This window comes from Protopterus annectens, chromosome 3.part1 (assembly GCF_019279795.1).
Source record: "Protopterus annectens isolate FY-2018-M chromosome 3.part1, PAN1.0, whole genome shotgun sequence".
Taxonomy (NCBI): domain Eukaryota; kingdom Metazoa; phylum Chordata; order Ceratodontiformes; family Protopteridae; genus Protopterus; species Protopterus annectens.
In genome coordinates, this window is record NC_056732.1 from 1,488,013,878 (window position 1) to 1,488,158,056 (window position 144,179).

The following is a 144,179-nucleotide window of genomic DNA, read 5'->3' on the forward strand; positions in this document are numbered from 1 at the left end:
CACAGGGTCCAGGGTTCAATGCTTGGCAGTGAAATGTATGGTGATAACACAGCATTTTATTCGAGCAACTTTCCAACATTATATAAGCAATGTTTAAAATGTGACCCTGTTTTTTGGTCTTTTGCCCCCCCCCCCTAAATTTTGGCTTTTTCCAGATTTCTTGTACTGCAAAGTTCAGAGATACAGCTGAGTGTCAAGCAGATTTTACAAAACCTGTGAGCTGCAGGGGAACAAAAGTTTAGTGATGCTTATGCTGAGTCTGCTTGCATTGTTAATAGCACAACCGGTAGTGTACTTGCTTTTGATGCAGAAGGCTGTGGGTTTTACTCCCGCAGTAGGTAGATGCATTGTTGATACTGTACTGTATTGTAAAGGGGGTGGATGCTGCAGTCCTTTTTGGTGAAGATACCTAGTAACTCTGAACCTGTTATCAGCTTGCCATCCATTCCCTATTGCAATTATTAGATGACTTTTTACTTCTTCAGAGATTGTGCATATTTGCTGATACTTTGATCATGTTTTCCCCATGAAACAAGTAGATAGTTGTTGTCAGGCTTATCATTTTTTAACGAAACATAGGCAATTTATTCCTCAAGGGTAACAGACACTTTATTTGTAGATGAAACAATGACATATAAAGTTGTTTGCTAGCAGCAACCTCTTCATTAGTTACAGATTTCTTTAATGTGGAATTATTTATATGACTTTTCCTTCTTCAGAGATTGTGCATATTTACTGATACTGGTGGACTGTAGAAGTTTGAGTAGACCTTTATGATAGAAATGTTCTGAATTGGGCAGTTTTGTCGTTATTGGAGCATGCATTTTTTTCATTCTTTACTGGAAAAATGTTTTGAATTGGGCAGTTTTGTCATTATTGGTGCATGCATTTTGTTTCATTGTTTACTGGAAAAATGTTCAAAACAAATTTAAAATGCCCTCTACAGCTGTACTATATTGTACAAGGAATATAACTTAATAAAATCAGAAAGATGTATCAAAGACCATGTGTATGCTTCATGTGCAAGGGGCCTATGATTTGAAAACAGCCCAAAGTTAATCTTTATCTGTCACTGGCAAAATTAATGTATTTTCTTTGAATGTGGGTTTCAATGCTGTTTCAATGAATGTGAGTTTCAAGGGCAGAGAAGTTTTAATGCTAAGTCTGTTTTCATTGTGAGATTGCATTGCTTTGTTCAGCAGATGTCTTAGTGTTTGTGCTTTAAAATGCAAAATAAAACTTTCAAATGAAGTCCAAATCATCGTAGAAGTAAAGCAGTATTCACATTAGTGTTTATGGTAAATGGGATGAAATAGCCAAGTAACGGTTCATTGGAATAGCTATAGGGGGGAGGCTCCATTCGACCATGATTTTGTGAGGGGGAAGGGCGGCAAACTCAAAGACAGCCCCGGCTGAACTATACCTCTCAACTGTCCAGATTTTCACAGAATGAATAGATTTTTGCTTCTTATTTTTGGGTTATTCCTCATTAAATGTGTGGTTTTCTGGCAAATAATTTAGGAATTAAGTCTCTAAATAATGACAGACACTGGGTTTCAGACTTCATAACCTTCATAAAAATGCATGCTAAAGCAAGAGCTGTTATTCTATCAACTGTCTCAGTTTATACAACAATTTTTTGTACTGTTTATAAGTATATTTGGCCTTGTCCATATTTCCTGCATTAACAGATTGAGAGGTATGTGCAAATAAATTGCTTTAAAGAATTAGGCATATCCAAACCTCTGAACTGTCCCCGATTTTGGCTCAAAATGTTGCTCTTCCCCTAATAATCCCGCCGCAAAATGGCAATTTTGGAAGAAAACGTGGAGGGTTTACAATTAAGAAATAACTGTAATAATCAGAGTTATAGATTACTTTTATTTCAGAAATGCATGCAGATTCTTTTATTTTGTTAGCTACTCATGTTAGCAGTACTAATATTAAAAAGGTGTCCCTTCTTTGATTGGTTCCCAGCTGTATTGTGTGGCTATTTTATATTTTTGCATCACATTTTGGTCCATTTTTCATAAAATTTTATTTTTTTGGCAAATTAGTAGCAAATCATTAAAGACTGAAGTTAGAAAATAATGACAGACATTTGTGTTTCAGATTTCATACCCTTCAGAAATTCATACTAATGCCAGACCTACTACTCTATTACCTTTCTAAGTTTATAAGAGCAATATTTAAAATTGTCCTTATTTTTGGGCCTTGTCCCACTTCTTTCTATGGCTTTCTCCAGATTTCTTGCTCTGAGGTTGAGAGGTATGACAAATGTGTCAGGCCCATCACAGTCAGCCAGAGACATTTCAAATTGTGACATACTTGTTGCACCCCACTGCCTCATGTAGTATGACTCTGGATGTGTCCAAGCAAGGCAAGGAGCATTTATGCAGTGTAAATGTGCAGAGTATCCCCCCCATCCGAGGTAGACACAAGTACTACTTTTATTCTGTCCTTGATTTTGCAGAATGTTCGGGTTTGTCATATTTTTATACTGTTGATTTATGTTTATTATTACTCAGAAAGTGCCTGTTGCTCTGTGTTTATGTAGCAATGCTTTAATGACCATTAGGTAAGCTTGTCTGAGATTGTAAGATGCAAGTAAGCTTTAATAAGCATACTGTTAAAGAATTGCCAACAGTGAAAGCCTTTCTGTTGCCATGCAGAAAATACTTGCATAACTAGATAATGTATAAGCCTTGGGTATTGAAATGCATATGACAGTATTTGTAATAAAGGACAGGATTACATTATTATTTTAAGAAGCTCATTACATTTGTTGGAGACTTGCAGTCATCTTTGCAGGCTTTACCTGTAAACCAAACAGAATGCCAGTCTATTGTGTGTGGTCCATTACCTGTACAGTAATCCTTTAAGCAATGTATCTTGAGCTTGTTTCTTGTTTGCTTTTCATTTTTTACTTTGATCATGTTTTTCCCATGAAACAAGTAGATAGTTGTTGTCAGGCAGCAGGTCTTTTTTGGATAAGAAACATTTTTACAAGTGGGGGTATCACAGAGATTGCTACTTTCAGCATGTTACCTGGTACTTTAATAAAGCTGAATATAAATTATAATTGGAACTGGAGTACAAGGAGAAGTGGTTTGAGTTGAGTGCTGCTTGTTTTTCTTGTACTTGATTTTGACTGGCATTTCAGTTGTGGTGTCTTTCGGCTTTTCCCGGTTAGGGGTCGCCACAGCGGAACTCCGGTCCGCTAATGATTGGCAGATAGATTTTTACATACCGAGTTGCCAACCCTGATGCACAACCTTCAACGAAGGTACACCCATTCATGCATGTCTCCACGCAGAAGACGCTCTAGCTGAAAATTGTACCGGACAGCATCTTACTGTGAGGCGACAACGCTACCGCAGCACCACCACTGCAGCACTTGACTAATGTATTTAAAAAGTAATTTATTTTTTCATGCCTCACAGTCTTTTTGTTTCCCTCTAGATATTAAGTAAGCTGTCATGCAGCTAATGCATTGAAATATTCTACACTTCACATTATCTTGATTGCACTCTCATAATGATGGTTTGGCACCCAGGGCAGCGTATTTAATTAAAGTTCCAGGTATTGTGGTTTTGAGCATAGCTCCTCCCCTTTCTAGTTGACCACACCCCTTCCAATTGGCCACACCCATTCAGCTGTCTCCTGCAGCCCCCCTTCGATTTGAACTCACCAGCCGCCACTGAAAAAAATACAGCCATTTCTAAAAGTTTCTTATGCTGGGTGTGCCTATTCGCAAAGTGCCTACATTTTCTCACACTATGCTGATGTTTTCAATAACAAGTTGGGCAAACTTCTGGTTGTGTATTCTATGAAGTTAGACTCACAGGTCAGTCCAGTGGTTAGACCAGCAAGAAATGTTCCGATAGCTATGCAGTACAAAGTCAAAGTTCGGTTGGATAAAATGGTGCAGCAAGGTGTATTTTGTCCAGTTACAGAAACAACTGAATGGATGTCGTCCATGGTAGCAGCCCATAAGCAAGGCTCAGACAAAGTCTCAATAGGTATTGACCCAAGAGATTGAACAAAGCATTAAAGAGACCGCATCATCCAATATGTACAATTGAGGAAGTTGCAGCCCTAATACCAAATGCCACTTTTTTTTCTGTCTTGGATGCAAAAAGTTCAGTTTGACAAGTGATGCTTGGTTGCAAATCCTCATTACTGAATACTTTCAGTACCCTGTTTGACAGATACAGATTCCTCGGGATGCCATTTGGAATACATTCTGCAAGTAAAGTCTTTCAGCATGCAATGGAGCAAATTTTTTCAAGTTATCCTTGTGCCATAATAGTAGATGATTTATTGGTTATGGCAATGGTAAAGCAGAGCATGACAGAAACCTTAAGAAAGTTCTAGACAGAGCATGTGACATAAACTTAAAGCTCAATACTCTAAAGTGCAAATTCAGACTGCCAGAGTTTACATATGTAGGTCATTTATTTACAGGCACTGGCTTGAGACCAGACCCATCCAAGCAAGCAACCATTCTTGAGATATCAGCATCAGATAATGTTCAAGCTCTACAATGTTTTCTTGGCATAGTCAACTATTTACGCAAGTTTATACCAGACTTCAGTGAGTTGACAGCACCTTTGAGAGAGCTGACATGCAAAAATGTTACATGGTCTTGGTTAGAACAGCACCAGAAAGATTTAAAGACCTTAAGCAGAAAATTGCCAGCCTACCTACATTAACCCCGGGATTCATGAAGCTCGGTACAAGGACGGCGTTAGCCTTGCACTGACCATGTGGCATAGAGATGGTGCAGCAGCACCACATGCATATTAATGAAGACGTGCTGCCGTAACGGCTACGTGCATAGGAAATGTGTATGAGTGCAGGGGGTGTGTCCAAGCGCTGCACGGAGGCTTGATCATGTCGGCTGCATACGCGCAACCTAAAATGCTGACTAGTACAGCCTGCCTCCAATAGTAATCACTCCTGTCAGTGTCCGTGGATACTGAAATGTATGCAAAGCATACAAGACAACTAGCGAACACCACAATAAGAAATAAACACAAAGGCACGTAGCTGAATATTGAGTCCCCGTCCCTCAAATAAAGTTATTTAAAACCCCATGCCCGTATTCCATTGCAGTGTCGCTAGTTATACCAAGTGGAAGCGAAATGCATCATGTTAGCACGCTGCCAATTGCCAAGCCTAGCCCAATGGTATGGGTTACCACCTGTCCCACATTGTGAGGGACAGTCCCCCTCTAGACAGGTGTGTTCATACCAAATTCATAATAAATGTGAACTGTCCTGCGATAGTAGGACATAATTATGTCCCATATGTTATGAAATAGTCCCATACAGTACGTATGTCTGTATATAAAATACCTATATATTACAAGAAACAGAATAAGCAAGTAAATGAAACAGAATAAGCAACTACACCGCTACAGCAATAAAAGCTTATATGTAGGCATGAAACTAAAGTACTATCCTTTGTAATGATCGCGGGTAGATGTTGGCCTGTAAACTCAGATGTGTGCCACGAAAATGTCTCATCCAGGTCATATGAAAAGGTGGCAACCCTACCAATGGTCAGAGCATTCACCCAATATCTGCCCATTCACAGTCCAAGACGTCCTTGCCAGGGCGGCCCACAAATGAATGGGTATTACCTGGGTCTACCTACCATGTCATGAAAGATAAGTATTTGCGAGTACCTATGTGCGTGACGTACAGTATGTGGTTGATCTGAAATGTTTGTTTAGACCTCACAACCATATTGGTCCCAGAGATATGTAGTGTGCGCAATGTGTTCTGTTGACTGTGCCATGGGCCATCAACTAGAGAAGGGATGAATGTTGATTGTGGAATATGGGTGTGGGGGGTGACGGGTAATGTAATATATCGACAATGGGAGACTGGGTTGGATGCACAATAGGTGAACTGGAGGTCTACGAGGGAGCGGTGTGTGAATCAGGTAGATAACCAAAGAACAAATATACACATCCGCAATACATTCCCACAAACGTGAACATTAAAATGTGCAATACACATGTACAGAAACGTTACCAGCACATACCCACATAATGGTCTGGCCTGAACTAAGCCATCAAACCCCAACACCTGGATACATAATTGAATACCCATCATCCCCTTCAGAGCACACCACCCCCCCCTTCCTGAATGTCCACCAAAACTAGCCATACTCGGGCTGCTAGATAGGCGTGGCCATATCTGCACATAGTGACCCCTACCCATATCTACTAGGCAGTCTCACCCTAGGCATTCTCAGGATTGCAAACTATGTATCCCTTGAATGTATAACCCTACCTTACAGCCGTAAAACAAAGATGGTCAACATTCCCCACAATTTTTGGATATCCCTCATGGGATATGTATCTGTTCTAAACATTAGACTTGGTGTCACAACACGATGTCCAGTCCTGTATACATCTGGACACAAGTTGTATGAGCAGTAACTGTCCACAAGACTGTTCAGCCTCCAGCTGGTCCTGCAAAACCTACAACCCAGTTTTAAACACCTGACCATGATGCACGGGTCCCCACATGCATTATCGGGAATATATACCTTACACATTCGCATAGTGGCAGTCAGATATAGGGTGCTTAAGGCGCTGTAAAGCAGACATAAGTAGGGTTACAACCTGCCCCACCTTGTGCGGGACAGTCCTTTTTTTGTTAGTTGTGTCCAGACCAAATATAATGCAACGGCAAATGTCCTGTGATAGTAGGAAATATGTCCCATATATCATGTAACAATTGCATAAAACAGTTATTTATGTAAAATACTCAAAGTTACAAGAAACAGGTGAAGCAAACAAACTGCTACAAGAATAAGTGTTCATTTAGAGAAATAAGTAAAGTTCTAACCTTTGTACTGACCGTGGGTAGGTGTCGGCCTGTAAAGTCTGATGTATGTCCCGACAATGCTCCGCTTTGGCCATATGTAAAGGTGGTAACCCAAGACGTAAGTGTGTATGCGCGATGGCAGGTGGCGGTGATTCAACGGTATGGGAAATGTAAATGAGCATGTAGGTGTACATGCATGTGTATGTCCAGACCGATACACACACATACACACACACACACACACACACATACATATTATATATATATATATATATATATATATATATATATATATATATAAATATATGTAGATATGAAGAATGAACATGGTCACAATATAGGAAATCCCCGTAATAGTTAGTGCTGTTATATATCAGGATGGCCATCGGTGAGCACACCTCTGCATCCCCAACCACAGGTAGAATGCTAAAAGTGGAACGAACGATCTCCCCTTGTTAAGTCTGGCTTTCAGCTAGGTACAGGGCAGTCCTGGTCCCCAGTCGGACAAGCCTAAACCCGGAAGACCATATGAACACCCTGACAATCGAACACATGTATGTGCCAGAACTTTAGGCTGTAGAGGTCTGAATATCCTCGGAGTGAGTCAACATGCGGCACGAGTCCAGAGCAGTAGGGAATAGGGAATGACACATATGTAGTAGTGCATTTTTCAAAACAGGTAAATGGATGCCTGCTGTGTAAGTGAAGTAATGAGGCGTGTGTTCGGGTAACTATGCACCATGGGTATACATATAAATGAGGCAGAACACCAACAGTGTAGTGGTTAGAGCATCTCTCTAACGAAAAGGCATTCACGGTTCAAGGTTGGCAATAGCACATATCATTTTCCTTGTGAAATTAATGTTGCTCTACTGTAAAGCCGACATTTAAACATGTAAAGGTGAACGTGTGTATCGCATGGGACTATTAACCAGTTCCTTTTTATCAAAGTGGTATTGTCATAATGTATAAGGCACAAATAAGCATAAATAAGTGACAGTAAACATATGTAATGCACAGTAAGCATAGGCGAGTGTGCCTGCGCGGGTGTAAGCAGCTCCCAGCATAGGAAATGTATGTTTGTATGTACAGATGTAATATATATATTTTCCATGGTGGTGCAGCAGTAGCGTTGTTGCCTCACAGCAAGAGGTTCTCCCATTCGATTCTCGGCTGGAGTGCAGGGAGTGCCTTCTGTGTGGAGTCTGCATGTCCTGCCCGCGGTTGGGTGGGCATTCGAAAGACATGCGTAAATGGGCATGCCTTTGTTGAAGGTTGAACATCGAGCTGGCACCTTGGCGTTTGTGAAAATCTACTGCCAATCATTAGCGGACCGGAGTTCCGCTGTGGCGACCCCTAACCGGGAAAAGCCGAAAGATGACAACAACATATATATATATATATATATATATATATATATATATATATATATATATATATATATATATATATATATATATATATATATATATATATATATATATATATATATATATACACAGACACACACACACACACACACACACACACACACACACACACACACATGTGTGTGTATAGATATATATACACATACATGAGAAATATATATATATATATATATATATATATATATATATATATAAAAAGAATGGACGTTGCTACAGTAAAGCATACACAAGGGATGTGAAGGGAATCGAGAGCAATGTTGGTATTGTAAAGTGCTTTCAGCGTATGTCATAAAAAGCTGCCTAGGAGTGAGCACAGCACCGCTACTCACACCACAGGCAGGGTATTCCCACTGGGAATAACATCGTTGTAATGCTAGGTCTACTTTACATACAGGCGGAATGTAGTCCCATGCTGGGACCTCCAAAAATTGGAAAGTGCAAATGGCCGTATTCCATAACACCACGAAAGGCACGTATGTGCAAATATACATGGCAGGAGACCCTGTGAATACACGAGGCAGGACAGAATGTGTGTAGGGCCTCAAAAGCTCTGGAGAGGGAAATGTGTAAAGGTGTGTCATGGCTGCGATAACAAGTGGATAATGGATGTTATGCCTGGAAATTTAACATGGGTGGGGTGGAGAAACTATGGGTATGCAGTTATGGATCCAGGCATGCCAGGGCTGGATGGGCCGATTCTAATGGACTGCCCCATGGAGGTCAGCTAGGTCGTAAAAGGTATATATGCATACTCACATGCAGACAACAATGTATGTTGACATTCAAATTCTGTAACACATGCATTCCATTTGTTGACATAAATAATAGGAATGTGCCCATACAAACATCGACAGTACATGGAATAATAGGCTGTGCAGAAGAGGGATGGGTCGAATCACAATATCACATTCTAATTACCATCAGTAATCCCTACATGAACATATAGCGACATCTGTCAGCTGTATAACGTGCTACATACCGATTACAAGATGACTGGAATGTGTTGGTGTTATAATGAATAAGGCACTAGTATGCTGGTGAAGCTTATAAACATCAGTACGTATGTATATATATATATATATATATATATATATATATATATATATATATATATATATATACATAACAGCAAGATATGAATATACATGTATAAATACATATGCAGATATGTCTGTATATATTAATGTAAATATATATATATATATATATATATATATATATATATATATATGTTACAGTAAATATACACATGTATATACCTAGGTTATGTTACAGCAGTTACGGGTAACATGTTTAGACCGGGCATATGTTGGCGGGAGGTCCACTCAACAAACGTCTACTTATCACTCACCTCAGCTAGGCCAGTGAGACATACAGACACGCAATATAGGTAAATACAACACTGGTTCCCAGACCACCGGCAGGAAACTACCAGTGGGAGAGATCTACAAGGTCTACACTTTAAACATGGACAGCGACGTCCCTTGCGGGACACCAAAAATTTGGTGCCTTCAACCAATGGGGGAACAACAACAACCCTTGGTTACTAGCAATTAAGAGTATGGGTTCTAGCCACCCATAAAAGTTGATAGTTTAACATTAGAATATACAGTATGTAATTTAATGAATTTACTGGTGTTTCTTTCTTTAAATTCTTTAAATTTTGTAAGCCACTGGTATGAAATGAGTTAATTGGAACCTCTTCCTGATTTAACAGTAACGGAAAATGAGGCTATTTAAACTTAACCATTACTTGAGAAGGTTGTCTGAAGAAGTTCGGGCATAACCCGAACGAAAAGCGCTTTATAGTTTCATAGTTAGTTTCATAGTATAGTACTAGGCTATCTGCCCTGGGGCATTTGTAAGCCTAGCCATAGTGATGTGGCTTTAGCCACCCCCTGAAATGGTACAAAAATGTACAGAATAAATCTAGAATACTGTGCCTCTGTCTAGTAGTGACACAATGAAGGTCCCCTTATATAATAGAATTAGTTTACTGTGCCCCTGTCTAGCAGTGACCCAGATGTGACCCCTGGGGTAAATTTTCGATCTCCCATCCACTCATCAAGATTTCTCTTGAAGAGAGTCAGTGAGGGGCTCTGCCTAATACAAACTGGGATCCTGTTCCAAAGCATGGAAAGCCTTTGGGTTATGAATCTATCCCTCCAGCATGTCCTATTCATACTTGTGCCGAGGTTTAAGTCTTTAGCTCTTGTGGTCCTGATGGATTTGGATTTTTTGAGGTGGAGCATGTCCATCAAATCCTGATTGGACATGGCCTTGTACATCAGGCAGAGATCACCCCTGAGCAGACGGTATGCCACTGAATAGAGCTGAAGTTTCTTTACATATTGGTTTTTAGTTTTGTACGACTGCCTTGGAAATTGGAACTAGGACTGTGTGTTTTATTACTTTGTTTGCCTAACTCATACTTTGGATTAACTCCTTACAAACTGGATATTTGAGCGTCTGTTTTTAACTACATTGGAAAATAAAATTTGCGAGTGTTTTACATCCGTTCACTGGGGCTTTGGTGTTTGTAGCTTCAGTAGTTTGTGGACGTTTATTGGTGTTTGCTGGTTGGTTCGTGTTAACACCGAAGCACCGGAAGAATGGATGATTCTACACTCAGCGACTGCGCTGAGAAGGGTGACCTTACCCAGCTGCTGGAACTTATGAACCAAAGACTTGACAAGTTGACAGCAAAGGTGGATTCAGTGACTTGACAGCAAGAATTAGGTACAGACCATGGATGCATCCGTAGAGGAAACACCACTAACGGAGGAACGAGCCAGGGGGCATCGCAAGGTGTACAATTACAGGTCGACCAGAGGCGCCAGTCAGGAGAGGTAGAGGGAGAACTGCACTGTGCTCCGACTTCAGGAGGGAATAACCAGTTAACTACCACACGAGATGTACAGGTTTGCCCTAATTTTGACATTACCCTTTGGCTTAACAATGAGTTAAGTTTAGACGAGCACCAGTTTAAGGAGAATGTTGTGAGTTACGGTCAAAGCGAGGAGGCTTTGGTCGATAAACTCAGGCAGTTTGATTCTAAACTGTTTAAAATTAAAAAACTACAGTTGGAAGTTAATTACCTCAATAAATGTATCAACGAGAAAGTTGTCCCTAAGGGGTTGAGGCATTGTATCTACCCAACTGGGTTAATTGAGGGTTCCCAGTTTCATAAGGAACTTGTTGAACAGTTTAATAGACAAGGCTTGGAACTTTTAGCTGTGATGGCAAAACACTACCAAGTCACGATTAACGAGCTTGTACTGGAAGGGGTTATTAAATCAGATACTTTGTTTCCTCAATACCAATATGATTACAATAGGTCTTTTGTTACCATTGCTCACCAACTGGAGAAACTGAGAACCGTAAAGGTTAGTAAACTACAGAGAGACTTAAAAGCATACAAAGATGGATATGCCTATCGAAAACCACCTGTTTCTCAACACCCTTACAATGCGAGAAGGGTGACCCAAGGGCAGGACATTCAACCCTTTGGGGAAGGGGAAACTGTTGATAGGAGAACAAACGGGAGGAATAACCCAGTAATGAACTATGAGGGAACTAACAGTACCAACTTTGTTAACCAGGATATACCTTTGGGAGTAATGGAAGAGCCTAGAGTTAACACCTATTCGGGTGCACGTCCGAAGTATACAAGTAACTTTAATCAGAACAATCGGGAGGACCATAATGGCTACCATCAACAACAACAGTCAAAAAACTACAAGGGGAGGGGGGTGCCAGCGAGCAACTGGACCCTGAATCCCCAATACCAACCACAAAAGAGGTACAATACTCGCAGCAATGTGAACTAGAATTTACTCCGTACCAACTAGTGTTAAATAAAGAGGGTGATTTTACGATTTTTAACTACACTAACTTTGTCTTTGAGCCTGAGTTGGTAGAGCTACTGGCAAAAGGTTTCACTTTTATTCTGACTGACAGATGTAACCTAGCGGAACTTCTTATTGACTTTAAACTGTTTGTTCGCAAATTGAATTTGACTGTGCTACTAGGTAACTCATCTTACTGTAATAATGAATTAAGAGTGGCTAGTACCTACAACCCACCAGTACATCCCATTATAGGGTTATTTGAACACATATGTGAAATTGAGTTGAGGTCAGTGGTCCACAACTTTAATGACCACAAAAGGGTGAGTAATATCACTACACAGGAGAGACATCTTTTGACATCATTTTGTAAATTGCCCATTAGAGCTATGAAACCAGATAAAGGAGGGGGTTTGGTGGTCATGTATAGGGACCACTATATTAAGAAGATGTCACTACTATTGGAGAAGGACACTTACGAAGCTGTAAGTGTTAACCAAATGAACGGGGCATACAATAGAATCCGGATGTTCTTAAATGACCTTTTTATTGATGGACTTATTGATAGTCAAATGGCCCACTACCTGACCTTATTAGCTCCTAGAACACCTCAATTGTTCGGTATACCTAAGATCCACAAAAGTGTTGTGGACCCACCATTTAGAGCACTGGTTGATGGAAGACAATCTATTACCTACCCTTGTGTGAAACTAGCTGATACGATTTTGAAGAAATATACCGAGGGTGAGAGACAAATCTGTAGGGACTCATGATTCTTGGAAGAAATTAATGTAGTACAGTTCCAAGAGGGAAACAATTTCCTTACAGTCGACGTCTGTGACCTGTACTCTAGTATACCACATAATATTGGAGTAGAATGGGTAGTGGACCATATGAGAACAAAGGGGGCCCCACATGAAGAGACTTTACTAGTCGAACAACTACTAGATATTATTCTACAGAACAACTACCTCCAATTTAACAACAAACTTTACTTACAAAAGATTGGGGTAGCCATGGGAACACCAGTGGGGGCTAGTTTTGCTAACCTTGTCATGGCATCCTGGGAGACTGGGTTTATTTTCAACAACCCTTATTTTAAAGTGGTAAAAGTTTATAAGAGATTTTTAGACGACATCTTTATAATATTAGAAGGTGACCAACAGGTAGCTGACAAATTGGTGGAATTTTTCAACCAAACAACCTCTTTCCTTAGATTTACTAAAAACTACCCGGAAAATAGTATTAACTTTTTAGATATTGACTTGAGCAAAGACATGGCCAATAAGAGTTATACTGCTAGGATTTACAGAAAAAGCACTTTCTCAAACTCTTTCCTGCACTTCACTAGTGAACACCCAATGCACCAGAAAAAATCGGTGGTTAAGGGCCAACTGGTGAGAGCCACCAGGATGGTGACAACAGAGGATGAGTTTGAGAAAGAAAGCAAGTATCTGTTTAACATGTTCTTACATAGAGGTTACCCAAGTAAGTTTCTGAATTGTATTTTTGAGGAGGTAACCAGGAAAAGAGTAAAAGGAGTATATAAGCCTATCCTGAGTTGCCGTTCCCTGAATACTGAGGGTCGTGAACATACTGAACCAAATTGTAGTGAACATAGGGTGAGCAACTTGGAGAGTGCTGGTCCTAACATGGAGGAGTTGTCTGTGGGAGAAAGTAAAACCAAGAACAACTATAAATTAGCTTTCATTTTTACATACACTCCTGTGGCTATGGATATACAGAAGGTGGTTAGAAAAAGTTGGTTTTACTTATCTTTAAATAGTGAGATTTTCGATCAAATAGGTGAGTACCCTTGTATAAGTTTTAGGAGAGGACTAAATTTGAAACAACTTCTTGAAATGAATCAGGATGGAAAGAAAAGGGAAGGGGGTGGGGGTACTCACAAATGTGGCCACTGTAATCAATGTAGACACATTGAGTGTGATAACAAATTCAAAATTAGAAATGAGACTTTTTACATTAAGTGGACCTATAATTGCAACACAAGGAGTGTGGTTTACCTTGCGGAATGCCAGATCTGCCAGGCGTTCTATGTAGGTAAGACCGACCGTAGACTGAAAGATCGGATTTATGAACACACCTACGCTATTAACAAGAAGAACCCCAATAATGCACTGGCCCGCCACTGTGAGCTAAAAGAAGGTCACTGTTTTAAATTTAGGATTATTTCACAGGTTAAGCAGAATAGTGTAAGTGGATGTGGCATTAATGACAGCCTATTGAAGCTTTTATTGGAGAGAAACGAACTCAACTGGCAACTAAGACTAAATGCACATGTGGAACCTGGATTAAATGAATCTTGCAGTATAGCATGTATTTTAAAACTAAGAAGTTTATACAGGTAACACATGAAATTTGAGTTCATGAGTAATACCAGGAGAAATTAGGTATTTATGACATATACTACAACACTTCTTGTTAATTTTAACATTCTTCAATTTAATTTTGGTTTTATTTTATTTTATTTTATTTTACTATTCCTTGTTATTTATCTTTACTTTTACTTTTACTTTCATTCAACATATTTTGTATAATACCATAACTGCTACACATACACATACATATGTTGTGTATAAAGATAAGGGATTTGTTACAGAGTCATTTAGTGGCAGGGCTAGCTTTTTAGTTGCTAGTTTTACATTCTTAAACAAACCCTTATACTTAACTAGCAGGTGAACTTGTGCACGGTATAACTTCATGAAATATGGAGGATTGAAGTAGTGACACTTTATGTTTTATTGACTATCATATTTTCTCACAATATTCTTTTGTGTAACTTAAAACCCTTGGTTACTAGCAATTAAGAGTATGGGTTCTAGCCACCCATAAAAGTTGATAGTTTAACATTAGAATATACAGTATGTAATTTAATGAATTTACTGGTGTTTCTTTCTTTAAATTCTTTAAATTTTGTAAGCCACTGGTATGAAATGAGTTAATTGGAACCTCTTCCTGATTTAACAGTAACGGAAAATGGGGCTATTTAAACTTAACCATTACTTGAGAAGGTTGTCTGAAGAAGTTCGGGCATAACCCAAACGAAAAGCGCTTTACATATTGGTTTTTAGTTTTGTACGACTGCCTTGGAAATTGGAACTGGGACTGTGTGTTTTATTACTTTGTTTGCCTAACTCATACTTTGGATTAACTCCTTACAAACTGGATATTTGAGCGTCTGTTTTTAACTACATTGGAAAATAAAATTTGCGAGTGTTTTACATCCGTTCACTGGGGCTTTGGTGTTTGTAGCTTCAGTAGTTTGTGGACGTTTATTGGTGTTTGCTGGATGGATCCAGGCATGCCAGGGCTTGATGGGCCAATTCTAATGGACTGCCCCGTGGAGGTCAGCTAGGTCGTAAAAGGTATATATGCATACTCACATGCAGACAACAATGTATGTTGACGTACAAATTCTGTAACACATACATTCCATTTGTTGACATAAATAATAGGAATTTACCCATACAAACATTGACAGTGCATGGAATAATAGGCTGTGCAGAAGAGGGATGGGTCGAATCACACTATCACATTCCAATTACCATCAGTAATCCCTACATGAACATATAGTGACATCTGTCCCCTGTATAACGTGCTACATACCGATTACAAGATGACTGGAATGTGTTGGTGTTATAATGAATAAGGCACTAGTATGCTGGTGAAGCTTATAAACATCAGTACATATGTGTGCGTATGTATATATATATATATATATATATATATATATATATATATATATATATATACATAACAGCAAGATATGAATATACATGTATAAATACATATGCAGATATGTCTGTATATATTAATGTAAATATATATATATATGTATGTATATATATATATATATATATATATATATATATATATATATATATATATATATGTGTTACAGTAAATATACACATGTATATACCTAGGTTATGTTACAGCAGTTACGGGTAACATGTTTAGACCGGGCATATGTTGGCGGGAGGTCCACTCAACAAACGTCTACTTATCACTCACCCCAGCTAGGCCAGTGAGACATACAGACACGCAATATAGGTAAATACAACACTGGTTCCCAGACCACCGGCAGAAAACTACCAGTGGGAGAGATCTACAAGGTCTACACTTTAAACATGGACAGCGACGTCCCTTGAGGGACACCAAAAATTTGGTGCCTTCAACCAATGGGGGAACAACATTATGACCAGGATGTAGCTGTACACAGAACAGTAGGTTGTGCAAGCCTGATAACACATGGGTTGACACAATGTACGACATGTGTCCCGACATGGGGAGAATGGGCAGTGTGTAGGGGTGTGTTCATATCCCACCTGCATCCACCTGCACCCACAGTAAGGATGAGTGCTGTAGAGTAGTGGCAGGTGGGGGAACTATGGGTATGCGATTATGGGTCTAGGCGTGCATGTGTTGGCTGGCAGACATGTATTAGGACCGCCCCATGGGTGGAAGTAATATTCCAATGTGGGTATAGCAGACGCCCATACCTCCCAAATTATAAGAGCACATCTACTGGACAGTCCGTAAACCATTGGGGGAATACATAGGGACCATATCATTGAACTGTCCCCAATTACCAGGGACATCCGTGATTACGAATCAGAATCCTAACACAGTCTCAACTAAACCATCCTAGAACTAATGATATTAGGAGGAAAGGTGGAGGAATGCACGTAATGAATAATGACAACATGTAAGAGTCAAACTGCATGCACCTCAGAAAATGTGTATGAATACATATGTGCTCTGTGTCCGTCAATGTGTCAGGTTAATAGCACCAACCTTCTAAATGTGTCCCTGAGGTCATTATGCAGTGTCTCCCTCAGACAGACAATAGTTGTACATTGGCCGTATACATCACTCTGTGCATGTAATGTACATTAACACAACAGTACCTGTCCAATCATTATGTGTGAACAGTACTCCTGCAATGTGCGACATCATCATCATGATAAAGGTAAATGGGGTAACCATAGAGGGAACGGTAGTGTTTTGTGTACAATGGGGTCATCCTCCTCACATGTACCTGAACCATGTAGGAGTGATGTGCATACCAGGACCGTGTGCCTGAGGGACAATGGTGAGGATAACAGTAGTATGTTATGATGCATATTACAAGGGTTTCATGTGTCCAGTGGGCACGTGTGTGTAATGGACAGCTATGTATAGGGCAGATGGTGTCCTAGGAGCCGAATGGCCTTATGTGTCCATAGGTGAGGTTCAGATGTTGGGGAAGGAATGTAGGTATGGCCATGGAGGACAGGTAGGAGCACAGAAATGACAGCATACAGGGTTGGTATATGACTCATGTGGGGGGGGGGATACACCCTGGATGGGGATGGGTCTTCAGCATTCAAAAGCCCATGGGAACAGTGGGATGGAGGTCTCCAGTCATGGGCAACTGCCACTGCACCTACACAGCTGCAAAGGAGGCAGTGCTGGGGGCTGTCCAGGACAGGCAGTATCACCCTGTAAATGTGACACTCTGCCCTTGAACTGGCGTAACTGGCTTCATAAACCCTTAGGGAGCCACCTACGAAACATGTCCGGGCCTGCATGACAGCAGATATGTACCTGTCTGGTCCCACTCCCAAGGGGGACATGCTCCATCCTCAGTGGTGGAGCGTAACACAACCCTATCATCATGTACTGTCTGCAATCCCCATACCATGCTTCTACTGTACACAGAAGTGTGTTCAGTGTGTAACACAGGAAACAAATGGTTGTACACACTGACCTGTTCACAGATGGCCCTACAGATGGTCTTCCCTCATGAACAGAGTACTGCCATGTCTGTATTTTAACATGCAGAATAGCCATTACCACACACATGTTAAACAGGTAGTAGTCCCAATGCAGCATAGCTACACTTACATGCTGTAGTTGTGTGGCACATCACCCTCCTGTCATTAGGCTATTTCCCACTGTTGAAAATGATTGTGGTACATCCAGATATCATCTGTGATGCCATGTCAGAACACCACATCCAGGTACCACTCACAGCGACTGTCATGGCCAGATAATAACATCTTTCCCAAGATAGTGTACTGTGTTTATCATGCGGATGGCTAGGGGAATACCATCACAGCTGTACCATGCAATCAGCTACAGGAGGACTGCAACAGGTGCAGAGGCCATCACCTCACCATTTCCATCTGTTACAATACACATGCTGTTGCTGTGCAGGTGTATACCTTCACATCCACCAGAGTGTGTGTGTGTGTGTGTGTGTGTGTGTGTGTGTGTGTGTGTGTGTGTGTGTGTGTGTGTGCAGGACAGGCAATGTACACCGGGGAAGGGCTTGGAGACTTAACCATAATCTGCCACACGGTGAATAGTACAGGGTCAAACCCCTGTCCACTCATTACTATTACATGTGCATGACGTTACTACATGTGCCACAGAGGCGGCATGTTGCAGTGCTGTAAGAACATGTGTGTAGGTGAGTGAGTGCCATCTGCAACAGATATAGTAGACATACATTAGGTGTGGCACACATGTCAGTCCACGTGAACGGATGCCATTGACACCACAACCACACTCTAATGGACACGCATTGACACCTTTGCCAGGGTGACAAATACACAATATAACTACTTAGTTTGCCACACCGCAGTAATGCACAGGACCACATGCACCACAGGAGATATCTGTAGGTTCAATGGGCTAGGCCATGTGAAGGTGCTTGACAACTGTTGGTATGCCAACGAGGTTTATACTGGGAGTGACTGTGGTTGGGAGCATCACAACCCACATGCAGACACAGGGTGCCAGTACTGTCATGCACGTATGCATTGCTCCATGGGTGTGTAGTGTTTGGCTGTGCAAGATGGCTGTACAAGGCTGGGTGAGGGGTAATCCTTGACATTGTATCACCCGACAATGGTGTGCAGTGCAGGGGTGTAGTGTCTGCAATGTCCCACACAGATGGGTACTGCAATATCTGGCCTGACATCCTGGTTACCAATGTGTAGGGCCATAGCTTTGCAATGCATGCCATGTCTGTGTTTGATAGTCCTTCACATGAACATTGCCTGGGATGTGCATGTCCCACAGTACTGTACAGTGACATGTACAGGTGTACCTGGTTTGGCAGACACATGTAGTGTACACAGCCTGTTATACCCTGATATGCCAATACTGGCCTGGTGTGGCAAAACCTGCTTACAGTGAGCAGGTCAGCCCTCCACCTGCATGTATAGAATGGACAGGTATTCCATGGTGTCAGTGGCATGGGTCCATACAGGGCACATGTGTACAGCATTGTCTGGCCTTAGTGGATCACATATGATGGCACCACATATGTGGCAGCCATTCAGTGTGGAACATAGTGAAGGCACAATGTCCACATATATGTGCCAGTTGTACCGCTGTACAGGGTGCCATATCCTCTACAAGCCACTGTGGTCACACCATGCCTACTATCTGTCCTCAATGTGCATGTTACTTGCAACATAGTGGGATATTCTAGGCAAGGTTGTATGTGCATGGCACATGAGTGCGGGACATATACCAGGTACTAGTAGGGCTGCATACTTAGTTCACCAGCCCTTTTGCCAGATGTATGGGTATGGCTTGCCAACACAGTGCAGTGGCTGACTGACAGCTGTACTCCTCGTGAGGTGGCCAATGTGTCATAAGACTGATACTATATAGGAAAACTACAAAACCCACTCCCAAACATGTCCAATGGTAAAACAATCACAGCCACCTCTACACAGGTTCTGACAAACACACACTTGCTATGTCCTGTATACAAACCCCTACCATATCACACTGCAGCAACATGCATTTAGGGCATGCGCTACAGTGAATACTACAATGCACTGTACTTGTACTTGTCTCATGCAGGCAGACACACACACACACACACACACACACACACACACACACACACACACACACTTTGCATGTCTGGGATTAGAACACCGACCTAACTACTTCTTTAGCAGTATAAAGGTATTACTCAGTCCTCAGGCAAATGGGGAGACACATATGCACACACACACACACACACACACACACACACACACACACACACACACACACACACACACACACACACACACACACACACACACACACACACACACACACACACACACACACACACGGCAAGCGTGGGGCTAGAACACCGACCTAACTACTTTATTACACTACAGCATTACGCAGTTACAGAATGTGCTACCGAGATTACTGGGACACAGCACTCCCAGAGGTGTATTTGTAGATGGGTGACATCATCTGCCTTGCTAACGGTGGGTATAAGAAATGTATGGAGTGTGAGCAGTATAAAGGTAATACTCAGTCCACAGGCAAATGGGGAGACACACACACACGGAAACTGTGGGACTAGAACACCGACCTAACTACTTTATTACACCACAGCATTACGCAGTTACAGAACGCGCTACCGAGATTACTGGGACACAGCACTCCCAGAGGTGTATTTGTAGATGGGTGACATCATCAGCCTTGCTAACGGTGGGTATAAGAAATGTATGGAGTGTGAGCAGTATAAAGGTATTACTCAGTCCTTAGGCAAATGGACACACACACACACACACACACACACACACACACACACACACACACACACACACACACATGGCAAGTGTGGGACTAGAACACCGACCTAACAACTTTATTACACTACAGTGTTACACAGTTACAGAACACACTACCGAGATTCTGGGACACAGCACTCTCAGAGGTGTATTTGTAGATGGGTCACATCATCGGCCTTGCTAACAGTGGGTATAAGAAATGTATGGAGTGTGTCCAGTCTAAAAGCACTTTAGAGTCCACCGGCAAATGGGGACAGATATACACACACACGCCAGTGTCGGGTACGGACACCTGCCTATTTACAGATTACTATTACAATACTACATATATACAAATCACGCCACACAGACTACACATGTCAAGGCTGTCATTATGACCGTCTGGGAATGCGGACATCAACAGGGATGCTGGCAGTTAAGATGTATATACCTGTAAACCTGTGTGTTTAAAGCATGAATCCATCCTGACCTCGAGTATGCCCATCTGTGGAATTGTCAACTTCTACCACTATACAGGGTTACAATGGCCATGCCCATACACAGAGGCACATAACCAACACAAGGTGTCACTGGGCATGCTCACACACGTAGTAGCACAGGGCTGTTTGGAATGCACTACGTGTCCATCTACACAAGGATATACTGGGCATGCTCATACACTTAGTAGCACAGGGGGCATGCTCACACACTTAGTAGCATGGGGCTGGTCAGAATGCACTACTATGAGTCCATCTACACAAGAATATACTGGGCATGCTCATACTCCTAGTAGCACAGGGTTGACTGGGATGCACTCTGATGCTAAACACGGAGGGCCACAGTGGCCATGCTATTACAGGTAGACATAAAGAACACATTGTAATGGGCTCCGGTGTTGGTAGTTGTCATTGTTAGCGGGAATGCTGTTCTACATATATTTGACACTGGTCTTTTACAAAGCAGCTGTCATTCTGGGATGACATGGCTGACAGTAGGCAGGCCTTTGTCACATATCACATGCATCTATGATACAAGGGAGTGTGGATATTACCCAAGTCGCATCCGCCCACACAGTGCCATTCCAAGGTAAATGTCCTAAACACAGGTTAACTCCCATACACCTACAGGACAACTGCATTGTTTTCTTATGCTAAACAGTGCTAGATGTGTAGCGTCCATATTCACAGCTGGCCACTGTAGATCCAACAATGTGGAGTACTGACATCTGTGCAGTGAGGAACACCTGGATGATGTCTCTGTAGTACACAATAGCACTACCACCATATACCTCAGAACCGAGCACTACCACCATATACCTCAGAACCAGACATATGGGCCATAACACAGGTACGGACCACTCCAGGTGGTGTACCCACATACATAAAGGCCACTCACTTGTACTGACCGGTCCCCCCATGAAAGGCATCACAGATGAGCCATGTGCAGGACACAGTGTCACATGCTGCATTCTAGGATGTAAACTGTAGACACCACCATGCCCTCGGACCACCACCACGCAACCATACATGTTGTATGGCAGACGAGTATGCCACCATGTGACCCTTGACCTGTGTACTGTACTAAGCTCTACATCAACTGTAGACAGTATACATGTACTGCCACAATCGCATCATGTGTTATGCAATGCAATGATACCACTGTCTGTGACCAGGTCAGCTGTACATATACCAAGGGCCCTCAGTACTGTCCACCATTATCAGATGTCTGTTGCTGTACACCAGTACACACCTTCATGTATGGATATGACATACATGCACCTGCCCTGGGTATGTACATGCCACACACACAAAATACCTGTAAATAGCATAGTTGTTGTAGTCCTTTGTGCAAACAGGTGGCTACAGCCATTACAAACATGCACATGGAATGTAGGTCCATGGCTGCTGAATGCTAACAGTACATAAGGTGTGATATCAATGTTGACAGAGGTAACATCCCCTCTGTACTGGTCACCCATCATATCATACAACAGCCCATGTGCCATGTATGTTATTACACATATCCACCAATTGCAATGCCTACAAACATGACCAAATGTCAAGACTGTAGGACCTACACACCTGTACATGTAGTGTTGTGCGTTCAGATAACATGCGTGTGCAGTTGCTGATGTATGCAGGTGGCGTGTATCCTAGTACATCATGCAGCTGCAATGCAGCCTCAACATTGCCAACTGTATATGGTGATATGCTGAATGTACAGAAAGATGTACCACAGGTATGGACAGATGTGTTGAAATAACTAAGTGGTGAGGCATCTTTGCAGATGGATGTTTGCTGTGGACAGCTCACAGGTGTGTCACAAGCGGACCTGCAATACCCTGTGTAACTGGTAAGCAATGGTTTCATTAATTGAAGGACATAACATGCAACTTAGACAGTGGTCAGGGTGACAGCAAAGGTAAATCACTTGACACCTGTTAATAGATATGACGTCCCTAGTGCATATATCAGCAATGTTGGCACAGGAAGCATCAGTACAGTTTGTAACAAGTGCAATACTGCTGTACGTCTGACATACATAACATGAGCTAGGCAGGTCTGAGATTCACAGTACTGGCATGTGTGGTTGCATGTCTGTCCATATCTGTCACATATTGTGGGGAATATATCTCAATTGTTACTCACTCTCCTGTCCACCAGTGTACACATCTGTACAGACTGCAATGTATGAAGCAGGACATAGGCAGGGGCATGTATCTCACACATGTGAGGTATCTGTATGTGCATGGCATAGGTGTATTAATTACTGAATGCCACAGTGTGTGTATGTAGGGCTGACTGGTGCCTGGGGTGAGGATGTATGTTACCATACTGAACTGATAGGACCCATCCCACCATCCAGGCGATGCATTCAACTATCCATGTTGATGTCCCCGATCTTAGGCCATACTGACTACCTGTATATGTGTATTCTCTGTGGCGCGTCATGTAGGTGCACAGTACTGTAATGATGATTTGCACATAGGCAGGGGTCCTCATCCCACCAGTAGCAACTGTGTGCGAGTGTGTGTTACTGTGTCAGTGAAGCCATGAGTGTGTGTGTGTGTGTGTGTGTGTGTGTGTGTGTGTGTGTGTGTGTGTGTGTGTGTGTGTGTGTGTGTGTGTGTTACAGTGTCACTGAATACATGTGTGTCAATACCTGAGTGTGTGGGTGCAGTTGTGTGTTGGCATCTTGTCATGGGAACGTGTATTACTGATTCCCATTGAGGCATCACACTTCCCACTGGCCTCTACCCTTGTAATCAGCTAGACCACTCTCTTACCTCACCATTCCATGTAATTGTACCTGTGATGTCACCCTTTATGGATGTCACGTCTGTGGCCACAGTAGCTTAATACACAGCTATCATGCTCTTGGAACGGTATACATGTTTGTAACGTGGGACATTCTCACTGTTATGTGGCAACTACACGGTGCATGCTGGTATATTCATACATGCCTGTGAGTAGTCCACACTGACATATGGGACACTTAACTGCAAACACTGACATCCACTGGCACGTGCAATTAGACCTGAAGAAGGACAGCAGAACATCATGACCAACATGCATTTACTGTTGTTACACAAGACACATACTGTTAACAGTATTGTACACCTGTACTACATGGTATATCTGCTGCCTGCCAACAGTCCTCAACATTTGTAAACTACACATATCATCCTAGTCTGTTCACCCTGTCCATCAGACCATATGAGCATGTCCCTGCACTGATGGTGTGGATGTCAGGGATGCAGCACAGGCATCATCATATGCACAAGGTGTTAATGGTTGCCGGAGGCCTAGGCTGCACTGTTGTTACACAAAACACATACTGTTAACAGTATTGTACACCTGTGCTACATGGCATATCTGCTCACTGTCAACAGTCCTCAACATTTGTAAACTACACATATCATCCTAGTCTGTTCACCCTGTGCATCAGACCATATGAGCATGTCCCTGCACCGATGGTGTGGATGTCAGGGATGTGGCACAGGCATCATCATATGAACAGGGTGTTAATGTTTGCCAGAGGCCTAGGCTGCACCACTGGATGACATCATGTGTGTGGGTTTAAGCCTTTAATCTAATTGGGCGTGTGTGGATGTTATGCATGTGTGTGTTGCGGTGCCCTACATATGTGTCCAGTGTGTGCGTATATGTCTGCACACAGTTCTCCCATGTGTCTGGCCAACACAGGGATATTATTGACAGCTGCAGACTGTATAGGTGAGGTTTTACAGTTCACGGTGTCCGGCCACGGACATGTGACCTGTGCCTGCCAGGGGTTGCACGGGCACTACCAGACAGAGGTGCAGATTGGGTACTGTCTGATGTCACTAGTCCTTTGGAACTGTGTCCCTGTTGAGACCGTCCCAGGCCACATTCACGTGGCCTGTTGTGTCATGGTGTGGACAGCACAGCACCAGATGCACTGCTGCTGCTACCGCCACTATGGGAGTGGGCATGTGAGATAGCTCGTACACGTAGAGCTGACACAGGTGATGTAGCAGGCCTACGTCCACATGCCCAACACCTCACTCCTACCAGATATTCCAACACAGACAGCTCATGCTCGCAGATTGTCATCCCATGGTCGAGGACTCCAACCATGTCACCCAACCGTCTATCCAAAGCATCAGCAATCTGCTGTTGAGAATTTACCATTGCCTGGATGCTGTTGTTTAAAGAACAGACAGCAGCCCTCTGTAGCCTCTGATCTTCTCTGTTGCGCCATTCAGCATGTGCCTGTGCCTCCATTACAGCCTGAAACATGCATCAGGTGACACCAGCTGCTGTGCTCCGTCATGCAGGGGCATGTTGGCCAGAGGTCCTCCTATGAGCAGCACTGGCCACGTGCCTGTGTGGGGCACCACCAGTAGTTTGGCTGACACCATGGTGTGCAGGCACACCTTCCATAGCCCCCATACTTTCCTGTTCCAAGCTACCACGTGCCAATTGTCCTTCCTCTATGGCCACTGGTGATGGGGTATGTGCAGGTATGGGATCTGTGTGCGGGGATGAAGTGGATATAGATGGAATGGCAACCAATGGCACAGTTTCAGCCCCTGACAACTCTGCCTGTGACCCAATCAAATGTTCATCATCACTGCTAGAGTCTGTGGGGACACTAACATCTGATGTACCACAGGAGGGCAATGCACCTACATCACATGTGAGGGCAGACAAGAACTGTACATTGCAATCTATACAATAGACACACACACATGTGATATGACAGAAGGCATGCAACATGCATGTGATACGGCAGATGGCATGCAGCGCAAACAATAATAGTGGTAGTTATCATACATCCCTAGGTTGCACACAACAGCATGCATGTGTGATAGCAGATGGCATGCAAATTACACAATCATAGTAGTGGTTAGCATACATCCCTGTGTTACATCATGTGGACCAGCACAGGTTAACAGTACACCTGCCTGTTGTGTGGCATATGACCTTGATAATCACATGTAGTATGACATGTGATCTGTTAACGTGTGCAATGACATGCATACATGTTGAACACAATGGTGTCCTGTCGAATATACACTGGGGCAATGGTGTACCAATTCAGTGTTGTCTGTCCACTCTACACATATACTGTAAATTTAGCTGATGTGCATGGCCATTGCAGGGAATCATGAGGGGTCTCTAGTGCTATACAGTGTGAGTTACAGACAGGGTTCATAGCCATGACTGTGTTCAGATACAATACATATATACTGTGGAATGTGACCCACATCACTGAGGTGTATACACACTAAACCATGATGTGGAAGTTGTGACATAGGTCACTGATGGGTATACGGATGACACCCCTGCACATCTGCAACCATATTGCTGCAGCCTGGCAACTATGGGCAGACATGGCGAACACATTGGTACACCATGTCCCACATGACATCTGTGTACCACATACACACACGAGGAGCTAGTATGGCATTTATGTCCATCACCAGCAACTGGAATGTACTGTATCTGTGGCCTGATGTGCATACTGTACAGGTGACTGCTGTCATGTTGCAACACCCTCAAGATGTTCAACACATCCTATGTGGTGGATTGATGTTACGCCTACACAAGAAGCTGCACAGGCCTGTAGGATGTCTAGTGTTCCACATCTACATTATGACCATTATACAAAGGCCATGGCCGAACCATGTGTAGCCATTGTATGACAGGGTGTACACACAAGCACAACACTTCTACTGCGTGTGTTGCTCCATGTCTCTGGCCATCCTCCATGGCCATGTGTGTACATGTCTTGTCCAAATTATAGTGATGGGCATCTATTTCACATATCTGTGTTGTCCCATATGACATATATGCTCCACTGACAACAGGGTTATTCAGATAAAGGGTGATATGTGGGATATGTTTTCAGGTTAGGTAGGCAGTGTAGCAGCCAGGCCAATAGATGTCATGGACCTGTCAAGATAGCACATCACATTGTGTGACATTCATAGCAGGGCTATGATCCACACCAGTGAAACCTGTGTGCTGGCCATACTCCAGCCCACTGTGTAGTACTGTTTGTATTCACCACATGTGTAGCTCAGATCTGTTGTACGTTCCTAAAGTGAACAGCACCTCCACCATTGTTTGCACAGCTGTCAACACATCTGGCAATAAAGTTTGTGAGGATTCATGTCGGTGAGATGATTCACATAGTTTGCAAGTGTGGCACATGGATAGCCATTGTGATGCATTGCAGGTCCAACCTGTAAATTGTGACAGGACCATACATTATGTGTACATGTTGTGAATGGCCACATGGCAGATAGATTTGTGCATTACGGTTCCTGATAAATAATAATACTCTCACCTGCAACGGGCTGCTGTCGCAGCGGAATGCCAGAGGTACCTAAATAGGAGTAACACAGCAGTATGAGCATAATCCACCCCTGTATAAAGGATACAGGGATCAATGTGCATAACACATACACCAGTACATTAGACTATACTATGGTGTATGCACATGTGTGCATACACAAAGTAGCATACTATAGTATGCGGCATGTGTGTATACATGCCTTGCATATGATGTTACATTACATATTGTACAGTGACACATGCAGCTATATGGAATATAGTTGTTATAGGTGCAGTACTGACTTACCAGGCAACTCCAGGCTCAGTGGTTGAGAGACACCCACCTCCACAATATCAGCTAAGGCTTGTGGATGTGGTTCTGCAGGTGTCCCCAGGATGGCCAGTAGCTCCTCGGTACATGTGAGTGGGGGCTGGGTTGATGGTCCACCACCTGTTGCACCTTGTTCCCTGGCGATTGCATTCACATGCTGTTTCATCCATCTAATGAGGTCTGTACAGTGTCTGCGCACCTGCTGGTATGTGTGGTTGTAGCCACCCACATCATTAACCCTCCTGCAAAGTTCCATCTACAGGGCATCCTGCTGCTGTGCATCCTGTGGCACATGGCTGAACAGGATGTCGTGATTATCGAGTAGGTATGGGATGAGGTCCTCATCCTCCAAGCGTGTAAAAGGGGGAAGCCTTGCACGCGGCGTAGCTGGAAAACATAATGATGGAGACAGGTCATAGTACCTCAGTGACATACAGAGCTACAGCTGAACATACATGTGTATCACATTAATTCAGTTTAAATAGTTGTATTTGCAAACCTACATGACACTGACATGTTTGTGTCACACACGTGACACTCAATGTTAAGTGGATATTATCACCATATGTGTGTGTGTGTGTGTGTGTGTGTGTGTGTGTGTGTGTGTGTGTGTGTGTGTGTGTCACCTGATTACATTGCTCATACTCCATGTGGTTGCTGTCTTGATGTGGGCATGTCTGTTTATCTGCACTGGTGTTCCTACCTATCAGCACATGGCTGGATGTGTCTACATTAATGCAGTCGACCTTGATGCAGTGTATATGTCACATATAAGGACTTACACTGCCTTAACAGACATGACCTGTGACCCTGCAGACATGCTCACATAAGGTTTTACATGTATGTGTTCTGCCATATACATCTACATGACACTGTACAGCGATTTAACATCCTGCCATGTATCACCTGTGTTGCACATGTGCTACACATGGGACACTGGCCAGCCAGATGGTATTTGCAGGGATGGATATCAACTATGGCGTGTACAGTCAAAGTCAACTAGTGGGCTATATGCCATGGGCCATGTATGCATCTAGGATGAAAGGTTACATGGCAGTAGCCGACAGGTGGGTCAGTAGGGCCAGGTGGAGCAGTGCCACATTACTGATCCACAGGGTTAATGATACCTATACCATGTGTTACCATGCGGTCATCACACCATGTCTGAGAGGGGAGCGATGTGTATCTTTGACAGACAGGAATGCATAGTATGGCAGGACTATGTCAAGTGTATGGGACAGGGATCTGTCCAGCATGTGGTAGGTGGATGTCCATGAAGTATGCGTTTGAGATCAGGATGAGTATGTGTAGCATGTCCGACATCATTGGGTTGGACATGGATTTATTCAGGGTATGTATCATGCTACATAGTGGAGATGGGGAATGGGAAGGCTGGTGTAGGCCATCTGCACATGGCTAATACCCCTTAAAGGAAATATGTGATCTGATATGGGTCACTTGAGTGGTCTGTATGGCTGGACAATGATCTCTATATTCATGAATGGCCCCTATTATTATTAGGGTTGCCACATATGACTCCCTGACAGGTGTGGTGACGTAGCTATCACAGGAAAGACAACTGCCCAGCTGCATCCCTCACACACAAGTGTCCATTATGATGACTGCTGCCTAGGTGGTAGTTCATGGGCACAGGGTTATTAACATGGGGGTGACAATGCGAGTCAGCTATTGCTCCTAGGTCATAGTCATTCGCATACTTCAATAGGCAGATGTGTTCTGTTTGTCTGTGAGGTATGGACTACAATGAGGGGGAATAGAATTCATTAACCCTGACATACTGTAGCGGCCACTGGTGTGATGATCACGTATTATTCAGACACCTTCTGTAGTGTTGTTTCTGCCAGCAGTCCTGTTGCAAAACCCTTCTGTGACATAGAAATGTACATCTAGTATACCGAGTGTAGGTGGTACACAGTATGGTTGATGATGTCCTATGACCTGGCAAGGTTATGATATGCAGTGTGACATCAACCATACTGTCATCTACATCTGTACTGCTGACATCACTTAAGTGATCAAGGTTCATGGCCTTCCCAGACCAGACTCAGCAGGGTAGTAGTGCAGTACTTCCCATTATTAGTGGTGTCTCCCCCTTTGTGGGTTGTGATACATGTTGGTGTGCACCATTCAGTGTGTACACAACCTGACATGGAGCTATGTTTTATATGATGTGTACGTGGAGAGCATCTTGTTTTGCCATATGTATATGATACAACCTGTGATGTGGGCAGATCTCATGCAGACTGAGTGCAGCTTATAGCTGCATAGTTGTGGGTACAGGGGCCCTGTGGTGTACATGGATATATGATTGTGTACCTATTGGGGGGAGGGGGCCATGTTGTTATATTATCCAAGTCCCTGTCTGGATTGCTTATTCATGCTAAACACATGTTCATGACTTGTAAACAGTACGTAAGCTAATAATTACTATAACACTCAATCTTCCACATCACCTACAGGTAAGGGTGAACAGGTTTTGTACATACTTTTCTCACTTGCGTAGAGTAATGTAGCTCTTGTACTCGCTTTCCTCACTTATCTAGGTGAATGTAGTTCTATATTCAGGCATGTCCGAGAGTCAACTGCCAGTGTTCTCACCTGTCTATCTGATGAATCTGGACATCTTGAGACAATGTACACGTTACCTCATGTACACAGACAAGCCTCTGCACCTACCACCCAACACTACAACTTGTGAGAGATGCACTCATCGAGCCAAACTGGAGGTAAAGGTCTCTCCAACCAAGCCTGACCCTGACTGTCATGTGGAGAAGGTACACAGTCGCACAACACCACACTTATCACATAAGCCTCACTGTATCTACCCCACCATTAACTGGGAAAACTACTTGTGTACCAACACATTAGCTCAACGGTTTCTGGAATTCATAAACACCAATGCCCTGACTCAACATATCCACACACCCACTAGGGGCAACAATATCCTAGACCTAGTCATTACCACCATGAGTGACTGGTGCTCCACACGTGAAGCCAACTCCTCATTGGTCCAATCAGACCATGTGCTGAACACCGTTGATATCCACATCCCGTACCTACCCCCCATTAAGGGAACCACAGTATAATATGTCTACAAGGCCAACTACATGCTTCTTAAGGCAGACGTGGTGGACGTCATGACACCCATGCAGATGGACAGTACTGTTACAACTGCTGAATCCTACACAAATGCACTCTATAAGCACTTACAGGAGTGCATGGCTTGTGCTATCCCAAACAGAACCAGGATGCTATACTCATAATTAACTAAACCAATCTGGTGGTCCCCTGCCATAAACATATTATACTACAGGAGGAAGACACTGTTGCAAATGAGAGTACAATACCATGCATGGAGGAGATCCCTGGCCAGCCTCAGTAAGAAGGTGAGATCCCTTATAAGATCCTCCAAAGCTAGCTACAAAAACTATAACACAACTAATACCAACAACAACCACAAAGCCTCAATGTCAACAACCAGATCTGCTTTGAGTTACAGCACAAAGGCACAAACATTACAGAAACAATTGATATTGTCAACATCCTGGCAGATCCCTCTCACAGCTGCACACTCTAAAGGCACTATCACAGCATCCATGGGACCAGACAACATCCCAGGCTATGTTTTACACGAACTTCGGATCGTACTGTCTCCTCACCTATGCACCATGTTCAATAATAGCCTCACATTGGGCATAGTGCCCCCTGAATGGTGCACAGAAACAGTTATCCTACTCCACAAAGGTGGCGCCACAATGGACCATGGGACCTATTTCCCTATAGGCCTGACTAGCCTGATCTGCAAGGTTATGGTGCACATCATGGAACACTGTCACAGAGACATTGGGTACCTCCCAACCTTTGACCCCTCCCTGTTTGGCATTGTTAAGGCCGGACCATGCCTCTTAAACCTGGTGGACTTCTTAGAGACAGTTACCAAATCGGTAAGGAGGTCCACACAGCCTACCTAGATCTCCCATAGGCTTTCAACACCATTCCTCCTCCTTCTGGTATTATCAACATACCCATCCACCTGAACATTAATCCCTACATCATGTGATGGTTTGCAAAGTGGCTCATGGACAGAACACACACAGTGGGAGTTGCATACCCTAGGTCTGACTGTATACCAGTTACAACTGCCATCCCCCAGGACTCAGTCCTAGGACCCCTCATGTTCGGTATATACTTCTCTGATGTACAGACAAGCACAGGAGGGCTTTGGCTGAAAAGGTTTGCAGACGACTGCAAACTAGGGGGCATAATTGTTTCCCCAGCTGTTACAGACACCCTCTGGAAGGGTTGCACTGAGACGGATACCTGGTGTTAATATCATGGCATCAAGCTGAATGCCTAAAAGTGCATATTCATCCCCTTTGGCTATAACTAATTACCCGCGGACTACCACATAGATGCTAGTCCCCTACATACAAAAAAGGTAATACGGGATCCGGAAACACCAGTAGATAGCAATCTCTCCTTCAATACCCATAATGACAAGGTGGTTAGAATATCCTTCTACATGGCCCCCCTAATCTGTAATGGGTTCGCATCCAGATCAGAGTGGCCATTGTGACTCTACACATGTCATATCAGACCCATTAAAGGATACAACACCCCATTTGGGATATATCTTACCAGACAACTGCAACAGCTTGGAAGACTACACCAGTACCACACCAAGAGGATTACTGACCTCAAACAGATGACCTATGCAGCCCAACCTACGAAACTCCAGCTGTACTCAGTTGCATACCACATACTCACAGGTGATCTCTGCTTGACATACAAGGCCCATGTCCAACCCTGTATTGCTGGATATGCTCCACCTAAACAGAAGCCCCTGAGAGCCACATGTCCGAGGGATATACACCTAACCACAACGATGAGTAGGACATGCTGAATGGCTATATTCCTGACCCAGACACTCCCTATGCTTTGGAATGTGATTCCAATGTACATCAGGCAGGGCCCCTCACGAGCACTCTTCAAGGGAAACCTTGACGTGTGGATGGGAGACAGACATGTACCCAGGGATCACTGCAGTGGCTCTGCTGGACAGAGGCACAGGGAACTATTGGCTCTGCCATTCAAAGGCACAGGGAACCAACCTATGGGGGTGGCGAAAGACAACACACGCTAGCTAGGCTTACAGATACCCTTGGTAAGACAGCCTAGTACCTACCTTTGCACATATTACATGTCTTATGTGCATGGATAGCTAAATAGCTCTTCCATTTTACTTTGTTATTATGCTTATAAACTGTCGGCTCACTAAAAGACATATGTATCCTGTTATTGTGTGTCGTAAATGGCAATTGACATAATTAATATTTGCCTACCATTACAGTAATGCTATGCAGCCTGTAATACATATCTGCCTACAATACTGTACATTACACAGTTATTGGAACAATATTCCACAATGTAAAACATACTTGCACAGTGGCCCAACCTTCCACATGTTATTCTCTGTATTACACCCATACATATGGCTACAGTTACAATATATCAACATATACTATCCCCTGTTATAGCACATACTTGTTGGACCAACCCTGCCACTGACGTCAGCTGGTGAGGAGTATTTCTGTTCAAAGCCCTTATATAGCATCCCTTGTGTTGTATGCGGTGTTTGCCTTGTGACCTACAGCAGTACACACAAATACTACAAGCGTTACTATGCTCAACAATACATCACTACAAGATAACTGTTTCCACTATATGGATTGCGTGCACTTTAAATACTACCGAATAGTACTACATACACAGACATACTGACTGGTCTACATACCTTATCAGTAACCCGAGGTGTTGTTAACAGTTGATTCAATCCTTTTCAGTTTGTGTTTCAATGTTATTTGTAATGTTCCGGTGGTATATACAGATGGTTTGAATGTGTGATAACACATCCTTTTCTAGTTACATATTGGTAACATGTCAAAACTAAACTGAAAAAAGAGGTGCTCCAACGAAACCAGGTTCAATAAAAGTGAATGTAACGTACTTTATTTGAACAGAAATTAAACAACGTTTTCGCTTCTGTAACACAGAAGCTTCTTCAGCATGCCAACAATTGGAAGCTCACTTAATTTAAATCTCATTACAAGCATGTGACTGGTTCAACCCATTTCTAGTTTAAAGACAAATCCCATGGTTTAAATCAATGAGCTTCATTTTAAAAATAAATGCTTATCGAAATGCAAGCTAGTATACACTTGAAATTGTAAAAAGTAACAGTTAAAAATCTTTCTTGTGAACTTGAGAAACACTCTAGTGAGGTTACACTCCGTAAACAACAGAAGATATCTCGGGATGTAACTTCATTTAAAAACAAGACTGCTTTTGATCATTTTGCAAAAACGACAGTAAAAACAGGTTTAAAGGACAAATTTAGTTCTAACTTGCGTCCTAATAAGAATTATAAGAATTCTTATAAACATAACATCGACTATACTGTTGTTGAGAAGCAGAATAAGACTTTTAAAGACAAGGTATCAAACGGCTATAATGCGCGGACTCTTAATGGTAATAGTAACAGTGTGACTTGTAACTCTGACTGTTCTGCAGATTTTGCTGTTTGTGACAATGTCGAAACAGCAGTGACCAACAGTGACAATCTTGATCAACACCCTATGAGGTGTGACACAGTTAATGTTACCGGTGGCAACACTAAGAATAATTCTACATCTGATTCAGGACCTAGTGTTGTACCTAAAAGAAATCAAGGAAACTACAACAAAAAGACTGTTTTTACTCGCAGTCGGACTTTTTTGGGGTCAACGTCCTCAGGGGAGGAAATTTAAACAATGACTTGGATTTATTTAATGTTGTAAACTTAACAGATCACATTTTTTCAGATGTTCAATTAAAGGTGTTAAAACTAGGTTTGAATTTTGTTCCTTCACATCGAGGCAATTACTGTAAGACAGTGGTTGATATTATGAAATTCACTAGAAGGTTAAATTTAACCTATTTGTTTAATAACATTGACGGCACAAGTAAATGCCTCGTTAAACCTTCAATTTATAATCCCACGTTACATCAAACCTTAAAAATATTTCAAGAGCAATGTATTCAAGATGCTAATAAACATCTTATTAAGAAGAACACACATATTGATTACAATTTGACAACTATTGAGAGGTCAGCCTTATTAGATTTACAGAAATTAACTGACGAATTGAGATTTATGAAGAGTGACAAGGGGTCAAACATTGTCATTATGACACAAGATAGATATAGAAAGTGTATGATGGATTTATTAAATAATGAATCCGAATATGAATCTGTCCCCTTGTACTTCATACATACCCAATTTAAAAAGATACATTTCTTTTTATATGATTTTTTAATGTCTGGTCAAATAGCATTTGATTTATATGAATTTTGTGTGATTTCTGAGCCAAAAATTGGTGTCATTTTCGGAATTCCGAAAACTCATAAAAACATTTTGGAACCTCCGTTTAGACCCATTGTTGCTGCCCCTCATTCAGTTACGGAAGGTATTGCCTTAGTTATTGATTCAATGTTGGGACCATTGTTGGAATGCCAATCCTCTTATGTCAAAGATTCTTGGCATTTCCTTAGTAAATTAAAAGGTTTTTTGGACAACTATACCTTTGTTGTTGATACCCATACTATCATTACTATCGACGTAGTGTCGCTTTTTACATGTATTCCTCACGATCAAGGAATAGAGGCTGTACGTAGTTTTCTATGTCAGAAAAAAGCTTTTTCCACCTCCATTATTAACACCATTTGTTCATTACTTGAAATTATTTTGGATAACAACTTTTTTCTGTTTGGAGATCAATACTTTAAACAGATAAAGGGTGTAGCGATTGGGCTCACCGGCGGCCCCTGCTTACACCAACACAGTGATGGCTTGGTGGGAAAGTGAAATAATTCCTTTATTAGAAGAAAAATTTAATGTTAAATTCTACTGTCGGTTTGTTGATGATTTGGTTTTTGTTTTACATGGTGGACTTGAAATAGTTGATCCATTCATAGATTTCATTAATTCTTTTTCTGAATTTTTAAAATTTACAAAGGGAGATGTTGGAAGTGTTGTTAATTTTTTGGATGTTCATCTATGGTGGGACGACACGGAGAATAAATTTCAGAGTAATATACATCATAAAAATACTTTTACAAATGGGTACTTGCATTATTCCAGTGGACACCCAAAGCATATGATTAATAACATTCCTAAGGGACAATTTATAAGGGCAAGTCGTATGACGACTAGAGATGAGGATTTGATGGTTGAATTTGATTTCATTATTGATTTATTTTTAAAAAGAGGTTATGACATTTCTAGTTTGGTGGATACCGCCAATGGGATTTTTGAAAGACGTTATATAGATTTTCCCCCAATTTTATGTAGTTTATACAACAATACCAATGGGTTAACAGTCTTTAAATGTAAAGAGTCACTTAAATCCACCTTAACCTGTTCTTTTGAAATGAGCGCAGACAGTAAGGATTTATGTTCCATTTTGGAAAATAATTGGAAAATAATTAAAGGTAATCCTGATATTTCCTTGGTCTTAGGAGATAAACCAAAATGTGTTTTTCGTAATGAATATAATCTGAAAAATATTCTACAAAATGGTAAAAAAACAAGTAAAAACATAATATCAGTTAAACATGGGATGCATTGTTGTCATAGATGTACCACTTGTAGATTTATTTTGGTCAGTCCATATATATCAGTGAGTACTATTCCTTATACTATTGAAGTACCTGGTTTGGTTAATTGTGACACCACTAAAGTGGTATATATTTCATTTTGTTCAGGTTGTCCAGCATTTTATGTTGGAATGACCACCAGGAAATTGAGTACACGCATTAAGGAACATAATTATGCCATTAAACGTAGAGATATGACCAATGCTTTGTACAAACATTCTTGTGTTTGTGCTGTATATAAAAAGTTTTTATTTACTATTTTAGAGGTATGTTCTTTTGATCCTAGGGGAGATGACCTTAAAAATTATTTGGAACAAAGAGAAGCTATGTGGCAGATAAAATTAAAATCTGACGTGCCCCCTGGGTTAAATGAATTTATTAATGTAAAATGTTTTTTAAAAAATCGTAAACTACAAGTTAGTGATAAAAAGAAAGTAGTTTCTTTCTTTTTTTAAAATAACACTGTTTTTTTAAATGATGTTCACTACTTTTGTTCTTATTGGTTCATTTGTATTGATCAATTAAGTAATTAATGTATTTAAATGAGTTTTTGGTATTGGTTTAGTTATTCTGAGGAAGTTTTTTACGAAAGCGGTCAAATAAAAACAGTTTGTACGCTATTTTTGTCAAGCTAGTATACACTTGAAATTGTAAAAAGTAACAGTTAAAAATCAATAAAGATAAAATGTAATAAAATTGGTTTATGCAGTGTATAAAATACACCCCATCAAACTAAAACAGCCTACCCGAGCTTGAAGCTATATAAATTCACCAGTTTACCCTTTTGTGCTGGTGATTACACGTATTAGAACAAAAATTCTAAACTAGTAGCTAAAATTGTAGTGATGAACTTGGAAATAACAAGTAAGTGTAAAAGTAAGAAATTATTTATTTATTAATAATTAAGCCTCAAACAACTAACTAACACCTTTAAAATGCCCCAATAACAATCTATCAGAAAAAAATGTAAGCGATGTGAGCTATCACATACACAATAGAAATTACTGTGGGGCTGAAAACAGATCCCCTCACCTTAAGTAGCTCTTATACTTTAGAATAGAGGCTATATTACAGTTATCATTGAGACCCGGAAAAGAGAAAGCATCTAACTGTAGTTGCCACTCTAATTCACGGGTCTCTAATAATAGTGACTGGGGACCCCCTCTTTTATCACACAGTACTTGGTCAATGCCCATAAATTTGAAGCTGTGACCACAGTTGTTAAGTGTGTGTTTGGCAAGAGCATTATCACTCTTCTGATTCCTGATGGCATATAGGTGTTGGTAAATACGGTCCCTCAAACGACGGTCCGTCTTGCCAACATAGAATGCTTTACAGCATTCGCAGAAGGCTACATAAACAATTGATTTACTGTTGCAGTTGATCTTATGGTTGATGGTAAACTTCCTTTTGCCAATAGTAAAGGAATTGCCTACGCGTAGGTGTATGCACCATTTGCAACACCCACAGGTGGCAGTACCCTTATGTTTGATCATAAGGTCTGTCGAATTGTTTCTCTGCAACAAGTCCTTGAGGTTGTAGCCTCTTTTAAAAATGAATGACGGAGTGTTGCCCAACATATCATGCAGTCCTGTTTTGGTGATGAAATACCAATTCTTGCGTATGATAGAGCATAAAAACCCTGAATGTGTACTGAATGGGGAGATGAAAGCTGTTGAAAAATTGGGTCTACTACGAGGCTCGAACACCTCCGAATTATTAGCAGCATCTAAGGGTAGATTCCCTGGTGACTGTGCAAAATTATCAACCGGCCCTCCCTGTTCTCTAGGTAACAGCAGTGGTAAATAGTAACCACTTCTCCGTTTTGATGAAACTTCACCAATCAAGTCAAAAATAAGGTCCTCAGGGTAACCCCGGCCTCCAAACATGTCCGCAAGTAATGAACATTCGTGTTCAAAAGCATCAATAGTACTGCACATGCGGGCAGCCCTTACCAGTTGCCCTTTAACAATAGATCGCTTCTGCCTCCAAGGATGGCAACTGGTGAAATGTAAAAAAGAATTACAATAAGTTGCCTTCCTATGGATGGATGAGCAGAATCTATTGTTGTTGTTATCCTTAAGTAGTTGAACATTCAAATAATCAATGTTCAATGTTGAAAAATGGTAGGTGAATTTCAAGAGCTCGGTTGTAGAATTCATGTGTGTTAATAGGTTTGAGGCGTCAACCTCGTTACCTTGGAATAGCACGAACACATCGTCAAGAAACCGAGTGTAAGCCCTTGATCTCTGCACAAATGGTAAGTAGTTGAATAAAAAGTGTTTCTCCCAGTAGGCAACGAACATGTTAGCAACACTGCTGCCACATGGGGAACCCATAGCTATGCCTTTCTTTTGCAGATAATATTGCCCATCAAACATGAAAAAATTTGAAGACAAAACAATGTCCAGCAGTACTGTGACCAAATAGATGTCATTGTTGGATGCTCCACAGTCCCGCAGCATGAGTTCAATCCATTCGACAGCCTCATCGTGTGGTATTGATGTATACAAATCTACCACATCGATGGTTAGAAGGTTGTAACTGCTGTCGAAGGGAATCTCATTGATCAACTTAAGAAAGGACCAGGAATCCTTGCAGATTTGAGGAATATTCATCAAATATTTGCTGATGATGTTTTCGATAAGGCGGGCACAAGGGTGGGTGATAGAACTTCGGCCATCAATTAAAGCTCTCATTGGAGGATCAGTGAGGCTTTTATGCATTTTAGGGATCCCAAACATGACAGGCACCCTTGGGTATGAGATGTCAATGAAGTTGTACATGTCTATGGTAATTCTTCCTTCAAGGTAGAGATCCCTAAAGTATCCTTTGATCCTATTGTAACAGCCATTCAATTCATTTAATGACGAGCTAGCATAGGCAGGTGTATCTAGTACTAATAACATACGTCTAGTGTATTCAACTTTATCAAAAACCACTAGACCCCCACCCTTGTCTGGCTTAATCACCCTCACTGCTGAATTACAAATTTTGTTTAATGCCAACATTTGGTCTGGACAGATGTTCCTACAGGATCTATCAACTCCCCCTGAATTATGTAATTGCCTGAAGTCCAATTCACAAGCTTTTTCAAACGTGAATAGGCCAGCATGTAAGGGGGGGGGTTGAACGTACTAGGCAACTTCAACACAGGTACAGCACCAGACAACTCATTGTTGAAAAAAAAATGTTCAAGTTGAGTTTATGCACGAAGAGCTTTAAGTCCATGAGTGTTTTGGCTAGACTGAAGTGATGGTCAGGTACAAAGTTCAGACCTTTAGCCAATAGTTCAATTAATTCTTCGTCAATAATAACTTCTGAAAAATTGTAAATAAAAAAGTCACCCTTTTTATTTGAAGACACACTCGGACAACCCCCATCAGTAGTTGTTGAAGTCTGTTGGAGAGAAGCAACCTCAATCAGGGATGAATTTAATTCCTGTTCTTGTTCCTCTGAAAACGGTTGCCTTTCCCTAAAAAAGGCTTTTGATAACTGTTCTTAACTTTGTTGTTGTTAGAGGACTTAATCCTATTGCTCCTTCGGGGGCCCTGCGCACCCGAAAAGGCACCCTGATCATTTTCGGAGGTACCTTGAATAGAAGTTTGTGCCTCCTCTTCCTCATTGAGGTTGTTAAAAACAGTTGGTTCAGTTACCTCGTGAATACCCAATCAATTATGTATTTCTGTTCAAAGCCCTTATATAGCATCCCTTGTGTTGTATGCGGTGTTTGCCTTGTGACCTACAGCAGTACACACAAATACTACAAGCGTTACTATGCTCAACAATACATCACTACAAGATAACTGTTTCCACTATATGGATTGCATGCACTTTAAATACTACCGAATAGTACTACATACACAGACATACTGACTGGTCTACATACCTTATCAGTAACCCGAGGTGTTGTTAACAGTTGATTCAATCCTTTTCAGTTTGTGTTTCAATGTTATTTGTAATGTTCCGCTGGTATATACGGATGGTTTGAATGTGTGATAACACATCCTTTTCTAGTTGCATATTGGTAACATGTGGTATCCCGTCCACCAATTGCTGTTCCAAAGTAGTTAATTGGATGCACATCAGCTGTGCAGCTACTCCATTAGCCGATACCATGGCAACAGTGGTGTATAAGTGAGTACTCCTTTTGGGCATTGTCCGTTTGCCTTACTTTCAAGGGAGATGGCCTAGATGTGTTATTGCGATATATTTCAACAGCTATATGGAGACATACAGAGATATATTAGCTTCATGACTCCTATGGACTGTGTGTAATGGCGAGACAATTTAGTTCTACATGTGAGTACAGCTGTTATATTTCGGAACAGTGCTACTTATGCAGGGTTTGTTTGTACCTGATACTTCTGCAGATATTTAAGTCTGGCAAGGATGTTTGGCCAGCTCAAAGCCGTATGGCTATGCATGAACTACGTGGTGTACAGTGTGCTGACCAGACATCCTTGATTTGGTGTGCAAGTATAGCATACTGTGCTGTTACTCACTAATTGCGAACACATCCTGCTGTACACACAACCCTCTGAAACAGGATTAGTGCAAACAAACCCTATTACATCAGCAGCTGTTCCATTGTATAACAGCCGCTATTTCACATAGGGCCATGTTAGTGTGTCTCTGACAAGGTATGTTAAGGCTTCTGCAGATGTCGTACAGTGTGTGAATGATTTGTGATGTTATTACAGTTTGTATTATAATATATTTGGGTGTGGGGGTGATGGTGGGTGTGTTTAGCAAATGCAGATGTGTAGGAACTGCTTTTATACATAATTGCTATGTGCGTGAGGGTTCCTTCCCTATCTGAACACCTATCCTTTTGTGGACTAATGCAATGGTATTTGCAGGCTGATTCATTAAGGCACTGTTATGTGGATCCTGTATAGCATGCAGGTGATGTTAGTCCTTGAATCCCTTTGGTAATACATCTGAATGTAATAACGTGTTGCTACATGATAGCTGTGTATTTCTGTCATAGGTATTTGCAGTCATCGTAGTTGTATTGGTGACTGACCCTCTTTGGCTAGAGTTGCCACCTTTTCATATGTCCATAGTGGGTCCTTTTCGAGACACACATCTGATTTTACAGGACGACACAAACCCACAGTCAGTACAAGGGAAAGAACTTTCCTTTCTTGCCTAATTATAAGCTTATTCTTGTAGCAGTTTAATAGCTTATCCTGTTTCCTGTACCATGTAGGTACTTTAGATACAGAAATAACTATTGTATGCAAATATTACAGTACATATGGGACATAATTATGTCCTACAATCCCAGGACATTTGCCACGTTTAATATATTAGGTCAGGACACAACTGCCCAAAGTGGAACAGGTGGTAACAGTATCATTGGCTCATGTCCATAGCACATATTGGTAATGGTGTATAGGCATATACTCTCCATATCCTTTGTTCATAAAGGTTGGTAGTGGCGGAATGTGTGATTGCTATGGTCTATGTTATACACATATGTGAAAACTTCAACCACTGTATACGGGAGACCTACAGAATCCCGAAACCACAGTGTTCTGATGCACACAGTTCCAGGAACAGACTCCCATACCCCACATTACCAACATCAACAGTAACTCGCGAAGGTAACACGAACATGGAACATACACATGCACACACAGACACACTGCTACCCAGCACATCCAAACAAACCATCCTACACTACATATGAGCAGGTGGCCAAGCCCCGATACACACCCCATGTAGGTGTCTGCGCCCCACGCACCACCCCCTACTTTAATATTCTACATCCTAGGTCGCACAAACAGACACACAAAGCTAACCCACAACCACACATTACAGTCCCCCAAGAACATACACCACACACAGAACACACACTTACACACACTACAGCCCTAATAAACACACATACACACAGTAACCTACCCAAACCGCAACACCAGAAGCACTGACTAACTGTCCATTAACATCGTGAGATTACACCTCGTGCATCTGGTGTTTCGGTACTGTGTTCTTTCAGACCTTAAGCCTCGTGATTATGTGCGTCGTTATGTAAAGCAGTCGGTATGTGGTAGGTATCCCATTTATATGTACCTCCATGGTTATGTAGATGTTGTTAACCTATCTATATATCTACATATTTATGTATATCCCCATATATCAACATATGTCTCTCTCTCCCTCTCTCTCTCTCTCTCTCTATATATGATGATGTGTATATATATATATATATATATATATATATATATATATATATATATATATATATATAAATACACCTTTCATTGTGTACATGCCACTTTGTCCTATTTCAACACATTCCTACCTTTTGTGTTTTATCCTGTCAGTATACACGACTGCCATTGGTACATCTCAGGTAGCTTAGTGGTATGTTATTATGATGAATGTGTACATGGTTGCGTGTTCTAATCCTGACAGTGATATCTTACCTCTCAGAGCAGGCACTGGTAGTGCAAGGGTGATGAATGCACATTTCAGCGGTTGTGTGTTCCACATGTTTATTATTCTGTGAAGAACTACTTATATATGCAAGCTGTGTTTAAGGTATACTATGTAACATGTACACATCTGTGAAGATTCCTGTCAGGGATACTCCCCATTATTTGGAACTACATCCCTGATTACATTATACAAAACCCCTCACTAACACTCCGGGGAATCCTTGCAGAGTGGGTGGTGAACAGTAGCTACACCCCAGGGATCCCACAAGTGGCTCTGCTCCACAGAGTGACAGTTAGTTGATCGATGGGGTGGCAACAGCAGACACGTTTTGCCTATGCTTATGAGTGGCCTCTGCGGTTGGGCATGTACCTACCTATGCATCTATGAACCTGTACATACAGTATGGACACATGCTGATAGCTTAATATACTGTTCAGATATTGACTTACCTTGTGCCAATGGCGGTGGTGTGTACAATAGTTGAGGGCTACCTATGTAGGATGCACACACTAGACCACCTATACATGACAATTTACAGGTGGTCATGTGTGTGTGCCATTCATGTTTGCTGTGTGTGCAGGTGGAGAAGGGTGTCAGCCCATGAGTGCCTGCACTGACAATGTATGTGTGCTATACGTTCCCTCTTTGCCGAGGCATGGGCATACTGGGCACACCTCAGTCTGCCTACTGGGGCTAGCACAAGGTGTTTGTGGTCTGAGTCCCCCTGTGCCTGTGGGTCCCTTGGCAATGGTGGTGGGCTGCGAGGGCCTTTACCATTTTGTCCCTGCTGCAGCTGTTTCCGCAGGATCATGTTGTGTAGCATGGCACATACTATGAAGATGTGGACACACATTCCTGGAGAGTACTGCAAGGCTCCACCAGATATGTCCAAGCAATGGAACCATGATTTCAGCATCCCAAACAAGTGCTCTATGATGATTCTGGTTTCTGCGTGTGCCTCATTATGGCATTCTTGCATGGCTGTGAGTGCATTTCTGATGGGTGTCATCATCCACGGTTCCAGTGCATAGCCAGCATCCCCCACCAGGTGGCCATATGGGATGTCCCCCCTGGCAAATACCTGATACAGCTGTGAGGCATGCCAGATGTGGGAGTCATGATAGCTTCCAGGACTGCCAGCACACACATCCATGATAATGCCCTGGGCATTGCACACGACCTGGCAGTTGATGGAGGGGACTTGATGTGTATGTGCGTGCAGTCTATTGCACCCAGTACCTCCGGGTAGTCCGCCACACGGTGGAAGAGACACATATTGCTGGCCAACTCCTCCTGCATTCGGGTGAAGTGTATGTGCTCATTGGCATGTGGTAACATGGCATCCAGGAACTGGTGGAGTACCCTGGATGCTGATGCCTGTGAGATCCCCATGATATCCCCAGTTGGCCTTTGGAAGGTACCTGTGGCTAGTATTCTTAAGCTTACACATTACCTTCGTGTCCACTGGGATGAGTTCCCCTCTGTTGCTTCTGGCTCTGAGGCGTGGCTGGCACAGCTCAACAAGTTGCTGTATGATGTCCCTGTCCACCCTGTAACACTCTACTATCTCCAGATCATGTAGCCCCTGGTAGGTTACCCTGGGTCTGAACACTCGTCCCCTCCTCCGGTGCCTGAGATGGTTGTCAGCATCATCCTCCACACCATCGTCAGTCTCCAACACATGCTGGTGAATCTAAGCTATGGCAGCCCCTAATATATACATATTAAAAGTTCCCTGTCTGTATACACCAATGGTGCAGAGTGTCTGGGAATACACAAGTGTGTGTGTGTGGGGCTTTCACACCTTATACTATTGTGCAATGGATGATGCTGGTGTAATTGGATGTGTTTGTGCTATTCCAGCTGCAAGGTATCTTAATTATTGGTTTTACAGCAGGTATTGCTATTGTGGGGCCTTTGGTGTTGACTTACACTTGTCTGCCGTGATTCATCTATTGCCCTTTACTTCTATTTTCAACCCGATTCACCTCCCATTGTCAAGCATGCATCCAGCTGCCGCCTTTCTTGTTTTGTGCTTCCACAACCCAGGATTATGTTGGAAAATGTGTTATGTAGCTGATCTACAGCAAGTTTGCTTTGTTCTGCTGTGACAATTCTCTTTTCTTTGCTGTACAGCACCTCCCTTTTCCTTTTCTGCAGGTATCTGCTAGCAGCCTTGTTAGCTGTTGTCTATGGCCCACTGTAAGTTTCTAGGTGTTAATTACTCAGTTGTACTCCAATTGCCATGTTGCAGCATTTCCTTATTGTCTTCCCGTATCCTTCCTGTTTCAGCTGTGGTGCGCACCATGCACATCCGTCTACCGGGTTTCGTGCGCATTTTCATTCACGTTCACATGAACTTTTGGTTACCTTGTGTGCTCTCAGCTAAGCAAAGCTATGGCTACTTCCACACCCCTATCCTGCGGCTTTGCTTAGCAACACCCAACACAGATTAGCAATGATCCAATGTGCTTACAGATACGGTGGCGCGCCCCTCTCTTGATGTCATGTTTACCTCCAGGCCACTCCTCGGTGTTGTAATGCTACGCTGTGTGGTACATCCTTACGCCAGCGGGATGTTTGCGATTCAGTATTACTTGATTCATTTGCATGGCATTGACTGCTAATTCCTAGTTACCGCACAGAACACTGTCACAGACCCTTAGAAAGCCTTGCGCCATGGTTGTGGTGTAGCATGCGTGCCATTGACTATTATGGGGATATCATGAATTGCGTTACATTACAGTTTTATGACATCTAAATATATTTTCATTATGATCCCGTTTGAGCACCAATGCACTGCGGATTTACTTTGTATTGGTGTGGCCATGAAATTAAATGTTTTTTTTTTTTTTTATATGTTGTGCATGTTGTTTTATGCCATTGGCTATATATTTAGTCATTGGCATATATTAACATTATAATACGTAGGTGTGGTCCACTTTCATGGCTCTGATTTTATGTTTGACAACATGTAAACCGTTTTTTTTTGGTTTACATTTCTACATGCTTACACTATGCCTGCACAACTTCATTAATCGCTATATACCTTCATTTGCATGCTACACTGCTGCGCATGGGGTGATTAGCATACATGTGCCAGGAGCTGCGCAGCTCTGGCATACGCTAGTAGTGCACATGGAAACAGCTCTTACCTGAATCGCTCGACGGCCATATTTGGCACTAGATCGCCGACGCTACTCCGGCGCATGGCGTAAGCTTCATGAATCCCGGAGTACGATACTATGATGTCAATAAACCAGTAACTCTTTCCTGTGATCCTTCAAAATTTGGTCTTGGTGCAGTTATTCTTCAAGAGAGCAGACCAGTAGTCTATGCATCTAGAACTCTTACCCAAACTGAAATGCAATATGCTCAAATTGAGAAAGAACTTTTGGAAATAGTAGTTGCTTGTTCAAAATTTCATGATTATATATATCAAAGAGCTATTCAGACTGAAACTGATCACCCACCTCTAGTTACTATTTTAAAGAAGCCTATGCATTCAGCTCCAGCGAGATTATGAAGAATGATTCTCAAATCGCAAAAGTACAATTTCAAAATGGTCTGTACAAAAGGCACACTTCTTTATCTGGCTGATACCTTATCCAGATTGCCCAGAAATACAGCAGAACAGTGTCATGCAGACAATTTTAACTTTGACGTCATTGAAGTGCATAATTTTTCTACCATGAGACTTGATAACCTGACAGATCATACAAAGCCTGATCCAATTTTGCAAAAGCTCAACCACTACATTAATGTTGGGTGGCCGTCAAAGCAATCTAGTATACCACCTAAAGTGCAAACTTATTTTCCTTACAGAGATGAGATGTTGATTGAAGATGGTATTATTTTCAAAGGTCCTAAAATTGTTGTTCCTGCTTCCTTACAACATAAATATATCCAGATTTTGCATCATGGTCACCCAGGTTCCGAATCTACCAAAAGAAGGATGAGAGAACTAGTATTTTGGCCTTCTCTAGTAAAAGACATTGATAAAGTACTTTCTTCTTGTTCAGTATGCAATAGTACTAAACTGCATTTACAAAAAGAACCACTTCAGCTAAGTCAAGTTCCTGAACTACCTTGGTCAACAGTAGCCACTTATACATTCCAGAGGAACAATCAGCATTACTCAGTGTTGGTAGATTCTTATTCGAACTGATTAGAGATTGATTTACTACCTAATCTAACATTCACTGCTGTTGTCACCAAGTTGAAATGTCATTTCTCAGTCCATGGTAGTTCACACAAAGTTATTTCAGACAATGGTACTCAATTTACTAGTCAGTTGTTTCAGAAATTTGTAAGGGAATGGGACTTTGTACATGTTACTAGTAGTCCAGAATATCCACAGTCAAATGGACTAGCTGAACGTGCAGTACAAAGTGCAAAGCAATTACTTGAGAGGTCATAGTGTGATAATACTGATGTCTTTTTGAATTGACTTAATCTTAGAAACATATCCCATGACGATATACTTGGCTCGCCTCCTCAGAGACTTCTATCTAGGCAAACCAGAACAACATTGCCTATTAGTTCCAGTTTGTTGAGGCCTAAAGCAAAGAACAACAGAACAATTAGAACCCAATTATTCAGAAAGCGTTCTTTCCAGAAGTCCAGCTATGATAAATCGAGCAGATTTCTCTGTTCATTGAAAGAAGTAAAAACAGTGAGGATACAAAAAGGTTTCGACTGGATTGGTCAAGTAACAGGTATATGTATCGAGCCAAGATCCTACTTTGTAGAAACTAAGGGTGTGGACTACAGGAGAAATTGTAGACATCTTCCTGTATCTATATCGCAGCACTGTTTCTGTGATACAGACTCCTGATCTCAGAGCAATCTAGACAATGTTCCTGTTGCAGAACGTGTCTTAACTTCTACTTCCATTCCTGATGATGTTCCTGATGTCTCTAAGGTTGAACATTCAGCAGAGACAGTCCCAGTTGCTAGACCTAATTCTAATTTTTATGTCACACGATTTGGTTGTATTTCCAGACCTACTGTGAAATACACAGCAACCTGGACATGATTGTATATGTGTATCTAGTTCTGTATAATTGCATGACAAAAAATTATTTGTATTGATTGAATGTCAACTGATGTCATCAATACTGAATGACTTACTTCTCAGAGAGGGAGGATGTAGAATAGAGTATGTGTGCTGTATCTTTAAGAAGCATTTCAAGGACGATATGTGCATATAAATAGCAAGCATGCTCTAGCTTCATTTTGAGAGTACAGCCTGAGAGTGAGCATGTATGAGTGTAATAGCTAGTTTGTTTATAAGTTTATCTAAGTTAAAGTTATTAAGCCTCAATCATGATGTGTTTGTACATAATAAAGCTGCTTGAACAGAGCCCACAAGGGCTCATCTATTTGATCCTGACTGGATGAGCGACAACGTCTTCCTTGGTCAAATCAGACCACAAATTAGTCACATTTACCATTCACATCAGTCACTCAGTTTCACTACTCCAGCTAACAATTACAGCTTAATCCCACTACTGAAGTACAGGTTGTTATTCCAACACTCAAAGGTTTATCTTTCTGTGCTGTTAGACCAGAAATTCAGAATGAGTTTTACCCAGTTGTTTCTGCTTCTTCTCTTGTCATTTACAGTCCACTGGACTTGAAAAACTCTTCTATGTCAATTTATTATACCTGAAACTGCTTTGCAAAACATCTTCATTAACTAAATAATAGCCTCTTTCATAATACTAGCTGTATAAATGCTTATTACACTATGATCACTTCACTAAATATCATCTTTGTCGTACAGCTCTTATATCACAGTTCTTTTCAGGAAGGCTGGGGGGTATGCGCATCCTAATTGACTAATTTTGTTTGTCTTTCTGTACCAATTTCATTGAGACACCATCATCCCAAAATAGGGAAAAACTTTTCAGGTTCTCCCTCTTTTCACACATTGTAGTAATATCATTGCTATCCTGTTAAACCAATGTTTTTGATAGAGAGAACGAGAGACAGAAAGAGAGAGAGAGAGAGAGAGAGACAGTGAAAGACATATAGAGCCATCTAACTAACCCATTCATACAGCTGTGATATATGAATTACAGTTTACTTGATAAAATTCATCCTTTTGATTGTCACATATATGCTAATATGTGAACCTCTCAACTATCCCTATTTTGGAGAAATATTCCTGTTTCAGACTCAAGTTTACCCCTGCACAGGATGACCCTCTTTGTGGAGGTATGTCCCTATTTTTAGGCTTGATTTACCTTTTCACACAATTTTCTGAATCTCCCTTCATCACATGTGATTTCTGAAGTTATACAGTACACAGAAAAAAACAAATTACATGAGTAACATTCTAGTGGCAATGATAGTGTAAAGAAAGAGGACACACATTTTACATATCCCTTTTTCTGAAGCAAAAGTAAAATGGCCTTTTGTGGTAAAAGTTTGCAATACAGTTCATTAAAGTCTACAGATTTTGTACTGTTTCATTAATAATGTATGTATATTTTCTGTCATTTTGTTACACGCTGTTTTTAAATTTGTTACTGACTAGAGTCTCACATTCCTACTGAAAACGGGAAAGTTATATGCTATTTGGTATTAAAATTTTATGCTAATTAGATATCCAGATTTTTAACCGGATGTCCCTACTTCTCAAGGCTTTTGATCCTAGCTGCAATTAAATTTTTGCTGGTCAAGCAGATTTCTGCCTTTGCCAAAACATACATGGTCTCTCCAATTGCATCAAAGTCTCATCTTTCATATTTCTGAATTTTTTCTAAAGTAAATTTATTTTTTGCGTTTGTAGGACGTGAATCTCAGTCTTGAAAATATGTCATTTTCATGTTCCCCCATACTACCAATTTATCAGCTGTACTTATTTTTTGGCTTGAGATTATTAGGTTTATAAGTAGTTAGTAGGCATGCAGTACAGGAGACAATTAAGGAGTGTAGCCCAAATTCCCAATTGCCCCAAAACACTGCCTGGTTACACAAGGTCACACAGCAGGCAAATTTACTTGGAAAGATTCAAACCCTCACCCTTGGCACAGGAAGCATCTCATTAAGTTAGAGCTTTAATCTCCTGAGCAAAACTGATTGTACTACAATCAATACTTTCACAAAACTTAAAGTAGGGAATTCAATATGCTGAATTATATTTTCTGAAGTAGATAAGCAAAAAAAATAGTGTGTACAATATTCATTCTTGTCATAACACAGGAAGCCATCAAAGTATTTAATACCTTTATTATTAGAGAGGAGGAAAAGAGAGACTGAACAGGTTTCTGTCTTAAACAACACATTTCAGGCATGCTGTGAGCCAAGGAGGAACCTAACACATTTAAAGAGTTTATTTTTCACTAGAAATCAAGGGTTGCAAGAGTCAGTGGATGCAAATGTGACCGATCTTAAACATAGAGCACAAGAATGTGAGTTTTGCACGCTGATTATGTATGGAATCAGAAATGATCAGTTAATAAGCAAATTATTAAGGGAATCAGATCTGGCTGAGCAAATTCATTGGTGTGTGCTCAGTGAACAAACATTCAAATAGTTAGCATAATAACATGAGTGAATAATTGAAAGTGTTCACAGCATGTCTGCATGTGAGAATGGTAGCTAAACAAAGCATATGACTTTTAAGATATTTAAAAATGAATGCATAAAATGTTGACAAACACATCACAACCAAGATAGTGGCTGGCAATAAATGATAACACAGAAACCATATCCAGCATATGTATTGTGGGTAAAGGCACAAAGAAGCACATTGTAAACAATTTATGAGAGTGTATGGAGATGGTAAAAATTACACAAAAGTCTGTAAAATTGAATTAAACTGTTGCAGTAAGATGATGACATTTTAGAGGCAAAAAACTTCTGTAAATCTGAACTGTCTGTTGGCACTACTGAATTGCATATAAATTGTTACAGCAACTAATAAACAGTAATGAGGGTACCCATTCAATTCAAACTGATGTTGTTAGCAAGGAGAATTGCTGACAGGTAAAGCTGTTGATTATATGTATGCCAGTGGTACTCAAGCCACACACTGGAGTTGAGTTGAGCCTATTGCTGAAATTTACTTTTACAAATTTTGCATTTAAGTAATAATGTGTTCAAGTCAGAGTGTGTCCTTCTGCTCTAATCAGGTCATTAACTAAAACGTTTGAATTAAGCTAACAACCAAACTTCTGAGTAGAAATAGTTGTGAAACATTTGGCCTGATGAAAAGGTTTTATGCAGTATAATTGAGTAGTGACTTTCTAGCTGCTATGGGACATAACAGAGGCATGGTAAAACTCAGAGTAGTCAGTTGGATAGTGCTGGGGTTTCAAAGAGTCGGAACATTTACATATTTGCAGAGAACAGTTGCCAATGTGTTCCGCACAAATCTTTGAATACTTTTGGAGCTAGTGCAGAAGATAAATAGTTAACTGTTAAACTGAATGCTCTGATTCATGGTCACTATGCACAGAGGCTTAATATTAATAATAAAAAAGATGCTGTATAAAATAGATATAATAAACATTGTGTGTGTGTGTGTGTGTCTGTGTGTGTGTGTGTGTGTGTGTGTGTGTGTGTGTGTGTGTGTGTGTGTGTGTGTGTGTGTGTGTGTGTGTGTGTGTGTGTGTGTGCATTTACTACTTTACTGCAAGTTCAAAACAAATCACCAGAGCTATAGGTGGCTCAGCTAGCACCCAGAACCATTCTTGAAAAAAATGGTCCAGTCCAATCCAACTGGTTCTAATAAAGCTCAGGAACCATCCAGGTCCTGTTTCTGTGCATACAAGTCAAGGAGCAAAAAAAAAAAAACAACGAGGTGAGGTCTGATATGACTGGCACTCCAAAAATTCAGAAACCATCATCAAGGTCCTCTATCTGTACCCCTCCAAGATGAGGAGCAAAAAATGGCTTCTTTGGCATTTAAAACTTTAGCAAGCCACTTACAACAACTTCTTCTATACATGAAGCATTGAATCACTGCAGTCCTGACCAGAGAAGCAGCATCAAAATTCATTTCTGTAGTGGCATTTAGAAATGCCACTACAGAAATGAAAATCAGTATGGCACTAGCAATGGACTGGCATTTCCTAATCTCACTCCCTAAAACCTTGCATGTGGGGCAGCTGCCTCCTTAACCTCATCTTAGCTATGCTACTGCAAGTCACAGATTGTTAAATGCGTGTTTCAAAGTACAGATGATATTTTTTAAAGGTATTCTAATCTTCAGTTGTTGCAAGGTGAATATCATATAAAAATTTCCTCTGAGGCAATACTGATGATCCATGCTTCAAAACAGTATCAGTTCTATGCAGAACTACAACTGAGAAAAAGTGAAGTGCATGAGAGTTATAGTCAAGTATACTAAACTGAATTAATGAGAAAAAACACAATGAGACTTGCAAAGTAGGAAGAATTAGGGATATGCATAGCTCCTCAAGATCTAAACATGTCCAAAAGGAAACATTATTCACTTCAGGGAATTAAATAGATAGCAGCAACTATGCCAAGTGTTGTTATTTTCCATCATTGATTCTAACCAGAAGTTCTGGGAATTTAATTTGGATGAAGTTAATTCCATGCTATGTATCTATATATATATATTACAAAAATTCAGATTCTTGAGATTACCATTTGGGATATCATTAGCTTCAGAAGTATTCCAAGCATCTATAATAAGTACAGTTTGGGGTTTAGATAGAGTAATCAGTATAACTGAATGCATTCTCATCTGTGCTTTACAAAATAGGAACCTGATGTGCATTTGGTAAGGCTGCAGGGTAGATTGAGGTTAAAAGGGTTGAAATTTAATATAAATAAATGCCAATTCTGTGTGCCTCCTCTGAAATGTATGGCTCACATTTTGTTGTGTTCATAAGGGTTTAAATCTGATGCTTAGTACGTAAATGCAATTGTAAGCATGTAAATGTCTTATGATAAATCATTCTTATGCCTTCTCTAGGCTTGGTGAAATACCTGTTCAACTTGTCTGATATAACAAAATCACTCAGGAACAGGTTTGGTCAATGCAGTAAGAGAAAGGTTTTGAAATGTTGAAATATATGCTACAACAACTATTCTCAAATCAAATTCTGTGATGTGTATTCATCTTTTTAAATTGAGAAGAATATCACATAAATAATAATATTTATTTATTTATTTAATATTTGTTTACTGGGAAAGTCCAACTTGGAATGAAGCCAATTTTCAGTAGAGGCCCGGGGAGAAATGCTCCAGTTGTGCAAATATAATTTTTAATTCTTTAAGGGAGAAAATGTTACCAGGACAGTGAGTCATGTGACCCTGTAATTATTTATTTTTATTTATTTTATTTTATTTTATTTTACACTTGTTGACCGGGCTAGTCTAGCTAGATACATGTCCATTTTCAGTAGAGGCCCTGGGAGAAAAGCTCCAAGAAAAACATACAAAAAGAAAAAGAAATATAAATGTCACAACAGATCAGACTAAAAAATACAATTGTAACAAGAAAATATTATTTTTTTTGTACAAATACAATAGCCAGTGAGGATAACATTAGCAGTAAGCATCAATGGGTAATGTACAAGAGATGGCGCAATATCCAATATATACATACATTTTATTTGCAACAATATGGTATTTTGCTTCTTTAGGGTAAAATTATAAAGTTTCAGAGTAATTATTACTTTAAAAGGAAAAAAGTTAGTCAGGGTTAGTACAGGAGCATAGCCAGTGTGCCTTAAGAAATAGCTTTAGATTCTTTTTAAAGAGTGAAAGAGAAATTTGAGTTGTGAGTTCAGTGGGTAGTAAATTCCATAGCTTTCCTACAGAGTTAGAGTACAGGGAGTCACCTGCTGAGTTAATGGATCTTGAAGTGCTGATCAGCAGTTTGTTTGAGTAGCATAAGTTCTTGAGATTATTGTAAGGTGTAATGATGGTAGAGAGTATTGGAGTGTTTGGTGGGTTGATGCAGGGTCTTGTGGACAATGACAAGCTGGTGAAATTGAAGATGGTTAAGAAATTCTAGCCAGCCTAGTTGCTTTATGTTCAGACAGTAATGAGTTCTGAAAGGAGAGCCTGTAGCAAATCTAGCAATATTATTATAGGATGTTGCCAGTTTGTTGAGTTTGTTTTTAGAAAGGTTAGTGTATATAGGGGAAGTATAGAGTAGAGTTGAGATTAAGTGGGTTCTGGCTATAGTGTCCTAGCCACTGGTGTAAGAAAGGGCTTGATTCTGTAAATGGATCCCAGTTTTTTTGTTCACTGATTTTATTGTGCTGTTTATATGACTATCAAAGTTGAGGTTGTTGTCTATTGTTATTCCTAAGAGTTTAGTGTTTGTGTCGGGAGAAATTATAGTACCAAAATTAGATGTGAGTGTGAGATGAATAGGGGTGGAGTTTTGGGTTGGTGTGAAGAGTAACAGTTTAGTTTTTTTGGGGTTGAGGAGGAGGCAGCGGTTTGAAAACCATTGTTCTACAGTATTGAAAGCTTTTTGGGTAAGAGATTTAAGTTCAGTTTGAGAGGTAGCTGTACAGATAATAGCAGAGTCATCTGCATATTGAATGCAGGTGGTGTGTGGGATTGCTGATTGAAGATCATTAATATAAATGGAAAATAAGAGTGGGCCTAAAATGGAGCCCTGTGGAACACCAAGGGAAATAGGAAGGTTATTAAAAAGTTTATTTTGCCAGAGTATAGCCTGTTGCCAGTTTTCAAGGTAAGATTTGAACCAATTCATGGCTAGGGGATTGAGTAAAAGGGATTTCAGTATGTGTAGGAGGAATTGGTGATTAATAATATCAAAGGCTTTAGATAAATCAATGAAGACTGCAGAGGAAAGAATATTATTGTTACGGTTTTTATTGATGCTGTCTGTGAAGGATAGAAGGGCAGTGGTGGTACTGTGGAAAGGTCTGAATCCATGCTGACCATTGGCAAGTAAGTTGTTATTGGGAAGCTGGTTGAGTAGTTGCTTATGGATGCATTTTTCCATTATTTTTGCAAGAGGAGATAGAAGAGCTATAGGACGAAAGTTAGAATAGTCATTGGAGTGCCCCCCTTTATGTAGTGGGATGATATGGGAAATTTTTCAGATGGATGGGATAGTTCCCTTACTTATGGTTCTGTTGATCAGTATGGAAATGGGGTAAGCAATGGCTTTAGCTTCTTTTTATAGGAATTCTGCTGGGAGTTGGTCTGCTGAGGGGGTGGTAGGTTTTAATCTTTGGAGAAGGGAGCAAATGAAGGAAGTAGACACTGGTTGTAAATGAAATAGTGGGGGTGGGATAGTGGTAGAAGTAGGCAGATTTGAGGTATCAGGAGATAGATGGCTAGCAAGATTTTGGATAGCATCAGTGAAGAAAGAATTGAAGGCATTAGCAATTTGAGAGGGATTGTCAGGGCTGGAGCCAAGTGGTTGGGAGTGATTGATAGACCTGGGTATAGAAGTTTGTTAATGCTAGCCCAAAACTTTTGTGGTTCCTTGTGGTAGGTTTACTGTATTTGAAGGTAAAAGTTCTTTTTGTCTAACAGGATGGCTTTTTTTGTATTATTTCTATGTTGTCTAAAGATTTGGTGATCTGAAGGATTTTTAGTAGAATGCCATTTTGCCCAGGATTTGTTTCTAAGAAGGATTTTTTGCCTAGTATTATTAGTGAGCCAAGGGGCTGGTTTAGTTTTATTTCTAACAGAGCGTGATGGGGCGTGATGGTCCAGGATGGTTAGGAATGTAGAATTGAAGTAATCTACTGCTTCACTGAGTGGGAGAGATTTTTATGGTGACCAATTACATTGTTTGAGTTCAGTCTGGAAAAGTTCCAGGTTAAATTGCTTTTTGGTGCGTAGTGTTCTGTATGAGAAAGGGAAAGTTAGGTTGGTTTTATGTCTGATAATATAGGTTAGTGAATGGTCACTTAGGTCATCTGGGAGGGTTCCTGCTTTATATGCTTGATGGGGACTGTTAGCAAGTATCCAGTCCAAGGTACTTTCTTTGTTGTTGGGTCTATTAGTTCTGGTAGGGGAGTTAATAGTTTGTGAGAAGCCATAAAGGTTGATATGGGTGGTTGGGTGTGTATTACTACAGGTCTTCCGGTCTATATTAAAGTCTCCTAGGACTATGGTTTCTTGTGGGAGATTTATGGAATGCCAGTTAAGGATATTCTCGAGTGTACTGATGTTATTTCTTGGAGGAAGGTATATACAGATAATATTTATGGCCTTATGTGTGTTAATTTGAAATTTAGAGATAAGTACTTCAGCACTATTGTCTGAAGGTGGGCTAAGATTTACAGTGCTAACTTGTAGCTCTGCTTTATAGAGGATTGCTACCCCTCCTCCCTTTTTGGCTGTGCGGTCTAGTCTAATGATATTGTAGCCTGGTGGGGTGACTTCATTGTCCTTAACAGTAGGTTTTAGCCAAGTTTCAGATAGGCATAAGATGTCAAATAGGTGAACATCTAAAAGGGCATGAAGTTGAGCAATTTTATTGCAAATGCTGCTTATATTGAGGTGAGCTATAGAGAGTGAGTTAGAAGGTTTGATAGGTGTTAGGGTACTAGTTTTATTTGGGTTGGAGTTTGGATTGTTAAATTTATAGTTTAGGCCAGGGTTAGGGTGAATGTCCCCATCTAGCAGGGAGTGGAGGAGTGTTGTGTGTTTAGGGCTGAGAAGCTTACAATAATAGTCTATTAATTTTCTAGCATTTCGGTTAGTATACTTAATGTGAGCTAGTCTATGATATCTGGCTAGTAGGTAGCTGGGTTTGGATATGAAGTTAAGAAGGTTAGGATAGATAGTTAATGGTGGTGTGGAAGTGTGTTTGGAGGGGAAGAGAAGAGTAGAGAATAGTGGTTGTTTATAGGAGGTTAAGAGATAGGCAGTGGTTAGAAGAGGTAAGAGAGAGAGTAAGAATAATACTTGTAGTTGGTGTGGGATAGTTGAAGTAGACATTATATTTGTTTGAGAGGTGGGAGAAAAATGGGTGGTAGAGTTTTGTGAGCAGGTTAGGAGAGTTGTCAATAGGTAGGATGCTGTAACAAGGAGGGATGAGAGGAGAGGTAACAGAGGGTGTGTTGAGATAATGGGGGTTGGAGGTGTTAATGATATGAGTAGCTTGATTGGAGTGAATGTGATGTGGGTATGGCTATAGAGGATTAAATGTGAGAGCACTGGTGGTGGGTAGAAATTGGGGGCAGGGTAGGGGAGCGGAGTGCACCCACAGGGCGAACGGAGCGGGTAGAGACAAGAGAGTGTATTGTCAAGGATGACAATCAGTGAAGTATGAAATTTTGTGGGTAAATCTGAAAGTAAGAGAATATAGAGGAATGTTGAGAGGCTGGCAGGAATAGAGTTAGATTGTATGAGGAGTAGAGTGTGATTAGAAAGGGGTTAGAAAGAGAGAAAAAAGGTAGTGGGGCAAACAATATGTGAGCTAGAGAGCAAACAAAAGTTATCAAAGACACAGTAGCATGTTTTACCTCAGCAGGAATTCACAATACTCTATTTGTTTATCAAAACATATGATTACAGTATATATCAGGTACTACTAGGAGTTCTAAAACCCCTTCATGACCCAGTCAAATGGCTAGGATAAGAAAATCTGCATTTTCTTTTATAAAAAAAAATAAATACACTAAAATATAGCTTTTACAGGGTCAGTGGACAACACTTTAAAATAAGCTAGTCCAAGCATAGGTAAAATAGACAGGCAGAGGTATTCAGGTAGTACTGCAAAAGTCTACAAGTGTGATGATATTAAGGTTTAAGCCTATGCAAAACAACTGGCCCAGTTACCATTGAGCAGTTTCATAAATAAACCTTGTACTGGCTTTAGTGTTAATTAAGCATAGAAGTTGGAGACATACTGTCGCTATAGTAAAGATGTGATGTAGTTTCTAAGCTTTGTTTTAGTGGATACATTAACACTTGCTCATGGAGTAGGGCAGTACCAAAGAAATATTCAGATCAACGGCAGACGAATCACCTCTTAATGATCCTCATGCTCACCGCTATGTTTGCTTAAGCAAATGCGATAAATTGAGCTATGGTACAGTGGTTGAATTAACTCTGCATGTTGCTTAGGGTTGTAACAATGTATTATCTGTCCTGCGGCAGAAGAGCCGCTAGTTACATTCTCTCGTGCACGATGCTTTGTAGGCTTAAGCGCTTACGGTGTAGAAAGCTTTACTAGAGTGGTAAAATGAATTTTGGACATAGAAATGCATCGAGTTATCAACACAATGCTATATAGTCATAATTAAAGGTATAACAATGCTTGAATTTACTCTGTATGTAGAATAGGTGTAGATGTAATGGATAAAATGAGTCTATACAGTACAGTTTGTTATCACTTCCACGGCAATAGAGCTGGTTGCAACAGTTTCGTATGCACAACGCTTACTTAATGTGAGCGTATACTGTGCAGCTGGGCTAGGTTTCAGGGGTTAAAGCAGCTCAGTACTTAAAAGTCATTATGATTATCAGCACAATGCTTGATAAGTTTGATCGAGCATTGTTTCAATGGTTATATAAGCTTACACCTAGTATGAGCATTAATACATTGAATACGCTGCTGTAAGTTTCACAAGCACAACACTAACTAAATATGAGCATATACAGTGCAGCAAAGTGATATTTCAGAGGTAAAAGCAGCTCAGTATTTAAGAATTCATTATGATTATCAGCTCGACCCTTGATAAGCTTGATTAAGCATTGCTTCAATGGTTAAATAAGCTTTGCACTTAGTTACAGTATTAATGCATTCAGTTCACTGATTTAAGCATTACTTCATTGGATATATAAGTTCTGTACTTAGTATAAGCATTAATACATAGGTTAAAAGAAACTCTACACATTACATAGGACAGTGAACGATTTCAGGTCACTTCCAAGGCGGTAAAACCATTTGTTAGTGTCCCACATGCACAACGCTATGTAGGCTACTCGTATGCAGTGAAATTACAGACCGCAAGCATGTTTTTACACAGTTAACAAATAAAAAGGATAAAGCAAGTAGTCAGTTCTTAATAAACAGTCTTCACAAATGCATAAAAAGCATGAAATGACTTACTGTAGGACAAGCACCAGAGCAGGGCGCACAGCAGCCAGGTACGGGTGGGAGAAGAAAGATGGCGATGCCTAGTATGGGGTATATTTATAAGGTGAGGTTGGGGCTGTGGGGGAAGGGAGTAAACCATAAAGCAGGTGTGGGGCAGAAGCCACGAGATAAGCAGCTATAGGTCTGATAGAAGGTGGGAAGGGTTAGGTTAGGGGGAGGAGAGCAGAGTTGTAGGTAGTAGAATAGGTAGGGAACAGTAAGAACAGTTAAAAAAGAAAAAAGAAGCAAGGATTAGGGGAAGGTAGAGTGCCGTATTAATAAAGAGGTTAGAAGGAAATATGGAGAGTTAAAGAGAGGAAAGGTAGCAGGATACCAGCGACACAAGAGTGGATTGTCAAGGATGACAATCAGTGAAGTATGACATTTTGCGGGTAAATCTGAACATAAGAGAATATAGAGGAATGCTGAGAGGCTGGCAGGAATGGAGTTAGATTGTATGAGGAGTAGAGTGTGATTAAAGCTAGTTTAGGTCGAGGGAGAGATGGTAAAACAGTGAGTCATAAGAAAACTGGGAAGAGAATTAGGGAGATATGGATAAGCAAGTGTGAAGAAACTAATATTCAGAAGCTAATATAGAGGCGCCACCTAGTGGTCAGTTACTTTAATGCAGTAAAATATGTCTGCTAAAGGGGTGTTAGGCCAGGGAGGAGGGGGAGATAAAGCTAGTTAGAGATAAAGAGGGTATGAGCTAGAGGTACGGTTTATTTAAAATGTTAAATGGGGGGGGGTTGGCTGCTGGCTAACCTGACTGTGAGGCTTGCCTTGCCTAATTATAATCAATCTACATAAAAGCTTCTTGCTGAAGGTGATTACGTCTTACAGTCATCCTTAGCAATGTATATTCTTAACCAATATGCATATATGATGATTTCTTTTCTAAGGCTTGCCTTGTCTTTTATGCTCCTTCCAACAGTCTTTGTATTTAGCCACATCATTAGTCATTTAATACTTTTTTGTCTCTCTACATTAAGTCAGGATTATTATTTTATACTATTATCAGTGAATGAATTGCATGAAGAGTACTCATGGAAAGGACAAGGACTAGCAGAATTGTTAGGCTGTGATTGTTTATTCCTGTCTGGACAAACTTCTATACTCATGCCTGAATCTTCTCAATGATGGTTTGAATTTTGAAGGGACACTAATACCACAGAATAAGAGGGGGTAGCCATAGTGTCAAACGTCTGATCTAAGACAGGATTTCTTATAGATGAAATATTTTTTTATAAAGCACTAAACAATAGTTTAGACATGAAGAGAATCTGACAAATATTACAAAAGCTGCATCCTCCAGAGGAGTCCACTGGGTATCATAGGTAATTCTGTACTTATCAGAGTCCCACTTTATACCACAGCAGACATAAACATTCTACCACATTACTAATTTAGTCATTATTGCTTAGTTAATCAACTTGCCTGTAGTATGAAGTAGTTTTTTCCCTTTGTTCATATCTTCCTCCCTTCATACTACATTTTATACAATATTCTTCCCCGTGCCTTTATAACTCAATCTTTTCCTGCTCTGTAACAATTATATCTCATATTCTGTATTAAACAAGGTAGCTTGCTGCAATTAGGTTCATAGGTTCATAGGTAGATACTAAGCTATCTTCCCAAGGGCATTTATAAGCCTAGCCAGAGTGTGTCGGCTTTCGCCACCCCATTAATTAATTAACTGATCCTCTGTCAAGCAGAGTCAATGAAGTGATCCCAGGGGTTCATAGGTTCATAGGTTCATACTAGGCTGTCTGATGTAGGGCATTTATAAGCCTAGCCAGAGTGTGTTTGGCTTTCGCCACCCATTTTAAATTAATTTTGCTATGCCCTTTTTCGAGGTTAGTATACTGTGCCTCTGTCTAACAGTAACACAAAAGTGATACGCGGGGTAAACCTATGATCTCCCATCCACTCATCAAGATTCCTCTTGAAGAGAGTCAGTGAGGGACTCTGCCTAACCTGGACTGGGATTTTATTCCAGAGTGAAGGGAGCCTCTGGGTTATGAATCTGTCCCTCCAGCATGTCCTATTTATTTAAGTGCTGAGGTTCAAGTCTCTCGAGCATGTAGCTCGATGGGATTTGGATTTTCTGAGGTGCAGCATGTCCATTAATTCTGGGTTGGACATGGCTTTATACGTCAGGCACAGATCGCCTCTGAGCAGGCGGTATGCCACTGAGTCGAGCTGGAGTTTCCTTAACCGGGCAGCATATGGCATCTGTTTGAGCCCTTTGATCCTCTTGGTGAGGTACTTTTGGGGTCTTTCCAGTTGCTGCAGGTGTCTGGTAAGGTACATCCCAAAAGGGGCATTGTACTCAATTATGGGCCTGATGAGCGATGAGTAAAGAGGCACGATGACCTCCCCTGATCTAAATGTGAATCCCTTCATGATTAGGTGGGCTATAAAAAATGTTCTTCTAACCACTTTGGCCACGTGGTTGTCAAATGAGAGATTGCTATCAACTTGGGTCCCCAGGTCCCTAATTACTTCTTCTGTACTTAATGGATTACCACCTATGTGGTAATTTGTGGGCACTTTGTTTTTGCCAAAGGGGATGACTATACACTTTTTGGCGTTTAGCTTGAGGCCATGGCTCTGGCACCAGTTGTCTGTTTCTATGAGGCCCTTTTGGAGGATGCTTGTGTTGGCTGGAGAGTCGATTATGGTGCCCAGTTTGCAGTCATCTGCGAACTTGGTCAGCCACAGTCCTTCCGTGTTGGCCTGTACCTCCGAGAACAAGAGAGGTCCCAGGACTGAGCCTTGTGGGACGCCACTTGTAACTGGTTTGGAGTCTGACATGGCTCCAGCAATTCTAACCATGTGGGTTCTGTCCTTGAGCCAGTTTGCAACCCATCTAGTGACATAGGGGTTTATATTTAAGCTGGTGAGCTTATCTATAATGCAAGAGTGGGGTATTGTATCGAAGGCTTTTGGTCCAGGTAGGCTGTGTGGACCACCTTCCCCTCGTCAATGGCCTTGGTGACTGTTTCAAAGAAATCAACCAGGTTTAAGAGGCAGGATCTGCCCTTAACAAAGCCGAACTGGGTAGGATCCAGTGTCTGTAGGTCCCCAATATCTTTATTTATGAGGTCCATGATGATCCTTTCCATAGCTTTGCAGACCAAGCTAGTCAGGCTTTTGGAGCGATAGTTTCCAGGATCCGTTGAGGCACCACCTTTGTGGAGAGGGACCACTGTTGCTGTACGCCACTCTTTGGGTACATATCCTGTAGTAAGGCTGAGATTGAACAGTAGTTTTATGTTTGGGTTTAGCTCTTCTTGGAGTTCGTGTAGGATGCAGCCCGGGACACCATCTGGTCCCATTGATGATGTGTTTTTTGCTTTGAAGAGGGCAGCTCTTACCTGAGCATCTGAGATGTCAGGGGGGCAGCACTCTGCTGGGATAGATATTTGCCCTTTTGGTGGCGGGGGTTTGCGCTGAACCTGTCAGCTAGGATGTTGGCAATGTCTGTTGGTTGGTGTATTTTTTGTCATTTTGGACTAATTCTGAGCATATCTGGGAATTCCCACCCAGGTTCCTAACATAACCAAAGAAAGCCTTGTGATTATCCTTAGTGTCCTGTGCAATTTTTCTCTCGAAGCTGGCCTTAGACGATTTTATGAGTGCCCGTAGTTTTTTGCTAATACTGGTCCAAGATGCCTTCCCTTTTTGGGATTTTGCTCTATCATGTAGTAGCTTCCTCCTTCTATTGCATAGTTTGTTTAAGGCTGGGGTCCACCAGACAGGACGTCTGCCTTTGGAGGATTGGGTCTTGGTTTTATTTGGGATTGTATGATCCATGCATTCCTGAAGGTGTTCATAGAATGCATTTATAAAGGATTCTGTGGTCTGGGCCATATTTTCCACAGGCCCGGGGGCTTTGAAGGATTCCACCTCAGTTTTGAGGAGTGTGACATTTGCTTTAGAGAAGTTTTTCACTGGGTTTTTCAGGACCGGGGGTGGAGTCAGGATGTGAATATCCAGTGAGATTAGTTTATGGTCTGATCTTACCAGTGAGGGATACACGTCTGGTCTGGAGCATAGAGTCCCCATGTTGGTGATGATCAGTTCCAGTATGTTTTCCCCTCTTGTGGGAGTGGTAACAAGTTGTTCCATAGCATTTGAGTTTATAAATTCTGGGAACCTTTGGGCTAGGGTGTTGGAGCTAGAGTAATGCTCCCAGTCTATGTTTGGGTATTTGAATTCGCCCAATATAATGGTGTTTGGAGAGACCTTCATATTTTCCAGTGTACTCTGGAAGGCCGAGTGGGGTTCCTGGGTTTGGGAGTGTGGTCTGTAGCAGGCTATAAACTGGAAGGCAGTTTTACCCGCTGTTAGTTGCACATGGATGGTCTCTGATGCTTCGTGCTGTGCCACCAACCTGGAGGTGTGGGTATCTTTGACGAATATTGATACTCCCCCTCCTTTTGTGGTTCGGTCCAAGTTTTGGGGCCGAAAAGCATGGTATGAGGTATAACCTGGTAGTGCTGGGGTGCTCTCGGGAGCCTTGAACCAGGTTTCTGTTACTGCACAGATATCGATGTTCTCCATGCTAAGGCGAGTTTCGAGTGCGTGCATCTTGAGGTTTAGACTTCTGGCATTGAGTATCATTACTCTTAGTTTCTTATCCCTTGTGATACCTATGGAGGTGGGTTTGTCTTTTGAGCCTTGCCTAAAAAAGGCACTATGGGGTAGCAAGAGCCTTTGCCAATATCCAAGCCCAGGGTTGACAGGTGCAAGCGTCCCTAAGCATCGTGGCTTGTCGAGCATGTCATCCCAGGCTGACAGGCATTGGATCCCCTTTGAATGACACCAATACTTAAGCCAATTGTTGAAATTGATCATCTTGTCTTCATATTGTGGCATCATTCTTGGTGAGGGTAAGATGCTACTCAAGGTCAGGGTCATACCGGCCTGGGCTACATGCTCAGAGAGCTCCTCTATGTCTCTTTTCATGTAGTCCAGGGAGGTATGTCTCAGGTCATTCACACCATAGTTTCATAGTTTCATGTATAGTACTAGGCTATCTGCCCTGGGGCATTTGTAAGCCTAGCCATAGTGATGTGGCTTTTGCCACCCCATGAAATGGTACAAAAAATGTACAGAATAAATTTAGAATACTGTGCTTCTATCTAGTAGTGACACAATGAAGGTCCCCTTATATAATAGAATTAGTTTACTGTGCCCCTATCTAGCAGTGACACAGATGTGACCCCTGGGGTAAACTTACGATCTCCCATCCACTCATCAAGATTTCTCTTGAAGAGTCAGTGAGGGGCTCTGCCTAATACGAACTGGGATCTTGTTCCAAAGCATGGGAAGCCTCTGGGTTATGAATCTATCCCTCCAGCATGTCCTATTCATACTTGTGCCGAGGTTTAAGTCTTTAGCTCTCGTGGTCCTGATGGATTTGGATTTTTTGAGATGGAGCATGTCCATCAAATCCTGATTGGACATGGCCTTGTATGTCAGGCAGAGATCACCTCTGAGCAGGCGGTATGCTACTGAATAGAGCTGAAGTTTCTTTAGTCTGGCAGAATAAGACATATATTGGAGACCCTTGATCCTCTTGGTGAGGTACTTTTGTAGTCTCTCCAGCTGTTGCAAAAGCCGGGTGAGGTACATACCAAATGGGACATTGTACTCAATCATGGGTCTGATGAGGGAGGAATATAGGGGTACAATGACATCCTTGGATCTGGATGTGAATCCCTTCATGATGAGGTGTGCAAGGTAGAATGTTTTTCTAACCACTTTGGCAATGTGGGTGTCAAATGAGAGGTCGCTGTCGACTTGGGTCTCTAGGTCTCTGATTACTTTTTCCGTACTCAGTGGGTTGCTGTCTATGTGATAATTTGTGGGTACTTTGTTTTTCCCAAAGGGGATGACTATACATTTTTTGGCATTTAGTTTTAGGTTGTGACTCCGGCACCAGTTGTCCGTTTCTGTGAGGCCTTTTTGTAGGATGTGTGTGTCTGCTGGTGTATCGACTATGGCACCTAGTTTGCAGTCATCTGCGAACTTTGTCAGCCACAGCCCTCCCATGTTTGCTTTAACATCTGAGAAATAAATGCCGAACAAGAGGGGTCCCAGGACAGATCCCTGTGGGACACCACTTGTGACTGACTTTGAGTCTGACATTGCTCCAGTGATTTTAACTTTATAGGTTCTGTCCTTTAGCCAGTTTGCAACCTATCTAGTGACATAAGGGTTTACTTTTAAGCTGCTGACTTATCTATGATGCCTGAGTGGGGTATTGTGCCAAACGCCTTAGCCAAGTCCAGGTATGCTGTATGGAGTGCTTTGCCCTCATCAATGGCTCTAGTGACTGTTTCGAAAAAGTCAACCAGGTTTAAAAGGCAGGATCTGCCCTTTACAAAGCCGAACTGGGTGGGGTCAAGTGTCTGTAGGTCCCCTATGTCTCTGTTTATGAGTTCCATAATGATTCTTTCCATAGCTTTGCAGACCAGGCTGGTTAAGCTTATGGGGTAGTTTCAGGGTCTGTAGAGGCACCCCCCTTGTGGAGTGGGACCACTGTTGCTGTACACCAGTGTTCAGGTACATATCCCGAAGTAAGGCTAAGGTTAAATAGCATTTTTATGTGTGGGTTTAGCTCCTCTTGGAGTTCACGTAACACGCAACCCGGGATACCGTCAGGTCCCATTGATGCTGTGTTTTTTTGCTTTGTTTAGGGCGGTTCTCACTTGGACATCTGAGATGACAGGGAGATTACATTCAGCTGGGATAAGTGTTTCTTCTTTTGGGGGTGAAGGAGGGGAGACGTTTGCACTGAACCTGTCAGCCAGAATGTTGGCAATATCTGTGGGTTCAGTGTATTTTTTGTTGTTGTGAACCAACTCTGAGCATATCTGAGGGTTTCTGCACAGGTTTCTAACATAGCTGAAGAAGGCTTTGTGGTTATCTTTAGTGTCCTTAGCGATTTTTCTCTCAAAGTTGGCCTTGGATGTTTTTATGAGAGAATGTAGTTTTCTGCTAATGTTGATCAGAGATGTCTTCCCTTCATGGGATTTTGCTCTGACGTGCAGTAGCTTCCTTCTTTTGTTATACAATTTGTTTATGGCTGAGGTCCACCAGACAGGACACTTACCTTTGGTGGAGAGGGACTTGGATTTGTTTGGGATTGCATGATCCATGCATTCTTGGAGATGTCCATAGAAAGCATTTGTGAAGGATTCGGCATTGTGGGATGTGGTATCCACTGGCACAGTGGGCTTAAAGGATACCATCTCAGTCTTAAGAAGAGTGAAGTCTGCTTTTGAGAAGTTTTTCATTGTGGTCTTTTGTGCTGGGGGTGGAGGTTGGATATGTATATCCAGGGTGATTAGTTTGTGGTCAGATCTCACTAGTGAGGGGTATACTTCTGGTGTGGAGCATTTTGTCCCCATGTTTGTGATGATCAGGTCTAGTATATTATCTCCCCTAGTGGGAGAGGTGACTAGTTGTTCCAGTACATTTGAATTTATGAATTCCAGGATCCTTTGGGCTAGGGTATTAGGGCTAGAATAATGTACCCAATCTATGTTTGGGTAGTTGAAGTCTCCCAGTATGATGGTATTTTGTGATACATTCATATCCTCCAATGTCTTCAGGAAGGCTGAGTGGGGTTCTTGAGATTGGGAGGGTGGTCTGTAACATGCTACCAGTTGTATAGCAGTTTTGCCTATGGTTAGTTGCACCTGTATGGTCTCTGATGCTTCATGTGTTGCTACTAACCTGGAGGTGTGGGTGTCCTTGATGAATATGGACACTCCTCCTTTGTGGTTCGGCCCGGGTTTTGGGGCCGAAAAGCATGATACAAGGTATAGCCTGGTAGTGCTGGGGTGCTCTCAGGAGCCTTGAACCAGGTTTCAGTTACTGCACAGACGTCAATGTTCTACATGCTGAGGAGGGCATGGACAATGACTGAGTCATATTTGTACTTGCCTTGGAGTGACCTGAGTGCTTGTGTTATGTGGTGGATCCTAGCGCCCGACAGGCAGCTCACCGTGACCTTCTCCTTGTTCAGTCTGGTGAGCGGGACGTCAGTGTGCCTAACGATAGAGTCACCTATTACAAGTGTATCAGGTGTGTTGTTTAGCCTTAAGGGCTGTGACTGTTCGGCACACTGGCTTTGTGAGCTATGTGTTGCACATGTTTTGTTTTGGGGTAGCGGTTGCTTGGGTGTCTGCTTTGGAGGTCTCTGCTGCTTAGGTAAATTTTTATTTAGAGCCTCCGAGTATGTTTTTGTGTGTTTATGAGTTTGGTTTGCTGTCGTGGTAGGTATATGTGAGACTGGAATTGTAGTGAGTGTGGTTTCCTTCTCCTCCTAACTGGTTTCGCCAGTACTGAGTTGAGAGAGCTTTGCCTCCAGTATGGCTATATGGTTGCATCTCTCACATGTGTTGGAATTTGTCAGGAGGAGAGGGTTGTCTGTGTACATGAGGCAGTTGTAACATTGCCTCAAGATTCCCAGATTCACCAGCTGGACCGGAGAGGAGATTGACAACTGACCTTTGGACATGCTAGAATATTATTGGGAATTCCTTTATAATTGAAAAAAAAGGCCAATGGGGAACAAGGTACTCAAGGGGAGTTTGTGAGGGTGTAGTGCTTTTAATTTTTTAGCTCTGACTTATATAATTGCTTTAGTGAGAAAGTGCCAGGTATCTTAAATGCAATGTGTTACAGGTAACTTAAATGCAAAAACAACAAACAGTAACTTTCTTTCAAGTGAAACAAGGAAATAAGTACAGTAAGCAATGCAGATATCACTAGGGATCCACAGAAGCGCTGAAAAGCCACGTTTAGGTGGAATTAGCATTTCAGGGAAATAACAAGCAAACAAACAACAAGCATACAAACAAAGCTAGATTCAGCAGGCCTGGATCTAGTCTATGCTACAGCAAACAAGGTGTACCAATTTCAGTAAGAAACAGTTCAAATATGCAGGCACTATAAGCCTTTAACCAGAAATTCCCAGCTCAGAAGGGCAAAGTCCAGCCTCTCCTCCCACAAGAGCGCAGACCACGAACCTTCTTAATGTAAAATAACTGGCCTGAAGCCCAAGTGCTTAAACCAGAACTAATACACTTTTAGAATAACAGACACTGAGCCCTCAATCAGCAGTTCCCAACTTAGAAGGATGTAATCTACCTGTCCTGCCACCACAGTGCAGGCCACAAACCTTTCTAATGTAAAACAACTGGTCTGAAGCCCAAGTGCTTAATCCAAAAGACTTAGAATGATAGCTACACTTTAATCAAGTTACTACCAAGCAGTAATAAATACAATTGAATACTTTTTCTGTTACCCATCCACTCATCAAGGTTTCTCTTGAAGAGTGTTAGTGAGGGGCTCTGCCTGATGTAATTTGGAATTTTGTTCCAAAGCATGGGGAGTCTCCCTCCAGCATGTTGTGGCAAGGTTTAGCTCACTAGAGCGCGTGACTCACAGTGACTTGGACTTCTTTAGGTGGAGCATGTCCATCAATTCTGAGTTGGACATGGCTTTATAAGTCAGGCAGAGATCACCTCTGAGTAAGCAATATGCCACTGAGTACAGCCAGAGTTTTTTCAGTCGGGCTGCATAGGACAAATGTTTGAAGCCAGAAATCCTCTTGGTGAGGTGCTTTTGTGGTCTTTCCAGCTGTTGGAAGTGTCTTGTGAGGTACATCCCAAATGGGGCATTGTACTCTATGGTGGGTCTAATGAGTGACGGGTAGAGGGGCACTATAACCTCTTTATTTCTAGATGCAAACCCTTTAGTAATTAGATGGGCCACACAGAAGGATTTCCTAACTACTTTGGCAATATGATTGACAAAGGAGAGATTGCTATCTACCTGGCTCACCAGATCTCTTATTACCTCTTCTGTATTAAGGCGGCTGCCACCTATGTGATAAATCGTGGGTGTTTTGTTTTTCCCAAATGGGATAACTATGCATTTTTTGGCATTTAGCTTGAGGCCATGACTTTGACACCAGGTGTCCGTCTTACTAAGGCCCTTTTGGAGGATGTCCCGGTCAGACAGAAAGTCAATTATGGCTCCCAGTTTGCAATCATCGGCGAACTTGGTTAGCCATAGTCCTCCTGTGTTTGCCTGTACTTCTGAGAAGTATATGCCGAACAGTAGGGGTCCCAGGACTGAGTCTTGTGGGACACCACATCTGTAAGATATTAGAAAGTACAGTAGCTGCAATCTTTCCAGACTTCAACCTCAGGATTGCATGAAAGAGTTATACAAGTGAACATACTTCACTTATTAGGGTTAAGTACACTATCAGCCAATCACACTTAAATGAACTGTTCCAAATGCAGTTTCTGCAATACATAGAAATGCAGGCATTCAAACTGTATACTGTTTACACTATTCAACCATAGTTGTGCAGCGGTAGTGTTGTTGCCTCACAGCAAGAGGTTCTCCCGTTGGATTCTCGGCTGGAGTGCGGGGAGTGCCTTCTGTGTGGAGTCTGCATGTCTTCCCCACAGTTGGGTTGCATTCAAAAGACATGCATAAATGGGCATGCCTTCATTGAAGGTTGGACGTCGAGCTGGCACCTCGGTGTTCGTGAAAATCCACTGCCAATCATTAGCGGACCGGAGTTCCCCTGTGGCGACCCCTAAAAGCCGAAAGACAAACAACAACTGTTTACACTACTCAAAAAGCGCATGCTTGTGTGTGTGTGTGTGTGTGTGTGTGTGTGTGTGTGTGTGTGTGTGTGTATGTGTGTGTGTGTGTGTGTGTGTGTGTGTGTATATATATATATATATATATATATATATATATATATATATATATATGTGTGTGAGTGTGTGTGTGTGTGTGTATGTATGTATGTATTTATGTTGGTGTGTGTATAGTCTCTTGTTAAAATTTCCTGTCTTCATGTTTTGTATACTTCCAAATTATTACTTGTGGTTTCATATATATTATCTAGGGTTTAATGAATATTAAATGAGTGTATAATGCTGTAACCACAAGATCCATTGTGCATACTGGATAGAAATGTTGGATACAAATTATGTATTCAGATTATTCAATGTTTATTCAATGTCAAATTATAATTCTATCACCTAATTGTAACTATATACATCTACTGACCCAAGCCATAGCTATAGATGAGCTTTTGACCAGAGACCACCCATCCAGTTAAAAAAATGTAAACTAAAAATAAAATAAGACTAATGAAAAGCTTCATAAAAATGTGCTACACAGCTGTGCAAACTTGTGGGTGAAGATGCCTTTGTACAGCATGTGAAATACTCATTATGCATGAATATTCAAGATATTGCTCTTCAGAGCATTCAGCCCTACTTACCTGCAGTAAGATAATCAGGAGTAACAGACTGGAGTAAGTACAGCTAGTCCCGCAGCTCTCTCAGCACACAGCAAGATAGAGCAACAAGGTCATGCAGAGTGAACCCATGCATTGGTAGCATGCTTCCTAACTAAAATGGCATGATAATAATAAGACTAGTTTATCTGATATCCAACTGGCTGTACCGATACATGGCACTCCTTGTGAGTAGGTGTTAAAAAGTGCAACATTCTGGTCAGAGATGGGCAAGTCAGAGCTGGCGCAAGCTTGGCTGAAGCCCAAGTATAAACTCAGTTATTGATCCAACAGACTAAAAAGCTCATAATGCAATTAAAAGTGTTTTTTTTTTGAGGAAATGCTGACTGTTGATTTAGAGCAGACCTGCAGGCTGAGAGTGCTTTCTACTAGGTCCAGTCTGTGTATCTAAGCAATATGATTGGCTGGATTTCCAGAGAGGGTGATGTCACACTGACAAAAAAGAGAAGGATTTAAATATTTTGCTTGGGAGAGAAGGACTGTTTTAAGACATTGTAGTTGGGAAATTCTTTTATAAAAAGGTTTGTAGCTCATTTTTAGAATAGGAGTGCTATATTTCCTTTACTGTATAGTGCTTGCATGCTTCCATGAAAGGAGAGGAACCTCTTTCAGCGAGAAAAAGAGATCAGGAGAGCATGGAAAACACTTCTGATGCTAAGGACAATAAGGACAGGATTCGTTTATGTTTCTTTGCATTTATTAAGGTAAGCTTCAGTCTCTCACTCATCATTGATTTTAGCTCTATGCAGTGAATCTCTAAGAGGTGTTTAGTGGATGTTTGGTGGTGAGTAAACGTGTTCAAGAACAACATGCTAAATGTACTACTTTATTGTAATTATCATTTCTTTTTTTTTCTTTCACTTTCCTAGCCATCAAGCATCAGAGATGTAGACATAAATTGGTTACATTTTGGGGAAGGGTCATGGAGGCATCTTGTACATGAAAGCTCAAGTTCATCATTTGATCGTTGCTGGCAAATAAATGTTATGAGTTTATTTATTTGTTGATTAGTTGATTTGTATTTGTTTACCAAGGTCGTGCACGGATCTCAATAGACTATTTGCAGGATCACATAAGAAATGAACAAAACATATTTGCAAGATACAAAGATATGCTAAAAAACAAATACATATAAATATTTACAGATGCAAGAATATGCTACAATATTTAGTTCAAGAAGCAAATTACAATGTCAAAACATGGATGGAAAAATGGAATTCTGTATAACAGAGCTTTATGGAAAAGATCTAGCCATAATGATTGAGATAGCTAATGCTACAGGGACAGCAGCACATCATTATATAGAGAGTTATGAAGACATTAAAAGGGAAGTGAGAATAATTGAATAAAAGGATGCCATGTGGAGAAGACAGAGAAAAGGTGAGAGAGGAATGCAGAAGGAAGAGGAGTAGAAAGAAGTGTGAGAGATACAAAGAGAAGAGGGAAGTAGGATGAATGAGAGGCAGTAAGTAAGGGGATGACAAGATGAGATAAGGAAAGATGAAAGAGAGATAAAGAGGAGTGAGAGAGCTGCGCTTTCTTTGGGTGAAGAGGTGCTCCTTGAGCTGTTGTCTGAAATCTGAATACTTTTGCACATCTGAGATTAAGAGAGGAATGGGGTCCCATAGTTTAGGCAGTGCAACGAAATTAAGTTTTTGGAGATAGTAGGCTGGATTGAGATTGAGAGATATAACTGAGATTATATGTGTAGGTGAAAAGTTTGAATGAGAGGGGATGATACCCCAGGAGAAAGGGCTTTGTGAATTAGTGATCCTAGTAGGAGGCTGGCTCTCAGATGAACTGGGAGCCATTTTATTTTGGTGAGAGTAAGTCAGTGCTGTTCATTATTGATGCAGTTAGTAATAAATAAATAATTATAGAGTGGTGTACTTATATGTTGTGCTTATTATATTTTTCCTATTATTCATTGCAGCTTGGACTGTTAGGAAGCGTGAGTATCATACCGTCAGCATTCATTCATTTGATGAATGCTGGCAATGTCAATTTCTGTTAGGCTGAGACTGTGTTTTTTTTTTTCTTTCATAAGGACACACACATTGCTGGTGCCAGAAAAGGTTGTAAAAGCAGTGAAAATCTTCATCTCCTTCGCACATCATGCAGGAGCCCATGTCTACAAATGCTACTATTAAGCTCTGCCTCTCAGGAAGCCAAATGCGAAATGGTGCAGCAGAATAAAAGCTACTTGAGTAAATGCAGATGACCAAGCACTTGCTGCTCACTTCTGCAGCATAGGTTAATTAGCCAAACATCTGCACCCACCATAGGAATTCAAGAATGTGATATGACTGTCATGGATGTGCTGTTCATTATGGCACCATTGCAAGACAGCAGAATAAAGTGTTGCAAAGTCTTTCTTGATAGGTGGTCACATTTTCCTATGTACTCCAAAAAATGATTTAACTAGCTGAGTTTAGAATGGTGCTGATCATTTGGTTGCTAGCCTTCCGTGAGACACACGACATTATGATTATCATTTTGAGACTTTTCATAGCTATAGACATATCTGTATTGCTGGTATAGTATATTTTTTCCATTCAAGCTACTACTTAGATATCCGGAGCATATAACATACTGGTTTACTGTTGTTTATCTGTATGCTTATATGTTTTAGGGACCATAGCAGCAGTTAAGAACTGTTTAGATTGAGTAAGAGACTACACTGAGCAGTATCAACAAAATATGTGCTGCCCTTAGTGAGGAAGCCTTACCTGGTACTTTTTCACAATGTATAAACCTGCATGCTGGAAATATGATGTTTGGTTGGGTTTACACATACCCATCTCAGCAGATAAGTGTACAGGCTATACACTATTGAACACACTGAGTACTGTAATTATGTTGTTTAGGGGATTTATACAAGGAACAGGTATATTTTCAGTACCTGTACATATTTTCTTAGCAACACATATTCTTGTTTTCAAAATTAAACAGCAGGCTATGACATGTCCGAAGGATGGGACAGGCAGAAGTTGGAGGATTTTAGTGATGCTAAAAACAATGATCTGGTGCAAACACACTAAAGGTACATGGGCTTCAGATGATGAGTGGAGGGGATGCATGCTTTGTCTAACACAACGAGGTGGGCAGGCTCAACTTCATAATAAGCTAAGCTTGCTGTCACCTGACTGACAGGCTCAGCTCTGCCAAACAGGAGCCTCAGGAGATTGCAAAGGATAGATCCACTATACAGGGTGGTCTGCCAGTGTTAACAAAACTAACAGACATGGATGTCTACCTTTTATCATTGAGTGACAGGGCCGACATAATATTTATCCTTGGTGGGATGTGGATTTTGGTGCTGTCCTCAGCTGTTCTACTCATCTCTCACTGAGTTATATACAAGGTTAGTAATATACAACAATGATTTATGTATACAGTTGTTACACTAGTGGGTGTAGCCTAACAAAGTAGGCACGTCCTACATTTCTTTTCTTAGGCACTTCAAGACTGCAACAGATTTACACCACCATGAAATAAAATAAGGGTTGCATAACAGGGAAATAGTTGCATACAGAATCTTATCCTGTATGTCACAAGGGCAACATTTTAAGCTTGCACTGCACTTTTTTGAACTGTAATTTGTTCAACTGTTGTTTCATTTTTTGCTGTTGCTGCTGCTTTGATTGTTTCTGCACACCAAAATCCTAGTACTTTTGTATTTCATAACATAGGCTAGATTCAGATTTGCTAAATCTAAGTTGTTTGGTATTACTTGAGCCCTAAAACCAGCTATCCTAAATTAAGAAGGCCCTTCTGTACCCTTGTGACAGAATCGTGCAACCCAGGACGCATCTGAGTTGTGGATTGTTGGAATAAGGCTCAGTTTTGGGCTCCCCAATTGGTTAGTTTGTGTTTAAACTGTTTAACTTTGCTTGTATTTAAGGACTGTGTTTGTATGTAGCCACGCACTGTACAAGAGGGTTTAGTATTGCTGTGTATAGACGCAAACACTTAGAAACAACAATTTTCCCTTGATAACTGCTAAAGAGCTCTGCTTAGATCCACTACCTCACTGTGCGCAATGCAGCAGCACATTCTGAGGTGTTGACATAGTCTTCCACACCTAGCCTTACACAGAGTAGCTGCACTTGTTAGCCTCACAGGTAAATTCTGGTCCATCAGCCCATCTCCAATTGTCACTACAATATATACCTGCCATAATGCATGGACAGTTTCCCACCATTTCTCCAGCCAACCTGATTGACATGGGCATACCGAGGCATGTAAGGCATGTATACTGACAACCACTTGCTCCTAAGCAAACAAATACAGTATGTGAGAGATGTAACTATACCACAAAATTAGACTCAGTTCTCTCACATAACAACAAACAAGACATAAAATAGATTGTAAGCACACACACTTTCCTTCTCGCACAAGAGAAGGTCATGACACATAAACCCACATACACAGAGGTACTCACTAAGAGCCTACCAAAAGATGAGAGACCTCCCAAGTGCAAACAACATACACATACTGGTACATGAACAGAATCTACCATCACACATAAAAACACATATATCATTGTCTCATCAATCTAATTAAGGTCCTAAGCCAAAACACCTCAAAACCAAATGTTCTTGTTATAGGCGATTCAATAGTGAGACACACAGATGTCCCCCTCACCAGGCTGAACAAGGAGAAGGTCATGGTCAGCTGCCTGTCATGTGCCAGGATCCATCAAATAATGTACGCACTCAAGTCGCTCAGCAACAATTACCATTATGACTCTGTCATGGTACATGTTGGTGTGAATGACTTGAGAGATGTACCTCCCTGGAGTATATGAAGAGAGACATAACCAAACTCTCAGATTATGTGCCCAAGGCAGGTATGTCCTTAGCCCTAAGCAGCATTATACCTTCACCGAGGATGATGTCACAATATAGACAAAAAATTATTGATTTCACTAATTGGCTTAGCTTCTGGTGCCACTCCAGCAGGATCCAGTGTCTACCTGCCTGGGAAGACATGGGCAACAGTCCATGCTGCTTTGCCAGAAATGGCCTTCACCTGTCTCTTTAAGGCTTTCAGATACTGGCAAAGAAGCTTGCATCCCTCCAAAGTGACTTTTTAAGGCAATGTCCAAACAACAAAACTTCCAACATAAAGAAATCCACTAAAGACAAACCCAGGGTCACGCTGCTTAATGCTAGGAGCTTAACAGTAAACTGCGCTATCTGGAAGCACTCCTCACCTTGGAAGATGCTGACATTTGTGCAGTCACAGAGACTTGGTTCAAGGCCACTGAGAACACCTCAGCTGTACAAGGCTTCAATGCCTTTCACATGTTCACACCCCAAAATGAGCAAGAAAGAACAAAAGATGGAAGTGTATCCATCTTCATTAAGTCCAAATAAACCTCGAGACTGGTGAAACAGTATGATTCTCTTAAGCTACTCCAGGTCCAATTTACTATAGGAAAAATACCCTTCCGCATCATTGCTAGCTACAGGTCCCTGACCGTGAACCAGGAGAAGCATGCCACCTACCTGGACTTGCAAGAGTCGGTCAACATACAGCCAGACACCTTGGTCATGGGAGATTTCAACTATCCTTCCATTGACTGGGTGATTTACATGACCACAAACATGATTGCTTTGAGGTTCCTAGATTTTGTTAATTCAAATGCCCTTAAGCAGTTGGGCCGCACCCCTACAAGGTGCTCAAATGTCCTGGACCTACTCCTTACCAATGTGGGGGATCGCTGCACTACCCCCTGTGTTAAGGTCAGACCACATATCCATCTCGTTTGAAGTAAAGATCAACACTGACACCCCTAGAGGAGTAAAAAAAAAAAATGTAAATTTTCTCCAAAGCAAACTATTGCCTACTGAATGATGGTATAAAAATTTTCAAAGCCCCTGACAACATAGACAACAATGTCTCCAATGCAGAGGAATATACAATTGCCCTGTATAGGCAATTAAACACATGAATTGACTCAGCTATACCTAACAAGAACAAAACCAGGTCTTCCTGAAAAAACAAGCCACCGTGGTGGACTGTAAGTATAAATAAGTTATATAATAAAAGAAAGAAACTGTTATCTAAGAACAGGAGGAAACTAACTCAACAGAGGAAGAATACCCCCCACAGCTTAAACAAACAAATCAAATATTTTGTTAAGTCCTCTATGGCTAGCTACAAGTCTAAATTACCATCCCCAGCTAAAGACAATCATAAGGCATTCTTTAGCTACATTTAAAACCTAAGAGGGAATGCCCAGCTGTGTGCCAAACTTACAATGGATGGTACCACCCACACTGAACCAGGAAATTGCCAACCTGCTAGCTGACAGATTGGCAATAACTTAACCCCCCCTTCTACACCTGACATACCATAAAGCATTCCTGACACCAGTCCTCTAACGAGTATCTCCAAACAACAGGTCGTGCAAGCACTCTCCAAAGCCAAAAACACAGCCTCTATGGGACCAGACAACATCCCAGGGTGTTTACTAAACAATCTATAACAAGACCTAGCAGAACCACTCGGCACTATCTTTAACCATAGCCTAAGAAATGGATTTGTCCGGGCAGAGTGGAAAACAGCAACAGTAATCCCCTTGCATAAAGGAGTTCATCAACTGACCCTGGGAACTATCGACCCATAAACCTAACCAGCCTTATCTGCAAGGCCATAGAAAGAATCATCATGGACCTTATCCACAAGGACATAGGTGATCTTCACCCCGGGTAGATCTTGCTTATTAAGCCTGGTGGACTTTTTTGAGAATGTCACCAAAGCCCTGGATGAGGGCAAAACAGTACATACTGCCTATCTAAATTTAGCAAAGGCTTTTGACACAATCTCCCATTCAGGTATCAGAAAAACTCTCCCATCTGGGGATTAACCCATACAGTAAGAGATGGGTAGCCAACTGCCTCATTGACAGAATACACGCTGTCAAAGTTGGGGAGTCCACTAGACCAGTTACCAGTGGGGTACAGCAATGATCTGTGCTGGGCCCTCTATTGTTTGGAATCTATTTCTCTGAAGTCCAAGTGAAGGTAGATCACCTGTGGCTTACCAAGTTTGCAGATGACTGTAAACTGGGTGCAATCATAGAGTCCACCAACAATGTTCAAAGGTTCATAGGTGTTTACTAGGCTAACGACCACAAGGCCCTTTTTAAGCCTAGCCATGCATCCCAAATCTCTGACAAGTTCTGATACCCTTGATAAGTGTAAGCATGGGCCTGGGAGATGAACCATTTACAGGTTACCTGTTTGCATCAGAGACATAGGTGCCAAACCAGGGATGAATTTCTGGTTTCCCATCCAGTTGTCCAAGTTGCACTTGAATTGGATTAGGGAGGAACTCTGCTTCACATGGATAGGGAGCCTGTTCTATAGATGGGGTAGTCTCTGGGATACATACCTAGCTCTCCAGCAGGTCCTATTTATACGACAGGCAAGATTTAAGTCTTTAGAACAGGTAATTCTGCTACTGTTTATTTTGTGGATATGCAGGAGGTCCATCAGAATGGGGTCTGACAATGCCCTGTATGCCAGGTATAGATCTCCCCTCAAAAGCCTGTAGGAGACAGAATACAGGGATAGGGCCTTGAGGCAGTCTGCATAGGACATATTACTTATGCCCTGTATTCTTTTAGTGAGGAACCTCTGTGGACATTCCAGTTGTTGGATATGCCTGGTTAGGTACATACCAAAGGGGGCATTGTACTCAGTGATAGGTCTGATGTATATGTTAACATATTACAGAAAGGGCCGATACAGAAAAATGATTGTTGCCAAACTCACGGACTAAAACTTAATGTAAAAAAATGCCTCATTACCCCTTTTGACAAAGAAGTAGCCCCTGCTAATTATGATATAGATAGCACCCCTTTAAGTTCAAACTCAGTGGTGTGAAACTTGGGAACACAGGTTTATAGTAATCTAAACTTCGATCACCATATGTTCGTATTGGTGAAAAAAGCATTCTATATTGTGCGTCTCATAAATAAGGGCAACAGATCCAAGACCAGGGAGGTTATGGCTCCACTATACTCGACCTTTATCAGACCACTAATTGAACACAATGCTCCCTTCTGTAAGTACCTCACAAGACACGTGCAGCAACTGGAGAGATCACAGAGATTTCTTACCAAGAGAATCCAAGGCCTCCAAAACATGCCCTACATGGAAAGACTGAAAGCTCTGTCACTGTGCTCTGTACCGTACAGACAACTGAGATGTGACCTGTGCCTGGCCTACAGAGCAGTCTCAGACCCTGCCTAATGGAATTGCTGCACATCCGCAAATCAAATGGCACAAGAATAGCTCACTCCAGGGATCTCAACTTAGCCTGTGACATTAATAGAACATGCTGAAGAAACAGACATATCTCCCAGCGATTACCACTCCTTTGGAATAAGCTCCCACTCCATATGAAGCAGAGCTCCTCAATGACCTTATTCAAGAGCAACCTTGACAACTGGATGGATGACTGTAAATTCATCCCGGGGGTGGCAGCTATGTCCTTCATGGACAGGAGCAGTCGGTGCTGATCATAAAATTGGTCTGCTAACAACACTATATAAATTTGGCCAATAAGAGTACTCAGGTTTTTACACAGCTAGGCTTGTAAATGCCCTAGGGCCATTAGCCTAGTAATGTCTATGAGCCTTGTGGCATATTGTAAAGTGTTCCCTAAGGTGTTTTCTGTGTTATGCATTCACAGGTAGAAGTGGTGATGGGCAGCATGTAGAGATGACTGAGGGTGCACAAAGTACTGATGTGCACACCTATGCAGATTCTGGCAATAATACTTGTGTACCTGCAGATGCGTCACACCCAGATAACATAGTGACACTAGTCCCTGCCCTACTCCTGGGTTGGTCAAATATAGTGAGTCCCCATGGACGTGTTGCTCAAGTGCACACCATCTCTGTGTTGGAGTACCCACCTGTAGCTCCAGCTGTAAACAAAACTCCAGTTTTGGAGGTGCACACTGATTCTTCATTGGGCATATGCAGCACAAGCCAGCAACATAAGGGAGCATGATGTATGGACAGCGTTTTGCATTTATCATCAGATGTGCTTAAGTGTGATCCAGGGATAGTCTGTTGCCATAGAATCCTTACTGCACCTTCATTATGATGCTGACCAGATACATGAAACCGTGGAAACCAGGTGGCATCATGAAACAATATTTATGGTCAGAGCTATGGTGGCACACAAAAATTTGCAAAGAGCAGAGAGAAATCGCCATGCCGAAAACAGGTATACTGATCTGATGTTTGCAAATGTAGGACTCATGAAAACTAGCAGGATGCTGCACATACACATTGGTTATGATCCCATATGTAATGCAAACTTCCTGGAAGTTGAAGAAATACTAGTCTTTCCTACTGATGTATCACTAGGACTGTGAGCAGTGGGGAGCATTTTTAGCCACATGAGTGTAGTTTACAAAGCTCAGTAGCTCAGGGAAGTGGGTGATACTATAGAAGACATGCATACATCTGGCTCTGTTCTCATTAGTCCTGGGTGAACGTACGTGCCACATAACATCATAATATCAAAGACCGTATCACAAATCCATGAGGCAGAAGTCAAGGAAATATCCAATGTGTTCCCAGCCGGTTGCTAAATAGTGTCTGTTGCTAGGATAGTAAGAGCTGCACATACCTTGGCATTCACAGATGTAGACAGGCCTCACATTCTTTGAGATTCAGCATGTTGGCAAAATATGTCAACCAAACTCCAGAGGGTATCTCTATCCACTGTATATGATCCACTAAGTGGTCATCACTGAGGGCAGGGTAGGTCAGGTACTGCTGGTAAAGCTTATGAGCCTTAGGTCTGTGAGGATTCACAATCCAGTGAACACAGATAGTGACCAGGACAATATAGTGCTGCTCAACACCAGCTGTTGCAATTGTGAATGTGTCTGGTAGTTGGTTTGTGGTGCAATCAAGAAGCACTATGTGTGCACTGACGACTATGAGTCACATTTTAATTTGTCTCTGTCACATATCAGTGTGCACACATTTCCCACTGCATTCTTATTTACATCTAGTTATGCACTCATTTGCATGAAGTGATGCTGCACTATGCAAGCTTCTGTCCACCTGCACATCTAGAGATATGAGCCAGAAAAACCCTGCACGTTACCAAAAAACACACAGAATTCCTTGTATGCTATGCAGCTTGTCTACAAAGTCAAGCTTGCCTGTTCTCCTTCAATAATTTAATTATATGTAGTTTACACTTCCATTCTATTTTCTTGTCTCAAACTGAATAAGTCTGTTATAAATACATTTAAACAATATATAGCCACTGATAGGCCAGTAAGTTATAGCTACAAGGAAAATATCAGCTAACAGTAGTATTTTAACTTATTCATTCTTTCTTAGTGTTGTTCTGCTAAAAGAGACTATATCTGCTAAAAAGTCTGTTACACACTAAGGAAAAGTGAGTTAGTGCTTCCAAAACCACAATCTCTTTCTGTAGGCTATGCAGCATGTAGACTCTTCATTCACAATATAGTCACTTGTTTTCTTGACCTTGATCTGGTAGTAAGATGCAACTCCTCTCTGAAAAGGAGCGCTTTATTTAGATAACACTGTAACTTATTGATTCTGTTGTGTTGTTGCTTGCCTTGGTATAACAAACTGTTGCACATGAACATGTGGCAAAGTCTGAGACATTCATGGAGAAAGATTCTTTCACTGACTTAAGAGTAAAGCTCTGACATTTCCTGACTGGAATATCAAACAGGAATAAATTTAAGATGACAAAACTACCTAGCTACTCATGGGACTATTTATGCATTTGTCCTTGAATATAATACACTCCCATGGTACATATGGAAAATTTAATAGGGGGCATGGCATGCTTGAATACTTCTGTTTTTATTGCTATAAATCATAAACCAGCAGCAGTCTAATGAAAAAAAAGCAATTTAAAACATTGTTAATGAGCAACAGTAAAATATTTTTGTTGTCTGTAGGATATCAGGCAAATCTCTCAGTTTCATTAGCTGCTTCCTCAGTAGTTACCCGATCCTCTATCTAAGGACTGTACATTAATTAAAAGAAGCCAAATTGGGCCATGCAGTGTACATTTTATAAAAGAAGCCAGTTTAGACAGTTGCATTTGTAATTGGAAGCCGGCAGATAGGTGGTCTGCTTTGATTTGTAATAGCTGGAATACTTCACAGGCATAGCCTGATGTGAATATCAAAAGACCTCAAATCCTGCTGGAGATTTAAGTAATTCTTTCAAGTATAATCAATTCACAAGGTTTGCCATGGGGCGGCAATGAACCCCATGTCTCCTCCTGATACTTCTTTACATACATGTTTATGAAATGTAGACCCATAAGCCAAGAGTCTAGCAACCTCATTATTTTAAATGACATTGAAATATATATGCTGAAGGTTGAAGGCACAGGCAACAGACAACCTACTAGGAAACAAGCTTTCTAGAGCTTTCTCCATAACTGCACCACTGTATTTCTCTTGGCAGTCAAAATAGGAAGAAGAAATGCAACAGAGTTGTGCACAGTAAAGCAAATGCAGTCATTCATTTGTATCAAAATGCTGCAAGTAGTCCTCAGATAAGTTGACTTTCACTGTACTTCTATGTGCTGACAATGGCAAGAATTTTTAGTGAAACACTACATGAAGTTTTATTTGACATGCAGTTATTTGATGGGGAAAATTGCTTGCAATGGTATTCACCACTGACAAATATTATTGTTTATTTTTTAAAAAGTATGATGTACCCAGTTCGTTTTAATTACCTGATATAAATTATTTTTTTCTTCTCATAGTTAAATTGTATAAAATGGCAACACTTAACAAAAAGAAATATATTCCTGAGGTTTGTCACATATCATGCTATATTTTGCTCAGTTAATTTGCTCTCTTTTATCTGCAAAGCACTATTTTGGTATCAAACCCAATATCAGTTGCATCCTGTTTTAAAGAAATAGCAGGCATTATTAAATTGCTGTGATTTTAAAAGTCTGTAATCAAAAAGATTGAGATTTTCCCCTTCAGCTCACAGACTGCTCTATAGCTAGAGTTAATGGTACTTACGTATTATCGCAACCAGATTTTTCATGGCAATAGTGGCTGCTCTCCGATCCTGAAATATCTTCGTAAACGTTGTGAAAAAGTTGTTTGGTGTGTTTTCTTTACCACTATGTCTTCTTTTCTGGACTGTTATCAATTAAATGTCAGAAAAAAGACTATCGCTGCTTAGGTATGCTTCTTTTATATCTTGGCTTACTGCCGCTGCCTTGCAATAGAACATGAGCATGCTGTATAGCACACTGAGAAGCTTAACAGTCATGTCACACAAGATAATTTTGAAAAGAATGATGGCAGTACAGAGGCTTCTGGCTTCCCTTGAAAGTCACTGACCATAACCCTGACAGTGTCATATACAAAAAGGGAAGTAGGTGTTCTGAAAATGTTTCCCTCAGTACACGGAGCTGTGTGTGTGTAAAACAATGACATCGGCACAGACAGTATACATTCACATGTATTTGTGTAGAACTAGGATGCTACAAGGGTTTGAGAAGTACAATTTCATTAAAACACACACGCAAGCTAAATGAAAAAAACTGACATGGAAATCATCCCAGTTATACCCTCAGATCTTCTGTCTTTCATCTGACAACAGCAGTTAAGGAAGAATACAGCCCAAATTATTACCATTACTTGACAGCATTTGCTGTCACGATAAAAAGGAACGTTCAGCGGGCGGACTTGCAAGAAGCAACACACTGGCAGTAAAGTGCATACAGAAACAAGTACAGTGGGGTTTTTTTTTACATTTCTTGGATCACACTCCTGAAACCAGCCTGCAGTATTAAAGAAAACACAGTAGATAACTTCTGGAAAATATTAACAAGCATATGTCACGATCGGGAAGCGGACATTAGTGCCGTGAAAAATCTGGTTGCGATAATACGTAAGTACCGAGTTAATAACTATTTATTTCCATATTTTATACATTTGTTAATCAGATAAAACCAATTGGCAACAACTGCCTCTTTTCAGAATATTGGTTTGTTAAATTTCTTACTCAGACCCACAAGAATGAATAGACTCAACCCCAGTACCACATGCTAAAACTTGTCAACTGCTCCTAAACTTAATCCTTTGTGAGAAACTGCCAGCCAGCCCTTTGTGCTATTTTTGAATAGCCAGAGTTTACCTACTATAAGAGCACAGTATGAATGCTATATCTTCATCAGCAATTACAACTTGTATCCAAATGTTGTACATTTTTCATTTACACACAGAGATCTGCTGCAAGTGTGCTCAACTAAAGTGATGATTTTGTGATGTATACCAAAAATGCAAGAGAGACTCAACCAGGGTAAAATCTTCACTATGACATACGTTAAACCTCCCATAGTGGAGGCTCATGAGATAAATGCAAATGACCTCTTAAGGACATACCAGTGTTACAGCTACATGGCTGCTGAATGCTCATGACTTTTTTACATTTTAGTTTTTAAGTCTTTATAGGTACATTCACGCCAATAAAGCCAAACTCTACTGGCTTGTTTCAGACTTTTTGTGACATCATCAGTACAGCATAAGCGGATGATACGGCTATAGCTTAAATGTACCAATAAATCCTAAAAATTAAAAAGTAAAAAGTTGTGGGCACTCAGAAGCCATGTAGCTATAACACTGGTATATCCTTAGGGGTCATTTGCGTATATCACATGGTCCTCCACTACAGCAGGTTTAAGGTATTATATAGTGAAGACTTTAGGTTTGCTGGGTCTTGCAGTTTTCACTGAATGATTTGTTGGTGTAACCTTTTTATTCTTTGCTTGGATTTTTTTTGCACTGCTAAAATGACTTCTTCCACTCATGCTTTCCAATGTACAGATTTCTGCTGCTGCAAACATAGTACTGTAATAAAATATTTAAAGCCAAGCACCAGACATTTCTAATCTAACAATGTAAATATGAAGAGTAGAACATTTTTGGAGCTATGACTCCCCATAATACAAAACATCAAAAATGACTACCGACCATTACAAACAGTCTCTAATCACCTTCACCTTCACCCCACCAAAAAAAAAAAAATGATAATAGCAAATACATAACAAAAACAAGTTAGGTAAAGGTCTGCAATGCAAGATGAAGAAGAAAGCTATAAACAGGAGAGACTGGGGTCTCTACTTTCATGTTTCTCATATTGTCAAAACGGATAGAAAGCCTAGGTAGCAAGAAGAAATCTGACATTTCACTCTCCAAATGAAGGAAGTTGAAGAGAAATTCTACTTTTAGATGTTCTACAAAATGTTTGACAAATTAGAAAACAGAGTAGATATTATAGAAACTTGCAAACAATGTTAGACAAAGCAGACTCAAAGCTTTAAGTCCTCAACTCACAGATACCATAGCTGTGCACAGAATATCTGCTCCTGAGAAAAAGTCTATATGCATGCAGTGCCCTAAAAGAAGCAATAAGGGAAATCTAAATATATGTTTGGGTGGCGTTTTGGTATAAATGACAAAGAACTTGTAAAAATACATAAATTCTACATACAGATAGACTATAAGGATATGTTTTTTAGGCGATCCTTTTAGGAAATGTTGTTAACATCCTGTATTCTTTTTGTGAGAAACCTCTGTGTCTGGGGGTGAGAGTGGGGTAAAATTAGAGCTAAATTTATTGGCTAGTGGATTTGCTAAATTCTCAGTATAAGTGGACCCATTTGTAATTAGTTCAACACATTGATGTGTATTTCCTTTGAGGTTGCAGACATAGCTCAAGAATGCCTAATGATTGCTCTTAGCCTAGGAAGCTACTTTTACTTCAAACATAGCTTTGGTAGGCTTAATTAGTCTCCTGAGACGCATATTTAATTAGATTTTTTATAGATGTATAGTAAACTGTCTTATATGAAGTATGTCTTCTTTTGCAAATATGTAATGTGCAAAATGAATTCATAACCTCATGGCAAAAATGTGAGTCAACATAAACAATTGACTTGAATATATGTCAGTGAGTCAGTTCACCTGTTGTATCAAATAATCACCCTGTTTCATCATAAAGATGATTTTCTTCTTTAATCAAAGTTTTAGATGAGTGACTTCTAAAGTAGCCAGTATAATAAATAAAACAGTTTTTTACTAAAACGTAACTATTATTTGAATGTTAAACGTCTGTGGCATTTTGACTTCCAAGCCTTGAAACAGACAACGGGAAATACCTAATTTTTTTTATACCAATACCAAATTATCCCATAATATAACACATTCTTCTTAATTAAAAAATACATAATTATAACAAAGCAATCCAGCTAATATTGACATTCAAGCTCTGTTTGATAAGTTTTATTATTTTAAGATAAAATAGCTTTCTTTATATTTTAACCATCTTTTTTTTATAATACCTCTGATAGCTGGAGGATGTACAAGCAATATAAACTATCTTAGATCGGACAAATTATTTAAAGTGTCCTGTTTATGTCTGGTCACTGGATTAAACTGTTTTCTTTTTTTATATCATTAATATATTCAGTAATTCATTTTTAACACATATTTTAGTTTCATCTGTAAACATTTTAACACATTCACAAATCAGTGCATATATTACTTCAGCAGCTTCACAATGAACACTTTGCTGCATAATATACCTAATGCCATTTAACCTGTACAGTCTTCCTTCTGTCTTGTATATACATGCTGTACAATGACCACATACTACATTGTCTTTACATGCATTAAAATATAAAGATTGATTAATAAACTGACCATGTTCCAGTCTGTCAGCTAAGCTTTATCCTGTCTTACTGCAAATCCTGATATTGCAGGAAAAATATTAAGTTGTTCATCTGTGGGTAAAATGTTCCAGTGTTTTTAATAGCCTCCATTATTCTATTTCTACAAAAACTCCATATAAATATATTTGTAACCAGTTGTATCTCCTTCTGTTTCCCACTCTTCTTGGAGTGAGTTCAACTATTTCTCATAATTTCTCATGCATTTGTATTTGTTATTTTGTATATCCCCTATGTAATAATTTGTGAGCTAAGTGCTCTGTGTCCCTCTTAAGCTCCTCCTGTGTAGAGCACAACCTTTATACCCTAACCATCTGTCCATATATAATGGGTCAGATTCCAAAATAGTAGCTCTTAGTGTAAGCCTGCTCTGATTCTGAAAAACTTGCTCTCAGTGTAAGTGAATTACATCAATGTCAGGCCTATCTATAAATAGGCTTGCAGCAGGGGGTGTCAGGTGTCATTTTTCAAAACACCTGCTCTCAGCCAGCTGTCAGTGTTAGTCCTAACTTACACTGAAGACAAGTCTTTTGGAGTTGGGCCCAATAAATCATTAAGCTTTTTGCATGATTGCTAGTGGCATACAAAAGAAAAAAAACTACAGATGATGTTCCTTTATGCGCAGTTATTTGTACATGTCCTTCCTTATTCAACAAACAATATCAAATCCAAATAATTAATTTGCTGGTCATGTTTTGACCAAGTTTCTATGCACACATATCTTCAAAAAATTCTAGTAGTATTAATTATTTCTTCTTCTGCTTCCTTATTAATTATCATACCTTTCTCATTCTGTACCTCCATTAGCATACTTTATACTTTATTTGACAGTCACTTCCTATTTATTTTTGAGATATTTTTGCTTTAATAACTTGACTCCTACATTATCTTCTTTCAACATAAATATTAATTTTGCTATATCATTGCCTTCTCATTATTACCGCCTACAACTTCCTCTGATTTATAACATTCTTCCTTATACTTTTCTTATTTACTTGTATGCCAGAACCATTCTAAATAAAATACAAATTCTTATATTTTTGTTTGCAATCAGCTCATCACTCTTAACCAGTACCTATAAAATGTCTCATTTGTAATTATTATGTAATTAGTACTTGTATTTTACATTATGGAGGCACATTAGTGCAGTGGTTAGCATTGTCGCCCCACAGCAAGAGGTTCTCTGGTTTGATTCTTGGCTGGGGTGCCTTCTGTGCAGAGTCTGCATGTCATTCCTATATTCATGTGGGTTTCCTCTCACATTCCTAAGACATGCTGCAGGTGGATTGGACATTCTAAACTGGCTCTAGGTGTGAGTGCCTTCTGAGGAAGGTTGGGTGCTGGGCTGACAACTCAATACCATAAAACTTTACTGCCACTCATTCTGTGGACACCAATGATCCATTGTGGCGACCCCTAATGAGACCAGCTGAAATGAGAAGAATAACTTGTTTTTTACATTATAATATCTGTAATTTTAAACAATGACCAGTTAATCTCTTATATCCCTTGCCTTCTCAATAATAAACAAGTTCAATCCAAAAACAGCCCCCACGCTGCTACTTGATCAGAAAATCCACAAATGTTGTGCCGTTATTAGATCTTTTAATATCTCTGAGAATACAGAATGGTCAGTTTCTGTCCTCACATTTCCCTTCATATAAGTATAGCTATGCTGCTGTCCTATGTTTAGCTGAAATTGTGAAAACATTCTTCACATACTTTAACTCCTCTTACTTCTTTTCTTTTTCTTCCCCCAATTTCATAGATAAAGTAAAAAAATATATTTTCATGTTAACATTCAAATATTTTTTTAAATTCTTTAAAAAGTTGTGCACTTTTGCCACCTGATGTAAATGATAAATTACCATAAGCCCTATAACCTGTCCTTTAGCACAACAATTTAATATCACTAACGTAAGCAATAGTAATTTCATGTATTGCAATATAATTCATCCATAGAGACATAGACATAGCTGGTTCATCTACCACCAAATGTCATTCTGTTATCTGTTGCCCCTCAAGCTAAGGCATGAAGAAAACGGTCTTTTAAACTTTTCCTACCTTTAATTGTAGCAAGCCGCTTAGTAAGTTTGTAGCAAACTGCTTGCTACAATTTATACCATGTCCAAAGCATTGAAACAAGTGCTTCAGCCTTAACAGCAAATTAACCTCTGTACTAACATTTAGAAATGCTGGTATGGAAATAAATGAAAGTACTCTACTATTATCAATTGTGCCCCAGAACAACTTGCACCAGGTTTGCTTGTATCCTTTGCCCACCTTATCAGTACTTCTGCATAGAGCTTAATAATCTTTCCTCCATATACTTGCTTTAACTGCTCTTTATGTTTTTTAAATGTGAATCTAATAAGCATATTATGTCATATTTTACCTGTTTATACCATTATATCACAATTTTTCTGCTTTCATTTTCTATACTGCTTACATTAAAGAAAAGAACAGAAAACACTTATCCTATACCTTTTCTTGTTTCAGTAAGCTGTTCTATCCTACAGCTGAGAATGAAGTCTGCACCACGTTAAGCAGTGCTGAAAGGAATTGGTGATTTAGGTGAGTTGTCACAAATTGTGCAAACACACCAAAGAACTATTACATTCCCCTTAAAATATACATGTCCTTATAAAACACACAAAACGTTGTATAAACAATTCATTTTTCCTCAGAAATAGAGAATACATACTTGATACGCCTGATCGAGATAGACAGAAAACAGCTAATTGCCATTTCCGAAAAGATACTAAAAATAACTTTAAATGTCAGTAATCTTAAAGGGACCTGGCTGTAGTGTTAAATCAAAAAGAAAACATGTGGAAGGAACTCACTGAAGGAAACCTATCTGCCCAGCAATGAAAGAAGAAGCTGACTGTCGATCCACTGAAGCCCATGAAGAATATTGTCAAGGGCCGCAAGAAAGTACTGAAGGTTTTTGCCACAGAGGCTGCTGTTTTCTCCACTGTTAATTTGAGCTAACAGTAGCCTGGGCATCTGTGTATGAAAGGGAGCCAAAAGCTTTGGAAGACTGGATGGATGTTATAGTCTTGTCAGGATATAATCCATATAGCAAAGGCTATTACAACTACTGTGATTTATGATGAACATTAAGTAGTTTGAAACCGATTCTCCCCCACCAAGAGATAGAAGTAGGAACTAAGGCAGAGGCGATGGTGTAAGTGTCTGAATCACATAAAGTGACACTCCCGGGGCTAGTGTCATCAGAGTGGATGCTTCCAAGGCAATACTACAGCAGTCAGCAATGGCCAAACCTGGTTATTACTCACACACAAAAACATAGCTGCTTGAGCAGCTTCCACCATATGGAAGAGGGATTCTCAAACAATATCACAAGATAAAGGTTATGTTTACACATGCCCTTGTGTATGGAAAATCCTCTAGTGTGACCAGGGAGTGTGAACTTATGGTTCAGAAGAAGTGGACGTAAAGATGAAACCATTAAGAACTGGAATCAGGCCTCATGGTTGTCATATTGGAATTGGGTTGCAAACAACAAATGAGAACAGCAGAATTATACTAAGGTATAACTGATACTGTCAATATAACTGCTACATGGGGTTTGTTCCCTAGAACAGGGCATGGAACAAAATGTCTGCAGAGCAGTCATACATCAGGTGTTGACTAGGAAGTTGTAGACTTAGTGCTTAACCTGTTTTTGGAAAAGGAAGCGGTCACTGTTTGTGGTCCCTTACACTTGGGCACCATTCAGTCATTTTATATTAAGTGGGTCAAAGTCTGAACCAGTTTCACCTTTCTGAGCTGGGGGTTGCTGTTAGAAAGCTCATTGTGTGCTTACCTGATTGGCTTTAGGGCATAGTTAGTGTAAAACTTGTTTTTTTCTGATCATATGTAAGCCTTGCATTTGCATGAAGCTGCTGTTTGCACAGCAGCAGTTACTGGTGCCTTGTATATACGCAGTCAACCAGAAGTTGAAATTTCCCTATAAAAAAACACCTCTGAACTTTACCTCAGTCACGTGTAACTCACAGGACAACTAGTTTGCATAGTGGCTAACATTTATGCATTTAGGCAGGACGTTATAGGTATATCTTACCTTACCTTATTATATCATCCAAGACAATTGCTGTTCAGAGAACATCTGGTTTGGGCACTGGGCAGCATTGCTGGTTAGGTTAGATGTAGATTATTTATTTATTTATTTATTTATTTGACATTTGTTAACCAGGTTAGTCCATCTGAGCCAGTGGCTCACTTTCAATGGAGACCCAAGGAGAAAAGATCCAACATTACAATAAAGAAATACAAAGTTAACATAATTAGGCAGTATACAAAAAATGGAGAAAATCTCCACATTACTAAAAACCATAGAGTTACAAACTAGACAAGAATACATAAGCTAAGAAAGCATTTACAAAAATAAACTGGAGAAAAGCTCCAGTATTACCAGTCAAAAAGCTCCATACTAGGTAAACATACAGAAATCAAGGGGGTAAAAGTTTGACATCAAACGTTTAGCATTAAAAAGGTTACCTGATTGTAAAAAATAGATGAAAGTAATAACAATAATGATCCATCATTCCCTTGATGACATACTGTTTGGTATTGAAATTCATCATCAACAGGTTAGTAAACAGTTGAGAGATTATTGGAGAGATGAAATAAATAAGAAGGAGAGGGCATAGAGGTTTAAGGAGGATTTAGGCAGGAGCAGGATCTTGAATTGAGGAGGTGAAGTTTGACCTCAGTCTTAAAGCAGCCGGAACCAGTCATACTGTGAAGGCTAGATGGAAGCTTATTCCAGTCAAGGGACACCGAGTGCTTATAGAGGAGTTTACCTATAGTTTTGTTAGGTTTATAGATGTCCAGAAGGTGTTGGTCTGAGCTACAAAGGGTACAGATAGGGATGTAAGGGGATACTATGGTGGAGACAGAAGGGTAGGCTAGGGTTTGTTCAGTAACTGGGAAAGTAGTAAGAGCTGAGGGAATTCCAGCCACTGACGGTGATTCAGGGCCAGGCAATGATGTGATTTGTAAGGTAGGTTACATGCAAATTTGGCTATACTATTGTAGGTTTGCTCAAGTTTGGAGAGGAGGGTTGACTGGAGATTGTTAAAGATAGGGGAGCATAGAGGAAACATGGAAGGAGGAAGGCTTGGGCTAAGGAGAGCCTGGAGTTAGGAACAAGGAATTTTTTATTTCTATAGAGAAGACCAAGTTTCTGGTTAGCTTTTTTGATGCAGTGATGAATATGTATGTTGAATTTTAGCTGGTCATAAATTGTAGTACCAACCAAGCAGTGTTCTGTGAGCCATTTTTCCATAGATGGAAATAGTTTTGGGCGATGGAAAGAAGTTTGGATATGCTATTGGCTCAAGAGATGAAGCTAGAGTCATTGCCATTGTATAAGGGAAGAGCTGGTACAGGAGGTGGAGAAATGATTGGTGAAGATATTGAAAAGAAGGGGGCCATGGATTGAGCCTTGAGGGATGCCGGTTTGGGTAGGTAGGGAAAGGGAAGCAGGTAGATGGTCATCTGACAGACTGGAGCCAGTTTGAGAGGTAGCTTGAGAACAAGAGAATAGAAGAGGAGGAGAGGTTGAGATCAGCAAGTCTGGTGAGTAGTTTGGAATGGGAGAACATGTCAAAAGCTTTTGAGAGATCAAGGAAAATGCAAGATACCAGGAGATTTTTGTCCCTAGCTTCAGCAACTGTGTGAGTGAAGGCTATGAGGGCTGTTGATGTGCTATGAGATGGCCTAAAGCCATGTTGAGTGGGGGGTCAGAAGATTTTCATTGATTGGGTAGTTTAGAATCTAGTTGTGAATACACTTTTGCAGGATTTTGGATAGTGGAGATAGGGTGGCAAAGGGTCTGTAGTTGGATGGATCAGTGGAGTTACCTCTTTTGTAAAGTGGAAGGATATAGAAAGATTTCCAGATGTCTGGGGCAGTGGATTCTTGGATAGATCGATTTATTAGGACAGAGGCAGGATAGACTATAGAATGAGCTGCAAGTTTAAGAAAGAGAGGGGGAGGTTATATGTAAAAGGAGAGCAGGGGTTCAGCTTTAGTAGGAGAGACCTGATGTAAGCTGTGGAACCAGGGTTAAGAGAGAGAGCATAGGTGTTACCTGTATTGTGCATGGTGTGAGAGGAGTTGTAGGTTTGGGAGGGTTGGGTAAGCTTTTGAATTGATTTGATGAAGTGGGTATTGAGTAAGGTGGCAGTTTCAAGGGATGAATTATTAGGGTAGGAGTTAGGGGTGGTGGGTTCACCAGGATGCACATTTTTATTGATGGTATGCCTGAATTTTTTAGGATTAGACTTTTGGGAGAACTGGGGATTACAGAAGTATTTTTTCTTGTCTTTGCTGATTTATCTTTTTGATAGATTATGTATGTAGTTATTTGCGTTTTTGTAAGAATGCTGCAGATTTAGTTTTTAGTCATTGTTGCCAGCACTTTCTTTCATGAGAGAGGGTGTCTTTGGTGAACCAAGGTGAGTAATTTGCTTTGATTCTCACCTTTCTTAGGTGAGCTAAATAGTCAAGAATATTTAGAAATGTACGATTAAAATGTAGAATGGCATCTTTGAGAGGGAGCTGCTTTAGGAAATTCCAGTTAATGGAAGTGAGTTGGCTGTTAAAAGTTTCTGAGCTGAAGGAAGATAGGTTGCGGCATTCTCAGTAATCATGGGATTTAGGGATTTGAAGGGAGAAACACTGTACTTGAGTAGGAAGGTGGTCACTCTGGGAGTCGAGACGGGTACTGGTGTTATGGTATAGGGATTATACCAAATAAGCACCCTTCCCTCAACCAGTTTCAAACACTCTCTACTCCTATCCCTTGCAAGTACACATTAGGATCTGCAACCACTGTTGGACACTTTTCTGCTATCTCTGCATCTAGCTTGGTAGACATGGGCATCTTGAGGCAATGTAACAATTGCCTTATGTATACTAACAACCACTTAATTCTTGAACAAGTAAAGTAAATGAGAGATGTAGTTACACATTGACACTGGAGGTTAGGCTCTCATATACAGACGCAAAAAGCAACAAACAGGTTGTCAGTGGCTCACACACATCACACACTGCACCCACAAAGGACCACACACATAAACCCACATATGCAGAAGTGCTCACATGTAACTTACCCAAACCTCTAAGGCCCCCTCAGGCGCAGTCCTCAGAAACTCTGTATGTACACAAACAATACAATTCCCATCATAACACATACAGCCACATCTCATTATGTCTCAGCTACCAAGCCCATAAAGTGAAACACTCCACAACCAAATATTATGGTCATAGAAGACTCCATTGTAGCTCTCATAGGTTGTGGTTAGTTGCCTGTCAGGGGCCAGGGCCAGGGTCCAACAGATCATGCAAGCACTCAGGTCACTTATGTCTAAATACCAGTAAGTCAGTCATAGTCTATATGGGCTTGAATGACCTAAGACGTACCCATACCTTTCAACTGTACAGAGATTTGCAGAATGTCCAGATTTTTGGCTCATATTTTAGTCTGTTCCTCATAAAATCTGTGTATTTCTGACAAATTACTGGGATGATCTGTGGAGTGAAGTCACTAAATAATGACATACATTTGAGTTTCAGACTTCAAATCCTTCAGAAAATATATGTATATAAAAATATACTAGACCTGATCATCACATACATGGGGACAAAATGCTCCACATCGGAAGTATATCCCTCATTGGTGAGATCAGACCATAAATTAATCTCATTGGAGATCCACATCCCGCCACCACCCCCAGCAAAAAAGACCACAGTGAAGAACTTCTCAAAAGCAAACTTCACACTTCTTAAGACTGGAGTGGTATCCTTCAAGGCCCCCGAGCCAGTGGAAACCACAACCCACACTGCTGAAACCCTTACAAATGCCTTCTACGAGCACCTCCAGGAATGTATGGATCAAGCAATCCCTAATAAAATCAAGACCCTTTCCACCAAAGGCAGGCGCCCGGTCTGGTGGACCCCAGCCATAAACAAACTCTACAACAAGAGGAGAAAGCTACTACATGACAGAGCAAAATCCCTAAAAGGGAAGGCATCTCTGATCAATACTAGCAAAAAAACTACGATCACTCATAAAATCATCCAAGGCCAACTTTGAGAGAAAAATCGCTAATGACACAAAAGACAATCATAAGGCCTTCTTTAGCTATGTTAGAAACCTGGGTGGAAACTCCCAGATATGCTCAGAATTAGTCCAAAATGATACAAAAATCACTGAACCCACAGACATTGCCAACATACTGGCAGACAGGTTCAGTGCAAATTTCTCCCCTCCCACCCCCCAAAAGGAGAAATATCTATCCCACCAGAGTCTAGCCTCCCAAACATCTCAGATGCCCAGGTGAGAGCTGCTCTCTCTAAAGCAAAAAACACAGCATCAATGGGACCGGACGGTGTCCCCAGCTGTGTGCTACACAAACTCAATGAGGAACTAAACCCACACATAAGGCTGCTGTTTAATCTTAGCCTTACTACAGGATACGTACCCAAAGAATGGCGTATGGCAACTGTGGTCCCACTCCACAAAGGCGGTGCTTCTACGGACCCTGGAAATTACCGCCCCATAAGCTTGATAAGCCTTGTCTGCAAAGCTATGGAGAGGATCATAATGGAACTCATAAATAAAGACATTGGGGACCTACAGACACTGGATCCTACCCAATTTGGCTTTGTCAAGGGCAGATCCTGCCTCTTGAACTTGGTCGACTTTTTTGAAACAGTCACTAAGGCCATTGATGAGGGTAAGGCAGTTCACACAGCCTACCTTGACCTAGCAAAAGCGTTCGACACAATACCCCACTTGGGCATCATAGAAAAGCTCACCAGCTTAGATGTAAACCCATATGTCACAAGATGGGTTGCAAACTGGCTCAAGGACAGAACACACAGGGTTAGAGTTGCTGGTGCCATGTCAGACTCTAAGCCGGTCACGAGCAGTGTCCCACAGGGCTCAGTCCTGGGCCCCCTCTTATTCGGCATTTATTTTTCTGAAGTTCAGGCAAACATAGGGGGATTGTGGCTGACAAAATTTGCAGATGACTGCAAACTGGGCACCATAATTGACACTCCATCAGACACAGACATCCTCCAGAGAGGTCTCATAGAAATGGATAACTGGTGCCAGAGCCATGGCCTTAAGCTAAATGCCAAAAAATGTATAGTCATACCCTTTGGGAAAACAAGGTAACCCCTAATTACCACATAGGTGGTAATCCATTAAACACGGAAGAAGTTATCAGGGACCTAGGGACCCAAGTTGACAGTAACCTCTCTTTTACACTCACATTGCCAAAGTGGTTAGGATGACCTTCTACATTGCCCACCTGATCATGAAGGGATTCACATCCAGATCAGGAGAGGTCATTGTACCCCTGTACTCTTCACTTATCAAACCAATGATTGAGTACAACGCCCCATTCGGAATGTACCTTACCCGACACCTGCAGCAGTTGGAAAGACCCCAAAAGTTCCTCACCAAAAGGATAAAGGGGCTCAAACATATGTCATACGATGCCCGACTGAAGAAACTCCAGCTCTATTCAGTCACATACCATCTGCTCAGAGGTGATCTGTGCCTGACATACAAGGCCATGTCCAACCCAGAATTAATGGACATGCTCCACCTCAAAAAATCCAAATCCACCAGAGCCACAAGAGCAAGAGACTTAAACCTCAACACAGATATAAATAGGACGTGCTGGAGGGACAGATTCATCACCCAGAGACTCCCTACACTATGGAACAGAATCCCAGTCCATGTGAGGCAGAGCCCCTCACTGACTCTGTTCAAGAGAAATCTTGACGAGTGGATGGGAGATCGTAGGTTTACCCCGGGAATCATCTCTGTGTCACTGCTGGACAGAGGCACAGCAAACTAATGGGTATAGTATTCTCATCCTAAGGGGTGGTGAAAGCCACACACACTCTGGCTAGGCTTATAAATGCCCTAGGGCAGATAGCCTAGTATGAACCTATAAACCTATGTTAAAACAAATCCTCTTACTCCAGCAACTTTCTAAGCTTATAAGAGTAATATGTAAAATATGTCCCTATTTGTGGTCCTTTGTCCCCCCATTTTGTCAGTCTTTGTCCAGATTTCTCACACTGAGAGGTTGAGAGGTATGGATGTACCTCCTTAGACTATATGAAGAGAGACATGATTAAGCTCTCAGAATATGTGTCACAGTCAGCTATGAGCCTAGCATTGAGCTGCATTCTGTTATCTACAAGGATGATGACACAATACCAACAGAAAATGATTGGCTTTAACAATTGGTTTAGCCACTGGTGTCATACCAAAGGGATCCAATAACTGTCAAGTCTGGGAGGACATGGTTGGCAGGCCTCAATGCTTTAGCAGTGATGGTCTTCACCTCTCACCTCTATTGGCCAAAGCATTATCCACCCCTATAGTGCTTTTTTTAGGTATTGTCAAACAAATAAACCTTCCAACATAACAGGCTAAATGTGTTACTGCTCAATGCTAGGAGTCTCAATAAAAAAACCACACTCCCTGCAAGGTCTCCCCTCCCTGGAGAATGCTGACATCTGTGCAGTTACAGAAACATAGTTCAAAGCCATGGAAAGCACTCCAGTAGTGCATTGTTATAACACCTTTCATATGCTCGACTACTCACTGAACATGAAAACTCAAAAAGCAGAGGTTTATCTATCTACATAAAGGATAAGCACACCTCAAGTCTGGTTAAACAAATGCCATGCTTGAGCTACTCCATGTCCAGCTAACCATGGGAAAAATCCATTACAATATTCTTGCTAGCTATAGTTCCACCACCATGAACCAGGAAATCCATACATCACACCTGAATTACTAGAATCATTCACCATCCAGCCCAATACCATATTCATGGGTGATTTTAACTACTTTCCATTAATTGGGAGGCATAAACAACTTCTAACAAGCAGGCCCAAAGATTTCTTGACTTTGTAAATTTAAATGCCCTGGAGCAGATAATCTCCACTCCCACTGGCAGAATAAATATCCTAGGTCTGTTACTCATGAATATGGGAGAGTGTTGCATCCCCCCACCCCCCACCCCACCCCCCATGTGATGTCCTCACTAGTAAGATCAAGTGACAAAGCAATCTCCCTTGAAATAAAGGCAAAACTATTCCTCCCACCTAACCCCAAAAACTTTAAGAATTTCTCTAAGTTAAAGTACCTCTATTACTAAGGGATACTATAGCTAGTTTACAAGCTCCCCCAAATCCATTAAACACAGAAACCTATGCAGAAATATACACAAAATCCCTGTATGACCATATAAACAATGGCATAGAGATGGCAGTGCCAGATCAAAACAGACCAAAATAAACCAAGGTCAAACCGCAAAAGCAAGCCACCCAGGTGAAACCCTGATATTAATAGGCTGTACAACAAAAGAAAGAAAATCCTGTTGAGAAGTAAGAGGGAGTGTGCACAACAGACCAAAATGTCCCTCATTAGTCTAAACAAGTGAATCAGGGAACTAGTCAAGTCTCTGAAAGCAGACTTGGAGGTAAAAATAGCCTCCAAAGCTAAGGATAACCACAATACATTTTTAATTTATGTCCACAATCTTAAGGGCAAAATGCAACAACGTGCATAATTAGTTGTAGATGGCAAATCTGTTGGCCAACAAATTCAGCTCAAATTTCACCTCCCCATTAATCTCAGTTTTCCCCCAAGAAATACCCTCCACTACTCCATCACCAAATATCACCAAAGAACAGGTTGCTATTTGGCTCTGTAAAGCTCAAAACACAGCTTCAATAGGGCCTGACAATATTCCAGGTTATCTCTTGAACAGCTTAAATCAGGACTTATCAGGCCACTTAGGATCTCTATTTAACCACAGCCTCTGGACTGGCTTTGTCCCAAAAGTGTGGAGGATAGCAACAGTCATCCTTCTGCATAAAGCGGGACCATCTACTGACTCAGGAAATTACAGACCCATAAGTTTGACTAATCTTATATGTAAGGCCATGGAATGAATAATCATGGACCTAATAAATAATGGCATAGGAAGCCTCCAAACACTGGACCTAACCCAATTCAGCTTTGTTGAGGGCATGTCATGCCTCCTGAATCTGGAGGTTTTATTTGAGAAAGTCACTAAGGTCATGGAGGAGGGTAAAACAGTACATACCAACTGCCTCAACCTGGCCAAGATATTTAACACAATTCCCCACTCGGGTATTATAAATAAACTCACAAAACTGACATTAATCCCTGTATCACCAGATGGATAGACAATTGTCTAATGGACAGGATGCATGTGGTTAAAGTGGGTGAATCCAAATCCATCAAGAGGTCAGTTACTAGTGGTGTGCCACAGGGCTCAGTGCTGGGACCACTCCTGTACAGAATATACTTCTCTGAAGTCAAGGCTGATGTAAAAGGCCTCTGGATGACAAAGTTTGCTGACGACTGCAAGCTGAGGGCAGTCATTGAATCCCCCAGTGATGTAGATATCCTTCAGAAGGCTCTAGATTAGACAAATGATTGCTGCCAGAACCATGGCCTAAAACTAAATGCAAAAAATGCATTATCATACCCCTTTAGGAAGTTAAATACCTCTAAAAATTGCAACATCAATAGCACACCCTTAAGAGTAGACTCAGAGGTGAGAGATCTAAGTACACAGATAGATAGTAGCCTGAACTTTGACTGCCATGTTTCCAGAATGGTGAGAAAGTCCTTCTATGTGGCACAACTCGTAAATAAAGGTATGTCATCCAGATTCAAGGAAATTATAGTCCCGCTCTATTCAGCCCTCATTAGACCAGGAACAGAGTAAAAAGCATCATTTGGCATGTACTTGACTAAGCACTTACAGCAGCTGGAGGTTCTTCACAAAGAAAGCACAGGGTGCAACTAACATGCCCCATGTGGTTAGACTAAAAGCCCTATCCCTTTACTCTGTCTCCTACTGACTATTAAGGGGGTGACCTATGCCTGACCTACAAGGCAGTCACAAATTCAGCTCTGATGAAGCTGCTACACATCCACAAGTCAAACACCCCAAGGGTCACCTGATCTAGGGATCTAAACTTAGTCAGCAACTCAAACAAGCATGTTGGAGAGACAAATATGTGTCTCAGAGATTGCCCCTTCTCTGGGAACATTACCTTTCCTTGGCCCTCTTCAAATGCAATTTGGATAAAAAAAATAAAAAAAAAATCTTTACCCATGAACTACCACATAGGCAGCAATCTACTTAACACCGAATGTGTGATAAGAGACCTTGGGACCCAGGTGGACAGTAGTCTCTCCTTTGATAGTCACATCACCACAGTAGTCAGGAAGTCCTTCTACGTGGCACACCTCATCATAAAAGGGTTCTCATCCAGGAAAAAAGAGGTCATTGTTCCCCTCTACTCTTCACTCATTAGACCCATTATAGAGTACAACGCCCCTTTTGGAATGTACCTCACAAGACATCTGCAGCAGCTGGAAAGGCCACAGAAGTACCTCACAAAGAGGATTACTGGCCTCAAACAAATGCCCTACACTGACCATCTCAAAAAACTCCAGCACTCCGTAGCATATCGTCTACTCCGAGGTGATCTCTGCCTAACATATAAAGCTATGTCAAATCCAGAGCAGTTGGACATGCTACACCTAAAGAAATCCCAATCCCTCTGAGCTACATGCTCTAGGGACCTAAACCTTGTCACCACAATAAACAGGACATGCTGGAGGGATCGCTTCCTGTCCCAGAGACTTCCTATACTCTAGAACAAGCTACTCATCTATGTCAAGCAAAGTTCTTCATTAGCACTCTTCAAGAAAAATCTTGATGAGTGGATGGGAAATAGGAAATACACCCCGGGGATCACTTCTGTGTCTCTGCTCGACAGTGGCACAGGAAAATAACTTTCTTGGGTGACGTAAGCCATGGAACCTTTCTGGTTAGGCTTACGTAGGCCCTTGGGCCAATAGCCTAGTACCTACCTATGAACCTATGAATCATAAATTCACACCTGGGGTAGTGTCTATGTCCCTTATGAACAGGAGCAATCTGTAAGATACTCAATGTATAGGCACAAATCCATGCCATCCTTTTGCCCTAGGGGCTATATATTGGGTAAAATCAGGTTATACTGGCTAGGCTTGTAAGGGCTTTTAAGCCATTAGCCTAGTAATTTCCTATGAACATATGAACCTATGTAAGAGGGACACATTGCTAAGGGACTGATGTTGCTGCCTGAGACATATTTTGTACCTGGGATGCCTAGGACAAATGTTAAATTGGTTTCTATGTCTAGTAGCTCACATTTCTTATAGGGAGAAATTATAATCTTTTCATTTGAACCTCTTTTTTGCATCTTTTATTTTGGTAGCTAGCAGCCATGTCAACTTTAAAACAGATTCTTCTAGAAATGTATTTTACCCTCATTACCTGTTTTATTATTGTTGCTGTCTATACTGAAAACGTCCAAAGCATTTAATTAGATAATATAAATTTAAAACAGCAGATACACCCAAAGCATAAGAGATGTATTGAAATATTGTTTAGTTAAGCACACTTTAAAAAGATTTTTCTGTAACCCCACTTTATATTTTTACCAGACTTTATATTTAATTGTGTATGACTTTAGAATAGCCAATGATTCTGTGTCTGCTGTTTTAGAGTTCCCAAGAGCCCTAGAATTAATTCCAGATTTGTTTACCCTTTTTTGTTCTCTTTAACTAATTAGCATATTATACAAGGGAAAAAGGAAGCTTAAATGTAAAATATTTATTTTTTACATCTGCTGCATATTTGAAAAACTGTTCCCTAAGTAATAGTGGTATTTGTGTTTCCTGCAATATGATATCTTGATTACATAACACTTTTTTTTCTTTTCTTTGAAGCTGATTAAATTACATCTTATAGGTGTAGTTAGCTACATGAGAGCATACAAAGAGACAAGAAAATATTGTCTGACGAGATTATGCTGACATTTGTACTTTGCTCAACCTTTCTGGAGAGGCTTGCTTACAGACAGGTGAGTGTATTGTTCTAAAGCAGCTATCACTATACTAACCACAAAGTACACAGGTCTGCATATTCAAGAGTACACATGCCACCAGGAAGGAGATCATATAAGCAACAGTGCGACTAGCAATAAAATTAATAAAATTGTTGAGAGTGAGGCAGGAAACATCATTAGTAACACTTATCCCTTATCTTTAAAACACCTGCATTCATTACCAAGAAACTGATCCGCCTTAAAATAGTTCTGAAACTTTTCAGTGTCTGTTCATTACAGACATCAGAAGGTAACTGGTTCCAAATAGCAGGCCAGTTTTACAAAACATTTTTTCTTTACTTATAATCCAAAAGAGGAGAAAGAGAGAGCATTGTTGTTGCTTCTCAAGAAATAAGAGGGAACTTTGAAAGCCCTGTCCAAAAGTATGGACAGTGGTATAACCTAATCATTTTAGATACCATGGTGTTTAAGAGGAAATGCTTATGTTCTGATATGGTTCTTCTTAATGGCATTTCTGTATGAATCTTAAAAGACATTATGGGGTCCAGGATAAGTTCTAGGTATCCTTGTTGATTAAGCATGGCAATGAAATTATTTAAGGGATCCTTGAGTAATATATAGTTATAGATATAGATATAGATAGTAATTCTTTTAGTTTTCAGAGTGGCAAATAAAATAATTTCTTGATTTGATAAGGTTAATCAAAACCTTATTTTTATGGGTCCAATTTTATAAGTCAGAAAAGTGTGACTGTACATTTTGCTGTAAATTGCTAAACAAGTTATCTAAATTAGCAAAAGAATATAAAGACAAAAAGGACTATTATCTCCACCTTCAACAAATGAGTCAACACACCCCTCAAAAATTCTGGTCAGGTATTAACAAACTTCTTAAACCAGGACATTGTACTACTCCTACCCCATCAGGCTTTGACCTCGACAATTCCTCCCAGATCCCAGATTCCTTTAACAAGTATTTTACAGAAGCCATTCAAGCCCTAGCGAATTCATTACCCACATCTACTACTACCTGCCCTAATACCTCCAAAGCCTCATCTGATACCTTTCACATTCAACCTGTTGCTACATCTCTTATAAATAAGAGATGTAGCAACCTGTTGCTACATCTCTTATTTATAAGCTTCTCAAAAAACTTAAACCTTGCACCCCATCCGCAGACCAACTCCCATCAGAATACCTACAAATTGCTGCAGAAGCCATAGACTATCCCATATCCATACTTATTAATAGAACTATCTCTGAAGGAAAAATTCCCTCCATATGGAAAATATCTCATATAATTCCTCTACACAAAGGGGGCTCCTCTACTGAGTTCTCAAACTTTCGCCCTATTGCCTTACTCTCCCCATTAGCGAAGATTATGGAAAGATGTATACACAAACAACTTCTTAACTACCTTCTGCAAAACAATCTTCTAGCTAATTGTCAACATGGCTTTAGACCTTCTCACAGCACTACAACTGCCCTCCTTTCCTTCTTTGACGCTATAAATAATAATAGGAACAAAAATCTTTTCTCATCAGCACTATTCCTAGACCTGTCAAAAGCCTTTGATATGGTTAACCATAATATACTCCTTGACAAGCTACATCTCTATTCTCTTGGTTCACAAGCACTCCAATGATTTAGGAGTTATCTCCAAAACAGGCAACAAGCAGTGCTATGGGACAACAACCTTTCTTCCTTACTCCCAGTAAACATTGGGGTTCCACAAGGCTCAATCTTAGGTCCTCTTCTTTTTTCTTTATTTATCAATGACCTGCATTTGAACATACCCCAAGCCATCTGCATTCAATATGCTGATGATTCAACTTTAATCTGTGCTGCTAATAATGTTTCCTCCCTCCAGTCCCTCACCCAAACAGTCTTCCATAATGTAGAAAAATGGTTTATGGAACACTCCCTCCTTCTTAATGTCAAAAAAACAAAACTTCTTCTCTTTACTCCTACACACAAATCTCCAACTCCTTTCTTCACTAGCTCCTCGAATAATGCTACCTGTATTAACCCAGATAAGACCACTCGCCTATTAGATGTAACTATTGATAACCATCTTAATTTTGATGAACATATTAACAACACCATTAAATCAGTTAACAAAAAAATAGGTACTCTCTACAGAATTAAACCCTTTCTTACCCCTGCAGCCAGAAAAACCATGGCCCAGACCCACCTGATCTCCACCCTTTTCTATGCCTCTGCTATATATACGAACTTATCTAAATCCAACCTTACCAAACTATCTACCTGTTACAATAGTATAACTAGATTCATTACTGCTAACCCCTTTAGAACTCATCACTGTCACAACCTCAAGCAACTAGATTGGTTAGAGCTAAATAACCACATACTCTATCAACAACTACTTATCATTCATAAGTCCCTTCACTACCCTGATGCTACCCCTAGCCTTAAAAAACTAATTTCCCCATATAAAAACCTAGCCACACTACGCTCTGCTAATAAACTCCTAGTGGCCTTGACTAAATCATATAATAAAGCTGGGGACTCATTATTTTCTAACTCCGTCGGGAAATTCTGGAATCAACTCCCTCATGAAATAACTAACCTAGACTCTACATCCCTTTTCAAAAGACATATCAAAGAGCATCTTAAATCCCAGTGGTTATGTCCTTGTGCTAACCCTGACTGAAATTACTTCATTATCTCCCAACTTCCCCCCTCTCCCCTTACTGGTCCTCTAAATAATAGGTTTAATTATCAACTGTTATATCTTTTGATATTGACTCTACCTTAGCATTTTTTTCTCACCAATGTTTTCCCACCTTGTGTTCTGCTTATCTATCTCTTATTAATCTAACTTCAGAATACTCCATACCTTGTATTTTACTTTTATCTGACTTTTTTTTTTTCTGTTTACATGCTTTTTGTCAGTTTTAGTTTTTCTTAAATTATTACATAAGTCTACACTGGTACTTTTGTATTATGCTTATCATTGTTCTTTTGTAAATGATTGTTTACTTCATGTAATTGGAGCTTTTCTCCCCGGGCCTCTACTGAAAATGGATATATGTCCAGTTAGACTAGCCCAGTCAACAAATGTAAAATAAATAAAATAAATAAATAAATAAATATATATCATCAGTATGCATGCTAAGATTAAAAAAAAGACGTTTGTTTTTTGTCATTTGCAAAACAGAAAACAAAAATATTAGTCCCAGCACTAACTCTTAAACCACATACCTCTCAATCTACAAACACTGAAGAAGGGTATAAAGGCCCTTGAAAAGAAGGTATATCCAGTCAAAACTCTGGACATCTAGGTAGCATAAAATTTAAATAACAAATTGCACGTAGTTCTTCCCCCTTCCAGCAGGAGCAAAGGGATACTACTGAAAAACATATGTTTAAAATACAGAATGAACAAGTGATGGAAAAATATAAGCACATGAACAGAGATAATGTAAGACGTCTAGACTTTAATTAGTTATATTGCAAAATATTTGCCATCTTTCTTTAAATTATTGGTGCATTAGTATGTTGGTCATGTAGTGTGGTTTTCTGTGTACTAGACAGCTTCAAAAATCACATGATTAGGGTGAATTCAAAAATTGTGTGAAGGGGTAAATCAAGCCTGAAAATGACATATCTCCAAAACATAAGTACATCATGTGCAGGGTTCATAGATTAGTACAAGGCTAACTCCCCTTGTGGACCATTTTAAGCCTAGCCAATTACCCCATGTGAGAATCAAACCCTGCACTTTGTGTATGTAAGGTAAACACTCTAACAATTATGCCAACCTCCCACCCAAAGTGAAGGAAATTGCACATCCTGTACTAGAACCCAGGGCCATTTATACTCTAGGCCTACACATACATGTGCTACAACAGGAATAGTAACAAATCAGATCTGAAAATAGGAATGCTCCTCCAAACTATGGACAGTGGAGAAGTTTGCCTTGAGGTATCCCACAAGGGAATGCGTGAACAACAGAAATAGAAATAGATGGCTTGCTATGCACTTGGAGTAAATTCCATTTCTGAGATAAATGCTTAACCAGGACATAGATTTTTTTTGCCAAAGTTTAACTTTTCTAGTTTACCAAGAAGAAAATAAAGATTAATTCATATGGAGATGCATTTTATGTCTAAAAATAGTCCTGCTGCAAGAAGGCCATTGGTGTATTCATGTAGATTCAGTCAGTGGCAGTGTATACAACTGTCATAGCAGTGAAGTATATCTGGAAACCATGTTGTTGTGCATAAGTCAGCAGACTCTGATTGTTAACATGTTCAAATATTTGACTACAGACCAGATTTTCAAAAATGTTTGTAACTGTCCTGAACTTCTATGGAAAAGATGGGGAGGCAACATTAAGTGATGGAATAATAATTCTACACTTAAAAGAATTTGGAACAGTTCCTGTGATAAGAGAAAGATGGTGGCATAAAGGTTTGCATATTAGTAAGGCATACATTTTTTAGAAATGTGTATAGAGTACGCTAAATATATTCCATGACCTTTTATGCAGTTTCTCCGAGATTTTACGGACATTTGTTGCGGAAACACTAAAGTAGAATATTATTCAGAGTTCAGAGACATGTTTTTGGTTTGAAGCAGCTTGAAGGGACTGTATTGCTATGTTGGCTGATTGGTAATATTGCTTGCAGATTTGACTAAGTAGTCCTTACAATTATCGGCAAATGAAGCTTTAAGAAAAGGATGTACAACATAAAACAATGATATAGCTTACTTCATTTTTGATTGCTTTCCAGAAATGTTTTGGTCTGCAAGCTGAATGATCAGTTTATTCTAAAGGTATGCAAATTTTTACCATTTATTGGTACTTTGCAAGCTTTCCTAAGGTATAAGAATGCTTGGTTGAAATTATGTTTGTGTTGATTGTCTGCTTTTTGTTTCGTTTTCTGTTTTTCTAATCAAATCTCTCTGCCTTGTTATTGGCTTACTTTCTGATCTTTGCCAAGGAATAAGCCCTCTGCTTTTCCAAGAGAGATAAGACTGCATTGCATTACAATTAACTGTTCAACAAATAATGATAAAATGCTGTAGAGATGTTTCTCCAAGTACTAAAGAGTCCAATCAATCCATTCACGTGGGACATGCAGTTTTGGTTCCATAGCCTCCAAAACTGGTCTGCCAAGTATTAGTTATGAGGATGGTTTTGCTCTTTTAAAAAATAAATAAATAAATAAGATGACAGGGTAGGGGTCACTGAGGCAGTTTAAAAAACTGGAAATATATTTAAAATTGTGGGTAACATTGTTTAGTGCAAGCTCCAGTAAAAAGATTACCTGAACTGTTGTTTGTTATAGTAGGAAGCCACATAGCTAACCCACAAATGCTAAAGAATCTGCTCAGTTGGACGAATCCTGGGCCTACTGCAAATATATAAAAATGCCCTAGTAAGCTGACATTTTTTGGTGATGGCTTAAGGATACGTTTCCCCCAAAAAATGTTTGAGCCAGGTGAAGGAAAGTTTAGTATGGTATGTTTATCAAAGGCTAGATGAGCTTTTAGCCAGTTCTGACTATCATCTCTGAATGAGTTGGTCTACGCAATTTATAATATATCAATGCTTACTTTATTTTTAATATGCATAAGTTCACCATCAATTATTCCAAGACCTGTCTGCTGCACTTTTGAAAAGAATAGTTTTGCTGGATATGATAAAGACAGAGGTCATCCTTCACCCCAAATCCTTAACAGCTAAAATGTTTGGGGTTTTTTTTGTAAGTAACCAAGCCTTTAGAACAGCCTGTTTGTTGTTAATGTCCTCTGAGTAACTTATGCCGTTACTGGTAGTGACTTGTGTTGATGAGTGGACCTGGATTTAGACACGTCTCCAGCCAAGATGATTACATGAAGGCATAATATGTTAAATATTTCTGAAGGTTTAAATCACATTTAGGTAATTTCATGAAAGGGGAATCAGAATGCAGTGCTGCTTCTGTGAAATAAAAGTAATATTACCTAAGATTTGTTGACAGTCGATAAGAGGTGCAATCGTAAACCAAAGACTGAAAAGTTTTTTGGGTTGTGGAGTACATATAACATTATTAGCAGTAGTATTTTAAATGTGTCATTGTATATTCAGTCCGTTACTTTAGTTGGAGAAGGGTAGTAAATGGAGAAATTTAAGGCTGCCTGCAGTACTTATAATTATGGTAAGTTTTACTTGGTAAAAGGTAGAAGAAAGTCTTCATTACCACAAAGACAGAGACTGCAAAACAGAAGGGAATTTAAGACAGGGTAGTTAGCAAATGAACAAAGTAATGCCTTCCCTGTCACTGAAAGCCATGAGTATAATAGGGACAAACTAGACAATAATGCCACTAATAGTCATGTGCCTTGCTTAGGTTATACAGCAGCTGCCTGTCTGCCCTCAGCAATGCAGGTATAGAAGACATAATGTGGGGGCATAGAAAACATTCAGAAGTTAAGGTGAAGCTTAGCAAAGGCTAGGTGCACAAAGATGGAGGTCCTTGCAGCTACCAAGGGTAAAGTGAGTAAGGAAGTTCTTTTTTACTGCAAAGTGTAATTTAAGGAATATTTTGAAAGATACGGGGAGTTAGACCTATTTCTGCAAAGGGCACTTATCATTGGAAAGGTGTAGCTAGTAGTATAGACTTTCTTTATTAGTCTTAAATTGATAATGAAAGGTTATAAAGTCAGGAGATGAAACTTTGTGTTGGGCTTGGTGTCAGAGAGCATTAATGTAAGAATGATTTTAACTGCAATAACTGGTTGCATTTTGATGGTGCTTAGAGAGGGTCTGCAATTTTGTTGCACTCTAAGCAGAAGGGGTTAATATCATGTGTTTTTTTTTTTTTGCTAGTTTTTATATGGGGTGAAATGAAACCCCCTTTGTGATATGGTGCTCCATAATCCTGCCGCAAACCTCAGAGTTGTTCCTCTTGTCCAGTTTAACTCCACCAGACTCAGGGTCAACAACCTTCCCATACTGGTATGGTAAGTAGGAGCCGAAGGAATAAGGGTGAGTGAGAGATGGAGGGGTGGGTTGGTATGACATTCAGAAGGTACGTTTGAATTACTACAGGTTAGGTCTTACCCCTAAGTGCTGGTGTAACATTTATACGCTGAGGTGAGCAATGAAGCATGTTTTCTGAGGGTGGCCCCACCTAGGGCACAACAGCAGACATACCCCTTGTCCTCTCATTCTACTTATTCCAGCAGTCACTTCTCATCCTCAGTCTCCATTAGAGCTAGGATAAGCACCCCACCTCTACCAGTACATCATTCCTTTGTCCATCCCCCCAGAAAGTCAAACAGGCATAATGTTGTTGTTGCTTTCAGTGACGCCTGACAGCTGCACAAACACCCAAACCACGAACCAGACTAGGGTCATTTGGATCATAGTCAGGGTTTTATCTCTCTATGCTAAATAATTAGCTTTAATAGCAGTGTTGTTTATATGAAATAACTGCATATGGACTAAGTAGTTCTAACAAAAGGAATTGGATGATTTGGTAGATGTGGGACTGGGAATGACCATGGGATATACATTTAATGATACAGGATACATTTAATATGATGGGGTTTGGGGCTAGCATAATGGTTAAGGTGCTTAACTCAGAGCCCCAAGGTACAGGGTTTGATTTTCAAATTTGAGGGAGATTGCTTAGGCTTAAAATGTCCCACAAAGGCAACTATTCTAGTACTTACTTATGAACATATGGATAGGAAGGGAGCAGGGCAGTGGAGCAGGGAGATCCCTGCAGAATCTGCAACAAACTAATAGTCAGTGTCGGTGGCTCAATAGGTTGCACATTCACCTATTATGATGGAAGAACAGAAAGGTGTGAGTTCCAATCCCACACCATCTACCATGATTAATGCTCCCATACTGACATTGCAGTGCAGTATATGGGGGGGAGGGGGGGTGCTGTACTCCTGAGTGTGCCATCCATCAGATGAAACATTAAACCAAGGTCCCATCTGACTGTTGGTGATAGCTCAGGTGAATGCAAGAGATCCCATATGGTATTTATCAACACAAGTGAAAGGGAAGTTCTTCAGGGGCCTGGCCGAATTTCCCCATAGTCAATCTGAATACCTCCTCAAGTCTCCCATGGAAAGAGGATACTGACTTAATGGGACTAATCTGGTCAACAAAAAGTAAATAAAATGAAACAGTCACTGCAGGTAAAGATAGCAGACTCAATATCGGGGGGGGGGGGTGCTGTACTCCTGAGTGTGCCATCCATCAGATGAAACATTAAACCAAGGTCCCGTCTGACTGTTGGTGATAGCTCAGGTGAATGCAAGAGATCCCATATGGTATTTATCAACACAAGTGAAAGGGAAGTTCTTCAGGGGCCTGGCCGAATTTCCCCATAGTCAATCTGAATACCTCCTCGAGTCTCCCATGGAAAGAGGATACTGACTTAATGGGACTAATCTGGTCAACAAAAAGTAAATAAAATGAAACAGTCACTGCAGGTAAAGATAGCAGACTCAATAACAGGCCACTTTTATTTTATTTTATTTTATTTTATTTTGTTTTTTATTTATTTGTTTTATTTATTGACATTTGACTACCAGGAACAATATGACTGGGAAGAAGCTTATTTTCAGCGGATACCCAGGGAGAAAAGTTCAAACTTTTAAGGGTGACAGATAGTAAAAAAGTATTGTAGATTAGTAATGTAAAACTTTCAGATACAAGCAGTATTTAAAATGTGCAGTTACATTAGTAAAACTGTGGGGGAGGGTTCACTGAAACACCCAGAATGTGGAATTATCTGTTATACTTCAGTTTTAATTAAGACTTACACTTATAAAAAAGTGAGATAATTCCACAGTAAAAGACAAAAAAAATAAAAAGTGGGACATTCTGCAAAAATCTGGACAGTTGAGATGTATGACTTCATAGTGCACTGGGTCAGGTGATCAGCAAATGACTATGTAAAGCATTGGGTTTTCTTAACATGCATCTTGATAAAGCCTGGTATTAACCAGGCGAAAGCGCTCGATTTTATTTGGATTACTGTTCATTTTTTCATCTTTGTCACGTCTATTAAAGACAGTTTTCAGTATACTTCGTTGGTCGGTGGTCTTTTACTGTGGAATTATCTCATTTCTTGGTTTTGTGACTAACTGCGACTTATAAAAAAGTACCAGTGGTTACTGCAGGTAAGGAATGCTTCATCAGAAGTTGTGATAATCACTTTTAATGCTAAAAGCTAAGAAGAAAGTTTAGATCTGTAAGAAATGCTTTCAGGTATAAGCAATGTTTGAAACTTAAATTTAGATGAGTAAAAAAAGGAAGGTTTCATTGAAGCACCTGGAATATGGAAGTACCTGCACTGAAGCTTTAGTTTGAATTATACAGGTGTATAGATGCCTTCTCAGCAGCATCTGTGGCCCCAGATTTTCGACCTCCAGCCCCTATGAAACCTGATAGATTTTACAGTGTGTTGGGTGAGTGTAAGTTCCTGTACAAATGTCCTATTTCCGATCCTTCCATAGTGTCTATCTCTTCTGACAAACCCTCTAAAATTTTGCCATCTACTAACCTACTTCCTTCAGACAAGACAGTAGAGCTAAGGAACATTTGGCTGGCAAACAAGTGTATACTGCTGCCACCTTGGCTTTTTGGGTATTAATTACCAGACCCATATGACAAGGTATATTTTAGCCCTTCTTTCTCAGGCTTCCCAGGCAATGTCTGACCTCCCTGATTCTGAAGGGAAGTCTTTGGCCCTCTCTTTACTTGGCTCTACTTTTCAGGTAGCTTGCCACTCTAGTAAATGTAGTTACAATGCAGCTGATGCCTCCTCTAGGGCTGCTGCCTTTGGTTCTGTTTTGAGATGTTACTCTTGGCTTCACCTCCAGCCTTTGAATGATAATATTAAGGCTAAATTGTTGTACGTTCCTCTTCATAATAATAACCTGCTTGGTTTTGCTGCTGCTGAGCTTTTTAAGTCCCATGAGGATAAAGGTAAAGCCTTGCAGGAATTTAAGCACATTGTTGTGTCTCTTATCCCTAAGTTCCAAAGGAATTATCCATCCAAATCTGCCTTTGCACACAGACATCCTTGTCCTCCTCTCAAAGGTAAGAAGGCTTCTAGATGGGTTCCTCTTGCTAAGTCTAATCAGACTCCTATTGCTTAGAAGCCAGCTTTTCAGGACAAGACAGGTTCTATTGAACATTTTGGTTCCCCTTTTCCTGAGTCAGGTTCCCTTATCCCCTCACCTTTTCCTGTCCCTTCCCAATTAGTTAAGGGTCACTCAAGACTCTTTGGTTCCATCCGTCATCCATCAGGGATACGTTATGGTATGGAAATCCCTTTCTCTCTTTCTGGGCATCACTCAACCTCCTCAGGAACAGCTTCCTTTCTTCCCAGAAAAGCTTCAGGACCTTTTGGCACAAGACACCATTCAAGCTGTGCCCTCTTCATATGAAGGGAAAGGATTTTATTCCAGAATGTTTCTAGTTCTCTGGAAGGAAGGGAGCTGGAGACTTGTTCTGGACCTTTCCCAACTCACCACCTTTCTGAAGGTCCCTTCCTTTTGGATATTGTCCTTTCAAACCCTGTTTTCTGTTCTTTTTCCCCAGGCTTTCTTGGTCTCCTGGACCTCAAGGATGCTTATCTTCACATCTCAATTCATCCCCTTGTCAGAAAGTTTTTGCATTTCTCTGTCTCTTCCTTGCATTTTTAGTTCTCTGCTTGGCCCTTTGGCCTTTCTACTGCTCCAGTGGTATTCACCAAATGCCTCATCCTGTGACTGCCTTTTGCTGGATGAGAAGGGTTCAAATTTTCCTTATCTAGATGACCTGCTCATTCAGACTTCCTCCTCCAGGGTCTTGCTTCAGCACCTCCAGTATACTACTTGTCTCTTACAAAGCCTGGAGTTTACAATAAATTTTCAGAAATCAGTCCTACTTCCATCTCAGGATCATATGTTTCTTGGTTGCAGGATCCAGACCATTCCCATACTGGCATTCCTGTCTCCTTCCAAGGCTCTTTTTTCTAATCACCTTTTTTCAATCCCTTCTTCTGCTAGCTTCAATAACAGCCAGGGAATTTTTCAGGGTTCTAGGATTCATGGCTTCCACCATTCCTATGCTACCTCTTGGAAGAATTTAGATGAGAAAATTACAGTGGTTCCTAAAGTCAGTATGGCTCCAACACTGTCATCCACTAGATTTTCTAGTCCCTTTCCTTCCATGCCTCAAACTCGAGCTTCAGTGGTGGATTCATCAGCTATACCTCAACCCAGGACTTCCTTTTCAGCCCCCCAGTGCCCTCTCAGGAACTATTCTTGGATGCCTCAGACAAGAGGTGGATAGCCTCCTTCAGTTCCCCCAAGGTCCAGCGTCTCTGGCCTCCTCATCAGAGGTCAGACCACATCAACATAATGGAGATGAGAGAACTCCTTTTTGCCCTTCAGACTTTTACTGTCTGTTTCTTCCAGGGCCAGTCAAATTTTTCACAGACAATGCCACAGTGATGTGGTATGTCAACAAGCAAGGAGGCTTCTTTGAAGATTAGCTCTTCAGGTTTAGGATCTAGCTGTCCAATATCAAGTGACTCTTCAGGTTGTCTACATTCCTTCAGAGCAAAATATAGTGGCAGACACTGTAAGCAGATCCAGCACACAAGCTCACAAATGGATGCTTCATAGAGATGTGTTTCTGGACATTGTTCATTGGTGGGGTATTCCTCGGGTAGATCTTTTTGCCTCCTCTTTGAGCAGACAATTTCCTCTTCTTTGCACCAGAATCCAAAGTCTTCTAGCTTGGAAGGTGGACACCCTATCTTTTTCTTGGAAGGAGATATTTTGCCACACCTTCCATCCCCTTCCACTGCTTCCAAGGGTCCTGTTCAATACAGAGCAGGACTCCCCCAGAATCTTGTCAGTGGCTCACTTTTAGCCAAGACAGCATTGGTACCCCCTTATTCTTTTTCTTCACCTAGACAGGGGCAGTTACCACAAATTACCTCACAGGGTAGACCTCCTCACAAAGAAAAGGAGTCTCTAATCCATCCTCATGTATCCACTCTTCAACTGACATTCTGGGTGATGGGGTTTTGATCCCATTTTGGCATCTTTTTTCTGAGGACATGCTTAGGGTTCTGCAGGAGGCCAGGAAACCCACTGCCAGGAAATCATATGTTTCCAAATGGAAGAGATTTTCTGTCTAGTGCCTTGCTTGTAACCAGGATCTATTTCCTGTGGGGATCCCTCTGGTTCTCTCTTATTTATGTGAATTGCTCCATGCTGGGTTATCATCTTTTTCTGCTAAAGCTCACCTCTCAGCTATTTCTACTTTGCCATTGACTCCTCCTCTTGGCTCTAGGTTTGATGTAAAACAAAAGTTCTTAAAGGTGCGCTTCAGATCATGCCTCCCAGGAAGCTTATTCCACTTCCTGGGACCTCAGTTTTCTACTTCAAAATTTGACTCAGGCTACTTTTGAGCCTGCAGCTTCAGCTTCCTTCAACATTGTACATGGAAGACTGTTCTTCTTTTGGCCCTTAAAAGAGTCAATAAACTCCAGGCCCTTATGGCTGTTCCTCCCTTTTTAGTTTTTCATAGGGACAGGGTGTCTCATCGTACTAATCCATCCTTTATGCCCAAGGTGGTTAACAAATTGTCTATTAATTTGCCCTCCTTTTTTTCCCCTTTTTTGCAGTTTGCTAGTGAGAAAGTTTCTTCACATCTTGGATTTGCATAGACAACTCAGATATTATTTGGATAAGACTAATGCCATTCACAAGTCTGAGCAACTTTTTATTTCTTTCCATCCCACATCTCTGGGTTTAGCTGTTTCTAAGCAAACCATACCATATTCTCCTGGATCTCTAAAGCCATTTCTTTTTTATACTGTTTTCATGGTAAATGTCTTTCTGCCTCTATAAAGGCTCATTCCGCTAGGGCTGTTGCTTCCTCTGGTGTTAATTTCAAAGGATTGGATACCAATCCCATCCTTGAGGCTGCTACGTAGACCTCTGTCCATACTTTACAACATTGCAAATTGGATGTTGTTTCCAGAGCAAGAGCTGGCTTCTCCAGAGTTCGCCTGCATCGGTTTCTTGAGGGGTCCTCTACACCTTCTTCCTCCCCAGTTTCCTCTTGAGGTTTTGTTCTCCCCCTTTTGTAAAGAACACTGTAACAGTGATATGGAAAGGCACAGTTGTGTAAAGTCTTACCATAACAGAAGAGGAGTCCTTCTCTTCACTGTTGCAATACTGCTGCCACCCTCTTCCACCTTCTGCTCTGCTCTTTTCCTTCTATCTTCCTGGTTTAGAATTCCTTTCCCTTTTCTCCTTCTGGATGCACATGTTCCTCCTAATTATTAGGACTGTTGTTCCTCCTAGGGCTATTCACTCCTGAGGTGTGTATATCCTACATCACCTTTATGCCCTACGCCTTGAGCGGGGAGCAGATGCGTGATGTATGAAGTCTATAAAATCCTAAGGCTTTGGTAAACTGGCCAGACATTGGACTGCCCTTGATAGGGAATCCCTTTTGCTAAGAAAACTGTAACAGTGAAGAGAAGGACATCTACTATTATGGTAGTATTTTACACAACTGTACTTTCCCTTTGAGGAAAAACCTTTCACATTTAAAAATGTATTGTTTAAATTTACTTTCCTGGTAAAAAAAAAAAAGTGTTTTTTTTTAAATGGGAATATGCACTTTTGTTGACTGTCACACGACTTAACTGTACCTTTAAATGGGAGTGTTATTTGTTTCTGTCAGTTGTTAAAAGCATTCTAAAACTACTTTTTTGGTGGGAAAATGTGTTTATTTTATTTTTTTTTTGGGGGGGGGGCAGGCAAAGTGGATTGAAATTATTTATACTGTGTTTTAACTGCGAAAAAAAGTAAATTTTTATTGTTTCTAATTTTTCCCAGCTTGTACTGCTTAGTTTCCCTGGGGAAGGAGGCAGCATGGAAAAAACTACTGGTCCCATGCTCAGGCATTCCTTCAGCCAGAAGAAGAAAAAGTTAACCAAGCAGCCTTTGCCACCACAGCAGTATAACAATTTGCCTCAACTACAGATGGGTGACTTTGCTGTGGCCAAAGCTAGTACCTTGGACCACTTATCTTTTTCATGGATCCCTCTGGTGTAGCACATGCAGCCACTGTGGACCGGAGGTTAGTCACATCCTCTGCAACTGTTAGGATTCCTTCAGTAGGCAAGGGAGAGCCACCTTTGTCAGTCTGGGGAGAAGGGACAGGGTAGAGGCCCCTGTTTAGCCAGAATGTTGTGCCCATTCCTGGGGAAGCTACCTGTTGTCATTAATAACCTTATTGTCCCAATTTTCCCATCAAAAAGAAACAGAAAATTAAATATTTATGTTTTCCTGCACCAGCCCAACTGGACAGGATTAGTTTATTAGGTCTGGCTCAAGGTCTTGTACAAGCTATTGACCTTTCATATCAAGTGGTTTCTGGTAAAAGTAAAAGGGTTTTCTCTTTTCCTCAAGAGATTCAAGATCTTTAATATGAAGAGAGATGTCAAGATGAAGAAAACTATCATGGAAATGATCAATAATGGCACAGGAAACTTCCAGACACTGGACTCAACCCAGTTTGTTTTCGTCAAAGGCAGGTCATGCTTATTCAACCTGGTGGACTTCTTTGAGAAGGTCACCAAAGCAATCGATGCAGACAAAATGGTTCACACTGCCTACCTTGACCTGGCTAAGGCAGTTCACACAATACCCCACTCAGGCATTGTTGACAAACTCAAGAGGTTAGGTATAAATCCTTATGTCATCGGGTGATAGCCAACTGGCTCACAGACATGACTCAGAAAGTTAGACCTGGGAAGTCCACCTCTACAAAGAGACCATTCACAAGCAGAGTCCCTCAGATATTGGTCCTGGGATGGCTCCTTTTTGGCATTTACTTCTCTGAAGTTAAAGCCAATGTCAATGACCTCTAGCTAAATAAATACACAGATGATTTTAAATTAGGAGCAGTCATAGAATTTCCCACTGACACAAATGTTCTCCAGGAAGTCTGACACAAGCTAATAACTGGTGTCAGAGCTATGGACTAAAATTTAATGACAAGAAATGCATAATAGTATCCTTCAGGAAGTCATCCACCCCTGCTGACTATGATATAGACAACATGCCCCTAAGAGTTGACACAGTAGTCAGGGACTTGGAGTACACATAGATGGTAATCTATCCTTTGACCATGACATCTCCACAGAAGTGAAGAAATTGTTCTTATGTTGTGCAACTTATAAACAATAGTATAGAATCTAGGTCCAAGGAGGTCATTGTTCCACTGTACAATGCTACCTTTGGTATGTACCTAACCAGGCATATCTCACAACTGGAATGTCCATAAAGGTTCTGACTAGAAGAATACAGGCAGTAAGTGACATGTCTTATGCAGACTGCCTCAAGACCCTAACCCTGCCTCTTGTCTCCTACAGGCTATTGAGAGGAGATCTATGCTTGGCATACAAGGCATTGTCAGACTCCACCCTGATGGACCTCCTGCATATCCACAAAACAAACAGCGCCATAATTACACATTCTAAAGACTTAAGCCTTTCCTGTAATATAACCAGGACCTGCTGGAGAGACAAGTATGTATCCGAGAGACTACCCCCTTCCCTGGAACAGGCGCCCAATCCATGTGAAGCAGAGCTCCTCCCTTGTCCAATTCAAGTGTAATAGGGACAATTGGATGGGGAACAGGAAATTCATCCCTGGTTTGGTATCTATGTCTCTAATAGACACAGGCAGCCTGTAAATGGTGTATCTTCCAGGTCCTTGCTTGTAAATGTTTCATCTCCCAAGCCCCTGCTTACACTTATCAAGGGTACCAGACCTACCAGAAATTTTCAGAGATTTGGGATGCATGACTAGGCTTAAAACAGCCCTTGTGATCATTAGCTTTGTAAATGGCTATGAACCTCTGTGAAGGAAGAGATGCAAGTTTTTCTTCTCAGATTTCTGATTCAGACTCAGAGGACAGTATGGTATCTGAATCTACCTGTGAAGGGGTTCTCTTTCTTTGACAATATTTCCAGAATATGCCAGTCTTTTCAGGGGAGAACACTGAAGTTTCTCAATCCTCCAGAAAATACTATGAGCTGTTACAAATTGAATTCTCTGAATCCCCTCCCACCCCCCAGTGCTGCCAGCATTGGAGAGTGTGTTTATCACAGCCTGTGGTTTGCCTGTTTACAGTCAGCTTTCTGCCCCTAAAAAGCAGATATAATATGCAAACTTCCTCAGTCCTTCAAGTTTTTATACACTAATCCTAGACCTGGCCCAGCAGCTATAGCTTTAGTCAGTCCAGCTTCTGTCAAACACTTTGTTAGTTCTAATCTTTCCCTTTTGACAAGGATGATAAAACAATTGATAAGTTTGGGGGAAGTATATGCTTCTGTAACTTTAACTTTTAGAATTTTGAATTGTCTAGCTCATACATTAAAGTTTATTCAAATGAATTATGAAAGTATGAGCAATGTTTTATCTGCAGTTCCCTATTTTGTGTGGTTTCGTTTCTTTCATTTCTCAGGTCACTGCTCACTATTTAAAGTGTGTATATAACTCTGTAGATAATCCATTCAGAGCTATGACCACTGGTACTGTGTTGAGAAGGATTTCCTGGTTGTGTTGTCAGAACCTTCCAGAAGATATAAAAAATGTAATTTTAAATTCTCCTTTGGATAGAGATTGAGTTTTTCAAAATGTGATGAGAGACATTAGCTGATATAAGGAATCTTTTAGATTTTTCAGCCCTCCTCTGAATTTTCCAAGAGATTTTCTGCTCCCTCTTCCAATTTTGGCAAGAAACAAAATAAACAGTCTCAGTAGAATTCTGGTAAGCAGACATTTGAAAAACACTAGCAGGGAGGTTCCAAAAGGAAAGCATGAACCACCAGAACAAAGGACAGTAAAAAAAGGCAGAATGACTATATAACAAACCGTGCCCCTCACTTCCACCAAGGCAGTCCCTAGTCCCTTCAAGAAAGTCCGACTCTCTATTTTTCTCTTTGGCAACAGGTAGCTTCAGAAAATGGGTTCAGAGGTTCATTCAGCAAGGTTACAGATGGCAGTGGGAAGAAATTCTTCCTTGTAGATCAGAGTGTGTGTTATGTCTTTAAGAAGCATTTGTGAGGGCATGTGCATATAAATAAAGACCACATGCAGGAAGCAGTGCCATTTTGAGTGAACAGCCAGAGTTTTAACATGTATGAGTGTAATAGTCAGTCTATTAGTTTATTTAAGATTAAGTTACTAAGCATCATTCCTGATGTGTTCATATGTAGTAAAGCTGCTTGAACTGACCCCACAGATGTTCGTCTACTTTATCCTGACTAGATGAGTGGCATGGTGTCAGAAGCGGGATGTCTGAGCGACGTGGTGTCAGAAACGGCATGTCTGAATGACATGGTACCAAAGCATCCAGAAGTCGAGCTATGAGGTGCGCAGCTAGAAATGGAGGAATACAGAGGGATGGATCATCTTAACCTGCTCAAATGATTGATATAAAGCCAGAAACAAATTCCAGGTACTAAAGCTTACATAAATTATTTATTTCACAAATAAAATGATACAAAGCATTTGCAAAGTACAAAATGCATTATTAATCAAACAAAAAGCACAAAACACATTATTGATTAAACAAAATGTTTGAAACTACAATATTTGATAGTTATTCGAAGTATAACTTATGAAAACATTCAGAATTATTTTGATTTGCATAACGAGCATGATAAATGTAAAACAAGCACAAGAAAAGTATAACAAGCATGATAAAAGTCAAACGAGCATAACGAGCATAATAAAAAGGCAAAATGACTGTATTTTTTAGGCAACAACCATGTTTTTCAATATAAGTTATGATTTCCCATTAATTAAAGCTATTTGAAGTATAGCTAGAGTTGGTCGAAGTATAGCAGAGTGTGCAAAGTGTTGCAGTGTGTGAGCTTTATTACAGTACCGTTACTTAGAAGAGATTACTGTGTGTAAAATACAGTTATTTCACAAAGTGCAGTCAAAATACAGTCATTTTGAAAAGTTTTTGTGCTACAGAGAGTTTCCAGGGAAGACCCGTACCTTTCCAGCAAGTTTTATGGTTCGCTTAGTAAAACAGACATGCTCAGTGCAGCACAAAAATGAGTCAGCAAAACCGAAGCCAAGTCTTATAGTTAACTGTTGCAAGTGTGGTGCCTTTCATGAGTCTAAAAGAGAAAAGTGCTTAGCATTTGGTCAACAATGCCACAAGTGTAAAAATCAAGCAAGCCTCATTGATTTATTAAGAAAGTTACTCAAAAAAGCAAGTTTATCACATAGAAAACTGCAACTGTACTTTTTATGTAGATGGTGTATCAGTGGTTCATAAAAAGGTTAATGCAGTAGATTTGCTGGCAAAAATACAAAGTGTTTTGTACTGTCCTAATTAATGGTAAACCCACAGACCTCAAAGTGGACACTGGTTCAAAGTGCAATGTTATGTCGGCAGAAACATTTCCTAGAATAAGAGCTGGGAAATTACTTAATTTGGCCACCTGTGTCAAGCTTATTGCTTATGGAGGTGAAGACATTCAAAGTGAAGGCTCAGTAGTGCTTTCATGTTACTCTGCGTGGGACAATTACAACTTGCACTTTTATGTAGTCAAAAGACCAGTACAGTCATTATTAAGTCTCAGAAACAGTTTAAAAATGAAACTGCTTTCTTTACCAAAGAAGTCCATCATGTAAGCACATGTCCCATTTCAGTTTCACAGATGCTATTTTCTCAGAGTATGCTGATATTCTCAAAGACAAGCTAGGCAGACTTCCAGTTGTATACTCCATGAAGTTAGACCCAAAGGTCAGTTCACTGGTCAGACCAGCAAGAAGAGTTCTGATAGCTATGCAGGACAGAGTCAAAGTCCAGTTAGATAAAATGGTGCAGCAAGGAGTGATTTGTCCAGTTACAGAACCAACTGAATGGGTGTCTTCCATGGTAATTGCTCATAAGAAAAGTTCAGATGAAATCAGAATATGTATTGACCCAAGAGACTTGAACAAAGCATTAAAGTGACTCCACCATCCTATGCGTACAGTCAAGGAAGTTGCTGCCCTCATGCCAAATGCCACTGTTTTTTCTGTCTTACATGCAAAGAGTTCATTTTGGAAAGTAATGCTTGATCACAAATCTTCACTACTGACTACATTTAGTATGCCATTTGGTAGATACAGATTTCTCAGAATGCCTTTTGGAATAAACTCTGCCAGTGAAGTCTTTCAGCGTGCAATGGAGCAAATTTTTTCAGGCTATCCATGTGCTTTTATAGTAGATGATTTACTAGTTGGAGGCAATGGTTAAGCAGAGCATGACAGAAACCTCTGGAAAGTTCTGTAAAGAGCACATGAAGTGAATCTTTAGCTCAATCCTCTGAAATGTAAATTCAAACTAAGTTACTTATGTCAGTCATTTATTCCCCATTTTAGGATTATGACCGGATCCTTCTAAACAAATAGCCATTCTTGAGATGCCAGCTTCAGGCAATGTCCAAGCCTTACAAAGTTTCCTTGGTATGGTCAACTATTTGGGCAAGTTTATATCAGACTTCAGTGAATTGTCAGCACCCTTAAGAGAGGTGACACATAAAGATGTTACCTGGCCCTGGTTGGAACAAAACTAAGGAGCATTTGATGAACTAAAACAGAAAATTGCCAGTCCACCCACGTTGGGATATTATGATGTTCACAAACCAATAATTAATTCCTGTGATGCTTCAAAGTTTGGTCTTGGTGTAGTTATTTTTCAAGAGGGTAGACCAGTAGCCTATGCATCTAGAACTCTTACCGAAACTGAGATGCAGTATGCTGAAATCGAGAAGGAACTTTTGGCAATTGTGTTCACATGTTCGAAGTTCCATGATTATATTTATGGCTGAGCTATCCAGATTGAGACTGATTATCAACCTTTAGTCACTATTCTCAAGAAGCCTATGTACACAGCTCCAGTGACTAAGTATGATGCTTAGATTACAAAAGTACAACTTCAAAATTGTCTATACAAAAGGCAAACTTCTTTATCTGACTGATACCTTATCCAGATTACCTAGAAATACCACAGAAAAGCTTGATACAGAGAATTTTCACTTCAATGTCATGGAAGTTGGTACTTTTTCTACCATAAGACTTGATGTGCTAAGAGATCGCACAGAGACTGATCCAATTTTGCAGAGGCTCAACGACTTCATCAGTGCTGGATGGCCATCAAAGCAATCTTCTGTACCATTAGAAGTGCAACCTTATTTTCCTTACAGGGATGAGATGTTGATGGAAGATGGTATAATTTGCAAGGTCCTAAAGTTGTCATTCCTACTTCCTTACAACATGAATATTTCCAGATTTTGCATCGTGGCCACCCAGGTTCAGAAGTTACCAAAAGAAGGGTGAAAGGACTATTAATTTGGTCTTCTATGTCAAAAGACATCGACAGAGTACTTTCATCTTGTTCAGTATGCAATAGTACTAAACCACACTTGAAAAAAGAAACAGTTCAGCTAAACCAGATTCCTGAACTACCTTGGTCAACAGTAGCCACAGACATATTCGAGTGGAATGGTCAACATTGCTTAGTGTTGGTAGACTCTTATTCAAATTGGTTTCAGATTGATCTGCAACCTAACCTAACATCCATTACTGTCACTACTAAGCTGAAACATCATTTCTCAGTCCATGGTAGTCCACACAAAGTTATTTCTGACAACAGTGCACAGTTTACCATTCAGCTGTGCCAGAAATTTGCAAAAGAGTGGGACTTTATCCATGTTACCAGTAGCCCTGAGTACCCACAGTCAAACGGCTTAGCTGAATGTGCAGTACAAAGTGCAAAGCAATTACTTGAGAGGTCAAAGTGTGACAATACCAATGTTTTCTTGAATTTGCTTAATCTTAGAAATATACCCAATGACAATTTACTTGGCTCACCTGCTCAGACACTTCTATCTAGGCAAACCAGACCAACCTTGCCTATCAGTTGCAGTTTGTTGGTGCCCAATACAAAAAACACCAGAGCAATCAAAGCACAATTATTCAAAAAGCGTTCATCCCAGAAGTCCTACTATGATAAAATGAACAGATTTCTTCATCCTTTGAAAGAAGGAGAGATAGTGAGAATGCAAACGGCGAAAGATTTTGATTGAATTGGTCAAGTCAAAGGTGTATGTGTTGAGCCAAGATCTTACCTAATAGAATCTAGGGATGTAGACTATAGAAGGAATTGCAGGCATCTTCTTCCGGTGTCTGAATCGATATCGCAGCATCGTACCTGTGATACTGATTCTAGATCTCAGAGCAATCCAGACAATGTTCCTGTTGAAGGAAGTGTCTCAGTACCTAATCCTGTTCCTGATGATGTCCCAAATGTCCCTGAAGTTGAACATTCACCAATAACAGTCCCTGTTGCTAAACCCAATCCTAATTTTTATGTTACATTATCAGGTCATATTTCCAGACCTAGTGTAAAATACGCAGCAACCTGGACATGATTGTTTTACCTGTAATTTCTTCTGTATAATTGCATGACAAAGAATTATTTCTGTACAACTGCATGTCAAAGATTGTCATTATTACTGTGCATGACTTATTTCTCAAAAAGGGAGGATGTAGATCAGAGTGTGTGTTATGTCTTTAAGAAGCATTTCAAAGTGAGGGCACATGCATATAAACAGAGAGCACATGCAGGCAGCATTACCATTTTGAGTGAACAGTCAGAGTGTCAATATATATGAGTGCAGTAGTCAGTCTGTTTATTAGTTTAAGTTTAAGTTACCAAGCCTCAATCCTGATGTGTTCATATGTAATAAAGCTGCTTGAACTGAACCCACAGATGTTTGTCTACTTTATCCTCACTAGATGAGTGACACCCTCCAGACCAAACCTCTCTCGTTTCTCCCATCCTACAGCACATGTTGTTTCAGTGGATAATAGAAACTGCTCCTCCTTCCCATTTGGGAAAAGATTTTTATTCAAGAATGTTTTGGTGCCAAAGAAAGAAAATGCCTGGAGACCAGTTCTGGACCTTTCTTTCCTAAATCAGTATGTGATAGTGCCCAAGTTCAAAATGCTTTCACTTTACAACCTCTTACCTCTTCTTTCTCATTTGGATTTTTTTGTAACATTAAATTTTAGAATATGCATATCATCACATTTCTATTTATCCAGACTTCAGGCATTTCTTAAGATTTCGTGTCTCTGAGTCACATTATTGGAGCTCTCCCTTACCCTTTGGACTACCCACTGCTCCAGGAGTGTTCACAAAGTTTTAACTCCTGTCAAAGCTTATTGCAGGCTATAGACTATCCACATTTTTCCATATTTAGATGACTTACTTATCTTTGCAGAATCTTTTCCAAACTGTCAGGAATCTCTCTCTCTTGGGTAAGGGATCTCCTGCACAGATTGAGATTCCAAGAAAACTTGCAGAAACCTTTTCTGACTCCATCACACAGAATTGTGTTCCTGGGGTGTCTTTTAGATACCTCATTCCAGAAGTTTTCCACTCAGACTTTGGTCACTGCCAGGGAATTCCTCAAGATTCTAGGTCTCATGGCATCTGTGATTCTCATTATACCTCCTGCAAGACTTCACATGTGAAAGATACAATGGTACTTCTGAAGATTTAGAATGAATCACCTAAGATCATTGTGGTGATTCCCTTATGGTTCAGGCAACAGTGGTTCTCCTTGCTTTTGGAAGTGGCCAGAATAATTACCACAAGCTTCCTCACAGACTATATCTACTCACACAAGATTAGGGGTGTTTGATACATCCTGACCCCAATCAACATCAACTGATTGCCTGGATAATAGGGTCTTAATTCCTTTTAGATTGTTTACTGAGGATGTGCAGCAGGTACTAATGGAAGCATGAAAGCCTGCAACTAGAAAATTCCGTTAGCAAATGGAAAAGGTTTTCCAGGTAGTGCCAACAACTTAACCAGCACCCATTCAAGGCTAGTGTTTCTCTGGTTATGCAATATTTGTCCGAGTTACTTTCTTATGGTATGTCTTACTCCTCCATCAAGTTTCATTTGTCAGCCATTTCAGCATGCCTGCTCATGGATATCCCTCTTTCTGTGTATTCACTTGTCAAAATATTTTTGAAAGTGGTATTACATAAGAGACCTCCAAGAAAACTGGTGGCTTCTCCTTTGGATCTTAATTTTCTGTTAGAGAAACTAATACTTGCTCCATTTGAATCAGCTCATCTGGCTTACTTGAGGTTCTTAACATGGAAAATAGTATTACTGATTGCTCTGACCTCTGCAAGAAGAGTATTTGAGATGCAAGCTGTTATCGTGGGTCAGCTCTATTTCATTTTCCACAGAGATGGGGTTTCTTTGAGACCTAATCCTACTTTTATGCCTAAAGTGGTATCCGAGTTTACTTTAAACCACACTATCGATCTCCCTGTGTTCTTCCCTGAACATAAAAACAAAGAGGGAAAGGATACTTCTACATTGGATGCCCACAGACAGCTCAGCTAAAATCTTGACAAAACAAAACCTTTCAGAACTTCAGATCATTTGTTCATTTCTTTTTTATTTTTTGTCTGTATTCTCCTCCTTTGACAAACTGGCTAGTATTTTTAGTTTTTCCTTTCTTCTCTTATCTTTATTATATCTTCAAGATTATCTGGCTAATATTTTTTAGTTTTTCCTTTCTTGTCATATCTTCACTAAATCTTCACGATTATCTCTACTAAACATACTGTATGAACAATGATCACATGTTACTACCTGTTGTACTTTTAATTGTATGTCTAAATCACTATGCTTATGTAAATATCTTATGCAATCATATGTTATCATCCGCTGTATTTTATAACTGTATGTCTAAACCACAATGCTCATGTAAATATCTTATGTATAGTATGTTAGCAATTGTTCTAGAGCTTTTCTCCCCAGGCCTCCACTGAAAACGGACAGCTCTGTCCATTCGGACCTCCCCGGTAAACAAATGTAAAATAAAATAAATAAATAAAGTAAGAAGAAGGGACACCCTGTATCAAAGCAGACTATTTCAAATGGTTGTCTCAGGCTATTAACTTTTATTATTTCCACCACAACAAAATTATTCCAGACAGGGTCAAGGCACACTCAACCAGGGTCTTGAAAGGCTCCAGGACCCTTCTTCATCCACATCCTTGATGTTCTAAACTTTGGTAATCTACTCATATATCTTAGGCTACTGCAGCAGTAATCAATATGCTGATCTTAGTACAGCTGTATAAGTAAACTTACCATAACAGTAGAGGTTCGAATGATCACTGCTGCAGTAGCCACTCCCTTCCTCCATACCCTTTGTTTTTTGTTGTGTTTTTGATACTAGAGTGTGGACATTTATTTTTTATTGATCCTAGCAATGTCCGCTCAGGGCTTAGCCTCCCTCTTTCATTTGGTATGAAAACTCTGAAGGGCTTGGTGTACAAACATGCATTTTAGTCAGCTCAACTTGAGCTACTTAACAGATTGGGCATGTGGAAGGTACCCTGAAACTGGCCAGGAGCTTAGGGTACTGCAGCAGTGATCATTCGAGCATCTACTGTTATGGTCAGTCTACTTACACAACTGTCCTTTCTAACTCTCCAGTTCAGGTGGATTGTTAAGAAACAGCCTTGTCCATAACATAAACTTCAACACTGTGAAGTGGGGGGACAGAGATGATGCAAATTGTGTGCAAAAGGCCTTGCAATTGAAAGTTGAGGTGGTCCTTTGCTATACTGTTTATTATCCCCTTTTCTGGTGGATTTAATAGCATTGTCCCTAACATGAAATCTGACATGACATAGCTGTAGGAGAAAACAGGCAATAATGAAAAAATTGTGTGAGCTCCATTCAGAAGAAATAGAACCATGGAGTTCTTTACTGATTCTGAGTCTCAACACACAACAAAAAAAAAGCTAAGATTCCCACTTCATTAGCAGATGATGTAAGTCTAAAATTTTTGAGCATGGTTAAAAGTCCCAGACCATTTCAATGCAAACTAGTTAACATAATCTAATGGCATATATATAGATATATAGATTTTCTTTTGTCTAGCTCCAGGATACTAAGATGTAATCCAACAACATTTTGCTATAAAATTAATGGAAATGAACTGCCTTACCCATGTAGGCCATGTTTAAAATATTAAGTGCCGAACGAACACATACAAGATGAATACCCAGAATGCAACCTGTAGTTGCTCTAGTTCATTGACCTTTCAAGTACAGAGGAAAGTATTAAATGACATGGGCAGGAAGTATTTCCACATTTCATTGATTATTTCATTTTATAAGATAACTGTCTACTTGTAATTTAACATACTGCTGTTAACAACTTTGGATGTAATGCAAATTGTGTTCTATATTTGTAGTTCTAAAGACTATAACCTGTATGTAATGTTCTTCAAAAGTTAATATGTGGCTTTTTGGTAGATGAGTTGCTATATAAGAAAAAATATGTTTTTACATTTGCAATCCTAACAAACATGCTTGATGCAAGTTTTGTTGACAAGGTGTCAAAAGCCAGTACTTTACATATGCTTAGTAAAATTATTGTAGAGCTGAAAATATATTCCAGCATTATAAATTTTGAATATGGATAACTGAAGGCCTAAAATATTACCGTCTCTATTTATATATATATATATATATATATATATATATATATATATATAAAATACACACACACACACACACACACACACACACACACACACACACACACACTAAACTTAATTCAGCTTGACAGAATTTTTAGAAACAGCCTACGTGGTCATTGCTTGAAGAGTTGGTTCCAAGTCAGGAAATACTTAGGGAGGGGTTAAAAAATGAATCTTTGTTATGTTTAAAGGCAGGGTTAAGCAAGTCTAGACAAAAATGTATAACGTATTTTTACCTTCCACTGACTGCAAGGCATGATTTTCCTCTTTGAAAGAATGAAGATAAACTTAAATAGATAATAATCTGTCGGTCTGTTTATTTGTATGCAGTTTAAATGAATAGCAAACAATACATACTATGCCAGGTTTCAATTATAGAAAGTGGTTTGAGCATGCTGCAGGAAACTGAAAAAGATATTTTGTTACTGTTGAGGTTACTTAACTCAGTGCACACTTTTTAGTATCTACAGCAACAAATGTATTTGTTTAAAATACAATGTTTAGGGCTTAGGACAGGAACAGCAGGTATCTATTGTGCGTGATATATCATGAAAGAATAACATGTTGCAAGTTCTTGATGAAACTACTGAAACGGACAAAATTATTAATCAACACTCTTCAGACTGATATTTTGCTTATGTGATCTTTGTATGGCTCACAGCAATTCTCATAGCATCACAACACTATACTTGTGGACACACATAGTTGCGTGTGACTACTCATTGAGATTTCGGTGGCTACATCCATGAAGCACCTGTCTCTTCACCAGCACTGCTATTTCCACTTGAGACCTTCTCAAATAGTTAATAGTCAAGGTACTAAATGCCCCCTTTCCTAATTGATAATTACCTTTGAGCTGCATCACATGACTCAGTACTGCTAAGGAAGCATGAGGCATGTTTATGAATCCCAGGGCTAGCTTGCTGGAATGATTACAAAACGTTTTAAATATCTGTGCACTACTGTGTTTAAACAATTTCCAAAGTAAAGATATTGTATTACATACAACAAATGTTCTTCATTTCAGGAAAGCATTAAAGAATTATTGGCATAAGAGACACCAAGAAATGATAATTGAGTCAGTATTGTTTTGCATTATTTGCTAACAAATTGAACAATACAATAAATAAATAAAACAATACATTATATAGGAATACTGGAACATTTGAATAATAAATAATACTAGGAAGCAACCACAGGGGCCATAAAATGCCTAGCCAGATACACCTTTAAGCAGATATACTTAAACGCTCTTGCCACCTTTGTCAAGCACTTAATACTACTTACATCCCAAATTGAGCAGGGTGTTACATGATAATCCTGGCATAACTTTGTGTATACCCATCATCCTGTCATCAACACTAGCCTTAAAGGTAGCCACAGTAGTCCTTTGCCCTGTAGTGGCAATGTATTCTACAGCTGGGAATACACTGTGTTAGGAGCCTATCTTTCCAACTAGTCTTGCATATGTTTTGGTGAAAGTTTATGTCTCTAGCAAGGATATTTGTGTAGGCACTAGTTTTGAGTAGACATAGGAGGCCAAATAGGATTGTGTCTTTCATGGCTCAAAAAGTTAGACACAGGTCAACCCAAAGCAGGCTACTGAGTATAAGGAGAGCTATGGTAATCATTCAGGACAGTTGAAGTTTTTAAGACTTTTCATTTTATCAGTTAGAAATCATTGGGGCCTCTCCAGCTGAGAGATATTCTTGGATTTGTACATACCAAAGGGAGCAATGTATTTAATTATGAGTTTGCTATGGGACGAAATACAGGGTAGGATGACTTCTCTGACTCTTGAAGATATTCTGTTGGTAATTACCTGGGCCAGATAGAAAGAGCAAGGTTATATATGATGAAAAAGTATATTGTTGTAATGTCGGAAGAGATTTTTTACAGTTAACTGAGAGAAGCAGCGCTTATATTTTCAATACAAGATGAATACACAAAAGTGGTGGCCACACATATGCTTCTGTCTATGCAATGCAAAGGATCAGGATAAGATTAAGCAAAGTGTCAGCATGTGATTAAATTAATATTTTTTGCAAAAATGCTATAAGTGGATATGTATGAACTGATATTGTGCAGGACAAAAAAAATCTAGTCAGGATTTTAAAAATGTGTTTGAAACTGTTTTAACAACTACTGTTAAAACAACTGATTAAATAAAAAACTTGAAAATTGAAACTTACAGTGGATATAGAAAGTGTACACACCCCTGTTAAAATGCCAGATTTTTGTGATATAAAAAAAATAAGACCGCAATAAATAATTTCAAAACTTGTCCCATCTTTAATGTGAGCTATAACCTGTACAATTCAATTGAAAAACAAACAAATCTGTTAGGGGAAAAAATAAAAAAAATAAAAAATGTACAATAAATTGGTTGCATAAGTGTGCACACCCTTAAACTAATACATCGTTGAACCACCTTTTGATTTAATTGCAGCATTCAGTCTTCTTGGGTAGGAGTCTTTCAGCATGACACATCTTGACTTGGCAATATTTACCCACCCTTCCTTGCAAAAGCACTCCAAACCTGTCAAATTGCGAGGGCATCTCTTGTGCACAACCCTTTTCAGGTCACCCCACAGGTTTTCTATTGGATTTAGGTCTGGGCTCTGGCTAGACCATTCCAAACTTTAAATTTCTTCTGGTGAAGCCATTCTTTTGTTGATTTGGATGTATGCTTGGGGTCATTGTCATGTTGAAAGGTGAAATTCCTCTTCATCTTCAGCTTTCTAGCAGACACTTGAAGGTTTTGGGCCAAAAGTGACTGTTATTTGGAACTGTTCATAATTCCCTCCACCTTGACTAAAGTCCCAGTTCCAGATGAAGAAAAGCAACCCCAAAGCATGATACTGCCACCACCATGCTTCACTGTGGAGATGGTGGCCTTTTGGTGATCTGAAGGGCTGTTTTTGCGCCAAACGTATCTTTTGGAATTGTGGCCAAAAAGTTCAACCTTGGTCTCATCAGACCATAACATATTTTCCCACATGCTTTTGGGAAGCTTGATGTATTTTTTTGCAAATTTTAGCTGGGCCTGGATGTTTTTCTGTGTAAAAAAAGTCTTCCGTCTTGCAACCCTACCCCATAACCACCCCATAACCCAGGCATATGGAGAATGCGGGAGACTGTTGTCACATGTAGTACACAACCAGTACATGCCAGAAATTCCTGCAGCTCCTTCAGTGTTGCTGTAGGTCTCTTGGCAGCCTCCCTGAGCAGTTTTCATCTGGCCTTTTCACCAATTTTGGAGGGATGTCCAGTTCTTTGCAACATCTCTGTTGTCCCATATTTTCTCCACGTTTGATGACTGTCTTCGCTGAGTTCCATGCTATATCCAATGCCGTGGAATTTTTTTTTGTACCTTTCTCCTGACTGATACATTTTAACAATGAGATCCCTCTGATGCTTTGGAAGCTCTCTGCGAACCATGGCTTTTGCTGTAGCAGGCAACAGAAGAAATGTCAGGAAAATCCTACTAGGACAGCTGAACTTTATTTGGGGTTAATCAGAGTCTCTTTACTTGATGGCAGGTGTGTAACCAAGAAGACTGAATGCTGTAATTAAATCAAAAGGTGCTTGAACAAAGTATTAGTTTAAGGGTGTGCACACATGCAACCAGCTTATTGTACGTTTTTTGTTTTTTATATTTTCCCATAACAGATTTATTTGTTTTTCAATTAAATTATACAGGATATAGGTCACATTAAAGGTGGGGAAAGTTTTGAAATTATTTATTGTGGTCTCATTTTTTTTATATCACAAAAACCTGGCATTTTAACAGGGGTGTGTACACTTTTTATATCCATTGTAGGTCTGAATGTGATAGAATAGATTTACAGGGTCTATAGTGTACGTCTTCAATTGCTGGAAGCATTCATTCCTAGACTTGACAGCTTCATCTGTTCAAGATTCAAAGAAGTGTGAACTCTTATGAAACTGAAACTCTAAGATGGGGATTCATAATCAGATTATCTTGGACACGAGCTGTTCAAAGCAGTCTGCATACCAGACAGCTCTGCCTCAATTCATAGAGCCCCTTTGTTTTCCTGAAGCTCAGCTCAATGCAACACAGCAGTAAGAGTTTCCATATTTAAATATATTTGTTGAGCCAGGACCTATGCTAATAAGCAGCAGGCTCAGATGAGGTCACAGCAGATAAGATAGAGATGCTGGGTAAGGTAGGGGAGAAATGGCTCCTGACACGGGGTAAACACAGCAGTATGGAAAGAAAGACTTATCCCAGATGAGTGGAGAATAAACATACTAGTGCCATTGTTCAGCAGCAAAGGGGACATTCACTACTGTGGGCAGTACAGAGATATGAAACTCCTGCTACGTTGCATGACAGCACTGGCAAGGGGGATTGATAAATGAATACACGGAGTGGCAGAAAGTAAGAATGGGAGATGAACAGTTCAGATTTACATCGTAATGCAGCACATCTGACCTGATGTGTGCAGTGAGACAGGTAGCTGAAAAGAAGCTAGTGATGAAGAGAGAGAGTCCACCTGGGCATTCCTAGACTTGGAGAAAGCATATGACAAGGTCCCAATAAAGCTGATTTGGGCAGTTCTGTAGTGATTCAAAGTCCCAAAAGCATTGGTAGAATTAGTGCAAGTTATGTACAAGGACCCAATGACTCAAGTACAATGTTCAGTCTTACAGAGGGGTTCTCAGTGGAAGCGGGTGTACATCAGAGTTTGGCTCTGAGCCCACTGCTGTTCATAATGGCAATGGACTACATTAACAAACAGGCTGTGGGAGACAGATCAACAAAGTTGCCGTATGCAGGCAATGTGGCATTACAGGAAGAGTCTGAGCAAGAACCTTCTCTGCAAGTGGAACTACTTTGGCTTCTGCTCTTATGTCTTCATTTGTTCATCTGTCCCACAGTGTGCATCCTGCCACAAATCTGATGCACTTTATCTTCATCACCTCTAGCTTCCTCATCTGCTCTGCCCTTACTGCCCAGGTTTCCGTGCCATGCAGTAATACTGGGATTTGTTCTGAAGGAAACCCTGATCTTGTGGAAAGTAAGGTATGGTTAAATCAGCATAAGAGCCTACAAATCAGATGAACTTCTTGCACAAATCATAACAATGAATAATACTGTCTTCCATTTTAAGAACCTCAAATCAGTCTGATGAGCTGGTTCATATGGAGGAAGAGATGGCTTTTCAAGCTCAAAGTTAAGATCTCAAGAAGGAGTACCCTGTTTTCTAGGTGGACAGATATGTAACACCCATTTCAAAAACTGCTTGGCATGAGGACAGGTGGAAAGGAGAATCCAAGGGCAAACAAGCAGAAATGGCCGACACATGAATTTTCATAGAAGGGTAAGAAAGACCAGAGGACAGTAACTAATACAAAAATCAAGAGCCAGAGGCAACCAGTCATTAAAGGGCTCTGGTTCTTGGACTGTCACCAAATAGAAAATCTTTCCTACTTATATATATATATATATATATATATATATATATATATATAAAATCTCAAAATACTGAAATGTCAAATTTCAATATCTCGAGACTATAAAGCCAAATGTTGAAAATAGTGAAAGTTCATAATCGCAAATTCGAATATCTCGATTTTGCGGTTATGGCCTTATGCTACGTAATGTCCGGATTTGTGTGTTGATGGTGCACGGTGCAGTGTGCGGATCTAGGTGTTATATCAGGTAAGTGAGTGTTTTGTAATGGTTTTGAGTGGGAGGTAGAGTGTATGTGAGTGTGCTGATATGTTTGATGTGTGTGTGAGGGACTGGAAAATGTGCGTGTGTGAGTTTGCTTTTGTTACTTGTTTGTACGATCTCGGAGTTAGTATATATAAGTAGGGGGGTGCAAGGGGGCTTGCCCCCCTGCTTATGTGTGTGAGAGTTGTGTATGTGTGTAGTTTTGTTTGTTTATTTTGTGATGTGGGTGTTTTGGTGTATGTGTGGCGTGCTATGTGCGGTTTGCTCAGGTTTTTGCATGTCGTGGTTTTGGGCTCAGGGTTTTGATGTTTCGGTGTTTTGTGGATTAGCTGTCATGGTCTCGAGATACTGAAATTCAATGTTTCAGTATTTCGAGATTATGAAGTGAATCCATAATATATATATATATATATATATATATATATATATATATATATATATATATATATATATGGATTCACTTCATAGGTTCATAGGTTCATAGGTTCATACTAGGCTATCTGCCCAAGGGCATTTATAAGCCTAGCCCATAGTTATTTGGCTTTCGCCACCCCTTTAGTTTGAATAAAACTATGCCTATTATTTTGCTGTGCCTCTGTCAAGCAGTGACACTGAAGTAATCCCTGGGGTATATCTGCGATCCCCATCCATTGGTCAAGATTCCTCTTGAACAAGGCCAGCGAGGTGCTCTGCCTCACATGTACCGGGATTTTGTTCCACAGCATAGGGAGTCTCTGGGTGATGAATCTGTCCCTCCAGCATGTTCTATTAATAACCGTGTCAAGGTTTAAGTCTCCCGCCCTTGTGGTTCTGAGGGATCTAGATTTTTGAGGTGAAGCATATTCATCAAATCAGGGTTTGACATGGCCTTATATGTCAGGCACAGGTCACCTCTGAGCAAGCGGTATGAGACTGAATAGAGCTGGAGTTCTTTCAGTCGGGCAGCATAAGACATATTTTTGAGACCCTTTATCCTTTTGGTGAGGAACTTTTGGGGCCTTTCCAGCTGCTGCAGGTGTCTGGTCAGATACATTCCGAATGGGGCATTGTACTCAATCATAGGTCTAATGAGTGATGAGTACAGGGCGATGACCTCCCTTGATCTAGATGTGAATCCCTTCATGATCAGGTGGGCAATGTAGAAGGTTTTCCTAACTACTTTAGCAACATGAGTGTCAAACGAAAGGCTACTGTCAACCTGGGTCCCCAGATCCCTGATGACTTCTTCTGTGCTCAGTGGATTGCCACCTGTATGGTAGCTAGGGGTAACCTTGTTTTTCCCGAAGGGTATGACTATGCATTTCTTGGCATTTAACTTTAGTCCATGGCTCTGGCACCAGTTATCCATTTCTGTGAGGCCCTTCTGAAGGATATCTGTGTCAGATGTGTTTTCGACTATGGCGCCCAGTTTGCAGTCATCTGCAAACTTTGTCAGCCATAACCCTCCTGTGTTTGCTTGTACTTCAGAAAAGTAGATGCCGAACAAGAGTGGACCCAGGACTGAGCCCTGTGGGACACCACTTGTGACAGGCTTTGAGTCTGACATGGCTCCAGCAACTCTGACCCTGTGGGTTCTGTCACTTAGCCAGTTTGCAACCCATCTTGTGATGTATGGGTTTACATTCAAGCTGATGAGTTTTTTGATGATACCTGAGTGGGGTATTGTGTCGAAGGCCTTTGCCAGGTCAAGGTAGGCTGTATGGACTGCCTTTCCCTCATAAATGGCCTTGGTGACTGTCTCGAAAAAGTCAACCAAGTTTAAAAGGCATGATCTGCCTTTGACAAAGCCAAACTGGGTTGGATCCAAAGTCTGCAAGTTCCCTATGTCTTTATTTATGAGTTCCATTATGATCCTCTCCATGGCTTTGCAGATAAGGCTTGTCAAGCTAATGGGACGGTAATTTCCAGGGTCGGTGGAGGCACCGCCCTTGTGAAGTGGGACCACAGTCGCGTCGCCACTCCTTGGGTATGTATCCTGAGGTGAGGCTAAGATTAAACAGCTGTCCTAACTGCAGGTTTAATTCCTCATTGAGTTCATGGAGCACACAGCCGGGGACACCATCCGGTCCCATGGATGCTGTGTTTTGCTTTGGAGAGCAGTTCTCACCTGGGAGTTGGAGATGTTTGGGGGCTACAATCCTCTGGTATAGATATCTCTCCTTTTGGGGGGGAGAGAAGTTTGCACTGAACCTGTCAGCCAGTATGTTGGCAATGTGTGTAGGTTCAGTAATCTTCACATCATTTTGAACTAATTCTGAGCATATCTGGGAGTTTCCTCCTAGGTTTCTAACATAGCTAAAGAAGGCCTTATGATTGTCTTTTGAATCCTTGGCGATTTTTCTCTCAAAATTTGCCTTGGGTGATTTTATGAGAGCTCTTAGTTTTTTACTTATAATGATCAAAGGTGTCTTACCTTTCAAGGATTTTGCTCTATCTTGTAGTAGCTTCCTCCTTTTGTTGTAGAGCTTGTTTATGGCTGGGGTCCACCAGACTGGACGCTTGCCTTTGGTACAAAGAGTCTTAGTTTTGTTTGGGATTGCCTGATCCATGCAGTCCTGTAGGTGCTGGTAGAAGGCATTTGTAAGTGATTCAGCGGTTTGAGTAATGTTTACCACTGGCTCAGGGGCCTTAAAGGAGACCACACTAGTTTTAGAAGTGTGAAGTCGGCTTTTGAGAAGTTTTTCACTGTGGTCTTTTTGTTTGGGGCGGGATGAGGACCTCCAGCGAGATTAGTTTATGATCTGATCTCACCAGTGAGGGGTATACTTCCGGTGTTGAACACTGTGATCCCATGTTCGTGATGATGAGATCAAGTATGTTTTCTCCTCTTGTGGGGATGGTGACTAGTTGTTCCATGGCATTTGAGTTTATGAACTCCAGGAACCTTTGGGCTAGAGTGTTTTGGCTTGAGTAGTGTTCCCAGTCTATATTAGGGTAGTTGAAGTCACCTAGTATGATGGTGTTTGGAGATACATTTATCCCCTCCATTGTTTTCAGGAAGGCCATGTGAGGTTCCTGAGTTTGAGAGGGTGGCCTGTAACATGCTACAAATTGCAGAGCAGTCTTGCCTATGGTTAATTGCACCTGGATGGTCTCCGATGCATCGTGCGTTGCCACCAACCTTGAGGTGTGGGTGTCCTTTATGAATATGGACACCCCTCCTTTCTTGGTATTGTCCGGATTTTGGGGCGCGAACGCATGATATGAGGTGAAACCTGCTAGTGCTGGGGTGCTCTCAGGAGCCTTGAACCAGGTTTCTGTCACAGCACAGACATCGATGTTCTCCATACTGAGAAGGGCCTCGAGTGCGTGCATCTTGAGATTGAGACTTCTGGCATTGAGCAGCATTACCCTTAGTTTTTTTACTTTTTTGTGTTCTAGGGTGGTAGGTTTAGAATTTGAGCCTTGCCTAAAAAAGGCACTATGGGGGTGGCAAGAGCCTTTGCCAATATCCGGAAGCCTAGGGGTGACAGGTGCAAGCCGTCCCTTGCGAAGCAGCGTGGCTTGTCCAGCATGTCATCCCAGGCAGACAGACATTGGATCCCCTTTGAATGACACTAGAATTTAAGCCAATTATTAAAGCTGATCATAACACTGAAACTTCATAATACTGAAAATGACAAAACTTCATAATACTGAAGACCAAAATACTGAAAGCTCAAAATACTGAATACTCAAAATACTGAAACTCAAAATACTGAAAACACATATTATGCGTAAACTCAGCTTAAACAACATAAATCATAGCAATTTCTACCAAATATATGCAGGGGGGAAAGCCCCCCTGCACCCCCCACACCCCCTGCTAATTATATATATCTACTCCAAGATTGCACTTAACTACACTATGTGCAATCTTGGAGTTGATATATTTAATTAACGTGTGAAAGCACCCCATGGGGGTGCAGGGCTTGCCCCCTGCATATATTTGGTAGAAATTGTTTTGATTTATGTTGTTTAAGCTGAGTTTACGCATAATATGTGTTTTCAGTATTTTGAGTTTCAGTATTTTGAGCTTTCAGTATTTTGGTTTCAGTATATATATATATATATATATATATATATATATATATATATATATATATATATATGATTTCCTTCAGTACCTGTTGCATGTCCTCAGAAAAAAAAAGATGCCTAAAAGGTATCAAAATTCCATCATCCAGGAAGTCAACAGAAGTTTTTTCAGGTTGAGATTTATCAAATAGGCCCTATTTTCTGTGAGTAAACCCAGTCTGTGAGAAAGCTTGTAGTAATTACCTTTTGTTGCATAGGCTAAAAGAAGTCACCACCACAATCTTTAGAGAGTCCATCTGAATCACTAGAAGAACCCTGGATATTAGTGGAAGGAATGGAAAGGCACAGAGGGACTTTCCATCCATTGGGAATGAGAAGATATCTGTCTATTAGGTCTGTTTGCAAGGAATTCTAGAGCAGAATTTCTTTAATGGACTGTTTTGAAAGGAGACAAACAGATCTAGTTGAGGTGCTCCCCACAACTGGATCAGTTCCTGAAAGCTCTTCTGATATAGTTTCTATTCATGAGGGTCTGTCCTGGTCTTACTTAGCTTGTCTGATGGAATGTATGAAGCTGAGAGTCAAAATGAGTTGAGTTGCTAGCCCCAGTCTATCATAACAAGTCTGCAAGGTGGGTAGGAGCTGGTACCCGATGTTTATGTATCACATCCCTATGGTGTTGTCTGTAATAACACGCAGACATCCTAAAGACCAGTGAAAATTTAAGTTTTTTAGAACATTCAAAACTGCCATAATCGCTTTGACAGTGGTGTGCTTCTATCTGCCCTATTTTTTTCTTGCACGTTCAGCATCCCACACAAAGTTTGACACATTCTGTTATGACAGACTGAAGAGGACATGAAAGGGAGAAGAGGAGATCAAAGTTGAGAGATAACTGGTACATCCACCACAGAATGTCAGAACTGGAATCTGAAAAGATAAGAGATGCTGATGCTGAGTTTAGACTGTCCTGAGGTGCCACTTAAATTTGCTCATGTGATATCTGGGCAAGAATCGTGAGAATCATAGGAGCTGTGTATCTCAGAATTCAGAGAAATTCCTTAGCAAATATCAGAGATTAATTGGAAAACCTCTGGAAGATCCCTTGGTACATCTTTACTTTGTCTGATGGAAGAAAGGTTCTTCCCAGTGGAGAATCCAAAAGTCAACTCAGGAGAACTTTTCTGTGAGAAGAAATGAGAGATCAATTTTGTACTTGAAACCCTGGACTTAGAAGGAGTTTCTGAATATTTATCAGAGACTCTTATTTCATTAATTAGTTAATTAGTTATTTATTGATTGGCATTTGCTTACTGGGATAGTCCACTGGGCTGTTGAAGAGCCTTTTTTCAGTGGAGGCCTGGGAGACAAGCTCGACTTCTTCTTCTTCTTCTTCTTCTTCTTCTTTTGGCTTTTCCCGGTTAGGGGTCACCACAGCGGATCACCTGCCCGCTCATGATTGGCAGTGGAGTTTTGCGGTGTCGAGTTGCCAGCCCAGCGCCCAATCTTCCACGGAAGGGAGAAAAGCTCCACAAAAACATGAAATATAATATTATAAACTGTACAAAACATGAACATACAATAGTATATACAATATAATAAATTTCACAAAGCATATGCACACAAGCTAGTAAGTAGTAATTAGAAAGTAATGGTAAAACAGAAATCAGCTAGGTACAACTAAATGCAAATATAACTTACAGAATAACACAAAGTGGGTAACATTACAATAAACTTACTGCCAAACTTTTTTTTTTGATAAGTGGAAAATTAATATAAGACAAGTGTTCAACTACAGAAAAATGTGGAGGCCTCGAAGTCTACAATAAGCAGTTACTGGCGACAGACATTTTATAAATACCCTTGGAGCAGTAGATATTCCAAATGGTAAAACAAAGACCTGATAGTGTAAGTCAGACACAGAAAGTCTTAAAAAATGTCTAAAAATGTCTGAAATGTTTGTCAATGAGAATGTAATGGCTTACATCTTTTAAGTCTAGCTTTACCATGAAAGTTAGTAAGAGGATAAGAAGTAACAGAGTCTGAAGGAATAAGGTTTTGAACTTTGGGACCTTGATTAAAGGCTTGAGAAAGGAGAGGTCTAGCACTGCTCACCAAGTTTCTTCTTTCTTTGGCACAAAAAATCCTGAATGATATACTTTGTATATCTGGCAAGAAGGCACTGTTTCTATGACACACTGCGATAACATTTGTTAAACAGGGATATTTAATTTACTGGGCAATGAAGAATTCTTTGAAAAAGCGATTCATAGTTTCATAGGTAAGTACTAGGCTAGTTGCCTTGTGGACCATTTTAATTCTAGCCAATTTCTCTTTCAATGGTGGGAATCAAACTCTGTGCCTTGTGTCTGTGAGGTAAATAATCATTAAACCAGCTCTCCACCCTAAATGAAATTGAAAGATTCATGAATTCTTTTGTAAGCTGTGCTAGTGATCTAATGTTGAACATCAGAAAGCGTGTTATGGTCTTCTATATTCATCTCCCTTGTTTCAAGATTTGCATCTCCCCGGTACTATCAGATCATTCTTCTCTGTTCATACTGATAGGACCGTTGGAGCCTTTATCCACTCATCCCCTTTGTTTAAAATATTTGGAGCCCAACAAAGTGATTCCTAGCATGTGGAAGGAGATTAGAGACATAAATCTAGAGGAAAGGTCTGCAACCTACAGCCTGGGCACCTGTATGTGGCTCTCATGGATATAAGCTGTGGCCTCCAAACCCGGTGCCCAAAACACTTGTGCCCATAGTGTAGTCATCAGCACAATTCCCCACCTCAATGCCAGCACTCTGTACTGACTGCCCATGTGAATGCAGATGAGACCAGTATATTTTAGGCATAAGATCAGATGTACTCTTCAAGAACAGCTGCTAATTTCTGTATGACTGTGAGACTCATCTCTTGGTTTGACATGCATCAGGGGTCAAAGGTCAGCTGTCTTTCACCAGATAAGTGCAGTACAGCTTCTACTGACTGGCAGTATGTCATGCTCATGGGGGTGGCTTTAGAGGAACTCAAAGAGTTCTAGGAGAGTGTCTTGTTTAAATATGGAGTTGCTTCCGATTTCATTTGTATTTCTAGTTATTGCGACATTTGCAAAGTTTTAGAAGAGGAATGGTATTTGTAGAAAGAATGATTGCCAGAAGGAAGAAAAGGCATGTGGTGGTGCTCAGAGAAACAGAGAAGCACTATCAGTAGTTATTTTCGGCATCCATTTTCCACCCACCTTCCCTGAAAGAAATGTATGTCTACTTTTCTGCTGCTGAGTTTGTTGTTTCCATTGATATTTAAGAAGAGAAGGAGTCTACCATAATCATAACTAAGCAACCCATGTGAATCTGATGTTTTCCTGTTGATGTTTTGATGCAGTTTTCCTTGGAAGGCTTTATTTCTCTTTGGGTTTATATAATAAGCTTATAATGAGGTAATTAAAAATGTTATGTTTGGATTTATATGTTTCTAATGTCTTTTTTTTCCTTTTCTTTCTTCTTGCCTTCAGTTTATTTTTTCTTTCTATAGTAAGTATATTTCTTTGAATTACTTAACATACATCATGCATTTAGATTTTGCAAATATTGCGCAGCAGCACACTGAGACTTATGTGCTATGCATATTAGACTCAAATTAGTTAAACATGTTTGGAACTTGAAATTTATAATTACTTAATTGATTTGAATCCTTGACTGGTTAAAAATGCATGTCCGAGAAAGTTTATGACTTACCATCAAATCCTTTGTTTTCAGACCCCACATGTGTATTGGTTAAATCATAGTGTATTTTTTTGTGTCCCTTTATTAATTAAAAGAAAACTGTGCTTTATTATTTGTACTAGTGCTGTTCTTGCATGCGTCTTTTTGAGCTGTACTATTCACAACTCTGAAGCTGTGCAATTTGTATTTGCATACTAGAGATGCTTTATTTCTCCACAAAAACACACAGATTGCATTTATTTTTGCACGCAGTCTGCTGTGCTTACAATGTTAGTATCTATTTTGATAATAAGCCATTAGAGAAATGGTGTGCTTTGGGCTTTTCAGGTGCAACTCAGCCAAAAGTGCGAGCATTAATACAAAAAAATAATATATATATATATATATATATATATAGAGAGAGAGAGAGTGAGAGAGAGAGAGAGAGAGAGAGAGAGAGAGTCGGTTTTTAGAAGTCAGCCAACCAGTTTATTGCTTGGGATGTAGGACATTAGAGCACCCAGGGGAAACTCACACAGACAGGTAAGAAGTAAAAACATAATATCAGAAGAGCACTCTTTTTAGCAGAACATGTCTCAAAGAATGGGGAGCACATTCTGTTTTTCAGCTTAAATGTGGAGAGAGAATTTTTCATAAGCTTTGATGAGACTTCCACTTTGAGACCATGGCCACCTAAAGACTTCCAGAACACCTAATAGATTTACTATAGGCCATGTATTTGGAGTCATCAACAGTGGTCATGATAGATCAATTTATTTTTAGGACCTAGTCACATTGGTAAAGGCACAAAGCAGGACTGTTCACTCTTACGTTTTCAGTTTTCCATAGCAAGTGAGCATCTCTCCCATGCCTCCAGGGGAAATCCCAGCATTCACTGAGTAAGTATAAAGGGTACAACCACACCATCAACTTATTTGCAAATAACATCATTATTTACCTCACAAGACCAAAATGTTACATAATTTTGGTGACACAGGTCAAGGTGAAGCTCAAGTTTATTACAGAGTTTATTTCTAAGCACTTTACATCAAAACCCTCACTAAACAAACACAACATCTTAGAACAGAAACACTGTGCTCAAGTTATACTCACAAGACACTAGGTAATTCTTTCATTTTGGATGGCAATCAATAATTCTACATTATTGGGACTTAATCCTGACCCTGTATTCATAGTCAAGTGACACAGTTCAGCTTCTGAGGAGCCTTCTTTTCCACCAGAGAGAATGTAGGACAATGGAAGCACTTGTATTTACCCAAGTAACAAAAGAGTTTAGTTATTTGCACGGCTATATTCCCAAACCTGCTGTAAACCATCAATTCCAATTGTTCTAGGCACTGTTAAGAACTTTTCTACAGGCATAAGACACTGGTATTAGAGTTTATATTGCAGTTTCTGAACCCTACAGCTGCAGAATAGTATCACTGGGGTTTAGTGTCATCAGTGGGAGTAGGTCTTCTAGATCTGAGTTTATATGTCTGAGGCAATAAAATACATATTTGGCCATTATGGTAAAAAGAGGAATACACAATGCCATGGAAAGACACTGAGCTAGAGGGATACACAATGACATGGAAAGACATGAGCTAGAGGGATACACAATGTCGTGGAAAGACACTGAACTAGAGGGATACGCAATGCCATGGAAAGACACTGAGCTAGAGGGATGCACAATGCCATGGAAAGACTCTGAGCTAGAGGGATACACAATGCCGTGGAAAGACACTGAGCTAGAGGGATACACAATACCATGGAAAGACACTGAGCTAGAGGTATATACAATGCCATGAAAGACACTGAGCTAGAGGGATGCACAATGCCATGGAAAGACACTGAGCTCAGTCTTAACCTTTTTTGTTGGCTCCAGGTGAAAAGCAGAAAAGTATGAAAAGTGAAGCTAAGATGGATCCATCTGGCACATAAACTACAGTGATCAGAGACGTTGTTAAAAAATTAAGTGAACTCACTCCGTTCCTTGACACAGAGGGACCACACCCTGACTAGCACCCAGATGACCTAAGATCAATTAACAGTTCATGTTCTGGAGGAATCAGGTGGGCAAGGATGGAAGTGAACAGCCAATGCCAAGTTGCCCATCCTTGGAGCAGAGAGACTGAGTAGGCTTTTGCAATGCTTATACTTACTGAATAGATAGAGATATATGGCATGCAGCATTAAGGACCAGGGATGTGCTTGGCTTTGTCAAGCTATAATTGCATGGCAACCTTCATGGGGCATGGTAGTGAATGTGTATGTCCATAGGGATACTAGTGTCAGTCTTAATGTCAGCTACTAGGCTGGAATGGTTATATCTCAAAATGAAAAAAAATTCATGAATTCATGGCTGACTGAATGATGACTACACCACAAACAGCTCTTGCACAGGTGATGAGGAACAAATGGACAAGTGGCAAATAGGTAGTCAGTGAACACATAGTCCATATTTGTCATTTACAAAGTCAAGTGAGTTTCCCATTATGAGAAGTTAGTTCCTGAAAAACCTTTCCTCAGAGAACATTCAGAGTCCACAGTAATTTTTTGACAATTGATAGACTTTGTCTTAATTTGGGGATTTCAAATGTTTGCTTCTAATGGACTAAAATTATTTGTTGACCTTCAAGACAATTTTTATATCCCTAACATAATCATGATTTCTTTATGTTTTTACAGTTAAGATATCTGATCACTTCACAGAGCTAAGACTGAATGGCAAAGTATCAGTCCTTAAGACTAATACAGAATTTAATTAGGAATGACTCCATTCAAGGGAATTATGGGTAGGGAGCACATTTTATTGTGATTTTTTTCTCTCAGGTTAACCCTACATTAGGACTTATGTGAAAAACATGAAGACTTAACACTGAGCTAGACAGAGAATGCCTTATGGTAGCCTGACAAGACTGGTTAGGAACAAGAACACAAGACTATTAGGAAGGAGGGGATGATTTAACTTTGGAAATTATTACACCAATACTTTTAAACTCCCCAGAAAAGTCCTGTATCACAAGCCTGACATATTCATTAATGAAGTAAATCAGTTAAGTCATAGTGGAAAAAAGTTTGGGTGCAAATAAATAACATTTAAAAATCAGAACATACTGGTTTTAATTAACTTTGCAGGGGAAAACCTGCATCCCCCACTCCCCACTTCACTATCCAAATGTTCCTACTCTGAAATTGTTAAGAAGAGGAGACTGCTTGGTTTTCCTTCAAACACAATTTCTCTTCTTCCTTGACAACCCAACCTCAGAAATGAAATATTTTATAGTAGTGATATTCAGTGCTGATGGAGGGGAAAGGCTGATGACTACAGGGAAGCTTGCCTTCCTGCAAAGATGAATTCAGTCTCATACTTATTAACTTATTTTTAACTGTCACTTATCCACATATTTGCTTCCTTTCTTTTACAGTGTAGATATACTGGTAAAGAGATGATAATCCAGTCTTAAAAGATGCAATAGCATCATAGACCAACATGTTTCAAGACTTTTCTTTTTATATTTTCATCAATTTTGGTCTTTTTGGTGTTGTCTGTTCTGAGATTGGTCATTTCAGGCTTCTGCTATGTACCCTGCTAAGGAAACCACAAACCAGTACAACTTATGTTGCGAGTGTTAAGACTGCTCAGGACAAACACAATTTCCGGGTTGCTACCTCTCCTATTTTGTCCCATACTACACACGGCTTCTTCCTACCTTTCCAGTTCTAGACCAAAAGATAGAAAAGAAAAAAGTAAAAAAAATCAATATGGTGGATAGGTTTCTTCCTGATGCCTGATCCCTAGTCATAT